Below are 144179 nucleotides of genomic sequence, written 5' to 3'. Positions count from 1 at the left end.
AATAAATAAAGAGATAAAATAAATGACAGATAAGGGAATTGAACACATATAATAAGTAGACAGGTAATAAATCTAGTTTGAATGCAAGAAAGTAAACTCTAAGAAAATAAAGCAATATAATAAAGATATATATTCTTAAAAAAGTGAACATAGAAATATTAACGCATTGTTCCGTAAAAGTGTAGGTAGCAGCACATCTTCCAAACCTTTGAATGAGAAAGCAATATATTACTTGGCTTATTTATTTGTATCTGACACATCATGGCACAAGGCCAACTGGACTCAACAGCAGGTCTGCATTTCTGCATAATACTCTATCTGCCTACCTGAAGGTATAATTATTCTCATTTGGAAATCAATGTATGGTTGGATGTCAAGAACTCTTGGCACTGTCATGATTTTTAGTTAAATAGGCATGTGCATGTGAAAGCTTTTAATTTTCAGGAACTTATTTTTCACATTTAATTAAGGAAATATTTTGTATCTTTTTAAAAAATCTTGTCTGGAAAATTGTTTGTTTCATATAAAATGATAGAAGTATAACCAATAGTATTTAAAATAATATAGGTTGATTTAATCAAATGTAGTTTAAATAATAAGTTAAACCTCATGTATAGTTATTTTTTAAATAAGTTACCAAAGTAACAGCTTCCCTCATCAGTCCTGTTACTGCCATCTCTCATTCTCTCTACATTGTCGGAAAGGTCAAACCACAGCACAATATATTAGAGAATACAGGGCATTCTAGTTTGGTCATGGATAGGTTAAATAATGAAATAGTTGTAAAGTGTTAATAAATCATAAAAAGAAATAAATTCATCATCACAAAATAACCGAATAATCACAAAAGAGCACTGGCTAGATAAGAATTTCCATGTGAGGAACAGAATTATAAATACGTTACATGAAGAAAACCCATTTTTTCGTAAGTCTATGTTGTGTTTTGTAAGTTTTATAACCACTCCCCACATAATAGCCTTCTGACTGTTGTGTACTTTTTGAGACTAGTTACTTGCCTGGGATTGCATTGCTATAATATGCTAAATTTTTTATTGAAACCAAAATTTTCTTCTGACTTTGTGTGTACTGTTCTTTTTTGTTATGTTGTTGGATAAAATCAAAATCACACAGAACTCGGATTGCTTACTTAACCAATGGATTATTCATCAAGTAATTTTGGGGGCTTCAAATTTGCAATCTAGTCAGCAGTTTGTTGCTTATGCTCATAAACATTCATACTTAGCAGATCTACTTTTTCCTATGTTTGTGCCTTAAATGAGAATGTCTGATCTTTGAGTCGCTGTTAATATTTGAATAATGGAGCTGTATCAGTACATTAAGTTACAACAATGAGGTATGACACAAAGGTATGAAAGGCTTAACTTCCTGTTCTCAGTTCATTTTAAAGGTAAACTTTTATGAACTAAAAGCATGCTTAATAACAGTCACTTATTCATTCAACTATAGCTTCTGGTACCAGATATATGATTACCTACGCTAGTACGCCAGTTCAGTGTTACACAAAGAAAACTAGAGGCTTTCCTTTGAGAATAGCAGGTGAAGTAGAGAATGCTCAAATTACATGAATTAAGAATCAGTCAAGTCTAGTGAACGTTATTTATGATTAAAATTATATGACATTTTCTCTAAAAGGGCATCCAGGCCTACTCTTTGTATCAAATAGTACAAAAGCAATGTGTTCCCCTAAAGATGCCAAAAATTTTTAAAGACATTTTTTTAATTTCTTCTTTAAGACAGCTACAGAGATTTGCTCCCTTTAAAGTGGCAGGCTTCATGTTCAATTTCTAAGCCTTTCCTCCCTTCCCTTCCACTCTCCCTCTGTAACCATCTATGGTAGTCCAGTCTGTGCCAGACACTGTGCTAAGTGCAAGGGATATAGGAATGAACAAGTCTGACATGAATCTCTGTCTTACAAATACTCCTAAATTTTATTATAAAGTTATTACAGGAAGGGTAGAAAGGTATTCTAAGGTCTACCAAAATTACGAATGCTTCCATTCTGTAGGCAAGAGCATATTTTAGTTATTTTATTCCAGACAGTGAAGTAGAAGCTGCATGACACCAGCTGCATTATTGTCAGGTTAGAAAATGGATCCTTAGGAAGCCTCTTTTTAAAACATGAGAGTTTCATTTATGTTTTATCCCCTTTCAAATTCAAAACCAAGTAACACCTCTATCACTGGCACTGCTCCTGCTCTTTGCCTAAGAAGTCCCTTTTTGATTTCCTGAAAGTCCTGGACCCTGAGAGGTAGCATGGCTCATTTTGCCTTGGATATTGATGACAAAGGTTGCCCAAGGTGCCCTGAAAGCACAAACAGGCAATCTTTCCAAGAAAGGGGAGCATTCTGACCTCTTTTATTATTCTTCTCAGGGAAGAAATTTTGGTCTTCCTGACAAAAAAGTCACAACCTATTCACCCAAAAGGCAGGATTTCTTTCTTTTTTAAGGCTGTATAGTATTCCATTGGATATATATGCTACATTTTCTTTATCCATTCATCTATACATGAACACTTAGGTTGTTTTCACGTCTTGGCTGTTGTGAATAGTGCTGCAATGAACTCGGAGGTGCAAATATCTCTTTGAGAAAGTGATTTCATTTCCTTTGGATACATATATCCAAAAGTGGGATTGCTGGATCATATGGTAGTTCTATTTTTAATTTTTTGAGAAACTCCATACTGTTTTCCATAGTGGCTGTGTACTAATTTACATTCCCACCAAGAGTGCACAAGAGTTCCCTTTTCTCCACATCCTCATCAACACTTATGATCTTGTCTTTTTGATAATAGACATTCAAATAGATGCAAGGTGATAGCTCATTATGGTGTTAATTTGTTAATTTCCCTGATGATTAATGATGTTGAAGATCTTTTCATGTGCTTGTTGGCTATCTAAATGTCTTCTTTGGAAAAATGTCTATTCATGTCCTTTGCTCATTTTTAAATCCTATTATTTGTTTTTTTGCTGAGTTGTATAAGTTCATTATCTGTTTTGGATATTTACCCATTAATAGATATATGATTTACAAATATTTTCTTCCATTATGTAGGTTGTCTTTTCATTTGTTGATTGTTTGTTTTTCTTTTTGGTGTCTTTTTGTTTTGTTTTGTTTTGTTTTTGCTGTGCAGAAGCATTTCAGTTTGATGTAGTCTCATTTATTTTTTCTTTTTTTGCTTGTGCTTTTGTTGTCATATTCAAAAAATCATTGTCAATGCCAGTGTCAAGGAGCTTTTCCCCCAATATTTTCTTCTAGGAGTTTTAAGATTTTAGATCTTGCATTTAAGTCCTCAATCTATTTTTAGTTAATTTTTGTGAGTGGTATATGATAGGGGTCCAGTTCCATTCTTTTGCCTGTGGATATCCAGTTTTCCCAACACCATTTATTGGAGAGACTATTTTTTCCCCATTAAGCATTTTTATCTACCTCGTAAAATATTAATTGACTATCTATGCATGGATTTATTTCTGGGCTCTCAATTCTGTTCCATTGGTTTATATGTTTGTTTTTATGCCAATACCATACTGTTTTTATTACTATAGCTTTGTAGTATAGTTTGAAATCAGAAAGTGTGGTACCTCCAGCTTTGTTGTTCCTTCTCAAGATTGCTTTGGCTACTCAAAGTCTTTACTTGTTCCATGTGAATTTTAGAATTGTTTTCTCTATATCTGTAAAAAAATGCCTTTGGAATTTTGATAGGGATTGCATCTTTTTGATAGAGAATCAACAGATGGCTTTGGGTAGTATGCATATTTTAACCATATTAATTCTTCCAATCCATGAACATGAGATATTTTTCCATTTATTTATGTCTTTCTACAATTTCTTTCAATATGTTATAGTTTTCAGTGTGCAGATTTTTCACCTTCTTTGTTAATTTTATTGCTAAGTATTTTATTGTTTTTGATGCTATTGCAAATGTGATTTTTTAAAATTTCTTTTTCAGATAGTTCATTGTTAGTATATAGAAACACAACTGATTTTTGTACTTTGATTTTTGTATTCTGACAGTTGAGAATTTTTTCATCTATATTCATCAGGTATGTTAGACTGTGGTTTTCTTTTCTTGTAATGTCCTTATCTTGCTTTGGTATCAGGGTAATGCTAGCCTCATAAAATGAGTTTGGAAGTGTTTTCACCTCTTCAATATTTTAGAAGAATTTGAGAATGGTTGGTATTAATTATTCTTTAAATATTTGGTAGAATTCACCAAGGAAATCATCTGTTTTTATTAATTGTATGCCATAATTCGCTCTTTTTCATTCTTTTTTCCTTTTGCTCCTCTGACTAGATGATTTCAAATGACTTGTCTTCTAGTTCACTAATTCTTCTGCTTGGCTGAGTCTGTTGTTGAAGTTCTCTACTGAATTTTTCAGTATAGTCATTGTATTCTTCAGCTCTAGTATTTCTGCTTCTTTTCTTAGGGTTTTTATTTCTTTGTTGGACTCTCACTTTGTTCATTCACTATTTTCCTAATTTCATTTAGTTGTCTGTGCTTTCTTGAATTCCACTGAAATTCTTTATGAGGGTTATTCTGGATTCTGTCAGACAGTTCATAGATTTCCATTTATTTAGGGTCAGTCATTGGAACTTTATTTTATTTATCAATGGTGTAATGTTTCCTTGATTATTCATAATCCTTGTGGCCTTGCATTGGTGTCAGACATTTGAGGGAGTAGACATCTCTTCCTGTCTTTACAAACTGGCTTAGGTAGGGAAATCTCTTTATAAGTTGGCCCATACAGAGATCTGCATGAGCTGTCTGATGCTTTCTGTGGGCAGGGTTGCTGCTGGAGTCTTTGGGTGGGCAGGTCTGAGGCTGGGTCAGCAGGTGGGCAGGCCTTGTGCTTGAGCCCATGGGGCCTGGCCTAGGTCCTAGATCAACAAGGGCAGGCATGGAGCCTTGTTTCACTAGGGCAGACCTGGTGCTTGAGTCTGTTGTAATGGGCCTGGGACCTGGATCCACATATGTGGGCCTGAATCCTGGGTTGACAGGGACTGACTAGGTGCTGGGGCTGAGTAGAGGTGGGCCTGGTGTCTATGTCTGCATGACCTGCCGCAGTGCTTGAGCAAGTCAAAATCCTGGGGCCATGGGAATTGACCTGTAGACTGAAGCCTCAGGGGTCAGCCTAGAGGCTTGGGCTATGGGAGCCAGACTGGCGTTTGGGTAGGATGGAATCCTGGGTCTGCAAGAGTTGGACTGGTACTAGGTGGGCTGGGGCTTTGAGGCTTGGGAGCCAGTCTGGTGCTATGGGAGTTGGCTTGCTGCAGGGGTCGGCTAGGAGCCCAGGTCTACTGTAACTGGCCTGGCACTGGGTTCAGCAATGAGCCTGGGTTTTCAGGAGCCTACCTGGGGCTGGGAAAGTCAGCCCGGTGCTGGAACTGGTGAGTGCTGTGGTCCATGGTGAAGTCAGGTTTTCATTTCATTCTCCCTCTCCCTCATGGGATGTGTTTCTCTCTGCACTGGGCTGCCCAGGCTTGGGAGAGGATTGATGGAGGTAATGTGAAACTTCCCTTCCTACTCTTTTTAATGCATTTTATATCTGTGCTCCATCCAGGTGCTATAATCCCTTACCTGGCATCCTTAGCTCTTGCGGAGGTATTTTCATGCTTGTAGTTGTTCAAAGAGACATTTCTGGGAGGAGACAAGCACTAAAAGTTCCTATATCAGCACCTCATTGACATCACTCTCCATTCATGTGCCTCCTAAAACACTGCATCCCAAGATGGCCTCAGCCTGGAGCCATAGGACCTCAGCAGAAAGAGTTTGGAATATATTATCAAAATCAGGCGTTTGAAGAAGAGGGAGCAAGTTCCTTAATGACATCCATAAGAAACTTTAACTTTGTTAAGGAACCCCTTTCTTTGGGCTATTTCTAAATATCAAATCAACTTTCAAAAGATAAAGATCTGATTTCCACTTCTGGGCAAGATAGAATAATAAGGATTGGATTATCTTCTCACCTGCCTCAAATTTATTCCTTCACGTACTATTGCACCTGCACTCTCCCTCCTCCCCCCATTCCAAGGTGGTCTCTTTTTCCACATTTGAAGTCTGCTTTTTCTTGAAGCATAAGACGAGCAGCCTTAGCAACCTCCACCTTGAAGCAATTCACATATTAGCTCTTTCTCATTCTGTCTGAGTATCTCACTGAAGTGGAGGTAAGTAAGAAGAGGTCAAAGCTGGGGGACCTATAGTTTCTTAAACATAGTAGATTGAAATAACCATTTGTTAAGAGGAGGAATAAATGAATGAGTGGTAATAAGGTAATATTTTTTACTATTCTTTCAAAACTTTTTTTTTGCATTTGTTACTCTTCCTTCAAACTCTTTTTGGCCCTAATAAACATTGAGAATTGTCCAGCTGATATTCCATATTCCATTGTGTACACTTATACAGCTGTATAAACCATAAGCAGGTTCTCAGAAGTTCTAGGCTTTCAATATCTGGCTTTTGTATATATTTTGTATATTTTATTTCCTCATTCTAAAATATTATTTGTTTCACTTTTTACTTACCTATCTCCTATCCTTCCTTCAGATATCACTTCCTTCAGGAAACCTTACAACTTAAGGTTGGAATAGATGTTACTTCTTTGTGCTCCCACAATATTCTCTGTTACATTTACTGTAACCCTTAAGATTCTGTATTGAAATTGCCTATTCTTTTCTTATTCTCCTATTAAATTTTAAGCTCCTTTGGGTGAGGACTATATCTTGTTCACTCTTGTGTACTAGTCTAGTATCTTAAAATCTAGTCTTGAAATTATTGTATGGTACAAACTGACAGTCTTTGTTAGGGAAAGATCCACAGCTAAAGTAAATTATTCTAAATCCCTCCACTGAAGTGTGACAAAAGTTGGCACCACATGTGGTATTTCTACTGCGGAGTGCTTTGGCCAAGGAATGGGCCTTGATGCATTTCTCTTGTGATAGAACAATAATAATACCTACGATCCAGCCATGTGGAATGGATATGTTACGGGTGAATTGCGCAAATATGTCCTCCCCCAGTCAAGGTTATCCCATAAAATATATCTTGTTCATTTATATGAGCAGGTGTGCTAACACTGTGGGTTTCTAATAGTGAAAAGAATTATATTTTAAATCTTTTCACTTAAGTGTATTTTAACTGGGTTTTCATCATGTATTACGGTTTATAATGTATTTGTGCTGCAAGACAATCTGTCTTTCAGTCTCAGTTGCAATGATGAATTATGCAAGATTCTCTAAGTGTTTTTTCTTCCTAATCACTTTGATGTTCAACTTTCAGATTGTGTTAACATTACAGACTGCTGCAGCTGAAAGGAGAAAAAAGAATTTGACGATAATTCCTACTGCTGTACAGAGTGTATTTTATATCCTCATTAGTAAGAAAGTTTATTTGTAATTCAGATGAGACAGGCTGAACACGTAATCTGTTTGTTGTAATTGTTCACCACTTTTAATGGATTTGATGTTCAACTGAAGACCTTAATTGCCAAGTATCTACCTAGAGCAGAAGTAGTCAATTGCATGGTATTTTAAATAGCATTGAGTTAAAAACTTTAAATTAGGAGATTTAGCTTCAAAATACACATTTCTGAGATCTCCTGAAAAATCAAGTGATCTGGAAGCAGAGGCCACTACAGCATAAGATCCTGGAGTGGTGTAGCTGCTGCCCATCCCCTTTCAGGTACAGGCATCTCTAGTGCCTTACACCTGCACATTTTCCCTTTTATGTTATCTCCTTGGCCCTCTTGGCATTGATTTCTTGATATTTGGACTAAAGTACTCCTGTTTGTTTAAATAATGATAACTTTGTCAACCAATCAAATGGATCCAAACAAAATCTATTTTCAAGATTAATAGCTACTGAGTTATTTAATCTTCTTTAAGTGCTGGGGAATATTTTTTAAAAATAGAATGACAACACGATGGGAATAAGTGAACTTTGGGCCAATATTATTTTGTGTGTGACTTAATTTAGTTCAGTAAGAATTTATTGAACATTTGTGAAGCCCTCGGGGTATAGACATCTTCTTTCAAGGAGCTTACAGACCTTCTCTGCCTGTATCAGTCAACTCTCAACAACCAGTAATAGGACTGCGGATTTGAGGTAGGGTAGGCTGCAAGATGTTAAATAAAACAGTTGGAAGAATTCAACTTTTTTAAAGCTATCTATTTAGAAATGTGTTAGTTCGTAAATAAAGATCATAGACTTTTCATCAACATTTTTAAAAAAGCAAACCCTTAAATTATATTCTTTATTTAAAAAAAAACCCTAAGTGTTTTATGAGTAAGCATTTTTATTCTTGGGGAATGAAAAAGAGTCCTTGAAAAGTAAGGTTCACTTGTTCTCACATTCAGCATAGTTATAGAAAGTAGGTCATTGCTTTCTTCACCAAATTAACTAAATATGTTAGCCCTCGAACTTAAAAAGAAAAAATCACATTGTTAATGCTAGAATTGCCATGGTGTTGTCTCTGTTCCCTAGTTGGGAAACAGCTGTTTACATGTTCTTTTTCCTACTTTATTGCCTTCAGAATGCTTCAGTGTTTCTTCTACTTTCAAGATACAACACAGAGATTTGCCGGTTCCTGGCATCAACTCTCTTGGTTATGGCCATTACGTGGCATTTTGACTTTGGAATTTCTCATTAGTTTGATCTAATTTTCTACAATCATGGCAATGTAATGAAATGAATCCAGAGTGAATAGACAAACTTATAAATCAGTTGTCAAACTTGAAGTCTATCAATTTATATTTTTACTCCAAAACTACTTCTTAATCTCCTTTAAAAATCCTGTGGTCCTTAAAACCAATACCTCTTCCCTATAAGATGATGGTACTGATCTTGTAGGTAAGTAGAAATTTTTATGTTTACTGGTATTTTCCTACCGCCGTGTTGACTTTCTTGAAGCCTCTAATAAACTCTGCACACACAAATCAGTGTTTTTGCTCCTGCCTGGAATCCCAGTACCTTCTTTGTCATTCAGTGAATTCCTAACTTTCCAAACTGTAGCACCACTTCTGCTTTCACCATTCCATCTGTGGATCTGCTGTAGCTGAAGTCTCTAAGGAGATGCATATTGCCAAATTCAACAGATCCTCCTTAGTCTTTCTCTTGCTTGACCTTGCAGTGTTTGACCTTCTTCTTGAAACTTCTGTTACCTTGTGTGACACTACAGTCTCCTAGTTTCTCCTTCCCTTCTTACTTAGCTTCTTTGACAGATTTCTCTTCCTCTGCCTATCCCACAAATAAAATAAAACATATTTTATTTTTGGACTTTTCATGTGCTCACCTATTCCCAGAGTGATCTACTATATACATACAACTAAAGATACACTCCTATGACACTAGCTTTCAAAGCTGTATTTTCAGTCTAGATCTTTCTTTCTTGCCTCACACTTTTGTGCTCAACCCTTGAATACATGTGTTCATTTACATGGACCACATTACGTCAAGTTCAGCTGGTTTTTTTTTTTTTCCTTATCATGGTGAAGAATACCTTAATATATGCAAAAACCCAAACTAAAATCTGGGACCAATCCTGATCGGCTTCTTCTTAATCTTGAATCCAATCATTTACTCCAGGGAGGTGTAGAGGAGTTACAGAGACCACTAACTTTCTGTTTCAGTGGCCTGCTCTCCATCCCACCTGTTGCCATCTTGGAATAGGCTCCTCAGGTCTTTCACCTAGGCAGTCTAATTATTCTTAGCTTCTGACCTAAGGCTCCTTCTACCTCCACTGAACATTCAATCAATGACTTCTTAAAATGTAAATGTTCTCATTACTCTCAAAAGAAAAGCCTTTCATAGACTCATTGCCTATAACAGAGGTTTGGAAACTTTTTTTCTTAAAGGAAATCTTAGGTGAAGACCTAAATAGATAAAAGCTAAGAAGCTTTTATTTCCTAGCAAGCCCTGAGGGGACTCCACTCTGTAAGTTGAAAACCACTGGCCTGCAATATAAAATCCCAATGCTTCCATATGGCAAACAAGGCCCTCCCTATCTTAACTTCCCCTCCCTACACCCTCTTTTAACCTGCTCTCCATGACATAGATTTCCCTACCTTTCCCTAAACTGGCCACTTTTGTTTTAGGCCTCTCTGCTGTTCCACATTCTCTCCTGGCTGCCTGAATGTTCTTCCTCACTTTGTATGACTGATAACATCTGGCTCATCTTTGAGACCCAATTAAACTGTCCCCTCAGAGGTGTATCTCAGTGCTCCCCCTTCCTGCCTATACCCTGTCCCCACAGCAGCATTGACCATTCCTGCTTCTGAGCACTGTAGTATTTTTATATGCATATATTTTTATTTTATATATACCTCTATTTTATATATGTTTATTTTTGGTTGTTTATAGGTTAATTTCTCCCATGATATTGTGAACTCCTTTAAAACAAGTGCTATATTCATCTTTGTATTCCCAGCTGCTAGCAGAATGCTTGGATCAAATTCAACATTTGGTAACATTTACAATGATTTTAGTTCTTTTTTCTGGATATATTGCTTACAACATCTAACTCTTTTCCTCAAAAGCACAAATGTACTCATCCCCTTTTGCAAAGTCTGCAGCGTCCTACTATGGTTCTTTTAGTCATGATTTCAGTAAGTACCAACCAAGTGATTCACCTTTATAGATTTATTTAAAATTTTGAAAGTTTTTTTAGATTGTCCATTCATCTGCTAATTAATCCAACAAGCGTTTATTGAGAACCTATAATGTCCTCCACACAGAGAAGTAGAGAGAAGCAGGTATATCCATCTCCCTTGTTAAGTCTTGCTGTCCATAGTGATAGCTTTCAACCTAAACACATTACAGATCCTTTGAAGAGAAACTAAATTTGGCTTTTAAAACGCAATTCCTTAGAATGGATGGTGAAATTCAAGAAAGGGAGAGTAAAGCCTTCACAATTCTGCCTTTACTTTTAAATGTATGTACCATGTTGAAGTCACTCACTTCAGAAAAGGATACTTACATGATGTAAAACTAAAGCCAGAATTCATTTTCTGTCTTAAAATTCTATGATGTCTTCCTTTTATTAAGGTAACTATGAGAGTTCCTTCGGATTTTAGTATTTTATTTGTATTACTTATGTATATGAGCAAAATGGTTTTTATCCATTTTGGTGGGGTGGTTTGTGTGGTTGTAGGTCGTTAAACTGGGAATTAAAAAGTGATGATTATTTTTATTTTCCTGAGTTGATTATTTCTTAAAAATCTTCTGATTAAAGATTTCTCATGACTCCCAAATTCAAGCTATTTACTGCTTGAAATATTCAAATTTTTATGCAGTCAGCATGGAAAACACTTGACTTTCCTTGGACTGCTTTGTATTTTTAGAAAAGGAAAATGGGAAACTAATATTTATTGAATATCAGTTATGTGCTACAATGGTGCCAGATGCTTTTGCTTTAATCCTACCAATAAACCTTGGAGCAAGAGGTATAACCTCCATTTCTGCTAATGCAGAAAATGGATCTCAAGGGAAATGAAGTAATTTGTCCCAGATTCCTCCCTACAAATTGGCAAAGTCTGATTTAGAACTCAGCCCTTCAATGTCCATCCATACTGTTTCTCTATGCAATATCGCCTCAGACACAAATGTTCAAGGTCAGCAATGAATAATATTACCCAAGAAAATGGGCTAAAATATGCTGTTTTTAAAATGATAACACTTCAGGCCTGACTTTCTTGTTGTATTTGTCATAGTGACACATTCTATCTATTTGTCAGTATAATTCACTTTTCACTATCCATAGCTCATTTCTAGTTCTTTCCTAAGGCTGTGAAGCTCGTTAGAGTGTTTTCATGATGTAATGTTTAGGACATATAGGCCTACTAAATAGAAATCATAATTTAAAAAATTATTGTGGCCATCAGTATAACAATCATGTGCTTTTCTTATTGTATAAAAGGGAGTATGGAGTGAACAATCCCTTTTTCTGACTTATTTGACCCTGACGCAAAATTATTCTTCTAATTTTCAGATTTTTAAAAATTACTATATGTTTTGTGGTTACTAAGGCTTTCAGAAATCTCACATTCTTTTAGACTGATATAGTACACTGTAGTCCAGTTTTTATATGTCATGAAAAGAGATCTGCTGTCCAAATATGAGTCTGCTGTAAGGGAAGTCAGTTCTAGAGCAGAAAATATGCAGGCCTGGAACTAGTGTGAAGTTTGATACTTTTTTATTGGACTGAGAATTTTATATTATAATTTTATTTCAAAGCATTAAAATACATTGCGACTGACATTTCAACAGTGAAATAATCTGGGACATTTTAAAAGATGTGTCTGTTAGCCCTGATTTCCAATATTTCTCTTTAGATCATATTAAATAATCTTGGATTTCCAAATATTCAGACAATAACTAAATATACTTCATTAGCATCTATTCACAAACTTACTATAATGCCACACATCTATCATGGGAATAAAATGGATACAAGCTTTTCTTAGGAAAGCAAAAAATAAGAAAATTTCAGATTGTGCTTTTCATTGAGCTTTTGAGCAAAGGGAGCCCATTATTAAAACAAATTGCAATCTCAACCAATGGAAAGTTGAATGGGAGGAATTAGGTCTATATTTTAATATGCTTACTTTTATGTTTCCTTAAACTTTAATAAAAAAGCCTAGGGGGCCGGACTGGTGGAACAACTGCTAAGACTTCATGCTCAGCTTTGGCAGCCTGGGGTTTACCAGTTTGGATCCCAGGTGCAGACCTATGCATTGCTAATCAAACCATGCTGTGGCAGGTGTCCCACATATAAAATATAGGAAGATGGCCATGGATGTTGGCTCAGGGCCAGTCTTCATCAGCAAAGAGAGGAAGATTGGTAGTGGATGTTAGCTCAGGGTTAATCTTCCTCAAATGAAAGAAAGAAAGAATAAAGAAAAAAATTAAAAAGACTAAATTAGCAATACTTCAAATTATAAATTAGTAACAGAATATATGAAATGCTTATACTATCAACAACTTATTATTTTCTACAATTTCAATTAGATTCTGCTTTGAATTCTTACCAGTTTTATTTTGCAGAACAGAGAATCAGAAGAGGAAACTCGTTTTTTTGTAGGTAGTAATGGAATGACAAAAGTACGTAGGTGCTTATCCTGTCCTCCTCTCTGCTAATTGCTAATAACTTCCTGGGTCTGAAGATTCCTTTAAAGATGTTGACTCTCTCTCCCGACTGCTCATCTCCTTCCCATCCCCTCGTAAACCAAGCCCTCAAAATAAACAATCTGAATCTGTTAATAGGCAGTTAACAGGGTGTAATTTTTAGTGAACTGAATCAAGCACAGCAGAGAAAATGCTTCCCTTATCATCAATGTCATTTGGCACATGTGGAGGCCTTACGTTCTTTGCCTAAATTCCCACATTTGGTGACAGAACCAAATCTAAAATCTAGATCTCCAGGCTAATATTTGTACCACACCACACTGTTGCTTATATTGAGTTCAACCAGTGATTCGTCTAGAGTCTGTGCTGTGCATATAAATATATTGCCTCAATATTTTACAGATTTTAAGAGATATTCATTCATTCCACAAATATTTATTGAGAACCTACTGCATGCTAGAGATATAGCTATGAACAAGATGGACAAATTCTAGTAAGGGAGATAGACCATAAATAAACTGACAAATCTATAATATAAAAATAGATATTCAAAGCAGAGTAAGGAGATAGAGTATTTTGGATAGTAACTTCATGAATGCCTTGTTTGGCTTTATTACTTTTTCAAGTGAAGATGGAATTGAGACATTTTTGGGGATGTATTAACAGAAAGTATGCTTTTATCCATCTTGGCCTTTGGACTTTATTCAGTGTATTCATATACTCATGAACACACACACATGCACACACACAGTGTGTTAGTAAGATTGGCATGACAATGGCTTTTCTGATGAATTGTTAAAATGCTATTTAAAATTCAGATTCATCTCTTTCCCTTGTAAGTTTTGCCATTCTCTCTTACTCCAATCTATTTCAATGACATTGTCATCTAACACTGTTAACATGTCTAACTATTGATGCAAAATTTGAAAGGCCAAGAGATATAGAAAAAATACAACAGAATGACTTAGCAAAATAGGAAACACATTGGGTTCTCCTCAGTACAACTGTGAAGAAGCTTTTCCCATTCCTGGGAAATTCCAGTGTGCTGTGGGAAAGAAAGTTCTTATGCTCCCTCTCATCTTGTTTTATCAGGAAAGAGTAATGATGGTATTCATAACTCCTGAATAGCCATGAGGCAAGTGGCAAAGGTTTTCTTTTCTTCCCTCTCTACTTTTTTCAAATACCTGAGAGTTTCTTTCCACAATTGAAAAATGAATGTCAAGTAGATAATGACAATAGCTAATTCCCAGCTAACATCAAGCCCTTACTATGTGCCAGGTGCTAGGAAGTACTAATCACTAACAACTTCCTGGTACAGTCCATATACAAAGCACTTTACAGGAATTATTTCATTTAATGAAAACAAATCTCCATGAGTTAAATGTTATTATGTTCATGTTATGGGTAGGAATGCCAAAGAGGTTAAACATCTTACTCAAGGTCACATATGTAATCAGGGGAGTCAGGCATGGACCCTAGCAAGTAGACTTAGGGCCTTAAATGTTGAACACAGCCATTTGTGTGAATCTTTTATTCTGACAAATAAACTTGTGGATCGGATTCTAACTGAAAAGTGGGAAAAAAATGAACTGCATAGCCTAAAGCACAAAACATCTGAGGATGGTCACTGGTCATCATCAGTAGGAAAGTCATCCAGTGTGGTGAAAGATCGTGGTTTTTCTAAGTATTGTCTACTCTTCCTGAGGGTGATCCCCATGAGCACAACAGAGAAGTTGTTGAACAGAATAGCACAGGTTGATACAAACAGAAACCTTGGAGAAAATTAGATAATTTTTTCACTGCACTCTCAGTAAAGCATTTGTAGGGTGTGTTTGGAAAGACCAGGGAAAAGCCTTGCAAATATCAACCAAAATCAAAAGGGTACTTGTGGTTGGTGGATACATAGGCTTTATAACATGACTTTCTGCTCCTTGCTTCTTCTTCTGTCTCCTGTGGCTGCATAGAGTGACATTGTTCACATTTGCAGACAATTCTTCCATCATACATTCATTCACTCACAGTATTTATTGAACACCTGCTCTATGTCAAGCATGGAGCTACAAGGTTGAGATATATAGAAATTAAAGAGCTAATTCCTCCTTTAAAAGTGGTTATGGAATGTTCCTTCTCTCCTTCCTATAATCATTTAACACATATTATGAGAGTAAATTGTATGCAATATACCACTTGGTCTGGCTTACAGCCAAAAACAGGGGAGAAATTCTATCTGAGCTTATACACCAGGCATTCTAAAGAAAAGTTAGAAAATAATGAAGTAAACAAACACAGACAGATTATGATTATCACTATGATGGGATTAAGCAAATGCTGTGAGAGAGAATAATAGACTGTTCCATTCGTGGGGAGGAGATTAAGAAAACATCTCTGAAGAGATGACATATAAATTGAGACGGAAAGATGAGGTGGAGACAATCATGGAAAAAGTCAGTCAAAAAGAAAGCCAGACAAAGGAAATGAAAGACTTAACATGGGAAGTAGGAGAGATGGAAGGAGGGGGATTTAGTGACTTAATATAGATTTTTTTAAAAAAGAAACTTGTTATTTGAAGAGCCAAGAAAACCAAGTTTTCAGAGACTTATTCCTATGATTTCCGTTATACTTTCCTGTTTCTAAGACAGTAAGATGAGAATTTTAAACGGACTGAAGAGCCATGAGTAGGCAAGAGGAAAAAATTCTACACAAATTTTAGCAGATCTTTCTTTAAGATACTAAGGGATAAACTGTATTTCCAGAGAATTAATAACTCCCTGTAGAGTAATATGTCAAGGTAGAATATTAGGATAAACATGCTATATTTGCAAAAATATGTTATTTTCCAACAGTAAATTGAGACACTAGGGATGGTAGGTTTGTTATAAAAAGCATTTTGAAACTTCGATTAAAAGGCTTTAAAATTTATTTAAAATTTATTAAAAATGTTTGTCATTACAATTACCCCACTTAACTTTTCAGAGAAGTTGTTGCTGAGGTCAATATCTATGGAAAAAAATGACATAATTTTTTTTAGGTCAAAAATTGCGGAAATAAAATTTCACTAATGATTACTTCCTCATTTTAACGAGGTACTTTTTAGTATTGTCACCCTAAGGTGCTGACACCTCATTACTTGGCAAATTTATATGCTTTTCAGATTTCTGAGTTATAGAAAGAAGTATTGTGAAGCTGTAATTCACTCGGTTTCAATATTTAAATGACTGATTAAAAATTAAGTCATGAGGGAACCACTAACAATGTGACTGAAACTCTGTGGTTGACTACTAGGTTGTCAAAAGAATCAAACATGCATGCACACATATGCACACACACATGCATGGACACACACACACACATGAAAGCCATTTTTTCACTGAGCATGGGCATAGGAAGGACAAGAGGGTAAGAGGCTCAATGTTGCTGCTTCATGCTTACACTAGGTGAGTCTCTGGTCAGGATGGTCTAGTATTCTTCAAAGAACATTGGAATGTTCCCAAATTACTCCACAATATTGCCTTGTGACTCTCTCCTGGAGAAATGGCTTATTACAGGGGGCCAAAGAGGAGCACTATCCCAGAATCTCTAGTTTTCATCTCTGCTTTCTTTGCCACACCTTCAATCTCATTCTTTCTCATATACCTAATTCTCTAAATCCTTGCTTCTCAAGGGGAGGTCCATGAACCAGCAGCATCATCTGGGAACTTGTTTGAAATGCAGAATTTCAGGTCCCACCCCAAGATCTGCTGAATCAGAATTTGCATTTGAACAGCAAGTGTTATATGTACATTAAAGTTTGAAGCTTTCCTCTACATTCAGACATGCACAGGTTTTCCCTATCTGGCAAAGTTATCATCAGAACTTACCTCTGTTTCTTTACTATAATTATATTTTCCTTCTTTTCGTGGCTAGACCTCCATGTGCTGCTATATATTTTCCAATTGCTTTTGCTTTCGCCCCATAGCACTATGGAATCTGGCTTCCTGTCCATAGTGCACACGTCAGAGTCATTGCCCCTCACCTTTAACCTTAACTCACCTAGCATCCACCACTCCTCCCTTCTCGGACCATAGGTTCACACTCCTTCCCCAGGGTATAGCGTATAACCAGGTTAAGCCAAATAGTCAACCACATTCCTCCTAGCCAAGGTAATTGGTGCCCAAAATGGTATGGGCTTATGACACTTAGAATGAATGACGAAGAGCCAGACTTGATTGGGACTTCTGGGGAGGGAGATTTCTTACTTTTATTTCTGTGGGGTTTTAAGATGATAGGATGTAAGTTCTGGAGCTCCTCCTACAATCCATCCTGCCTTTAAACCCAGGTAGAAGTGGCCTCTGCCATGGATACCATGTTCTGGTTCTTCTCTAGCTGTGCTTCTTCCCACTGGTCAAGGAATCTCCAGGGCCGTGGGGATGGACCAGCCAGAGCACGTGACACCCCCTTATCCAGGAACCCAGGACTCTGGAATTCACAGTCCAATTGACTTCAAGCCTTCTTCTGAGGCTTGTGCAGAAAGAAAGGTTCTTATGCTGTCTCCTGAAGTGCATCTTGCTGCTGCTGGAGTATGTACTTCTTGACCTGAAGGGTTACCAGGAGAAGCTTTTTGTGAGGGGTATGGACAAAGTTTGCTCCTGTGGACTGTGTGTTCACACATCTGTGAGAATCCCCTCTGTGGTACAGGGTAGAGCCAAGGTGAAAAGAGAAGCAGCCACCAATAGCCGTCACTGTTCATTCACTGTTGGTAGCATATGAGACCTGTCCCCACAATCTCTGCTAGAGAACGTCACTGGAATGACTTCTACATTGCCACAACTTTCCCTCTGTTTTCATTTTCTTTGCACGCTTCCCTTCATTTGGCCCTATTGACTCACTTAAAACTTAGAAAACTCAATTGTCAAGTATTTGTATTGTATACATGTCATAAACCTGAGAGTCAACCTAGACTCTCCCCTCCTCCTTGGGTCTCCTCCTCACCCGTAGGTCCTTCCAATTAAAAACTGTTTTGAATCAGTCCCATCTTTGCCTTCCTCACTGTAGATGTCCTGGATTAGTTACTTCAGTAGATTTCAAACTATTCTCATTCCTCTCAAATGTGTCTTCTACATAATCTTGAGAGTGACCTTCTAACAGGAAACTAATTGTATTTTTTCCTACTTATTAATCATCAGTCATTCTTCTCCACCTATTGAATATACATAATCATTATGAAAGCTTACAAATTGCTTCATGCTCTGTCCCTTGCTTACACATCCAACCTACTTCATTCATTAACCAAATATTTATTGTCTACTTTGTGGTATACAGAATTCTAGGCAGTGGGGATACTGTGGTAAACAAGATAGAGTGTCTGCTTTCAAGGGACTATTGGGACAAATAGTTTGTAAACAAATAAATAGATAGCCAATATGGGAAATTAAAAAATATTGGTAAGCATTGGTCACAGAATGAAAAGAGGGTTGTTTGCTAGAGAGTGACAGGGTCGCTAAATTAAGCTGTATGGTCTGAGAAAGTGTTCCAGAGATGTGGCATTTACAGCTGAGACTTGAATGACTAGAACACATACCCGAAGTACAACTGAGTAAACCTTCTGAACAGAACTCACAGAGAGTACAAAGGCCTTAAAGGAAAAACTATTGCCGACTCTTTGATTCACATTGTGTGCTTCAACTTGACCTCAAACTTGCAATTCCTCAAGCATGTCAGGCTAGTTCAAGCCTCTGGCTTTGTGCATGCCGGTCTGTCTGCTGAGAATGCCCTGTTCTTCATTCTGCCCAGCCAATTACTACTCATCTTTCTGCTTTAATCCACCTGTTACCTCCTTTGTTAGGGCTGCTTCAACTGTCCTTGCCAAGCAGATGGAGTTGCTCCCTCCTCTGTGCTCTCTATTTTCCTAGCATGAATTTCCACTACAATAACCCTGTTATAGTATTGAAATTCTCTTAAAGGGAAAGAACATGTTTTATTGCTTTTTTTTTCTAGAGCCTTGTATATATTACAGGCTCAATGAATATTTATTTAAATGGATGGAGGAAACTCTTTTGAAAATCTCTCATCTATTCAAATCCTTGTGCCACTTTGTTCTAATTCTTTTCAAAAACTCTTTGACTTGCTTATTTTTCTCCTTAGTGGGCTCTTCTTTCTCTTTTCTCCTCCCTATCTAGTCTTTAGGATTCTCAAGGGCTGAAGACTTACAGCTTTCTAGTTCAGAGAGCCTTTGAATTTTCAGAACTTCAATGACAATTTCTGTTGTTTTAAAAAATTTTATTTTCAATAAGATGCTAGTATTTTCTTTAAAAAATTATTTGTGGGGCCAGCCCAGTGGCGCAGCAGTTAAGTTCGCATGTTCCACTTCGGTGGCCTGGGGTTCTCCTGTTCGGATCCCGGGTGCAGATATGGCACCGCTTGGCAAGCCATGCTGTGGCAGGCATCCTGCATATAAAGTAGAGAAAGATGGGCACAGATGTTAGCTAAGGGCCAGTCTTCCTCAGCAAAAAGAGGAAGATTGGCAGAAGTTAGCTCAGAGCTAATTTTCCTCAAAAAAAAATTTATTCAGTTGACTTTCAGTTCCTTCTTTTATTCCTTGTTCTTAAGATCTTAAATATTATTGGGAAAGGAAAAACACAGAAATAGTAGGCATAAAAATCAGTCAGTGTGCATTTTCAAGGAATCCCTAGTATCTACATGTGTGGTAATTGTCAAATAGCTTTGAGTCAGAAATGCTAAGTGCCTTGTAAGTATTAGTCATCTAACCTTCACAAGATCTTTTATAAAGTAGGTACTTTTATTACTTCCATTTTACGGATGGGTCAAATGAGGCTTAGAGAGATTGGGAATTTGCTCTCAGCTGCCACTTAGTGCCGGAGCCTGTATTCTAATCTGCATCTGTCTGATTTCAGCGTTCAACCGTAGGCCAGCATTTCATGACAATTCTGTGCCTCCTCAATTTCTCACTATATAGCCATATTCAAGTAAAACTAGGAATGCAATAGGTCTTAAACTCCTTCAGCCATTTAGTAATCCGGACTTGTATCCAGCCTTTTACTACCTTGTTTTGTCTCATAAACAAGAGACAAAAGCATTTCTTTCTGAATCCAGCTACAACACTTCTGTGTTTCTTGCATAGAATAAAACATTTTTAGTATTGGAAAGGGCAAGAATATGACTCAGACAGTGGCCTGACAAAATTTTTGCTATATGATTTGTAGGGTGGAAATTTAGGATTCACTAAGGATTCTAAGAAAGGTACATTTTGTAAATCAAACAATGCTATAATCAGGCTTCAGGTACACCAAAATGGACTCTTCCAGACAATGTTTTTGAGATTAAATATGCTTCCCCTGGAGAACTGTATTAAAATGTGACAGCAATCAGATTCCTTGACCGATTAAATACTTAGTGAGCATTGAGATCAATTTTACATTTTCCTCCCCTACAGGCAGGACAGAGGCTTATACGGGACCATCACAGCAGCCATCCTGTGAGGAGAAAGGCAGTTAGGTGATACCTGGTCACTACAGTAATTCAATTATGCTCCAGAAACCCACCGACAAAAAGAGTACATTCCACCCTCCCTCTCAGGAAGAGGTAAACAAGTTGTGACTTCAACAGCAAGTCAATTCACAGACACTCCAAAACTTTTGATTTCTGAAGGAATTGCTTTGATCAATTGTGTGTTCTCTTTTAATCTGGTAAGGAAAACCAGTTGAACTCTGTCGGGGCGAATTCTTGTGACAGTAAATGTCAGGTCGTGTTCATACCACAGTGGAATCGAGGGTGATCGTGAAGTTCTGTGTTGTTGTGGGCATTGTAGAGGAGGTTGCTAGGGTAATAGTCTATTTTTGAAGTAAAGAATGATGCAAGCTATGCTCACCTCCAACTTTAGTTCTGACTTTCCTCTTCAGAACAGAATTGCATGTGAATATTAGGGGATTTTGGGGGAAGTGCTATAGCACATTTGGGAAAACTGAGACTCTGGAGTTAGGTTACCTGGGGTAGAATCTTGACTCTAAGAATTACTAGCTGTGTGACCTTGGATGAGAAATTCACTAGCTCAGTTTCTTCAACTATAAAATGGAGTTGTCAGAAATACCTGTCTTATAAAAAGTTGGGAGGACCAGAATAAAAGATTCATATGAAGAAGGTGAGGGACTTCGTGCGTTATTTGGCACTTAGTGATACCAACACGCATTCCTTCCCTGCAGTTATACTCTCAAGGAAAATGTAAGTAAGCTGGCTTTGCTTCAGTTCGTATTTAATAATGGTGAAGATAATGGCCATGCTATTCCCCATGCAGGAAAGACTTTTACACATCAACATGCTATGCACCAGAGCACAAAGAGAAGTATGCTGGCCCCAGTTTATGTGTCCCCACCACCTAGATCTGCTTAGCATCACCTGTCTTCTTATGGCTTATACCTTTCCCATAGTCATCAAGGCCATCACAGTCCTCACCTCATTTCTGAGCAACACCAGTTGTCAGTGCCTCCCCTGAGATGAGATGAGGACTGGACTTTAAGGGAGCCATCATAACTCATCTCCAGCACCTAGTCCCAATCTGACTGGACCCATAGAGTCTCAGGTTTGTCTGTTGGCTTCCCAGAGAGGCTGATAACACACTGTGGAGGACTGGGAGTTAATGCCTTGTGGGGTGACTCTTGACTAATGAAAGAGAGAAGAATAAATAGATAAATTTCTTGTCTTTCTTTTCTAGATGGCCTAGTCTGAGGCACAGTGGTTCCTCATGATCAGTTCAGTAACAAATCATCTGCTATTTGCTTCACTCCTTTCTTACATCACTTCAATTTCACCTTCTCTCTTGCTTCCTTGGGATTATACTCTTTAATAAAATGTTAGTACATTAGCTTTGCCTCAGGCACTGTTTTCTAGGGATCTAGGGACTAGAGGCAAGAAATGCCATTTTTCCATAATAAGCGATAATTTGACTTAATAATCATAAATATTTTAACAGCAACTTTAAAACAGTGTGCCAATGGCTATTCTATTGCCATGGCAGCACAGAAGATGGAGGGATGTATTTCACAAAAAGGAAGGAAAGAAATGTCAGACAGACTTCCCTGAGAAGGAGAGTTTTTTGAAAGATGAATTTGAAGGATGAATAAAGATGGGAAAGAAAGGCAGAAAGAATGAACTGAGTGAAGGCAAAGGTATCTGAACAAATGCAAACTTGCATGCAAAGAATAATGGGTCGCATATGACTGAAGTGGAGGGTGTGTGGAGGGGATGGTATAGATGAGCTGGAAAGTATGCTGCTTCTGGTTGTGAAGGGCCCTGATGCCATGTTAAGAAGGAAATTTGGCATTACACTCTAGGTAGAAAGATGCTTTCAAAGGTTTTGAATAGGGAGGTGATATGATCAGAATGTAAGATATTGGAGGCATGCAGCCTACTTAGGTGGCTACTTGCAAAAGTCCACATGTGGCCATAAGAACTTAATCTAAGAAAGAAGAGGGACTAGAAATTGAAGGATAAATACCAGAGATGTTTTGGTGACAGAATCAAGAGGATTTGGAAACTTTGCATGTGGAGTGAAAGAGAGGAGTCAATGACGATGCTCAGATGGTAGTCACACAGGTGAGTGAATGATGATATCATTTACCAAGATGGAGGGCAGAGGGGAAGACACAATTTTGGGGAAGAAGCTAATTTTATAATAGTGTAGTTAAGTTTCCCAATGAACATATAGGTAAACATTCCTTGAAATAGTTGGAAATACAAATCCAGACCTAAAGAATGTTGTTAATCTACTGATAAAGTTGACTGCTGACATTCGCTAGTAATAGATTCTAAGGTTTTTTAGAATAATCAAATTTGTAAAAATCAATTTAGCATGTAACACAAGCCTCCATCCCCCACCCCCCCCCCGACTCCCAAATGCACTACACTACAGTAGAAAGCTCTAAGAAGCTTGAATAAAGATGATGAGTTGTGTGAAGAGTGGTAGAGAACAAACACTAGGTCGCTAGGTTCACTCTCACTTGCGCATCTGGTTTCTTTATAGAACAAAGGAACCAGATACAGGCCTCAGAAATATGACAAATTATTATGTCTTTGGGACCTTTAGGGTCCTTCATGAATATTCAAAATTGGGACTATTAAAAGCTATTTATAAATGTAAAAGACATTCTTACTCAGATGATGAATGAAGGCAAAGTAGACCAGGAAGAGTTTGCAGAGTGAGAAGATTTATTACGGAGAGAAGAAAACCTCACCTATATTTATATTTCAGTAGTGTGTGCCAATTTTATAAATAGTAACAACAACTAACATTTATTAAGACATTATCATAACATGCCAGACACTCTTGTTGGAACTTTAAATGTGTTAACTCTCTTAACTCTTGCAAAATCCTAATGATATAAGTATTATTGCTATCACTTTTGAGATGAGAGTACAGGAGGGCCATAGATCATGTAGATTGTGAGCCAGGTTTCGAACCAGGCAGTGCTGCGCCAGCCCTCGGCCTTTAACCATGATGCTATTTCACCTCCCTAGTTCTATAAGAACAGTAACAATATTCCTTACATTTACATTACAATTTATAGTTCTTGATGCATTCTTTCATATTGACACAAAACACATAAATTTGAAAAGACGAGTATTATTAAGGAAATTGAGGCTGAGAAGGTTTGTATTCTGTAAGGTTACACAGTGATTTCACAGCTCTTCTACAACATGAACTGACTTTGAGATTAACTGTTATCAAGGCTAGAGAGTGCTTACTTTTGAATAGAGAACATGAAAAATTCAAAGGTGAGTGAACCCATAGAATTGGGAATCCTGAATACAGTCTAGGAAGTGTGATTTTTATTTCCTAGATTTGGCATTGGCTTAAGCAGATTCTTTGGGGGTCTGGTCCTTGGGAGAGAGAGCCACAAGTACCAGACTTCTTCACTGAACACAGTTTACTCCTATCGTTACCAGGAGTATAAATGTACTCTGTGGGATTGGATTGGAAGACAAAATGCTGCCATTCATTTTACCCAAAGCCCACTAAGACTTAGTGGGCAACTGCTTTGCTCCTCACTGCCTGTGTGATCTGGCCTCAGGCATGCTCAGAAAATGGGCCCAGTTTCCCTTTATTGCTCCAACGAGGTATTCTTGGTCATTTTGTATGAAGACAAAAGGAAATGACCATCCTTCTTCATAAAATGTGTTTAACTAACATTGTATCCTTAATGTTATTACGGTTTAGTTATTGACAAAGAATTGGAGAAGAAGATGAGGATTCACTCATTTATTCAACAAATATTTATCTCCAGTAAAACATAGCATTTAAGAGAAGGGACTGTGGAGCCAGACTGGGTTCAAATCCTGCCTCTGCCCTTTATTGGCTGTGAGATTGATCAATGCCACAGTTTCTTTATCTGTAAATTGTGGGTAATAATAGTACCTGGATCACAGGGTTGTTAAGATGAGATGCCTGGTACACGGGTGCTATCTTAGGGTTAGTATATTACTGAGTGCCTACTATGTGCCAGACACTATTGTAGGAATAGGGAATAAAGTCTTAATCAAGGTAGGCAAAACCCCTGACTTCACAGGCCCTGTATTCAATCATTCTAGTCAGGAAGACAGATAACAAATTCAAAGCATCAAATTCAGTAGACATTATGATTTCAAATTTTGATCTAAATTGTGTAATAGCTGTACATATTCATATGTTTTACAATATAATACTTTATATTAGATAGCACACTACAGTTTTTAAGTACCTTCCACATCTCTTATGATCAAATATTCATTGGCCCAGAACTTATTAGGCATGTTTTATTTTGAATCCTCCCCTAAATCCTGAAAGGTAAGAAACTGAGATGCAGAGAAATTCTCTAACGTGGTAAGTGATAGAGGTAAAACCAAACCTACATTTGTCTCGTTTTAAAATCAATCTCCCTGCTCTATGCTGTCTTACAACCCTGAGATGTGGCGGGATGGGAAAGTATCCCATTTTCAGATAAGAAAAGTGTGGCTCAGGTTAAGTGTCTTGGATCAAGATCTTAGAGCTTAGTAAATGGAAGAGCTGGGATGTGAATACAGACTTCTGGATTCCTATGTCAGTATTTTATCTACTATAGCAAAATTGCAAAATTCCACAAACATTTGAAGAATGTTTGGAAATGCTGTCTAGTACCTCACACCCGTCTCATTCTTTATTGTTATTATTCATATCATCCTAGGGCTTAACCAATATATACTTTTTAAAATCCATATCAACTGTGTGTGAGTCAAGTTTTTGGAATGGGAATGCAGCTTCTCAAAGAAACAATGTTCACAATATTGGTTAGGTTTTTAGACCAGCCTACAGAGTCTCCTTAACATTTAGGGGCATAGAACTATAATGTTAATGGAAGCCACTAGATGCTAGTGAGTTGTTAGTTTCTCTGGCTTTACATAGGAAAGTTTCCTTTCTAGGGCAATCTGAAAGTCCTGCAATCAGTGCTCAGTTGGGCAACGGGAAAACGGAGGGTGATTGTAGAGAAGGATCACTTTATCAGTCAGTGGGCATTCATTAGTCAGAGAAAGCCTGCATTTTCGTTCTCCTAGAATAATCCCGTGACAGAATTAGCACAGCTGTTTCTGACTTTTGTGTGAGACAATTGTCATATTCTCTACAGTTTTAGTTTTTAACATTCATAATTCTTTTTTTTTTTTTAAGATTGGCACTGAGCTAACATCTGTTGCCAATCTTTTTTTTTTCCCCTTCTTCTTCTCCCCAAAGCCCCCCAGTACATAGTTGTATATTCTAGTTGTGAGTGCCTCTGGTTGTGCTATATGGGACGCTGCCTCAGCATGGCCTGTTGAGTGGTGCCAAGTCTGTGCCCAGGATCCAAACTGGTGAAACCCTGGGCCATTGAAGCAGAGTGCACGAACTTAACCACTCGGCCACAGCGCCGGCCCCTGTACAGTTTTTAATTGTTAAAAAATGGTGTGACAGGGTATTCAGACAGTGACCTGTCAACTCCCCAGTGCCATCCCCATGACCCCCAAGAAAGAGATTATGTGTAGAAAGATTCTTTGGAAATCACTTTCAAATCTAGTATTTCTCTGCTACTCCAGCATTCTCAATGATGTTGGAAAAGTTGGCCAGGAGGGAGACCAATAGGCAAATCAATATCAGCAGCATAAAAATAAAAGGAAATTGTGTGGTGACACCACAAAATATCCTCCTAAGGCCATTAAATTGGCCAGAAATATTCTTTTATATTATGTGGTTTACCTTTTGGAAATACAAGCAAATGTATCCAAATGAGTCCCAGAGCTCTTTCACATCTTAGAACTTTTGCTTTCATCTACCCACCAGTGAATATGAAAGGGGCTTTTCTCTCTTTAATTTCTTCTTTGGAATCCTAAAGCATTTCCCTAAAGTGTTTTTGATCTTCAAATACTCCTTTGAAAGTCATTTTTTCCCTTTTACTAAATGGTTCCTTTTAACCACTTATACAAAACATTTATCTAAAAATATGCAGTCTTAAGGTTTCCAGAGTGTTGGAACATTGATGATTCCTGAAAGAAGATTATATTAAATGTTGTCTTGGTAAAATGGAAAGAACACTGAATTAAGAGCCCAGAGACCTAGGGTCCAGCCTGTTCATTCACTAAGAAGATTCACTGAAATCCCTTGAGCCTCAGTTTGTTGCAGTACCTGATACCTTGTTGTGTGTTATGTGAATAAGTAATGTTGTATGAATTTGCAAAATAAAGGTAATCTTAAACCTGACAAATTCTAAGTAACTTTTCAATAGTAAGAAATTCTTTTTAGATGCTACCCTAGTGTCTTTCTAACAACTTTCATGATACCTGTGAGTGACTTGGGCATCATTACAATCTTGTTCAGCAAGGCGTTTCCTAGATAATTAGTAAACCATTATTCTTCTGCAAAGATGAATGGAATAGGAGCAAATCTATTTTATAAATTTAGATAATATCTATTTTATACATATAGATAATAGAAACAAATATCTTATAATACCACCAAAATGCACTGATTAGGCATCTACAAGAAGTTAATGCTTTGAAGTGTTAAGGAAAGTTTACAATAATTTAATTACACAGAGTAATTAATGTGAATAATATCCCTCCAATTTTAGTCTTAAACATATTAGATATTTGCTCTTTCTTACATATATTGAAATTCTTTTAGTCATGTTCATTTTAAAATGCCTTATTGATTACACATGCTCCTCAAACATAGATTTGAATCTTGAAAATGTAAAATTATTGGTGCCTAGTCCATTATTGAGAAATTGATTACTCAATTTCAAATGCAAATTATACCCTTTAAGTAAGAAGAAACACATTTGTTAAGCAGCATTTAAAATTTCCCCCAAGGAACCTTAGTAACTTAAAAGAGTTAATGTATGTCCAACTTGAGATAAAATATTTCCTTTTTACTGGCAGCATCAGTCCTTAGGATGACTACCTACAGTTATCGGCTTGGAATTTAGGGTGACACATTGCCTTAATCACTTGTGTGTGTGGCTAGTTAATTTCATTTCCCAGAAATTCAGTGAAATCTGCAGGTCTGTATTTATTTAATACGGCATCCATAACTTTGAACTCTGGCTTTGGAAATTCATAAATTTCTTCTGAAATGAAAAGAGGGGAAATCACTGTAACAGTGTTCCAGTTAATTCTTCTTTTTTAGCAATGGCCATCTGGATATGTGTCTAGTCTCTAAGTATCAAGTTCAGAGAATGTTCATGAGATATAATTGGGAAAAGATGAGCAACCGTGCCTTTTTTGTTAGTGAGGTTATCACTAATAATTTCATAAACAAGTACATTTTAGCAAAATCCTAATCCAGTCCTAAAAAAATATTTCTTTATAAACTTCCCTAAGATAAGGACCTTGCTTTCTCTCTTTTTCTTTTTTGGAGCAACTTTAAACAAAGATATAAATTTTGTTTCCACTAAGATCTAATATAAAAAAAGAATATAAAATTTGCCATTCAGTTGTACATTCAAACTACGTTTAGCAAACATTTACTGTATCCCAGACACCATGCTAGCAGCTGGGAAAATAATGGTGAAGAAACACAAACGGAAGCTCTGACCTCATGTAGATTACCTGAACAACAAACATGAATTATTCACAAAAATTATCATGGAATTAAAAATTTTATATAAATACTCTAAGGAAGACTTTCCTGTGGATGGGCGAGAGCTAAAGGGAAAGAGGGAAGAGAGTATTCTAGTTATAGGGAATGTGCAAAGACTCTTTAGTGGAAGAAAACTTGGAAAATTCCAGGAACTAAAGGAAGTCTCCTCTGGAGCAGAGCAAATCATTGAGAGTGAGATATTATGAGAGTGGACAGATAGGAAGGGACTCCAGAGACCATGGAGGCCTCACTGAGAGCAAGGGAAAGCTATTTAAGAATTTTAAAGTGGGGCATTGTATTTGTACTTTGGAAAAACCATTCCATTTTCAATGTAAAGGATGGATTGTAGAAAATTAAAAGTTGATAAGGAGGGGCCAGTTAGGTTATTGTTGTATTCCAAGCAAGGAATGTGGGTTTGGAGTAGGGTAGTGACAGTGTACATGCAAAGAGGAATGCAGGATGGGTTATATATAGGAGATAAACCTCACAGGGGCTGGTGATGGATTAGATATGGACAGTGAGAGAAGCAGGGATCCGTCCTGGGGTTTTGGCATTCAAAATTGAGTGGCTCATGGTGCCACTACCTAAGGTAGGAAACACAGTGAAAAAACCATTTGGGGGCAAATTTATCAGTCCAGTTTTGGATTGAGATGCACAGGTAGAGATGAAGAGTGGAGATCTGCATATCTGGGTTTAGGGCTCAGAGGGAGGCTGTAATATAAATTTTAAATCATTAAATGTATAAAAGCTAATAGAAATAGTGGCCAGGATGAGATTGCCCAGGGAAAGAGACGAGGTGTGAAGACTAGCTGAGTAGAGGAGAATGAGCCTGCAAAAACAGGAAAAGAGCAACCAGAGAGAGAAGAGCACATTAAGAGAGTGTGGTCTCTCAGATTCCAAAGGAGAGTAAGTTCCGTGGAGGAATCAGTGAACTTTACTGTAGGAATTGCATCCAACTCATCAAAGTGTTCCAGCTCTCCGCCTGCAGGCACGTGGTAACATCTACTTCCTCACTCCTTGTGGGTGGATATGGCCATCTGTTTAGTTTTGGTTGAAATATTACGAGCAAAAAGGATGTGTGTTGATTATGGGCACACTCTGTAATTGCCTGAATGAAGTTCACCAGAGCTCTCCCTCTGCCAGGACTGTACAGGCAATGTTCAAAATAGAGGCTGCTCTCAAGTTCTAAGTCCCTGAGTGAATAAGATGAGAAGTGCCTTCCTGTTAACCCTCAATGGACAGGCAGAGTGAGCAAGAAAGAAACCTTCGTTATGGTGAGCCTGAGATTTTGTTGTTTGTTTTTTACTGCAGTGTAATCTAGACCATTCTGACTGATATGTGTTAAAATCTGCTGAGAGATCAAGAAAGATGAAGATTTTCAAGAAATCCATTGGATTTAGAAAAGTGGCCATGAGGAGAGCTTGATGGGAAGCAGAAGTCAGATTAAAAAGTTTTGAGGACTGAGAAGAAGATAAGGAAACTGACAGCAAGTATATATAGAGAGATTCTGTCAAAAGCTTATCAATGACGGGGAGCAAAGATTATCATGGTTGCTTGAGAATGACGTAAAGTTTGTTGTTTTTATAAAATGGTGGAGACTTGAGATATGTGTGAATAAGGAAGGATTCTGATGAAAGAAAGAGATAGATAATGAAGGAAAATGAGATGATTGACACTGAATATTTCTTGAAAAGGCGGGAAGGATATGCCTTGAGAACTACTAGAGTTAGGCAAATTTTGACTAACAAGTAATTCTTGGTTCCTTATTAAAAAAATCATTTATTTGAGTAAAAATAAATAAATAAATTAAAAATAATAAATATTCTGCAGTGAGTAAACGAAACAATGAAGAAACCTTTATTATATCTCATTTACCTCTTTTTCTTTTGGTCTCAATGTCATCTGCAAGAAGAGACAAGCTCTTAGTTCTTCCCCTCCAGAATGAGACTTCTTGACGTTTAGAACCAGTCCTAGGCAAAACTCTAAGTAATCAACTTTAATTTGAACCACAATCATTAGGCTCTTTCAGTTTGCAAGAAATATAATGGTGAGGGTGTGTTGAAAAGATAGAGAACAAAGTGAGGGAGCGCAGAAAGTCCCTGTGACATTGCTACTATCAGGAAGAACTCAAACAGTTTAGGGTATAACTCTTAGTATACATCCACTAAAATGTAGGCTCTGTGAAGGCATGGATTTTGCCTGTTTTCTTCACTGCAGTATCCTCAGCTCTTAAAACATAGTAGGCACTCAGTAAGTATTTGTTGAATGTGAGACTGACTGACAGCTCACCCTACCTTGCCCTTATAAATGGGTATCTAATACTTCTAAACTCTGTGATCTGCCACTCCTGTGACTAGCCTTTCTCTTACTCTACTTCTTTCTCTGTCTGTTTCTACTGTCACTGCCAATCACCCATCTTCCACCCTGCTGCTCTCTACTCCCACAGTCTCTGCATATTACTCAAGCTTTGACTAGTTTGTGGTTTCTATTTTCCGTCTTGTCAAGGTGTTTATCTTGGTTTTGCAATACTCCAGAGCCTGTAACTCTATTTGAAGTTTTTCATTTGCATGCCATAAGAGAGAAGATTTGATTGGTCAGTTAGTTAGTTACTATCCAATATTAAAAAACTCTGATAGGGCTAACTTTCATGCCAGAATACCTCATAAGACTACCATTTACCTCTGTTGCTCTCAAATTTGCCCACAGAAAGGAAAACATTTTATGTTCGACCCAACACTCAAACAGACACATGCACACACACACATACATTCACATATACACTGAAATGAACACTTCATGAAACAACCCTGACCCTTTTTAGTGCAAAGCACTCAGATTTATTCTATTCTAGGCTAGTGTATTTTTTTTTTTAGGAAGATTAGCCCTGAGCTAACATCTGTGTCCATCTTCCTCTACTTTATTTGTGGGACTCCTGCCACACATGGTGGGCCAAGCGGTGCCATGTCTGCACCAGGATCTGAAACGGTGAATCCCGGGCCCCTGAAGCAGAATGTGCAAACTTAACCACTGCTCCACCGGGCTGGCCCCTAGTCTAGTGTATTTTATTCTATTCATTCCATTCCATCCATTCTGTTCTGTTTCATTTCCATATATATTCTATTTCACTTAAAAAAGTTGATGAATTGATTCGTGACCCACAAACAGTTCTAACATATAGTTTGAAAAACCATGGTCTAGCTTGCATATGGCCAACTTTGGTTTGGACATCAATTTTCAATCCAGTCATCTGTGATCAAATCATATGCAGTAGTCATATCTTACAAGGCATGAAAAATTATATCTGTGGCTAGATTCTTTCACGAGAAGGAAAAGACACTCCTTTTTCATTGGGTACAAGAGGAACTTCATATTGTCTCTTTGATATGGACACACTCCTACTATTTAATTTAATGCTGCCTTTATCCTTCCCCGACTCTGCCCATTTCATAAACTAATTCCTATGAAAATGTTGGTTGATGAAGCCTTGCAATTGGGAACCCCTCTAAGGTGTATTTCTGTTTTAACGTGGTCTTATTTAATTGACTTAGTCACTTTTGAGAACAAATCACTTTTAGAACTGAATCATGGGTCTCTCATAATGAAATAGTGGGTGACAGCACAGAGACAGATGATGTTTGGGGATCTAGGGCCTTTCTTTATGCCTCTTCAATTTTGTAACTCCTCCTAACACTGGTCCTATGTGAAAATAAAAGCATTTTCTCTCAACTCCAACAAGAAGCCTGTACAGAGCCAACTCTACCCCTAGAATACTATAGTATAGAGAATTTCCTCAAGTGGTAACAGGGTGTGGTAGCCAGAATAATGGCCCCTCCAAGATGTTAACACTCTAATCCCTAGAAATTTATGTTACCTGACATGGCAAAAAGGACTTTGCAGATGAGATTAAGGGTGTGTACTTTGAGATGGGGGTAGTATCCTGGGTTACCCAGGTAGTCTCAATGTAATCAATGAGTCCTTTGCAGAGAAGCTTTCCTAGCTGTTGTCAGTGAGAGAGAGAAGGAGAGAGGTGATGACAGAATCAGAAAGTTGTGGCTTGAGAGGACTCAATCTGCTATTGCTGGCTTTGAAGATAGAGGAAGGGGATCTAAGCTGAGGAATGTAGATAGCCTCCAGAAGTTGAAAAAGGCAAGGAAATGGATTTTCCTGCAGAGTCTCTGGAAAGGAATGTGGTGCTAATGACACCTTGGTTTTAGCCCACTGAGACCTGTGTCAGCCTCCTGACTTCCAGAACTGTAAGATAACAAATTTGTGTGGTTTCAGCCCCTAAATTTGTGATAACTTGTTATAGCAGCAATTGAAAACAAATACACTCAGAATGAACTTGTTAGCACCAGGAGAATGTGTGGAAATATAAGCTGCCAACCTCATATAGGCTGTGACATCCCAGATGGGAATCCTTACAAGGTAGTGGATGGCACTCCTCTTCTTCTATGCCAGAGAACATTGGATTTTTGTACCTTGTAGGTAAACCTATCTGTGTCTCTGTGGAGTTCAATCTCTTAACCCCAAGTTAGAGAATAGAGGTTTAATACTCTTTAGCAACATACGAAATAAGAAGCAGTATTCCCAGGACATGAAATACACTGCTATTTTCTTACAGAGCTTCAAACTGACAGAAAAATTAAACTACTCCTGAAAAATTCCAATGATGGTGTCCATGGCCCATAGTGGTATGTGAATGGATATTAATGTTAAAAAATGTTCTGTCTTGTGCAAAATTTTTAAATGTTCAAGAAACATGCATGCAGTGAAGTGTATTATCTAAACTATATTTGCAGATGAATTAGGAATGTCTGCCACCCCCTTGTCTTGGCTTCCAGATTGTGAGCTTTATAGAACACAATTAAATGTTGATATTCCATTTTCAAATAACTTACAGTTTGGTGTACTAGGAACTCAAAGTAAACTCCCTTTTTCCTCTAAAGTGGGTGAAGTAATTTATATGCTTATACAGGCACACACACACACATACAAAGACATTTGTTAATGGAATGCACAAAATTACAATTTTAATCAAGAGACACAAAATTCTACACATTCCTAGAACTTAGTGACAAAAATATACTTTGAAATTTTGTGGAAAATCATGTAAGCTCCAGGGAAGTAGATGTGAAGACAGCTGAAGATTTTTCAAAATGGTGATCTTGGTATGAACGTGGCAATTGTACTAATAAAAATACAGAGTCAATGAATGGACAACTTTTTAGGTTACAGTTATGAGGCAAGTAATCCATAGGCATTCCAGTGAAAACTGCACAGAGGGCTTTCTGTTGTTGATTAGCAGCAAAAGGGCAGCATGGAAACGTCTTACAATCATGCAAAGAGTTGGCACATTTTTCCTAGTGTGTTATCCTGAAAGCAACAAATGAAAGAAAGCAGTGACAAACTTCTAAACTACAGCTTGGTGGGTGTCAGTTTATGGATGATTCATCTTACGGTTGAGTAAGGAGCCAGAACTATGTAGTAAAGGAAAATATGAATTTGTAAGAACAACTTGGCTCATTCTCTTAATCTAGGGAAATAAAATCAATCTGACCTAAATTAACTTTGGCCCTAACATTTTACTGTGATTTGAGGTATTCACTAAAATCAACTGGTAAATGGCAGAGTTATTAACTTTTTTGGGAAAGTTACAGTGTGATAATGACTCAGGGACAAAGAAACCCAGAAAATGGATGTCACAAGCAGCTCAGGGGTCTGAGAGTCAATGCATACTGAAACAGGACAGAGAAAAACTCCAGGGGGAACTTTCTTATAGGCTTGCAAATGTGGCCTTTCTCTTCCCAAGATAGCCTCATAGTGGGAAAAATCTGAGCATGTGGGGAATATGGCTATTTCCTATCACCTTTCTGGTATATTTGTACTACAGGGACCAAACATGAGTGACATTTAACATAGGTCATTGAAGGATACCAAGAAAATCCCCTTTTGATTATTAAGTAACACCCTAGACGTATTCAAACCATTTTTCTATGTCTTTGATTTCCCCCTCTGTGTGTCAGTATCACTAGCTCTGCTCCCTATTAGATACAGGGAGGGGGTAAAGTCTGAATTCTAAACTGGCTGCTGCATTAGGAGAAAAATTTACCTCTGCATTAATAAGCAACTGACAGCTTCCATGTGGTTAGAGAATTTTTAAGTTAGAAGGAACTGTAAGCAACGCTTCCTCATTTTACTGGTCAGTTCAATTTAGGTCAGCAAATATGTACCATGGCCAGGCACTGTGAAGCTTTTGGATATTTAGAGATTAAATAAGATCCAGTCCTTGATCTGATAGAGTCTAAATATAGTGGAGTAGGCAGAGGTGGTATTTGTTATAGTGAGCTAAGAGCTGTATTAGATGTATGTGTAGGTCAGAGTTTTTAGCTCCAAGCAATAGCAAATGACTTTGGGTGATCTAAATTGAGGAGCAACACATCAAACTCCAGTCCCACGATTGCTAGGAGGGCTGGAGAATCAGGCACACAGCTTGCAAAGCCAGAGCAGCAGCCAAACTAATGCTACTGGATAAATTAGTTGTTTCTGCTAAACCCGACAAATCACAGTTTGCATGACCATCTCTGAGAGTCCTGGGCTCTACTCTCCATGGCCACAGCAGCCACATCCAGAGCAGGACATTGTTTGCACAGCTGCCTCTGTTTACCATGAGAGGATTCTCTTCTGTCCCTGCTTCTTTGTGTCACCAGTTCCTAATTCCAGGTCCCAGATAGCTGTGTCTTGTAGTCATTCTAAGTGCTTTCCTTCTCCCGTATCTACCAGGCTGGCCAGGACAGTAAGTCACTGGCATTTCAGCTTCCATGTTGGTTGTTACTGTTAGATTATGGATGGGGCGAGGCAGATTTTAAACTCGTAATTTAGTACATCACAGTCTCTTTTAGCTTAAATAATCTTTTGGGTGACTCCTTTTTTATTTTCAGTCTTTCAGTTTCTCCTTCTCCTTCTCCCGTTTCTTTCTAAGATGGTACCTGAGTGTACCGTAGGAGAACAGACCTAACATGCTAACATGATGGTGTGGTGAAAAGAAGAGGGCCTAAAGCCCACATGAGACCATCTGGGGCCCAGGTGGTCACCTGCTGTGGGAGAGTCTGGTTTGATTCTGGTGCTTGACGAAGAGGCCTTTTGGGAACATTGTACAAAAATGACCTCCATTGACAGATGATTCTTACCATTTTTCTGGAGTCATGAAGGCATAGTGTAGCCTCTTTGTCCTAATTCCTGGCATCTGCAGGTCCACTGGCCCTCTTGGCACCTTCACATTCCCACACTGAAGAATATGGGAATAGTTCGTCCCTGATTAGCTCTCCCAACTGGGCAAAGACTGCAATGGTGTAGGCTGTGTGGCTGAACATGCAGGCCCTGCTCCTGATATATTTGACTCTTCCCTACCTACCAATATGTTTCTTCTGAAGCACCCTTAGTATTCCACTCAAACTCTGGCTTTCTTCTTCCCACAGACTGGAGTGGAAGGGGCTGGATTTCCATACCCCTTTTTCTGTCAGAAATAACAGATGTTGATATTCTACTTATTTTTTAGGTGCAATAAATCTCTTGGCTGCAAGTGATCTTGATTTCAGGGGAGAAATGAAAACATCTTGGATTAGCATCAACCCAGTCAGACATTTGCATAAATCAGTACAAGAAACATGTAATGGGGCAAGGAAGGGGTAGGCAGAAAAGACTTTCTTAAGGAAGCAACCCTGAGCTATGTCTTGAGGATGAACTCCGTGCCCAATTTTAGATAGCTTAGATTATATTCACACAGGCAGACTAAGTGGCTAGCAGTCCTTATGATGTGATAGAGAGTTGGGAAGACTCGCAAACAACAGTTGCGTTCACCACCCCACCTTCATATCTGATGGTCCACAGAAATCTCATTGTGTGTCAGCAAGATCTAGAAGGTTCACTTCCTCCACAATGACTGAGGGCTAGAAGACAGAGCAGAGTGGGTGAGGACCAGGAGAATCTCATAGGAGCAGAGGTGCGAGGAACCAACAATTGCTGAGAGAATTCCCTTCCCTGGGTAGGAGAGATCACTGATTAAGAACTACTTAAAGGAGTCCAAAGGACAGTGTTTTAACTTCAGAGCCAGGAGATTAGATTACAGGGGAAGGGAGACAGAAATGCTGGAGCTGATAATCAAAAATCATAGATGGCAGCAGGGCCAAATCTCCAAGATGCAGCCCTGGGACTGAAGGCCAGACATTGGGAAGCTGTCAGCAAGCCAAGACCACAGCATAAGGCAGAGCTAGTGAAGCAATTAGTGCTGACCCATGAGAGCCTTCATTTCAGGTATGGTCAGGGGTTAAATTGATAGATTTAATACCTTACCATTCTACAAAAAACAGTTGTGGAAGCCACACCAGACTAGACCATAGCGGAATTCTGATAACAGTATTCCTTCCAGGCATTTAAAGAGTTCTTTAAAGGCAAATGTTTTCTGGGAGAGATAAAGGTGGTATTAGGTATTAACATCCAGCTTAGAGTTTATAGCTCAGTTATTTCATTCACTGATTGTTTATCAGAAAAGTCTACATGTAAATAATTGAGTTAGTGAGGTGGGAATAAAATAAGGTCTTGCCTTCAAATAGGAAGGTAAGACTGCATGTATGTATACACACACAAACACACAATGATGAGATAAGGTATAAAATTTATTATGAAGAGGGCTAGATAAAATATTATGGAATTGATTAAGGGAGAGAATAATTCAGATTAGGGCAGACTGGGGAGGACTTCTTGAAGGGTGTTTTTTCACTGAGCTTTTAAAGAAAGGAAAGATCTGAACATTTAAAGGTAGGCAAAGAATTTTTTAGGAAGAAGAAACAGCATGGAGAACAAAATCTATAGGGTTTGGGAAAATGGAGAGCCATTTGTTTTGGAAGGAAGATAAATGACATAAGGGAGAGTTAGGTTGTAGTCAGGAGATTGAGGGACCTGTGACAAAGGAAAATAGGATATGACAAATGATGACCCAAGGGAAAATTTCAACAGAGCTCTAGGTGGATTAAGTAGCTTGGACGCATGAAAACCCAGTGTTCTTTAGGGAGGTGGCATGTAGAAATGAGGCGGAGAAAGTTGCCAAAAAGAGAAAATAAATTTTTCCTTTGTTACCTTTCTGCTGTTTACTTACTTTAAATGAATCCTCCCATTATATTTTTGGGTCCAAACCAAGCTAGGGCTTGTCTATATCCATTATCTGGGCTGTGTCTAAAAGGAAATAAGAAGCTAGAGAAAGATGCTGTATGAACAAATGGAGGAAACACATTTCTTAGTTTTTCTTTGTTTTTAATATTCTCTGTTCCTGATGTTGCAAAGAAGTGAAGCAACTATTGCACCTTTCATTTTACCCATGTTTTAAAAAATTTTTCCCTCCAATTTTCTTATTCTTGAATTTTGAGCAATCAGAAATAACACTGGAATGTACAAGGAAAACACAGAATTAGGAAATGGAAAAAGAAATGGAAATATCAACAAGGGTTCAAATGTCAACATCTTCCCCACATTTTTGAAAGCACCTTTTAAGACATCCAGGGCAGTTTAGAAGATGACAGGTAAAAGGTCACCATTGTATCTGTAGTACCTCTGTGTGACAATTACAGTACTGACGTAGGAGGAACTAGAGGCTGTCAGGCCTCACCTAGGAAGTCCTTATTCACCTGCTCCACAAGGCAGTGAGGCATCCTCAGCTCTGAATCACTGAAAGAGAATCTGGTGGGGCAGGTTCCACAGCGGCAGGAGGATTTGTTTGCATGAAGATTTTTTATTTCTTTCCAAACATCTTATTCCTCTGCAAACATCAACCACTTTTGTTTCTTTTTATAGAAATAGGTACATATTTACAAATTGTTCTTAGATACACCCATCTGATTTTTTTAACTTACTGCTTTTCCATTTATTTACCCGTTCTTCCTAGGGTGAAACTGTAGCCACCCACCCTCTTCTCTTGGTTTCAGCTGAGGAGTCTGAATTGTGGGCATTGTAGTTGTTTTGCCTATTAGAATTTCTGGTTGGGCAACCTTGGAGCCACACTGGGAGGACTTCTAGTCCCAGGTGGCTTAGTAAGCTTTAGTTCAGGCGCGGCACACAGAGCAAGGCACGTTTGAAGAGAGTCCTCGGTTTTGGTAGACTAACTTCCATTCACTAAAACAATGTTCCTGAACTGAAGAAGCTGGAGTTCATTTCCACAACTGTAAGTGTTGTTCTTAAAAAATTAATGGGTTTTTCACTATTGATGTATGGCACACACTAGGAAACTCTGTCATTTCCAGAACAATTGAACAAACTAAATGTTTCTTCCATCCTAAGCCCAGCTTGGGAAGAAAAAAGGGAAGGTAATTATGTTCTGTGGGTTTGTGGGATGTGGTTTATGATAAACTTTGAGACATAGAATAGAATAATACCTTGAGAGAGGATACAGAATAAAATAATTTATAAAAAGAAGAGCAAGACATTGAACATTCAAAGTCAAATGTAAAAAAAAAAAAAAAAACAGTCTGAGTAGCTTCAAACGTGTAGATGGTCGAAATCCTCAGGAAATTTTAAATATTTCAGAAGGCAGCCAGTTGTGTTGAAAAGGCTGAAGTCAGATAAAGTTGGATTTGGTGTCCCCACTGCTTGTTAGATGTGTGACCTTTGGTAAGATGCTTCACCTTGTTAACCTTCAGTTTCCTCATTTGTAAAGGGGGTATAAAACCTACCTTATTGGGTTAATAGAATGAAATTAGCATAGTGCATTGTACTAACTAAATGGTTAGATAATAACTGTCAGATGATCAGCTTGGTTTCTTCCTAAATAAGTTTCAATTAAGCTTCAAAAGTACATCAAAGAGACCAAAAAAAAAAAAAATGCTGTATGATTCCACTTATATGAGGTACTTAGAGTAGTCAAATTCATAGAAACAGAAAGTAGAATGGTGGTTGGCATGGACTGGGGGGAGGGGCAAATAGTAAATGTTTAATGGGTATAGAGTTTCAGTTGTGCAACTTGAAAACGTTCCGGAGATTCGTTGTGCAACAATGTAAATATACTTAATAGTGTTGAAATATACACTTACAAATGGTGAAGATGGTAAACTTTGTTATATATTTTTCACCACACTTAGGAAAAAAGCAGATGAAAGAGCATGTAGTGAAAATTCTGGTGCCTCCCATTTACTAAGATGTCCCTGACTCCTTAGAAATGTCTAAGTCCATTTATAGTGGATCTAATTTTGGGATTCACGTTGGATCACCTATATAGTGTCTGGTTTTTACATAACAGTAATTAGTATGATGATGATGCATTTCTGGTGTACTCTTAAAGTTCTCTGGACCTTTGTGGTGATCCTTTTATACTCTCCTTAACTTAATTACATAATTATCTCTAATTCATAATAGTGATTTTTCATATGATTTTAATGTGTACTGTACAGAATATTGGAATTATGAAGTCATAATTATTAGTTACAACTTACTTGACAACTTTAGCTACAACTCAAATGTATTATTTATCCCAGTTTTCTCAGCTTCCCTGTAGCTAACTTATAAACAGATTATTTTTATGTGTCTGTATCTTAGAGATAAAAAAGACTATTAAGACAGGCTCTGTAAGCTGGCTCTGTGGTGTAGTGGTTCAGTTTGGCACACTCTACTTCAGCGGCCTGGGTTTGCAGGTTCAAATCCCAGGCATGGACCTACACCATTTGTTAGCCATGCTGTGGCAGCAACCCACATATAAAGTGGAGGAGGAGTGGCACCAGATGTTAGCTCAGGGCTTATCTTCCTCAGCAAAAAAAAAAAAAAAAAAAGACAGGATCTGTTAAACACCATCTTATCTGAAAACTTATTAGATAATTTGCAGGACAAAGGACAATCTGGAATTATACTGATCTTAAACTTGAAAACATGTTGTTGGATTTTTGGAAAATCTTTTCTTGAATGGCCACACATATGCCTAGCTGTCTATTAAGACTAAGTATCATTTATGGTATTTGGTGATAGCTGAAGGTGATAGCAAGCAGTGTTTGTGCCGAGTGTTCAAAGTTTTGCATGTAATACACCATTTAAATGTAAACTCTCTCAGGAGCTATTCAGCAAGTCCAGGGGAGCATTACAATGAAAACAAAGGAGAAGGAAAGCTGCAGAAGCACTTGATAAATATAGTATACAGTCTAAAAGGGCAGCATTGTTTTTGCTGTTGAATGCCATCTATAGTCTACTTCTTCTAGGAAGTGTCATTTATCCATTTAACAATTACTTCTAGCAGTTCTACAGTATTCTTCCACTGGCCTGGACTTGAGGTTAAAGAGTGACTGAGGCATAGCCCTTGAGGCAATCTTAGTATACTAGAGAAGATATGTACTCATAAATAGCTAAAAGGAGGAAGTCCTAATCCATCAATCACTCATGCCATTCCTGGAGTCACTGTTGGTTAATTCCCACTCCTTAGAAGGTATGATGCTCAGTATCATGGGATTAAAAAGAAGCCTCCATAAATCTTTGCTTGAACTATAATCATTGGAGAACAGAAAAAAAAAATTTGAAAACTTGCATATGAGTCAGCAAAGGCAGAGTAAAGTGACTTTCCAAACCTGGAAGAAATGCATGCCCAGAATGCCAGAGGAAGGGGAGGTCATGGTGTACTGAATATCAGGATGATACTCAGGAAAGTGGTGGAGATGTAACCAGGCCTGGAAGGATGTGCAGAGTTGGAAATGGCAGAAACAGATGAAGAGAATATCTCATCTAAAGTAGTGTTTCCAAAACTTTGTATGGATGAAATGATTGTAGGCAATATATGGACTAGAAAATCAGTAACATTAAGTTACACACTGAGAAAGTTATTATATTTTTCAAATTACTTTCAATTCTTCAAGGACAGAGTTTTGTTGTTAATATGATTAAAATTCTTCCAACACTTGTTTAATCCTCCTTTATAACAACAATATAGTAAGTAGCAGGCTTGATGATTTTAGGAGGAAAAAGAATTTAGTTATAGCTTAACTTTTAGAATAACATTTATTTTTATAGCTATTGTCTATTTATTCCAATCAATACTGGTTTTTCCATATATGATACTGATGGAAGTTTGCTTTTAAAAGACTTATCTGAGCTAAAATGACAGTGGATTTACAGAAAAATATTAAGTAAAAAATAGTTCAGATGATACTTGGTAATAGAAAAATGAAAAAGTATCAGAATGCCTGAAGTTTGGGAAACACTGAATTAGATGCAATATCAAGTGAAAAAATTAGGAAGTGAAATTAAATAGGCTGTTTTTATGTATAGCTGAAAAAGAGCGATATTGGATGTTCTATGGAGGTGTCCTAGGGAGCTTTGGGTGATGATGCAGGAAGAAGGTTGATTGTGGAAGTTTTAAAGGGTTTTGGACTTCAGCTTCTAGATGGTGGAGTTCCAAAAGGGTCGTGACCCAGCGACAACATCTCGAAAGCTGTGCTTTAGGAAGATCATCCAAGGAATGGCATATAGGTGGGTTGGAGATGTGGGAGACTGGAATTGGCCACCCCAAGATATGTCTCTTTAGCATGAGGATTATTTGGGGCTGGTTACTTTTAAATAACTAAGGACAGGAAAGAAACTCTGAAAAGCAGAATTTACTTACCCTTTGTTAAGAGACATTTACATTTGTAAAGGAAATCTCCATCTGTAAAGTGTCTCCTTCTCTGTACCAGGAAGAAGAGGGGTATGACCTTATCTCTAGAAACTCTTAATGCAGAAGGCAAGGACTTAAATCTTCATAATAATCTTACTCTTGTTTACTGTACTTGTCTGGTAACCTCCCATAACTGACTACCCCCACCCCCAACATCCTCCTTTGTCTGTAGCTGAAGATGATATTTAAGGTGGTGGCTTCAGCCGTTTTGGCAAGTTGCTCAGGTTGGCTGAGCCTCTCCCGTGTATACGTGTTATAAAGGTGTGTTTAATTTTCTCCTGTTATTCTGTCTCATGTGAATTTAATTCCTTCTCCAGCCAGAAGGACCCAGAGCAGGTAGAGGAAATGTCTTCTTCCCTACAGAGCACAGGGAGCGTGAATGCAAAGAGAACACTTTGGAAATAGGTTTTAATAATCTAAGCATGAATAAATACTGGGTGCTGGGAATGAAAATGGAAAAGAAGAGAGGGATGAGAAAGTCATTCAATCAAAAAGAAAATTAAGTAATAATAAAAAGACAGCTTCCACAATGCTCTCGAGTTTTTAAACTTGGTGGTCTGAGAGAATGACAGTAACACTGAGGCAAAAGAGAGGGAGCTAGTTTTTGGGGGGGAACATGATCTTTGGTACTTCAGGTAATTTGAAATTGAGATGAGGTGACTCTCCAGTGGAAATGGAACTGCATTGTTAATCACATGGGATTGGAATTCTGGAGAGCCATCAGAGTTGGCCAGAGAAACGGAGACAGCAAGCAACTCCCTCATTAAAATGAAACTTATTTCTGCTCTTCCTTCTGCCCCACTCAAGAAGGAATGCTGAAGAAAGAGAATTTCAGGTATCTAGGGATGGGAAGGGGAAGTAAGAGCAAATTGACTGTTTCTTCCCAACATTTTATTTTCTCTTGGGAGTTCTCTCTTGATTACCGTGGCCACTACCTGCCTCAGAGATGAGGCTTCTTTATAGGATGTGTCCTCACAGTAACAAAAACATCTCCATTTCTAGCTAGGAGAATAGCCACCAGGTTTCATTTTCAGGGATGGTAGAGCAGAGTTTTTTGTGTCTTCTATTTCTATTGGGAAAAGCACTTAATTTAGATGTTTCCCTAATACATACAATACAGAGTAGAAAGATATTTAAAGATAGATAAATATCACAAAGACGTATGTACTCACCTCCCAGCTTAACAAATATAGTATTCAAAATTTAAAAAAAATAGGAGCCGGCCCATGGCCAAGTGGTTAAGTTTATGCACTCCGCTTTGGGGGCCTAGGGTTTTGCCGGTTTGGATCCTGGGCATGGACATGGCACCACTCATCAGGCCATGCTGAGGTGGCGTCCCACACAGCACATCCAGAAGGACCTACAACTAGAATATACAACTGTGTACTCGGGGGCTTTGGGGAGAAGAAGAAACAAAAAAGGAAGATTGGCAACAGATGTTAGCTCAGGTGCCAATCTTTAAAAAAAATAAATAAAAGAAAGTTAAAAAAATAAAGCACCCTCCCTTATCCTATTCCTCTCTTTCCCTCCTGAGGGGTTAATGCTATCCTGACTTTGTAGATTCTCTCTCCATTGTCTGTTTTTATTTTGTTTTTATTTTTTCCACTGCTATGTGAATATAACCATAAACAGTATATAATATTGTTTTGAATGTTTAAAAATTTTATATAAATATTAGAGTATACATTGTTCATCTATAACTTGCTCTTTTCTCTCACTATTGTACTTTTGAGATTAATTCATGTAGACTTTTGTAGCACAGTTATTCATTTTCATAGGTGTAAGGTATTTTGCTATTGTAAGTAGCTCTATAACAAATATATTTTTTTGCTTTTTCTCCTCAAATCCCCTCAGTACATAGTTATATATTTTAGTTGTGGATCCTTCTAGTTGTGGCATATGGGACGCCGCCTCAGCATGGCCTGAGGAGCAGTGCTGTGTCTGCACCCAGGATGCGAACCAGTGAAACCCCAGGCCACTGAAGCAGAGCACATGAACTTAATGACTCCTCCACAGGGCCAGCCCCAACAAATATTTTTATACATGTCACTTGTGTACAAATGTAAGAATTATTCTAGTGGATATTTCTAGGAGTAGACTTGCTGAGTCATAGGCATAAGCATCTTCAATTTTATAAGATACTGATGAATTACTTTCCAGAATATTTATACCACATTATATTCCTAGTCAAAATGAATGAGAGTTCTTGTTTCTTCCCATTCTCAACACACTTGTTTATCTCAAATGTTCTAGTTCAATAATCTTTCCAGATGTAAATGAAAACCAGACGCTTGTGGCATCTGGGAGACTCAGATATGTTTGGAACATTCCAATCTCTACAATATAGTTCAAAAGTTGATCTCAAATCAACCTCCTTGTTTCTCAGCCTGTGGTATGAGGGATTGACTGACTTGTCCATTTAAGAGACATTATCTTTAGTGTTAATTATGTTAGTAATAACACTGATAACAACTGTTAACACCATTGAACGCTTACCATGTGCTAAGTATTGTCCTAAGCACTTTAATTACATTATCTTATTTGATTAATTTGCAGGGGCAGATAATGATATCCTAGCCACTTTAGAGATGAAGAAACTGATTCACAGAAATATTACATCAATAGTTAGTAAGTAGGGTGGTGGATTCCATATCTACTCAGTCTATCCCAGCGAGGACAGGTGGGAAAGGATAGGTAGGAAGAGACTGGGAAGAGAGACATTAAAGTATCGTAGTCCTTAACTTCCAAAAATTTAGAATCCAGCTAATATTTAAATAACATCAAAAGAGCCTAATTAAGTAAGGGGAAGTCTCAAATAAGTGCTGTATTTGTACTGGGGAGAATTTGATTTGCCTAGGAAGATTGGAAAATGATTCTTATAGGTGATCAAACTTTACTGAGCCTTGAAGACAAGAAAAAGGAAGTTAAAAAGGCAAGAAATGGAGGGAATAGTGTTTTAGAAAATATGGGGAAGTGGAAAGTGTAAGATATATTTGGTAAAGTTAATTTATCCAAACATTGATTCAACAAATAATTTCTGCACACTTACTATGTATGAGGCACTGAGTGAGCTAACCTGTGGGATACAGCAGTGAGTGAGGCATCATCCCTCCCATAGATAGGCGTGCGTGGAGGTATAGTATTTGGGGAAATGGGGACAAAAATTTGGAGGAAAAAAGACTGAAAAGAAAGGTTGCCTCTAATTCCAAAGGCTTTTCAAATATCAGCCTAAGAAGCAGGCACTTTATTCTGAAGGCAGTGAGGAATCAGTGTGAGTCACTGTGAGATGAGTGGCATTATTCATTTATTTATTCAGTAAACTTTTATTCTACCTGTACTTTGCTTAGTGCTGGGGATATAGGGAGGAGCTCATATTACAGAGGAAGTGGCCAATGTGTATGTAAAACTGATAATACAATGTGAGAACTAAGGCAGGGGTTTGCTCAGGATGGAGATGCCTAACCCAGGCTGGGGAAGTGTGTGAGGAGAGGGAGGCCCACAGTGGGAGATATTCCAAGATACTTTTTGGGATAAAGGAAATTGCTTGAGGAAATTTGATAACTGAGTTTTGTCTTTTATAAAATAGCATTTATTTTAATTTTTTTTCTGATTTCAAAAGTGTTGCATGTTCACTGTAGAAAACTTGAGAATGCCAATCATACTTAACAAGGATGTACATCTTCAAGATTTCTGTGAATATCCTATGAGTCTTTTTATGCCTAGAATAGATAATAAGAATGAATAATTTATAAAAAAAAGTTATGTAATCATTTTAGTTCACTTAACAATATACTACACATTTCCATATCATTTATATTCTTCTATAATATGATTTTAATTGCTCATTGGTATGTGATATTATAATTTAACCAAACTTCTACCCTTGAAAATATCTGTTTCTCCCAATATTTTCAATTATGAATACTGCCACATTGAACATTCTTGTACAAAATTCATAGGACATATCTTATTATTTTTAAAGAGAAATTTCTAGAATTTGAATTATAAGCCATACTACCCACTAAAACTCCTGACTGTATCATACAAGAGAAGGAAAGCCCGTATAGAATACTTAACAAAAAATTGAATTGATGAAACTTCATTTTGGAAACATCATCCTCAAAATACTGTGACATGAGAATAGAAAAGATTGGAGGCAGCAGACCAGGTAGGATTTATTACAGAAATCTAGATGAGAAAAAAATAGAGCTTACACAAATGAAATCTTACTAGTGATGCAATGTGGCAGAAGATTTCAGAGATATTAATTTTACAGAAATTAGTGGATTAGGGACAGTGACTGGGGTGCAGGAATGGAGTAAAATTGATTGTGGATTACCTCCACATTTCTGACACAAGTAACTAACTGTTTGGATGGTCCTGTCCTTGTTCCCTTAGATAGGGAATGCAGGAGAAACAGGTGTGGGAGAAAGGATAGGTGAGTTCACTTGAGGCTAGTGGACTTTGACATGCCTTTGACCATCCACATGGAGAAATTGCTTAAGCAATTGGATGGGTCTGGGAGTCAGGAGTGTAGATAGATTAGAGATAGATAGATGTGGGAGTCAGCAGTCCCTAGGCATAACTACAGTCATGGATGTGGATGGGGTCTCCTGGAGATATTAAGGATAAGAGCATGAGAAGAGTAGGGGGCTTAGGGTGGTGCCCTTTGACTTGATAATATTAAGGTTTAATCAGAGGAAGAAACAGCCGCAGTGGAGACTGAGAAGGAGAGACCAGAGAAATAGGAGAAATTCCAATGGAGAGTAGAGTGATTGAAGACAAAGAAGGAGAACTTTTTAAGAAGGGAGAAGTTAATAGTGTCACGTGTCACAGAGGGGCCTAATAAAAATGAAAGGTATCCTTTCAATTTCACTGGAAGTCTTGTCCAGGGCACTTTTAGTAGAATGGCAGGGAAAGACATCAGAATGCCATAATTAGACCTGTGTTTCAAGAAGATGACTTTGGTGGCAGTGGGTGGAATGGCTTAAGGAAGGAAGAGATGAGAAAGTGGGAGACCAGTGCAATGAGGAGGCGATTGGGACTCCAGAAAGGACATAATAGGAGAAAACCCAGGGTAGTTACCGTGGCATTGGATAAAAAAGAGACTGTGGCAGTAGGATTTATCAAGTAGACAGATGTGATGTATAAGAGAGAGAATGGAATTCAAGAGGGCTCCAAGATTTTCATCAGAAATGACTGCGGAGGTTATGAAACTGTCAACAAAGGCAGAGTCCAGGAAAAGAAACAGGCGTTTTTGTTGGTGGAGTTAAGAAAGGAAAGATGAGTTAGTTCCACCTTGGAAATGTCTAAGGATATGGCAGCATTCACACAGAGACGTTCTGAAGGTGTCTGTTACGGTTCTGCAGCTCAGGGCAGAGATCTAGGTTAGAGACAAAGATCACTGACCTTTCCAGTAAAAATGGAATTTGGAATCATGGGGAAGACTGTAGTAGCTGAAGGAGATCACTGAGATTGAGAAGAACTAGAAAACAGTGGGGAGTGTTTAAATAAACAGGTAACATAGGTGGAGCCGCAGGAAAAAACAGGGAAGGAATGATCAAGCAATAGCTGGAAAACCACTAGGATATTAATTTAAGAAAGTAGAGGAGGGGGCAGCTTTTTTAGGAAGCTGAGGTCATGACCTAATCAGCCACAGACAGGGAAAGCAGGAAGAGGACCAAGGAAGGCCTTTGGGATCTGGGCTTCTTCCAACTCTTGTTTGTCCTGGAAAATACATTTTTAGAATATTTATTGTAATACTGTAATTTGTTGTCTTCTAGTGTTTTTCTTCTCATTTTTTTCTTTTGTATGAAATTAAATACTTAACTTTAATTCTATAACATAGCTTTCAATTTCTCTTCCTGACTGAAGTTACAGGAAATATTTTATGACCAAATCTATGTTATTAGAAAAAAGCCAGTTTGACTTTGTGAAAATTTATTAGAGATAAACTATATGTGGGTTTCTCTTCTCAATTTTTTGCCATTCTAAAGAAACAAATTGTGTTAATTTACATATTAATTCATATGTCAAACTGTTTTTTATTTGCTGAAACTTTCTCCTTTATATCTATAGCATTAATTTAATTCTAAGGTGCTAAGAGGATCCTCTGTATCCTTTCCTAAGTGAAAAATAGCAAGTCCCCAGCAAAGTGAACAGTCTCTCTTTTTGGATGATTTTAATAAACTGAAAATTCAGTAAAAAAATATTACTTGTTTTTGAATATCAAGAATCAAGCATCATTTTCCACGTGGAAATGTTAATTCCTCCATATTTTCATATAGCTTAAAAACTTATAGTATGAGTGTAGTTTTTATGTTATACCTGTAATTCAACCTATCTTTTCTGTATTCTTCTGTGAAAAGAAAGCATGTTCGTTACAGCTAATGCATCTACTGAAAAATATAGACTCATTTATTCTGTCTTTGGTGTTTCATTCCCATTTGCAAAGGTTGATGTTATAAATGAGCTGGTAAATTGTCTGGGAGTTGCATTTCACTTGGTCTTACATTTAGAAATAACTGGGTCAGGATGTCAGGGCTGAAAAAAAGATGTTGGAGACTTTGTGCCAAATAGAAAGACTTGAAAATAATATTTTAAAAAATTGAACAATGAATAGAGTGTTTAATATATATCCAAGTATATTTACAAAGATATTTAAAAAAAAAAACTTAAAGTAACTCTTACACACAATAAAAAATCTAAATAATATAAAAGCATGTGGAATAAAATGTAAGCTGAAACAACAGGTTTCAGGTTTCTAGTCTCTGAGTCCTCTCCTCAGAAGCGCAGCTTGGTAGCTTTCAGTTTCTTTTGACTTCTTCCAGTAATAAATATTCTAAGCATATAGAGTGTCTAATGTCCTTCCTTTTTTTACTTAATGTATTTTAGTGATTGATCCATATCATTGCATATGAAGATACTACACTATTTTTTACCTCAACGATTATGAATATGCCAAAGTTTATTTATTGGTCTCGTATTGATGATTTTTATGTAATTTCCTGTCTGTAGTTCCTATTAACAAAGCTGCAGTGATCAAGGATGTTAAATTGGAAATTTGGCTAAGAGTTTTAGACAACTGATTTCCAACACCAAAAGAGGTTTCTGACTAAAATCCCTGTTGGGAATATTTTCACAGTTCTTGCCCTTCACCCACTTCCAGGTTATAAAGAAAAATAAGGGGAGAAAAAACACTGAGAGGATTTTGTGAGAATGGTTTTTGGAGAGCTAACCCAACATAGAGAGATAGAAATGAAGGATGATACTTTTTTACCTCAAGCTTAGAGGAAGTGGCTTCATTTCACTCTCCTGGAAAGCTTGATGTGTTTTCCTGCTAGAAAACCAGAGCTGAGGGAGGCATAACTAAAGAAGAATTAGATGCATTGCTCGCTTCACAGGCGGTACAATCATAAGCCTCTGAGGATCCCCCAAAGCTCACTTGCGTATACTTGTGTGTGGGCCAGCGCCCCTCCCCCCATCCCCCCAGTTTCAGCAATAAACATTGCAGAGGCAAAGCCAGCTTTCAATCATACCAGTAGAATAAAAACGTCCCTGTTTTATTTCTCCCTTCCCTTCCTTCTTCTCTAACTTTGGAGGCTTCAGTAACAGGAGCTTGCAAGTTGGGTAATGGAGGAGGTGAGGTAGAAAAAGACATGTGCACTGCATCTCCTCCCCAGAAGGCTGTGTACTTGTAGGGCATGGAGACAGGGGGATCTGCCTTACACTGGAATATTGGTGTGCTGATGGAAATACTGGACGGGGCATTCTCATTTATGAATCAAAACTAAATTTTGCAACTTAAAGTAACCACAGGATTTTCTTTAAATCTAAGAGTGACCAGAATATATAGAGGGCCAACTGGGGAATTTTCATCAGTGGTATGGGAAAAAACTCCCCCCAGTGAATAAACTTTTAAAAGGAAAGTGGTGGACAAAAATGCAATTGCACTCTGATTCTTCTCACAAATTGTATTTAAAATGGTTACATACCTATCTTTGCTTACATATAAGGGAAACACTCATTCTTACAAGGACAATATACTAATCTATGAATTTCCAAAGCAGAGTAGAGTTAGTTAACTTGCAGTAGGAATAATTGAAACTAAAACCATACTCTAGGGCTGCACTTTCCAATACAGTAATTACTAGCTATATGTGTCTTTTAAAATTTAGATTAATTAAAATCAGCTAAAATTAAAAATACACTTCCTCAGTTGCACTAGCCATATTTCAAGTGTTCAGCAACAACATGCAGCTATTGACTACCTGATTTGATGAAGCAGATATAGAACATTCTCAAATCACAGAATTTTTGGTCCTTATTACAGACATCAAACCATTTAATTCTCACAAAACACAGTGGAAAAGGTATAATTGTTATTCCCACCTAATAGATGTAAAAATCAAAGATCAGAAAGGTTTGGAAGCTTGATCAAATTCCTTGATTCCCGGGCCCATGTTCCTTCCTTTAAACCACATTGGTTGACCTTCAAGGCAAATGTGAAATATAAAATTGGCTTTACTTTACTTTCACAGTACAATGGAGAATATTCTGAAATCTAGAAATCCCTAAGGGAAGGAGGCTTTATTCATTTCCATGTTGTTACTGGACTGGTGGGAAATGCAATCTTGTTTCTAGTTTCTAATACTTCTTATTTTACAATCCATAAAATTTATTCACAGCGGTAGATTCAACTAAAAGACATTTTTAATGAATGGGAAAGTCTTTAGTAGCAATAGCAAATACTAAATAATTGCACTTATCTAGATTATCTCTTCACTTTGGTATGGTTCTCTAAGAAACTACTCACTGACTTGGTTTTGCATAGATTGTTTTAAGACCAGATTTACTTTCTGTTGTCTTTTACAAATGAAGATAAATGAAATTCATAATAAAACTACTGCTTCACATTAAACATGTAATGGTGTATGTGGATAACTGTTTTATTGGAGGAAGAAAATATAGGAGCAGTTAAAAAAATAAAGATAATTAGCAGTAAGTGAGGTATGAACATCCCCCCACTTTCCGCCCTTCCTTTATAGGAGGCCAGAGAGGTCCAGCTCGTGCATGGACTAAGGGAGTTACCTCCAAGCTCTGCATCCTTAGAGACTGAAGCTCAAAAATGGAATCTAAGGAGGGCTTGAATGCAAAACCTCAAGGGATGACTTGTAATCCTTAGAGAGCTCAAGAGTGGAAGATGAGGAATGAGTTGGGCTCTGTCCACTTTTCTCCATTCTGATGACCATTTTCCTAGTTTAGGCCACTGCCACCTTTCCTTGTAGTCTTGTTCCACCTTTTGTCTTCCATGTTTCTAAAATGTAGATCATAAATTAGAGCATGTCATTTCCTTAATTTAAACTCTTCTTTGTCTTCTTTCTTTTAGGCTAAAGTTCAAGTTCCTCAGGAAGTCTCATAAAGCCATTCAGGACCAGTTCCTACTTCCTTCTGCATCCTTTCCTCTTGCCACTTCCCTACTTCTCCTAGCTCTCTCCCTACCCCTCTAGTATGGCCCAGCCTTCCTGAACTACTTGCTGTTTCCTGAATGAGCCATGCTTTGTTTGCACATCGAGTGTATCCTATTCCTTTTACCTAAAGCACTCTTCAGCCTTCTCCCTACAAACTCCAGTGTGGAACTGACATTTGAACCCTGATAGCTTAACCTCCAGAACTCATTTCCTAAACACTATATGATACCATGGGGCAGACAGGCTGAAGGGTCTCTCCTGCCCTCTTGTATTTTGTGATCCTGGCTATTTTCATCCTTCTATTGTTATAACTGCAAACTGTGTCCACCTTCCTTTGAGTCTGACCAACACCCACCAAGGTGGTCTTTATATTTGATTCATCGATTTAGATGACATAGTGCCACTTCCCCCTCTTTAGATTACATATATTTTAATAAAGAAACATAGAAATCCATCCTACTAAATAATACCCAGTCATCTTTGAAGACTTTAAAAAAGAGAGATGAATAACTATCTGGGTAGGCTTAGATTGATACTTTCCTGGATGCAGTGATATTAAAAATATTCAACAATGGATATGGCGTGGACACTGGCCTCTCAGAATGGATGCTGGCCACTATATGGTACCTGGATATTCTCATTGAATGTCCAGTCTGCCCAGAAGCAGGGGATAGGCATGAAAATATTGCCTGGCTTTTATAAACTTCCAGTATTGGATAGCACCCATGTTTCCAGTTTAGGATGGCGAGGGATGTCTTAAGGCCTAGCCATGCATCAATGAGAATATTTCTTCTGGCTCAAGAAAAACGAAATTGGACACTGATGGTTGAGCACATTGCTTCTGCTCTCCTCTTATGTAATTACATTGCTTGATCTCTCGTGTCTTGAGTTCACTTTGGCTGTTTCCTAAAGTTGAAATTCCCTGTGATTAACCTATGCACTCTTGCCTGTTGCAATTTGACAACAATTTACTTTCTCTTCCAGGATTTGTTATTATGACCAGTAAGTTGGTTGAGAATGTTGATACCAGAGGTCTCTCAGTGACTTCTTTTTTTTCTTGGATGTCATCATGTTTTTTCTTCTGTTTTTATTGCTATTATTTTGAAATATGACAATATTGTTTGCTAATGGGAGAGATATTTTTACATTTATCTGTAGCTCTCCATTTCTAGTAATCTTTTAAATGAGTGTATGTTGTGTGTATGCATGTGTATGTGTGTGCATGTGCATGCAAAATGGTATAGCCACTTGTTTTCCTTTTTTCTCTATCTTGCTAATAATTATATAGGATGTGGCTAAATCATAACTGATTTAACTCTGTTTGTAAGGCCTTTTTCCTTTATGAAAATACATATAATTCACAACTTTCTTATTGATTCATTTTATAGAACATTTAGTTTTATTATTAAATTTATTTTAAACATTGTTTTAAAGTAAAAATAAGTAAGAATTATTTGTTTTAAAATAAAAAGTCTATATTTTTTATTAAAAGAAGGTGGTTAGGATTAAAAGTGGATTCTGTAGTGTTATTTTTGGATGACACTTTATGTACTCTTGACTCACTTCTGTGAAGTCCTCTTCATTCATTTTGATGTTTAATTCTCATGCTAATAAGTGTTCTGTTGTTGCTATGTGCTTCCTATTTAGTTTGAGCAATTGTACTTATTCTGTTTCTAATCCTTCTTTCAGAGCGTGGTTCTGAAGGGATTGCTTCCTGATGATTATGTGATAATCTCCCTGGTGTCGTTGGAAGATGTGGTGGCGGAGGGTGGTACTAGAGTAGGGGCTTGGCTTTGACCACAAGGATGCCAGAGTGTCCACTGTGCTGACAAAAGAAGCCAAGCCTCTTACCTGTATATTGCACTGGTGTCTCCTGGGTTAAGCTGTTGCCTCCAGCACTCCACACACACTCTCAGGCCTTTGCTCTGTGTAATCCTCTTTTGCCTCAGATATCATCGGCTGGGATGATGCCTACTTTTTCCATGTGTCTGGACAGAAGAAGGTCAACTCTGCCAACTCTTTATCTATGGACCACATTCTCACCTTTGTAGCTAACAATTTTTCCTTCTACTCCCAGCTTCCTTGTGCAAGCCTTGTATAAGCTACATAATCTGCCCGTGTCTTAACAATTTTTCCTTCTACTCCCAGCTTCCTTGTGCAAGCCTTGTATAAGCTACATAATCTGCCCGTGTCTCAATTTCTTATCTGCAAAAGGAGTTAATAACATCGGCCATCTTTCTTCTAAAATAGTTCTGAGGAGTAATAACTAACATTCAAAAGCATGAGTTCTAAGATGATAGACCCTCCATAAATTCAAATTACTATTATTACCGTCATCCCTTTTTACTGCCAGCAGAATAATAACTCACATAGGATCTAGTATTATAGAGGGCTTTGCATTTTAAAAAGTATTTTGTAATGTTTAATAATTTAAAAAAGCCTCTCTTTGCACAGTCTCAGCATCATACTTCTATGGTTAAGGATTTACTAAGAGTCCTCTGTAGATCTCTCTTTTTCATGAACTCTTCATTGTTATGCCAATTCGGATTATTATTCTTTTGGTCCTATTTTGTCTCTCATTGGAAGGATTTGTTCTATATTAAGGCTGCTTATGGTGTATGGAATTTATTCTTCTGATTGATGTAATTGGATAATATATATGTTGACTCATAAATTGGTAACCCTCATAAAAATCTTGCTTCCTTAGAAGGGAACTAGAGAGATTAAAAATGAGGCTGAGATCTGAGTGGAGAATTCCAGAATGGAGGCTAGGACCAGGGGCAGACTTTAGTTGCTTATCAAGACAAGATTGAATAATCAAAGGGTGGAGCCTGAACAAAATGTTTACTTCTCTGGATAAGCTTTAAATGTTTATGTTGGCCAACTGATCCCCTTTCATTCTCTCCTGCCCACCAGGAGACCAGCATCCATTAAACTGAGTCCTTGGCAATCCTGCTTTGTTCATTGTTTATATCCTGAACTAGCATGATATGCTTGGCTCTTTATCCCTCTTGATCTCCCATGCTGCCTCTGGATCCAGTGCCTAATTCTGGCTCAGAAAAGTCCCTGGGACATTACCCAGGCACTAGTTTAATTAGTGCCAGGTTTTTCCCAGCACTTGTGAAAAGAGATCAGCCATTGCTTTGATCAATATCTTTTGGCAATAGTTTGCTTCTCTTTCCATCACTCTCCTCCATGCCCCAGGTATCCTATGCTCTCGGGGACATCCAGATGCATGTAGTCTTCTTGAGGTTTCTTTGCTAATACCCAAACTTCAGACCTTCCTGTTGATCCCTTCTCTACTTAGATGAGTCAGTGTGGTAACTGGAAGACAGTTAGCCTCATGGCTTTGCTCTTACAGAGTTTCACCACTAGAGAATGGTACTTTTTTCTTATGATCCTTGAAAGTGTTTATTTTGAAATTGTTTTTATTAAATAAATATTTCTATAAATGAAATTGCCTATATATTCTAGTGGACAAAATAAGCCTGTATATATATGTCAAGGAATAAAAATGAAAACAAACAGTAAATGGTAGCTTTGGAAGCATTTTTCTTAAACCCATGATGTTAAGTCTACTATTCGATGATCAAAATTTGACTCAAACTTTTCTGTTCCACCTGAAATTGAGTGTGAAGAATCATGGCTTTGAATTTTGCAGCTCAAATATGGCTTTTTAAAACTTTGCATGATATATCCAAAGTTTGTCTGAAATCCCTGTGCATCATACAATTACATTCTATGTTTTTAGTTTTTGTCTGAAGACATTTGTAAAATCAACATTACCCCTCCAGTTTATTCAGTCCTCAGTTTATTGATAGTGCATACGCAAGGACATGTGCAGGTTTTACTAACAGATGAAGGAATTTGATATGTATAATGTTAAAAATCAAAGTCAGTCAACATTTAAAAATGCCCAAGAAAGAAAAACAAGTTGTCACTAAGATTGCACTGAATCTTTATCTTAGCCATGCTTATTTAATACACAAAAAATGCAGAGCCACATGGTTATTTGCTTAGAGGATAAAAAAATTTAAATCCATTAGTTTTGCATTAGGAATAGGCAAGCGGCAGAACCAATTGTAAGCAGACCTGAAAAGAAGAGAGGGCAGCCCCTCACTGGTTAGGCCTGGAAGGAGGAAAAAATAGATAAAATAATGTTTGCTGTCTTGTTGAGTTTAAGGAAATCTTAGACTCTCTTTAGTTTTTAACAAAACCTCAGATCACTCAACCCTTTTCAAACTCCACAATTTTAGTTTTAAGCCAATATTAAAATTGACCTTTCTGTTGTGATAAAAATAAACACCTGGCAATCAGGGAAGCTGAGATCTGGTGTGGACCTAATCACCAACTAGGTAAGTGGTTTTAGATAACTCATAACGTTACTGCCTCAGTTTCCAAATTTATAAAAGGAGACAACTGAAGTTGATTGATAGTGTTCCAATGTGTACCATGGAAAACGATGAGTTCTGTGGGATGATGATGAGTTCAGTGCTCCCCACTACAGTGAAAATGGTGGCTAGCAAAGTGAGGGTAGACAGCTGTCATCCTCTTACCTTTCAACCAGAGGAGCTTTGCTTTTATTTGTTTTCCAACTGTATTTCTTTAAGTTTTGAAAAGTATTTCATTTGAATAAATAAGTTCTCCATGCATAAGAGAATTATGTTTAAAACCATTCAATTAAGTTATTGCTGAAGTCTTTTCAGTTCTAAGATATTTTTTCTATGACAATGATAGCAGATATTGCACATCACACACACACACACATACATATACCAACACACAGTGTTATATATGTATATACCACCTTTCTCCAATATAACTTGAAGTACTTAATCATAAAAATGCATATACAATAAAATTGAAAGCCATTAACAATAAAAGCTAAGCCTCCCATAATATTGACAAGGTACAGCGAGTTGGGTGAAGAGATTAATTATATTATACAAACAGATAAACAAAAGACCAGGGATGCGGGAAATTACTGCAAATGCACAAAAACCCAACCTAAGTTTCCTTAGTAGCCAAGGTAAAACCCAAAGTAGGAGGAGACACCAGTCTTTTTTTTTTTTGGAGGAAGATTAGCCCTGCGCTAACTGCTGCCAATCTTCCTCTTTTTGCTGAGGAAGACTGGCCCTGAGCTAACATTCATGCCCATCTTCCTCTACTTTATACGTGGGACGCCTACCACAGCATAGCTTTTGCCAAGCAGTGCCATGTCTGCACCCGGGATCCAAACCCGGGCCGCGGAGAAGCAGAACATGCAAACTTAACAGCTGCACCACCGGCCAGCCCCAAACACCAGTCTTTTAATAAGAGAAAACATTAGGATTAGGAGGAGAAACTTTTCCTACCCCCAAACTGTGAGAATAATTTGCCATACATGGCTTTATATGATAACATAATGGGCAAGTTTCATGATTACAGTTTTACAAAAACATAGAGAAATTTTGTATATGGTCACATCTCATCTTTACCAAGAGTGATATCAAGGAAGTAGTCCTAAGTCATCAGTCTGTAAAGGCCATTTTGATAGGAGGCTGTAGTAATATGCTTTACTTTTAAAGTTGCCTTGTGATTGAAATTGATTTAGTAATAAGACTAGAAGAACTGTGTGCTATGAATGGTTCACATATCCCCTCTTAGTATCAGCATGGCTTTTAATGGAAACTACGTGGTAGGCAATTTTTAATTCACATTGTGAGAACATATCTGAAAGGCAGACTTTATTTATTGTTCTTGAATACAGAAAAATGATGTTTTGTGTGGAAATAAATTTCCTAACTTGGTCTTTCTTTCATAGTTGCCTACTGGACCTCAGCCAGAGGAGCCCAGAGGTTGACCTGAATTTCACCTTAATGACCTGAATGAGTCAAGTGTAAGCTTTTAAGGGTAGAGTAAAAGGAGTGAGTCCTACTTAAGAGGTTTCTGATACCTCTGCTGTGGGGCCAGATTAAAAAGTCTCTCCCTGTGTTTTCTTTCTAAAGAAAACTAAAAAGAAAGAACATGGAAGGGGGCCATTGCTTTATTGTACTGTTTTCTAAGTCTGGAGAAGAAAAGAAAAGCTAGGTTCCCTGCCTCTGTCACCACTGAGCTGTGTGTCAGAACCTGGCTTCCTTTTTAATTCTTTTCTATCACCTAAAATTATATAATCTAAAATTGTATGATTTAAAATTATGATATAAAAAATAGATAAAACCCACTCAGTGCAGCTTGGCCTCACAAGTTCCCTGGTTTTTAAATGGACCCCATTTCACTTGTGAATAGAGTCAGATGATGGTGGCAGGAGCTGAGATTGGTGATCACATCGTGAAGATCTTCTCATTTTATAGATGGAGACATGGAAGCTCTCAGCAAGCTGGGAGTCACTGCCGGTCATTTAACCGGCTGGCCACAAACCCAGAACTAGCCTCTAGACCTTGCTATTTCTATTCCACCACTTCACAATATCCAAAAAACTATTACAATAGCTAAAGTTTTATTTAAACATGTCTACTTGAAGGAATGTGTGTGTGTGGCTGCATGTTCAGGCACATACCTGTTTGTGTAAAGATGGAGGGTATGGGGATGTAGACAGTGTTGGCTCTTTGATTTCTGGCTTCTAACAGTTTTACTTTGCCATTCATGAGGCAAAAAGGGAATAGAAAGATGCCAAACTTCCCCAAGAGTCTGAGTTTACCTTCCTAATGAGAAGTTTATTTTTCCACATTACATCTTGCAAAGAAGAGAGAAGTGGCCCTTCGCAGCTGGGCCTGCTTTCCCTAGATTTGGGCATTACAGTAATTCCCTTGGTTTAGCTGCAGCTTTTACAGGATATCTCTTTTAAAACCTCAGAAACTGATTTCTGAGAGAGCTTGCATCACTTACCAATGACTGAAGTGAGCTGCAAGTTAGATGAGAAATGTGAATAAAAAAAAAATTAAAGGTAAAATTACATCTAATGACCATTGCCTCAACATGACTGTTCTCACTTCTTCAAACTTTCTTCTAGTTTTTATCTGTAGCATATACATTTTTATTCTTGCAATAGTAGTTTATATAAACTTTCAAGATTAGCTTTTTCACTTAGACATACTATAAACACTTTCCCATGTTGTTAAAGACTTTGCAACTACTTTATTAGAAGATGACATCATGCTCTAAATTGATAGCTTATAATTTACCCAATTATTCATCTATTACAGAACGTTTGGGTTATTTTCAGTTTATTTTTCTATTATATATAATTCTCTGAAAAAGATTTTTATAAACATAGTTGTCCCTCTTCCTTTTGAATTATTTTCTTTGGAAAATACAAGGTACTGAGAAGGGCTAAAAAAGTTTTATGATTATTCATATGTATTCCCCAGGGAGAGATTCTATTTTGGGGGTCCTGAAATTTATACAACTTGGGGAAGGGGGCTCTTTGAGAAAAAGAGTACAAAATTACAAACATAAGTTATCAGGGTCCCTCCCAGTGTCTTGAAGGACTCATCGTGGTGAGGAACCCCAAACTCAACTTGTATCAGCTTCCCGTTGTCAAAGAGGTTCCCTTAAATACTGTAATAATTTTCGATTTCATTAGTAAGATATGAGAATACTTCATCTCTGAAGCTTCTTGAGTACTATTTTGTGATTCAGTTTTTTTTAGGTGATTTAGCCAGCATAGCCAGGTTACATTTTGACATGGATAATTTGCTTTCGTGTGCATGTCTTTGCTTATTAGAAAGACCATATTCCAGTATCTCTTGCTACATAACAAACTACCCCAAAACTTAGTGGCTCAAAACAATCTTTTATATTATATCTCACAATTTGGTAGCTCAGAGATTTAGGTAGGCATTGGCTGGGTGATTTTCTGCTCCTCATGGCGTGGATTGTGGCCCTCAGTTTGCAGATGGGCTGGTCTGGAGGGTTCAAGATGGCTTCGCATTCATGTCAGGCACTTTGCAGGGTGTGACTAGAAGTCAAACCTCAGTTGAGACTGTTGACCAGAGCACTTACATGTAGCCTCTCCAGCATGGTGCCCTCAGGGCAGCCAAACTTCTTAAACGGCAGCTGGTTTCACCCAGAGCAAATTTTCAAAGAGACCTGGGCAGAAGTTACAAGGCTTTTTGTGATCTAGACTTGGAAATCCCAGCACGTTGCTTTTCCTGCTTTCTATTAGTCAAGTAAATCACTAAGGCCAGTCTAGATTCATGGGGGAACCTCAATGAGAAGATAACTAAGAATCGAATTAGAGGTCATCTTTACTCTACCAAAGGCTAATAAATTTTCCTTGATTGTATACTTCTTGCATAAATTATCTGCTTAATAACATCATATATTGGAATTTGAACAGAATTGTAAGGGTTTAAGTAGACCATTAACATGACTTCATGACAGTAACAAAAGATAGATATCATTTTGTAGCTTGCATAAATCTACTAAATGTGCCTTTATTAAAGTTGAAAAAAATCAGAACTTCTTCAATAGCAGGCTTAAATACGGTCACTAATGTATAGTTATATATTACGTATACATATTATATATATTATATCCTTATCTTCTATTTATATCTTATTTATTTATTTATTATTTTATTCCTTTGGTAAGGTGATAAAAATGAGATAACAAAATTCTCATTAGCGAATTTAGGTACAGTCATGTTTAATAAATACTACAGAAAAATTGGCATAGAAGATAGGAAATGTGCCAGCCATTTGCCTGTTTGCTCTCGCCTCCATTTTTGCCCCTCTGTGCTCTTCTTTGTGCTGTAGGTTTCTGATACCCCACAAATTATCTTTCCAGGTTTTTTATTGCCAGCAACATTCCAGTTAGGTCTTGCCAATCAGAGGTCCTGGTAAAAGACTGAGAAGTGAAGCAGGAGGAAAGTGACTCACTTCCTGTTTTCAGCTTCTGGACCTTCATTGGCAGTGGCAAAAAGCTATGGACTCCAGTATCCTCTGGAGGTTCCAGTACCCATAGTACAGAATTCTTCCTTGTTCCAGCACCAATGCCACCTCAGATATCCCCACACCTGCCAGGTGGCATTCCCCTTGGCTATACCAGCACCTGTAAGCAGAGTTCCTTAGTAGCCTGGGCTCCACCTGAGTGGTACCTCCTCAGCAGTTCCAGCACCAGTTACATAGGGCCCTGTTGTGTTTCCAGACTTGTGTGCAACACATCTTGCCCTAGCTGTCCAAGTATCCACTGCATGGCACCTTATCCATGGTCCAAGTACTGACATGGGGGGGCCCCTGTTTGGTATTCCCAGAATCTCTTGAGGCACCCTAGAAATGTATTAGCAAGCAGGCTCCTGTGTTCTACCACTTCCTCCTCCCGTTTGTTTCCCTGGCACTGGGTATAGTAGCTGCTTTTTGCAGGTATCAATGTCTAGGTTAAATCACCTTCTGCTTTTTGCTCTTTCAGCCTCCCAGACACATTTGTAACTAGTCCCCTCTGCTTGAAATACCTCATATGGTTTCTATTTTCCTTAGTGGACCATGAGTGATACAGTAGATGCTGCGTTACTACCACTCATTTGCAGATACAGATAAAATGTCCACTAAGCAAGAATGTTCAGACTGGTGCAGCTGATGTGACAGAAAGGTAAGCAAACCATCCATAAAATATGAGTGCTTTGTTTTCTGAGTTTTAATACCCTCCCTTGTTTATAGGCTTTGTGTACATGGTGGCAATTGTGTTTTCCAAGGAAAGTCTGTATTTTCACAAAACAGAAAGCAAATATTATTGGAAGTAATACTTGTTCTTCTTGTCAGCATCAAATTGAATTTTGTAACAGCAGAAGTCACGGAAATATGTCCACTGATCATTCTGTCACTAACAACGGTTCACAGCCAGCCTCTCAAAAATGAAAAACTGGGTTATTATTAGGAAAAAAAACCTTGTGATAAAAACCCTTCCATTTTTCTTGGTTTGACAAAAACTAACAGATTATGGCTTTGTTGCCATTTTGAAGCTGTGGACTGCTCCAGACTTTTCATGCTTTAGAATTATCTGTGCAGGCTGTGAGAATGGAAAAAGACACTGCCAATTCCTTTTTGAACAAAAGAGTCAAAAGAAGAATGTTTATTTATTATGCCTTGACTCATATTCATTTGTCAGTTCTGAAAAATTTGTATTGAGAGAAAAATTTTATTTAATGTCAAGACCCAGTAACAATTTATTAGTTAATTTTTGGCTTTAAATATTATACAATGCTGAATAATAGTTAAAATAGTAGGATCAAAATGTTTCAAATAAAGGAAGCTGAAAGGAAAACTTTTCAAAATTAAGCATTTAATTTGGCATAATTGTAATTATATTTGATATTACAAAATGATATGATTTATATATGTTTGAACAAACATATAAAATGGTCATGGTTTATTTTTTTACTGCCCTATGCCTGGTCCTGTGACTACCCATTGGGTAATTATCTATCTTTAGAGTGCCACTTATTTATAGTTATTCCATATTCTAGATTTCCGTCTTTTATTATTAAGTCACTTTGGAATACAAAAGACTGGCCTCAGTCAAGCTAAGAGTTTATCTATTAAAGCCAGTGGGGACTGACTTAGAATATCACTTCATATGATTGTCTTTGTGAACTTGGAGATCAAATGCTTGAAATTGATAACCAAGATAGGTCAGGAATCAGCTATTCAAATCTTCACAGAATGAGGTCTTAGGATGGATGTAAAAACTAGAAAGAATTCAGATACTTACTAGCTTTCCAATGTATGAATCTGAAGATAATTTAGGAGAGTGAAAATATTTGTGACTGTCTGGTCTACTCACTTACAATGAGACACTTTAATCCTCTCATATAACATAGATCATAATATAGATTAGAAGGTGGAAGGATAGAAATCAGAGTCTCATATCTTTCCTGAATCTCCTTCTCTCTCTCTCTCCCTCTTTCTCTCTGTATATCTCTCTGTGTCTGTGTCTGTATGTGTGTCTGTCTGTCTAACTATCTGTCTCTGTCTCTTTCCCCTATCTCATATTTGCAGGCAGCCTCTCTCACGTTGGTCTAGAACTAATAGATGGTGGAATTTAAATATATCATTTCTTGGTTAGTCTTCCCAGAACTTTCACAGTGTGGTTGGCATGTCTCTCAAGAAAGCCATTCATGTAAACTACCTATATGCTAGATTTGCAAACCACCTTGAAAACCTTCACAGACTTCCATTGATTTGTTGCACATGAGCTTGGCCTGTTAATCCAGCTCATTTCTTTTTCAGTTTTCAAGGGGACATGAAATTCATTCAACATTCGTTCCATTATTATTTATTGAGCATGTACTATGTATTAGAAACTGTTCTAGGTTCTGGGGATACAGGAGTGAACAAAATAGACAAAGAAATAAATCATCTTCCTTATAGGGTTTGCATTCCAGTGTGGGGAAAATAGGACATAACAAAATAAATGAGTCATATATATTGCATGTTAGATGTTGTAAGTGGTATGGGGAAAAATAAGGCAGAGAAATGCAACAAAGAGTGTGTGTTGAGTTGTTACTTTTAAATGGGGAAGCCAGGGAAGGCCTCATTAATAAGGAGATATTTTAGTAAATATCTAAAGATGCTGAGGAAGTCACCATAGATATTTGGGGAAAAAGCACTTTAGCAGAGGAAACAGCAAGGGTGAAGGCCCCGGGGCAGGAATGTGCCTGCTGTTTTCAAGGAATAGCGAGTAAGGCCAGCGTGTCTGGAGTCATGTGAGGAAGGAGGGAGTATTAGAAGATGACCTCAGACAGGTAATGGGGCCAGATGTTATAGAATAGGGCCATATAGGCCATATAACTTTGGCTTTCACTTGGTTGGGAAGGGAAGCCAGTACAAGGTTTTAAACAGAAGAATGATATGGCCTGAGTGATACCATCTGAATGTTTCAAGGAGGGCAGAGTGATAAGCTGTTTTCATGATGTTGATAGGTCAAGTAAGATGAGAAATGAGAATTTACCATTGAATTTGGCAATGGGAGGTCATAGGTGACCTGGCAAGAGTATTTCTGGTGGACTGGGAAATGATGAAAAAGATTGGTGGGCACGAGAAAGAGGAAAAAATATTTGTGGATAAAGAGAAAAGGTACTTTTTGTATGTCTGTTTTTGCTGCAAAAGGAAGGGGAGATATGGGACGGGAGCTAGAGGGCAAAGTAAGATCAAGACAGGTTTGGTTGACTTTTTTTTAAGATGTCAAAAGTGTCAGCATGTTTTTATGCTTATGGTAAAAATACAATAGAGGAACATACACAATAGAGGAACATACACTTGTAACGCAGGAAAGATGGAGAGTTGTTGGTGCATTTTCTTTGAATAAGTGAGCAGGAATGGGACCTGCAAAATACGACAGGGGAGACTTACTGGCAGCACTGACAGCTCATCCACAGTAATGGGAAAGAAATCCAAGTATATAGGTCCAGTTACAGGTAGTTTAAAAGATGTGTTGGTAGGAACAGGTGGAAGTTCTCTCTGATTGCTCCTTTTTTTCTGTTCTCAATAAAATATGAAGCAAGATCATCAGCTAAAAATTAGAACAGCGAAGGATGTTGGAGATTTGACAAGGAAGGGGAGGGAGGTGTATGTTCCGGGGATGTTAGTAAGATTGCCTGGCAACATTAAGAGTCCACCTGGGGTTAGTTTGTGTGCTTTTCTTCAGCTACAAGCAGCTCTGTGGGTTATTATAAGTAGGCAGAGTGTTGGATTTCACCAAGGTATGGTTCTACTAGTTAGTAGAAGAAACTTGTAGAATAGAGAGTTAAGGGGGCATGCAAGAAGGTGATTATAATGACTGTTCTTGTCATTTAAGCTGAGAAGATAGGAAGAGAAGGTTTGCAAGGGAGGCAAGTGGGGGCCAGTGAAAAGGTGACAGGATGATAGGTTACTGGTCCTGTAGGGTGAAAGGGTTGTTAGAATCAAGAGATTGCCGTGAAATATTAATTCATGTTATAGTTCATGTCAATTTAAAATTTTTTCTTTATTCCTGTTGTTTCCCTCTTCATCCTGTTTTACTTTAAATGTATCCCTCTTCAAAAATGAGGTGTGATTTACTCATTATTGCCCTCTCTATGTAAAATAGTATTTTTATAATAAGATAATATATGCTCATTAAAAATTGGAAAATCTAGAAAAGGAAAACAAAAATCAGTGTCAAGATTCTTACCACTTAAACATATGTACTGGTAGTGTTTTAGAATATGTCATTCCAATCTTGTTTCTCCTTATCTAGCTTTATGAAACATAATAGTAACCATTCTATGCATTTGATTTTGTACCATGTTTTAAGGTTTTTCATGTTACCGTAGTCTCATAAGCATACTTCATGCTACTACATACTTTCATCAAGATTATCCTTAATGACTGCATAATATTCCTGTGAAGGGGTGTTTCATAATTTGTTCAATTTTGTCTACATTACAGGATATTTATGTAGTTTTACTTTGGCATTAAAGTTATGTGGTGATGAGTGTCTTTATGCATAGTTTTTAAGATGTATTATTTAGATTCCCTAAGGAATCTTTATAAGTTCATTCTTCTTTTTTTCCAAACAGAATAATACAAACCCCTCAAACCAATCTTTTTAGTCTTCTTTGTGTGACTCCTCTCAAAGTTTCCACATAGTACTTTAATAACCTTCCCAGTGGATTTAAATATAACAGACTGATCTTACATTTTCAGTATTTTTGGCTCCTGTTTGTTTTATTATTTTACTTACTTTTCCATATGATGCTACATTTTTTATGGTGCTTCATCCTGACCGCAGCCATAAATCCATACAGTGTATTATTTTGTTGATTAAAATAATTTAATTTTTAATTACTTAGCACAGTGAATTTATTTTATATTTTTTAACCAATTTTTTCTGTTGAACATTTTCAAAACTGAACCATTTAGAATGTTGTTGGTAAATGCCTCATCTTACTTACATTGGAAAACTCAAAAATCATCCCAGTTAACAAGTCCCTTTGAGTTTATAAGGATCAAAGATGCTTGTAGAATGCAAAGGTTATGGAGAGGCAACAAGAGGAAGTGAGGAAGAGAAACAACCTAAGGACTCAAGTAGCTATGCTTTACTGAACTGGAACCCCATTATGGATGTAACAGAAGCTGTGGCCACGTGGTGGTAATTCTTATAGCTGTTGTCTCGGAAGAGCTAATCAAGGCCTTCTACATTAGGGTCTTTAGGGACATTGCCCACAGATTATGCTGCGTGTAATCATTGAGAGTGTGGACTCTGGAGAAAAATTCTCTTTGGCTCTTGTCTCCTTTTCTTCCTAGCAGTGTGATGTCGGGTAAGTTAGTTAGTCTCTATGTATCTCAGTTTCCCCAACTGCAAAATGGAGACAGTAATGACAGACTACTCCACAGTACTACTGCGCAGGTTAGAGGACATCTCCTCTAACAGATGCAAAGTACTCAGAACACTGCCTGGCACAGAGCAGGCCCAGTAATTGTTAGCTATTATTAGTTACTGCAAATTTAAATTAACCTCTATTAGACCATCTCTTTTCTACTTCTGCCAGATTTCTCGTTTGCAGTTTCTTTATTTTTCTATTATCTTATTGTATTCACAATGATTTAAAATTATTAAAAAGTAATTTTTTTCACTTTGTCCTCTATTTTCATCCTCTTCCCTTTGTAACTAAGCAGACACGTTTTTTTTCATTTTTCTTCATAGATTGAAATCTGTTTAAAGGAATGTTTCTATTTCCTTCCATGTATTTTGTAATGCCATCTCATTTTTACCTTGGACATCCAACTTAATCCTAAGAGCCTTCCTTATTTCTTGTCTCTTTTCCATAATTACATGCCATCTTCAGTCAGTTTAGGTCTCTTTGGTTGCATTTAATTGGCTTGTTCATTTTGGTTATGGTTTGAATACTAGAAGATATATTTTGGAAAAATAAATGTTTTAATATAGTCTTATAAAAGCTTACAATAGATAAGTGGTTGGGATATTGATAGAATTTTCAAGAGCAATTTGTCTCTTATTAGTTCTTATATTAGCAAATTGTAGGACTCTGTACAAATAACAATTTCTTGGTGATTCAGATTTAGTTTTTCTGCCTCTTAGAGAGGACAGATACTGTTTATCCTCCAGTCTAACCAAGAGACTAAAGAGAAATATGGTAAATATGATACATGTTTAGAAACCTGGAATAGAGAGCAAAAGAGAATGTTGAAAATTTTATCAATCCAGCAGGAGAAGACAGAAATAAAAGAAACTAAGTAAAACACAACATAAGGTAGTAGAAATAAGTAAAAATCATACATTTTTAAGAGATTATAAAGTGATAGAACTCACCTATTTAAAGACAGAGATTAACAATCAGTGTGAATTTTTAAAAATCCAGCTGTTTGCTGTTTATAGTGGCATACCTGATAACCAAACAAAAGAGCTGAAATAAAGAGATAGAAAAAGATGTCAGGTAAATACTGTATTTCTTTGAATCTAAGACACCATCCATTTTAAGACACACTTTTTTTCGTGTAATACCAACAAAAAAACCAACTGCAAAGCCATCTAAACTCTGATATCAGTTGCATATGCATCTTGATTTCAGATATTAAACTGTGTAAAAACAAAGTATTAAAATTCCGAAATGCAGTAATGAAAAGAAAGTTGATATGGCAATAATAATATCACATGAGATATACTTTAGTTCAAAAAGCATTTATAGAGATAAAGAGAAACACTAGAGAAAAATAAAGAGAAAATCCATTAAGAAAACCTAAGCTTTGCATACTTATATGGTTTTAACAGCAAAGCCTGAGCCTTATGAAGCAAAAACTGACCTAGTTATAAGAAAATACGACAATTTCAAAATCACGGTTGGAAATTTTATCACACATTTAGCAGAAACTTATAAATCAAACAGTCGTAAAATATTTGTAAGAATATATTTGAACACCATAGTTTAAGAACTCCATCTAATAAGACACAAAAAGACTCAGGAATTTCATGCATAATGTTACTAATTTTTTCTTCAATTTCAGACATTCTGTGTGTATTTCCAATTTTTTAAATGGGAAAAATGATAATTCATTACACATCACCCAAAAACCCTCAACTCCTTTCTTTAAAATGTAACAAAAGCTGCTAAAACAAACACACACACACTAAATACCACACAGTTAATATAGTTCTATAAAAACCAAATAACCAATATTGCTTAGTGCCAGTAGCTTCCAAATTCATATCCCCTTTATTTTCACTCTATTGATTTTGAAGTGTATGATTCTAGTCAGCCCTGATGATCTAGTGGCATGGATTCCTTGCCCTCATCATCGTGGCCGGGCTTCATGTCCCAGTCAGGGAATCACACCACTCGTCTGTTGGTTGTCATACTGTGGTGGCTACGTGTTGCTGTGATGCTGAAAGCTATGCCACTGATATTTTAAATGCTAGCAGGGTTACCCATGTTGGACAGGTTTCAGCGAAGCTTCCAGACTAAGACAGACTATGAAGAAGGGCCTGACAGCCCACTTTTGAAAAAATTGGCCTTGAAAATCCAGTGAATAGCAGTACAGCATTGTCTGATAGAGTGTGAGAAGGAGAGAGGATGGTGCAAAAAGACTGGACAGAGTTCTGCTCTGCTGTACACAGGATCGTTAGGATTCGGAATCAACTCCACAGCACTAACAACAAAAAAAAGCATTATGATTCGAATGTTCTACTGGTTAGATTTGAAATAAAACTTCAGATTTTCCTGAATATTATTTAGCTAAAAATGTTCCTTTGAGTTTAGGGGAAATAAATACATTTTTTCCCAGAGAACCATTGGCCAATAGGTTGTAATTTGAGATTCATATGTTTTATAAAGTTTATGTATTAAAAACTAAGAGACTTTTACTGGGGAAATGTTAACCAGGGAGATGTTCTTTGTGATATACCTGTATTTATTTATGCAGTGAGCTAGAAAATGCCACCTGGAGCATAAGAAAACTCTTTTTGCCTAACCTACAGGCAGAACTAAGGCTTATGCCAAAAGCCAGCTTTTACATTATCTTAATATCTAAAAGTGTCTCTATCTAGATCTTATAATTCTCAGAGAAACAAAGGACAAGGAGACATGAACCTCAACAAAGCATGCTGAGGGAGAGAGTATTTGTCCCTACAGCCTGGAGCAGAATTGGTCTTAGATGTGATCCCTAGGCTATACCAGGATGGGCCATGCCACTCACAGGGAAGGGAGAGGCCTACATTTTTCCTTTATCACTCTAAAATCCCATGTCTAGCACCATGTCCTAACGAATGTTTTTGCCCCTGAAAGTGTTGCTTTGTAGGGATGGGCACCATATTTTATTGTGTCCAGTAACATGTCCATCTAAAATGAAACAAAATGGAACAAATATATTCTCATTACCTTATAATCATGATTAATGACTCTCAATCTTCATTGTGCATCAGAATCTCCTGGGAGATTTTAATAACAATAATGATATTTGGGCTCTGCTCCAGGCTCTTGGATAGGTTCTGGGCATCTGTTTTTTTTTAAAGTTCCATAGTTGATTTTGATGCAAAGGAAATGTTGAAGACCTCTATTTTACACTTAACTGATTAGGCCAACCAATCAGGGAACCTGAAGCAAGGCTAGCACAAAGCTCCAGAACCTGGAGGACCCTGACCTGGCACCAGGTGGTGCTGTGAGCACAACTCTGAGCCTCCTTCCTGTTTCCCCAGCTGAACACAAGGAACCCACCAGCTCCCACAGAGCAAGAAGGGTCTCAGCAGAGGGAAACAACTCCCAACCCTGAGGATTCCACCTGCTTTAAATGAAAGGGGAGATGGAGTGGAAGGGAAAGGAAGAGATCCTTCTGGAAAGATTCGAAGTGTCTTTGGGCAGCTAAGTGAGGGGGTTCACATTTTCAGGCTGATTTAATGAAGTAAAAAGGACAGTGATGGACAATTCTATTCATTCCACTCTGGATGGTTTTCTTTGTATTTAATTTGCTATTTCTATTAGAATTTAACGCCTGAACATAGAATAAGAAAGCACAATTTAAATATTAAAATTAGTCATTCCTATACAGCTCTTATATATATATATATATATGTCTATATATTTACTTTTTTTCATGATTGTTTTAAATACTTAAAAAGTTTACAGATAGAAGGAATTTACACTGAATATTTCACATTCTTTATGTGGGACTCTGTGCTTATACCCTAACATGTGTAATTACATTGACCAATCATCCTGGTTTTCCTTGGGCTGAGAAGTTTCAGTTTCAAAATGGGACATTCCTGGGCAAACCCAGACTGACAGTTGGCCCCCTTACTTGCAACCCATATATTCACTTGGGCAGCTGTGTTTTCCTGTTATTCATGTGTTTAAGTAGGACACAACACTTCTTATCATTCACTATAATTGTTTTTGTATCAGTAAGTAATATGAATATTTCTGAAGATTATATGGGAGAAGTAGATGGTAGGGTTGACAATGCATATCCCTCAGTGTTCCACAGAGAATATTCTCATTAATTAGTCTTCTTATTCCCCATCTCCTTTTAGACTGCAATCACTTGCAGTCCCAACCCCCAACCCCCTCAGTTAGCTTCCTGTTTTACACAGGAAAATTTTGGTCTCTCTTAGCTTCTTCTTCAGACTTCTTGTGTACTCCATCACTACTTGATACTATCTTCAAATAAGGGAAAATTTTAAGATTTAATTGTCTCTCATAAAGGAAATGATCTTCTGGTTTCCAGTATTCCAAGAACAGTGAAGCATTACTAGTAAAAATATTTCTTGTTTGGCTAAATTATGTCTGCCTGTATATCTATAACTCTATCTATCTACCTATCTATCTGAATATATATTCACATATGTACACATATTAGTATTTTTCAAGTTTGTGCTTTGATGAACAGTTCATACTTTGCCCATGATTCTCAGTTTACAAAATTGACGGATACAACCACTGAGAGCCCAAGAAACATTAAAAATTAGACATGATAAATTGTTGAGGATTAAGGGGAAACTCCTGCTCTACACATTGGATGATGTGGCAGAATGAAAGTTCCTTTCTTTAATCTTAACAGCTCTACCAACTTTCAGCTATGTGCTCCTTCTCATGGCAATTATTAGTGCATGAGTACTCTGTTCTCATTTACCAGTGATTGAACATTTAGTTACCCTCTATCAAGAAGGCAGCCTTGTCAGATGATATGTAAATGATTCACACAAGTGTTCTAAGTTCAAACCAAGGAAGACCGTGGGAGTACACAAAATGTTTGTCTGAGGGTGATTTTCTCTTGGCAAAAAATATTGGGAATCTTTTAATTCTATCCTGTGTGAGTGGGGCAAATTTTGGTTGAAAAATGTTAGATTTTGTTGCAAAAGGATGATAAAATCTAGTTAGAAAATAATTTCTCAATTATCCTCTTTAGAGAGGTGAAAAGAGCATTATCAGATTGGATAGTCAATTAAGCTAAAATGGTGATTAAACTTCCACAGTGCTTGTTGTCCGTCCTCTTTTCCAATATTCCTTAAGTATCTTTGTCAGTAACCACTTATTGCTCTTGGTAAAACCAACAGAATTGGCGTAGATGTAAAAAAAATAAAAGACAACAACTATCATTTTAAGCAGCAATTGGTGTTAATTGGGTGTTTATGATATTTAATTTAATCTTTATAACAACTTTAAAACAAAAAGTTTTATTGAGATGTAATTCACATACAGTTACAACAACTTTTTAAAGTAGATATTTTTATACTCTATTGATGAGAAAAGTGATGCTCAAACCAGTGAATTCGTTTGTAAGCTTTTCTTTGAACCCATATATGCCTAATTTCAAAGCCTACATTCCTTCTAGTGCACCCCAGTGCCTCTGTTGTCATGAGCTTGACACTCTTTTTGGCAGGAATAATGCAAATAGCTGTTAAAATTTTTCTAAGATGAGTGAAGAATAGGAGATAGGGTCCCAAGACACAACTTATCTCAGTCAGTTTTTTTCCCTTAGGGAGTGAGGTCAGCGTGTCAAGCCATCTGAGTGAGAGGAGAAGCTTCTGGAGTGGGCCCAGATAGAGAAAGTGTTTCTATATGCACAGGAATAATAAGAGGGAGGGACTAGAAGAAAAGAAAGGGCGTCATCTTGTTGTTCTACTTTTTATACAGTATTTCACTTGACTATTAAAGCAGCACTGTGAAGAATGTGGGCTTATTAAATAATAATAATCCTTGCAATTTTTATCTCTTTTCATTTTTTCTTTTTTTTTACAGGTGATAAGCAGAGTCACAGAAATGTTTAATAACTTTCCCAAGTTTATACCCATGGGTCAGAAACAAGAGAATTTTAACTCCGAAGCCTGTATTCTTTGTACTTTGCCAAAATGCATTTACTTATAAGAAAAAACCAAACACGGCTGATAGGGGGCAACCAATGAGGTCTCAGGATGACAAGTATTCTATAAAGTGGTGGAGTTTTGCAGGGTATGAAGCTTATAAGAAAACAAATACAGAATCAGGCACAGGGCCTTGGAAAGGGCCATGCAAGTGAGAGTCCTACAGTTTCAGCTTCATTAGCCACACTGTAAATCCGACTTTGGCTCCACTCCTTCCAAATCAGTAGTTTACCTTTGTACCTTTTGAAAAGTATAAGCCAAGAAACTTCTTTTGCATTGAAGGGTTCAGAGAAAACAAAAAAAGACTTCAGGTCACTGTTACATGCTGAAGTCATATCTGACAACTCATGCAATAATTAAACTTGTTCCCTTACTAGGGATAGGTTTTGCAGCTCATTTGTCTTTGAGAGTTTGCTAGGAACATATATTGCTTAAAGTTAAACTTGAGAGACACATTGCTGGGAATATTGTTCGGCAACAGTAAGCATTTGATAAGAAATTCATTAAATTTTCTCCACAAAGAAAGTACTAAAGATTGGCTCCATGGCCTAGAAGTATGACTTAGAAGTATTAAGCTCTATGGCTTAGGAGTCTATGCTTTTGTGTATGAGCAATGACACAACTGTGTTCTAAGGAAAACTTAAGACCATGTCACAGCTACAATAAGCAGAGGTAGAATATCTTCTGTTTAGGACTACCTTGTAGCTACTCGTTTCAATTTTCACAAAAGGGTATGACTCTTCTTTTTAGATTAGCTGATTGTTTGGGTCTTTTAAAGGAAGTGCGGTTCTGGATCCTCATCAAAGGCTAGAACATCTGAGACCATGTAGGTTGAAAAGTGGAAACAGAAACTCACTTGAAAGAAACTAAGTAGGGTGGGCTTTACTGAACCAGACAATCTATCCTGTCCTTTTGTAACCTAACCTGTATCCTTGTATTAGGATAGGGAGGCAGATAGCTGCTTAGCTGGACCCCCTGCTTTCCATCTGACTTGACAGAATTGCCTTCAGTGATGTGCCATCAGCACACATTAAGAAAGAGTTCCATGAAAGAGACTCACTGTTGAACACATGATAAAGGCTGCTGTGAAGATGTCAGTCCCAGCAGTTGCAAGCTTCTTATCACTCCTGGTGATGCTGGTGCTTCTGCTAAGTGGTTTATTTGTATCATACGGTCACTGTGAAGCTTGTAACTAATAATGTTTTCCTTATTGTGGTCTCTCTGAGAAAGTGGAGAGCCAAATTTGTATTCTATTGCTAATAATATACTACAACTTACAGCATGACGTTTGTGAAACTATTTTGGTTTTCCTACCACCTCCCTGCAGGTGTCACCCTAATTTATTCACCTACTTGTTTTTGTTTTCTTTTAAAGATTGGCACCTGAGCTAACATCTGTTGCTGATCTTCTTTTTTTTCCTTCTTCTTGTTCTTGCCAAAGCCCCCCAGTGGTTAGTTGTATATTTTAGTTGTGGGTCCTTCTAGTTGTGGCATGTGGGATGCCACCTCAGTGTGGCTTGACAAGTGGTGCCATGTCCGTGCCCAGGATCCAAACCAGCAAAACTCTGGGCAACTGAAGCAGAGCACACGAACTTGACCACTCGGCCACCAGGCCGGCCCCTCTCACCTACTTGTTTATTTTTTAACTTTTTTACTGAAGAATAATATACTTGTTTAAATGCATTTTGTCATTTGAGTATTTGTAAGTATTCTCAAATTCTTTTTAAACTGAAGAAGGGTTGTGTGTGCATGTGTGTGTGCATGCACTCACAAAAAGACTCCATTCAAAAATGAACATACTGAAGGGAATTCATATTAAAAAAATAAATGTCTATTGATCAATTATATATGTTTAGGTCAATATTAAAAGATTGCTGATTTACAATGGATATTTATCAGAAGTCTGTAATACTCAAACACTAATATCTCTATGAAATATCCTCTGAACTTTCAAAAGATCTCTTATCAACTTGTTGACTGTTGATTACATAGTTTTGCTCTGTGAGGTGAAAGGCAAGATGCTGCAAGAATGAGGTAAAATCCAGACAAGTAGGACTGACCTTACCAGGAACTTGATTTTCTCTTGCCTTGGCCAAATGTCACATCCAAAGAGTCCTTATTTGGTGGGAAGTATGATGCTAGGGGAGCGTGAGGCTAGAGACCACTTTGTTTCACTCTCATTGAGTTAAACTTTTTTATCACTTTTGTTTCGAGGTCTTAAAATCTAAGCTGTTACTACTTTTGACATTATATAGCATCAGAATTCGAAGGGATCTCATTTTTCACTCTTATAGAATTCACGGAACAGTTAGAACTACTCTCATATCCTCCTTATTGAATTCAAATCAGGAGATGACAGTTTGATTGCTGAACCTACCAGTGACAAAGGTGCTACCTTGGACAACTCATTTAACTTCTCTGCAGCTCAGTTTTATCATCTGTAAGATGAGTATTCTTCATCTAAAATAATGCTGTTCTCTTTTCTTCATGATCATTATAATTGCTGTCATTTGCTTTGGGTTTGAAGACTAAGGGTTGCCAACTTCATAAGCCAGGACTAGCTGCATAATTGGCAGTGCCCAGTGCAAAAGAAAACTATGAGGCCACTTGTTCAAAATTTATTAAGTGTTTCAACGGCAGAGGATTACACTAAGCATGAGGCTCTTCTGAGAGTGGGGCCCTGTGTGACTGCACAGGTCTCGTGCTCACTTTATGGGCCCTGCTGTGAACATGATGGTGAAGATCTCCTGGGATCAAAACTGAGGCTTGATGCTACTCTCCAGCAACAAGCCCAGGGCATAGTCTCAAATCTCACTTCCTTTGGAAGGTAAGATCTGACTCATGGGTAGGAAGCATAGTGTAGGCTTCAAAAGCTTGTTCTCTAGAGTCCAGTATCCCCAAGTTCAAACAATGGCTCTGCTGCTTAGTACCTATATAATCTTGGGCTAATAAACTCCCTAAGCCTCCATTTCCTTATCTTCAAAATGGAATAATAATAGAACCAACTTTCTATAATTGTTGCAAGTTATAAATGAAAAAATTCATGCATAGTACTAGCAATGTAGCAGGCTCTCAATAAATAATAGCTCTTATCGTGGTTATTCTTTATTATTTTACAGGCTTGAAATACTCCTTTTGTGTATCTGTTTAGAGACCTTTACATTTTCTCTTATAAACTGAGGTTTCTGGGAAGGTTCCTTGGCTACGTTATTAAGCCTAACATGAAACAATTTTCAATCTACTGTTTCTCTGTTCCTGATTTGTGCTTACTAATATGATCCTATCCTGAACAATTATTACAATTTTCCAAAATTTCAGTTCTGCCATTGATGGAAGGGTCATAAGATGTAAAGGAAGTGATAGACATCTTGACATGGTAATATTAACAAGATGAGATATTTATGGAATGTCTTGAGTTACCAATATTGGAGGCATCATACAAATTATTGTACATTTCTAACACTGCTTAATGCATCAGGGTCCCTCCTGCCCTCCCTGGAGAATCTTGTAAAGCCATTTTCCTTGGTAAAAAGTGCTGCTGACATTTTCCCATCAGATCTTTTCAGTCTTTGGTCGTAATGTCCAGAGGTAATACTCAAACTATCTAATAACTGGTGGTAGGTTAATTATATTACCAATCAGAGAATGCCCCTAGGCCATCAGAAGGTACCCTGGGGGTAACAACATCCAGTAAGGCTACACACACCCTGGTAAGGCTCAGTAAAATCATACCAGTTGAGCATCATCTGCTGATTATAGTTCCCTTGTGAGCCACTCAGCCCTTTTATACCAGTTGCATTTACAAAGGAACACAAGTTATTTGAGTAGGTTTGGCCTTCAGAGGATGAGGAAGTCCACCAGTTATAACCTCTAAGAGTTATAGCATACATGGAAATATTTTTAATATCACCTAGGTCAAGAGTTAAATACAGTACAAATCATGGAAACATGTAAAGGAGATCTGAGGTATTCAACGACTAGTTAGAAAATAGTTTGAACCTGCTGGGTGGCTAAAAATATCAGTTTTCAGTATATAATGACTACCATAAACACTTCAAAGGAACTCATTTTAGAGGAACAATTCTTTTGAATGGTTTTGCTTCTCTGGTTACTTTTTTGCAACCCCCCTTCCCCCGCAATCATCGGGGATATTTTGCTAAATTGTACAGTTGGTAAACATTCCCAGTTCCTTACAGCCTAGTTTAAACAGTATAATAAATTAAGAGCGAAACTTTATTCGTTGGTTCTTTAAGGAAAAAAATAATGGATCATGCAGAATCAGAATAAGTGCCTTGTAAAAGGCATATTGACAAAAATGTGTCCCCAGTTAAGTGGATAGTAGACTTCTTTCCCCACGTACTCATTCCAACAAAGATTGACTGATGCTTCTTTAGGCAAAGTTTAAAAAATTCCCATTTTGGACAGCAATTGCCTATGAGTATGAAGTTTGTCACACTGAGTTGGAAGAAGATACAGGAAAATGATAAATGTAGCTAGTGCCATTTGCACCTGGGTAAACAAGAACTGCCCTCCACAGGTCAGCATCAGGGTTTTTTCCTGATACTACCTCTCTCTGTATTCGTAGAAAAAAAAGTCCAGATTCAAGGAGAAGTCCTGTGAGATGGGGGGGAGGGGTTTTGGTGAGGGGAGAAGAAGGATTTATTGGGAAATAGTGGGAGCAGCCAGAGAGTAGGGAGAAATCTACTTGGCCAGGTAAAGATATTAGCATGGTAGTTTTCAGGTTGTGATTTTCAAAACGTGTCCCCAAGAACCACAGTGTCACATCTTTTGGTCACTTTGTTAGAAATGCAAATTCTTGGGCTCAATCTCAGACCTTCTGGATCAGAAACACTGGGGTGGGTCCAGCAAACTGTGTTTGATCAGACTCTCCAGTTGATTCTGGTACAGCAAAGGTTTAGAACCACTGCTGTAAAGGACAAAGATCTGCTTGAGTGACTGGAGAATGGGGCTACTCCACAAAGAATTGCAGCAAACCTGTGCCTTTGTGTCTGAGGTGTTATGATCTTCCAGGACCATAGCTGCCTAAGCTACCATTTCTGGTTCTTATGTGGTCGAGGACTTCTAACTGTATCCCACTAGATTATAGCTATTTTTTATACCAAGAGTTGTTTGCCTCAAAAGAATCCTGGGTATAAATTATTCCTTTCTGCTCTTTCTCCACAAGAAATTAAAGAGTTTAGGTAGATTTCTGTCTAAATTGGTTTTCCATTTAAAATGTACTTTGTTTTTATGAAAACTGCTTTTATATTTAAGTATTTTTTCTCATTTTAATTTGATTTTCTTAATTTTGCAGAAGGATGTGAACTTAATTTTCTTAGCTCAAAGTTTTGGCTACCCATGGTGTGCTAAGGACTTTTAGTTTTGGACATTCTATTTAGTAAAATCAACCACAGAATTTTGAAGATCGGCCAGGAAATTTGAGGTTTCAGCATAAATTGCATATTGCGTAATTTGGTTTTTCACCTAATCTTTCCATGTAGTTTCACCTATCAGAGGAAAAAATTGCTATTGCACCATTTGAATTTTTTTTTTTAGAAGCAGTGATTCCTTTTTGGTGAGGAAGATTGACCCTGAGCCAACATCTGTTGCCAATCTTCCTCTTTTTTGTTTTTGTTTTTTCTCCCCAGAGCTCCAGGACATAGCTGTATATCCTAGCTGTAGGTCATTCTAGTTCTTCTGTGTGGGATACCGCCACAGCATGACTTAATGAGCAGTGTGTCGGTCTGCACCCAGGATCCTAACTGGCAAACCCCAGGCCGCAGAAGCAGAGCGCATGAATTTACCTACTCTGCTAGGACTGGCCCCTGTTTTTTTATTTTTTTAAGTAATTTTGTTGGGATTATAATGGTTTATAATATTGCATAATTTCGAGTGTACATTATTGTTTATCAATTCCTGAATACACTTCATTGTGCTCACCCCCAGTAGTCTAATTTTTATCCATCACCATACATATATGCCCCTTTGCCCCATTTGCTCACCCCCCAACCCCCTTCCTCTCTGGTAACCACTAATCTATTCTCTTTATCCATGTATTTATTGTCTTCCACATATGAGTGAAATCATGCAGGATTTTTCTTTCTCTTGTCTGGCTTATTTCGCTTAACATCATACCCTCCAGGTCCATCCATGTTGTTGCAAATAGGACAATTTTGTCTTTTTTATGGCTGAGTAGTATTCCACTGTATACATATACACCACATCTTTTTTATCCATTCATCTGTAGAAGGGCACTTGAGTTGCTTCCACATCCTGGCTATTTCGAATAATGCTGCAATGAACATAGGGGTGCATAAATCTCTTTTGGATCATTGATTTCAAATTCCTTGGATAAATACCCAGTAGTGGGATAGCTGGGTCATATGGTATATCTATTTTTAATTTTTTGAGAAATCTCCATACTATTTTCCATAGTGGCTGCACCACTTTGCATTCCTACCATCAGTGTATGAGCGTTCCCTTTTCTCCACATCCTTTCCATAATTTGTTGTTTGTTGTCTTGCTAATTATAGCCACTCTGACTGGTGCAAGGTGATATCTCATTGTAGTTTTGATTTGCATTTCCCTAATAATTAGTGATATTGAGCATTGTTTCATGTGTCTGTTGGCCTCTGTATATCTTCCTTGGAAAAATGTCTATTCATGTCCTCTGCCCATTTTTTGATCAGGTTGTTTGTTTTCTTTTTTTGTTGTTGTTGAGTTGTATGAGTTCTTTATATATTTTGGAGATCAACCCCTTGTCTGATAAATGATTTGTGAATATTTTCTCCCAGTTGGTGGGTTGTCTTTCCGTTTTGCTGATGGTTTCCTTTGCTGTGCAGAAGCTTTTTAGTCTGATGTAGTCCCATTTGTTAACTTTTTCTTTTGTTTCCCTTGCTGGAGTAGACTGGTATTTGAAAAGATGTGGTTAAGACCAATGTCAAAGAGTGTGCTGCCTATATTTTCTTCTAGGAGTTTTATGGTTTCAGGTCTTACATTCAAATCTTTAATCCATTTTGAGTTAATTTTTGTGCATGTGCAAGAGTAGACCCTGTTTTTTTAATGAGATAATTTTTGCCATTTGTTTATTCACCATATTTGGAAAATATGCTCCCCTCTTTTCTTTCCTTTTCTTTATTCTTTCTTTTCCTTACTCTCCTCCCCTCCCCCCTCCGATCCCCTCCCCTTTTCTCTCCTCTCTTTCAATATGTCCTTTCTTTTTTTATACCAGAAAAGACTTTTGATTTCTTTAAAAAATAAAATAACCCTCTTTGAAATTAACTGTGAAGAACTTGAAAGAAGAGTGTGACAACAAAGATGAGTCAAAGGTGAAGGAGGTGTGGTTAACATGTGAAAGAGAATGAGAAGTAAAGTTTAGCACGACTGGAAATTTGAACTAGAAGATAGGATACTCTCAGAATGTACTGTTGGAAATCTTGAGTCTGAGAAGGGGAATATGACATACTGAGTCATGGGCTGTATGAGGTAGCTATAATGTGCCTGAGTTACTATGTCTGGGTGAGTCACCAGCTATTTGAACTTGTAGGTTAGTTATATGTCCCATTGCTGAGATTCACTTCTGTACTCTGTAAAATATGATTTAAAATATGTATTTCTCAGTGTTGTCTTGGGACTAAGAGAAAACATATATGTAAAGAAGGCTGAGTCTCAGCAATGCAATACTTAGAATTAGTATATATTGATGCTTTTTGTTGTAATTCATCTGTTTTCATAGTTGCATAGTACTCCATTGTATTAAAACATCACAATTTATTTGTCCATTCATATGGCAAAAGATATTTTGGTTGATTCCAGTTTTTTGTTAATATAACATAATGAACATTCATGTATATCTCTTCTGATGCATATATGCAAGGTTTTACTAGAACAAATGACTGGGATTGGAATTGCTTGGTACTAGGCTGCAAGCATCTTTCTTGGATAATGCCAGACTGATTCCTAAGTGGTTGTACTTATTGACACTTCCACTAGGAGTGTATTAGATTTCTCTTTGCTTCACATCTTTACCAATAATTGGAGTGCCAGATTTTAAATTTTTTGCAAATTTGATAGGTGGTAATTTTATCCCATTTCTCTGATTATCAATATATTGAGGTTATTTATGTTGACTTTTTGTGAGAAATGCTTATTCAGATCTTTTTTCTATAGTGTTGTTTTTATTTTTCTTATTGATTTGTAGGAGTCTTTGATATGTTTTAGAATCCAATCCTTTTTTCTTTTTTAGACATATATAATGAAAATATCTTCTCCTAATTTTTAGCTTGTGTTTTAACTTTTTGTAAACATGTTCTTTGATGTATAGGATTTGTCTTTCTTTTTTTTATGGTTTACATTTTGTGTGCTTGTTAAGAAATTCTCTACTTTTCAGAAAGCATAAAGATAATTGCTTAGACTCTTAGTTTGCTTTTCAGTCTTTGTCTCTTAAAAATGACTTTTGTGTATTACCAACGTAATTTTTTTTCAGCATGGACAACCAATTGTAGCATCACTGTTTACTGAATAATCTGTACTGCTCTGCACGGCCACTTTGGTCATATATCAAGTTTCCACGTGTGGGTGGGTCTACTACTGGGGATATTTTGTCCTTAGTTTATTTCTATCCCAATTCCACATTGTCTTACTTAGCACATATTTATAATAAATGCTGATATATGGTGGCACTTGTCACTTCCATCATGATCTTCAGATTGTCTCAAATATTAACCCTTTGCTTTTCTATATAAATTTTAAAGTAGCTTAAGAGTTTACAAATACAGTGCTTTTTTTTTTATAGGATCGCTAATGCATTTCTAGATTTGCTTGTTGGTGTTAATCCAGGATCTGAGCATTTTTCAATGGGATGCTAATGCATATTTCGGGATACCTAGTCCAGCATCGTCCCAGAAGTAGAGGACCTGTGTGGAGTATTTTTATATGTAGTTTTCTATTTAAATATGTGAGCTATTTTGAGTTTGGTTTCTCTGCCAAATTATGTATGTAAGCTTACAAGAAATATATGTATTTACTTTGTAGGTGGAAAAAATGCTAACCAGTGAAAGAGGTCATTTTTGGTCAAGAGGAATTTCACAAAATAGATCTGAAGGAAATTTATTTGACATGGAAGCCCAAAAAGCCTCAAAAAATTGCAATATTACAGGTACGGGGATTTATAACTATTGTAATTTTTCATCCATTACCAGTAACTATTGGAGGGCTACATCTGACAAGAGCTACAGAAGATTAAAAGAATCATAAAATCCCAACATTATCATAGAAATACTTACATTATCATTTAAAAGATGAGCAGGGGCTGGCCAGTGGCGCAGCAGTTAAGTTCCCACGTTCCACATCAAAAGCCCAGGGTTCCCCAGTTCGGATCCTGGGTACAGACCTATGCACTGCTTGTCAGGCCATGCTGTGGCAGGCATCCCATATATAAAGTAGCGGAAGATGGGCACAGATGTTGGCTCAGGGCTGGTCTTCCTCAGCGAAAAGAGGAGGATTGGTGGCAGATGTTAGCTTAGAGCTAATCTTCCTTAAAAAAAAAAGATGAGCAAAATATAATAGCATGGCCAACAGATTATATAAATATTATGAGGAGGCAAAAACTCATTATTAAATGAGTGGTATATGCAGTAAATATAATAAATTTGGGGGTTAAAGAGGTCTCTAGAGGTTAGAGTGGGCTAAGAAATCTTGATGGATCATAAAAGAATTGATCTTCATAGGAAAAGTAAGTTTTAACAGAATTAGATGCAACTGAATTGAAGAAACTTGCGGAAATAAGAGAAATGCAATTTTTATTTTTCAAAATGCATTTCTGATTTTTAATATATGATGCTTAAAACTCATTTCAATCAAGATATAGTTCTCCATATATTAAACAAAATTCTGACAGTTTACTTGAATTCGTTTTTCTATTTTGGCTGGCCATTTTGGCTTTCAGTTTCTCTGAAGCAGCACCAGTTTCACACCTCCTGTAGACTGTGAATCCTGTATATTCAGCCTACAGAATTGTTACCAATATTTATTGGAAAATTGCTAAGTATGAATTGCTTTAAACATTAAAAAAATGACTTCAATATTTGTGAGATATATAGAAATTCCTTCTGGTTGATATGTGAATATTTTAATGTGTTGCTGATTCTTAAAATACTCACTTTCCAAAGTAGTAATATGTTTTCATTTCATAGTGGTAAGCCTGTTCTTTGTCGTTTAAACTTGAAAAAGCTTAATGAATTCCTTCAAGAAGTAAATATAATGCTGGTTCATTTTTCAATGTTCATTTTCGTGGTGTTCCTTTTCATGAAAAAATTTCAATGTTATTAAAATTTATCAATACAAATTATCAGAAAATAATCTAAGAAATTCATTATCATCTTATTTGGCATATTGTTTTTTTAAAACATATTTTAGCTATTAACAGATGTATTTGATATTTTTCACATATTGAATATTATAAGAAAAGAAAAACATTAAAGGAACAATAAATATAATGAGAGCAATGTTTAGAAAACTCTAGATACTGAATTATTCTATTCTGAGGTTTTCTTTTGTGAAAATGAAACATAAAATAATAAGGCATAAGTATATGTAGTCTGGGACATTTTTAAGAAGATGTGTTCAACTGATTATGTAATTTGTTAAATGTTTGTTTATAAATCATGATGTGTTAAAAGATAAAATAATATTACATATGGTCAAAATAAACTGGTAGAACAATTTACCTTTCCTCACAACATGAAAATTTGACCAAATTTAACATTAATTTTGTAATAGCTGTTAGACTGGAGATCAAAAAGCAAAATAAAAAGCCTTGAATTTTTAAGCTAAAATAAAAGTTAATTTTGATCGTATCTCAGAATGCCACTTTATATTTGTTTTGCTTTGTTTTTGTTTAAATAACAAGAATGTCCAGACCCACGTTTGCTTCTCAGTTGGTCAGATGCTTTCATACTTCATGCCAATAATGCTTCCAAGGCTACAAATCCATTCTGGAATGAACTGTCTGCTTCTAACCCATTTTTGGATGACATAACTCAGCTAAGAAATAACGAGAAGAGAGAGAATATTTCCATCTTGAAGGAAGATCCTTTCCTTTTTTTTAGAGAAATAGAAAATGGAAATTCTTTTGATTCCTCTGGTGATGACCTTAATGTGCATCAGTTGCTTAGGCAGTCTTCCTCAAGGAAATCTGGAAGATCTAAAAGTGTTTCAGAACTTTTGGACATTTTAGGTGACACAGCACACACCCCTCAGAATATACATAACTCTGATGAGATCCTAGAACAAGATTTAGAATGGCTTCAAAATGATCGAGAGGCTTATAAAATGGCTTGGTTAAGTCAACGCCAACTGGCCCGCTCCTGCCTGGATTTGAATACAATTAATCAGAGTCCTGGATGGGCCCAAACACAAGTTGCAGAGACCATGATAGTTTATAAATTAAACCACCAAGGAGGGTCAGTGCAATTACCTGAATCAGATATCACTGTTCATGTGCCTCAAGGCCATGTAGCAGAGGGAGATTTCCAAGAGGTATCTCTAAGGGCTTTTCTTGATCCTCCACACATGCTTAACTATGATCTTTCATGCACTGTAAGCCCACTGTTGGAAATGATGTTAGGCAACCTTAACACAATGGAAGCCATTTTGCTGGAGATGAAAATAGGGGCTGAAGTAAGAAAGGATCCTTTCAGCCAAGTCATGACAGAAATAGTGTGTTTACACAGCCTGGGTAAAGAAGGCCCTTTCAAAGTGTTAAACAACTGCTACATTTATAAAGACACCATCCAAGTCAAGCTAATAGACTTGAGTCAGGTGATGTATCTAGTGATTGCTGTGCAAGCGAAAGCTACTCTGTCGCCAGCTGCCACCATTTGGGATTACATCCACAAAACCACCTCAATTGGAATTTATGGGCCCAAATATATCCATCCCAGTTTCACTGCTGTTTTCACAGTTTGTGGACACACTTATATGCCAGGAAAGCTGACAATCTCTGATGTTAAGAAGGGTGGAAAAAACACATCTCCAGTTGTGTTTCAGCTCTGGGGGAAGCATTCATTTGTTCTTGACAAGCCACAAGATTTAAGTATTTCTGTTTTTTCATGTGATGCTGATTTTGAAGTAAAGGCAGAAGGAGAAAGGAAAGAAATTAAACAAAAGCAGTTGCAAGCAGGTGAAGTAGTTCATCAACAATTTTTATTTTCCTTAGTTGACTGCAGAGAAATGCACTTGTTTGTTTTCCGTGTTCAGGTGGAGCCTCCCAATGGTGGACCAGTTACTCAGTTCTTTATCACCACACCTGACCCAGCCCCACACCTAAAAAGGCTCTCAAATCTGCCAGATGATTTGCAGAAGGAAAAGGAAATCAAGTCTGCTCCTTTACTACCAAGAGTGTGTGTTAAATATCCCACATTTCAAGACAAAAAATTGAACTTCACCAACTATGGGGTAACCCTGAAGACAGTGCTAAGACAAAGCAAGATTGACTACTTACTTGAATATTTCAAAGGGGACACAGTAGCTCTGCTTGGGCAGGGTAAGATAAAAGCCATTGGGCAGTCCAAAGTGAAAGAATGGTATGTGGGAGTCCTGAGAGGTAAGATTGGACTTGTACATTGCAAAAATGTCAAGGTGGCAGCAAAGGAACAAGTAATATCTATGCCAGAGAGTGTCTTCACAACCAAGAATCTTATCGAACAAATCGCCCTCCCCTTTAGAAAACTCACTTACATCTACTCAGTTGTATTGACCTTGGTGTCAGAAAAAGTTTATGACTGGAAAGTTTTAGCTGATGTCCTGGGTTACTCGCACCTGGAACTGGAAGATTTGGATGGACTACAAGCAGCTAAAGAATCAGAAAAAGTTTCTTATGTTGTAAAGAAGTTAAAGGAAGATTGCCATGCAGACAGAAATACCAGGAAGTTTCTTTATGAAATTATTGTGGTGAGTATTGCTTGATCACAATAATGTATTTAGCATAGAGAACTTTATTAACTTGGCAATATTTATAACCAAACATTCAAGAGGAGAAGTTAAAAAATTCTCAACACTCTCGAATAAATTGAAGTCGCTTTCAGCAAATATAGAGCTTTTCCTACAAGATTATATAATTTATTTCTTAGATTTGAGATTCACTTGTGATTTTCCCAGAAATTAGACCCTTGAGGATCGTCTTTTAAAGGAAAATTAAATATTTTGTTTGTGTCAGAGCATAACAGTGAAGAGATCTCTTTTCTTCCTCTGTTAAATAATTGGACAGCTCTTAAAATATCAGAGAAGCTCCAATAACGTGAAAGTAAATAAGAGCAAACTGAAACAAAACTAACTTGGCCATTGTTATAGGCACACTTGTTAGTGTTTTTTTTTTTAAAACATATCTGTGACCTTTAGCGATTTAATATTCTTCTTCTGTATGCAATGCATCAAAACTCAAAAAATGATATTGCTAATTCTTTTCTTAATACTCATGTTTTAATAGGGCTCTCAGGATCATATTTTTTCAACATAGTATTCACTCCGGTGTAAACCTGAGTGGAGAGTTATAAAGAAGATGAAGAACTGTTTTACCTGAAAAGTGGAAATTCAGTATTTTATAAAAGTTAAAAAAAAAAGAGAATATTTCTGAGTGGCTAAAATGTGAATGTATAAATAATAATAATGGTAGCTAACACTCCTCTGAGGTTGTCTATCTGTTTGGCACTGTGCTGAACACTCTATACACACTATCTTCATTTAACCATTGTAACAACTCTATGGGGTAAGTATAGATAGTATCTTCATCTTACAAATAGAGGAAACTGAGTCTTGGGAGGTTGGACAACTTGTCCAAGGCCCCACAGTTGGTTAATGTCTGAGATGGGATTTGAGAACTTTTTCATTCCAAAGCTATATTTAAAACCACTATGCCTGAAACAAAGTTATGAATGTGTGTGTAAAAATGCTTGTGTGAATATGTCTGTTGGAGTGTGTACTAAATACTATTATAACTGTGTGAGGCTGATACCCTACAAGAGATGAGTAAGAATATACAGGTAGGTATATTCTTACTCAACTCAGGTGTAGAGGAGCAAAATTTTAATCAGGGCGCAAAAGGAGGAGAGGAATTTTCGGAGACGAATTTATTCTGTGACACTAACAATTTGTATATTAAAGAAATGGTATATATAAAACATTTCCTCTCTTTCAATTATTTTTATGATACTACAGTGATACTGAGAGGGATTAAATTTTAAAAGTCCGGATACCCAGTTGTTAAACAGGTAGTTTTGTGATAGTATGCTGCATTCTCACTTGATCTGGGCCATTTAGAGTCATTGGTTGATCTATCTGGTTGAAGCTGCACATATGTTTTGTAATAGCTCATTCACTCTCATAGATCATGATCAGCATGGACCCATGAAGATTTGAATTGAAAATTGCTTTCTTATTTCTCTTAGTGTGAAAAAAAAGGTTATATTGGCCAAATGCTCTGAAAGTTTAAGCCTGATCGTACCTGCACTATGTTGGTGTGTATGATAATTGAGTGGCTTTGGTGACTAACTAGACAGTGCCAGTGGAGAGCTCATTCAAGGAAGTAGTTCCTAAACGCTAATCCTGTGCCTCAGTGGAGGCTTCAGGATTTCTATTTGGAAGGGACTTGGGCCTGGGTATCTGACGGGAAGATGATGCAGCATGGGGTATAGAGGCCATCACTTGAAACTTTATTTGCATAGTAAGTATATGTTTTTCTAGAATTGTATATTAATTTGGGGTTAGCTGGAAGGGAGCCAAGAAAGATTGTGGCTTCTAAACACCTTAGTCATCTCTAGACATTGAGACTGGCTGTCTTTGTGTACTTGACTCTTGGCACTCTCTAAAGCACTTTAGCATCTGATTCAACTTTCATAACGATTATAGGCAGCTAGATAGGTGGCTAGACTGTATCCATTTTTAAAATCATTAAATAGAGATATTTTGTAATTTATCTCAAGTCCTATACTTTGTGAAGCTGGATTTTAAACTCAAATTTTGTAACTCCAACTGCAGATTTCTTTTCCTTAAAACAAGAAACTGGAATAAACATTGCTAAACCCACTCTACACTTTACCAAAAGTATCTTCAGGGGTCTGCTGGCTCAGTACTGCTTCTCGCTGAGGTCAGAACTCCTCATCATAAATTTATGGGTTAATATAGTCTACATATAAAACCCATGAGTAGTCCTTCTGATGCTTCCATAGGAATGAACACACTATGGACTTTAATAGTTGCCTTACTTGGTCATTTGTTTTTACTTATTGTTTCATAATGATAAATAAAGCTTTTAAGTGCCATTAAATGATGAGAGCTACTAAACATGTTTATTTGCTTATTTGAACAGAGAAGAGATAGAGATAGATCTAATCCCATAATTTTAAATTATATTCAAAGCAAAAGAGAAACTTGTAGACTAGTTTGAAATATGTATGGTGATTGACAAAGCTCAAATGCTTAATTAAGGAGAAAGAGTCTGATGGTTTTCCGTTTTACATTGTTGAAGACTAAGTGTTTTATCTTTAATAACTAGTGGTTTATAGTTAGCACAATTACACTGGAGGTGAAGGGAGAGAGTTAATTTTTTTTGTCATAAATATCAATTGCTTTGTTGCATCTTGTAGGAATGTCTCTCATTTTTATGCAACAGGCGTGATTCTGAAAAGTTTTAAATCACATTTTGATAAAAAATAGAACAATGTTTACTAGTACCAGTGTGGTCACACTTTAGAGAAATCCTGTAACCAATCGTCTGGTAAGGAAAGGAATTATTTTTTTTAGAGTGAATAATCATCCCTTGGTTGATGAATTATAGACTGCTAGGACCTCAGGGTATCTTTGGAAGTGTCTACTTCAACTTCCTCTTTTTGCAATTAAGGATATTAAGAAACGTATTATTTAAGTGGTTTACTCAAGGCCCTATAATTAGTCACTGAGCTCATCTTGAATCTCCCCTAATTTTGGTCTAGTTGTGTCTGCTATACTTTGCTGGTTGCATTTGCTTAAAAGTAAATCAACTTTTTGAATTTTAGAAAATTCAAACGTATGTGTGGTGAAAAAGAGGATGAGAGTTTCTACAATATGAAATGAAAAACTTAATTTATAAGAAAAAGCCCAATTAGTTGCTTTTAATTATGACATGTAATTGTTGCTGCAGGCTCTGCTGAAGATGGATTGCCAGGGGTTAGTAGCACATCTCATCCAAGAGGCTGCTATTCTGACTTCAGCTGTCAAGCTTGGAAAAGGCTGGAGGGAACTAGCTGAAAAGTTAGTACGACTCACAAAGCAACAAATGGAGGCTTATGAAATTCCTCACCGAGGAAAAACTGGAGATGTTGCTGTTGAGGTAAGATTTCTGTTTGTCTAATTAAACAGTGAAAAATTGCAGACCAAGCAAACTAAATGTAATTAAGTCTGCATCACATACATGGATTAATTGAAGGAGTGTCCAGAGGATCCACTAACTGAAGTCATTGCACCTATAACCATCGATATTATCTAAAATAGACACACATCACTTTTTAAAGGCATCAAGAACCGGTAAAATATATTGATATTTCTCCTATTGGATTGCATATTAACATGCCCTTTGATCAAATGAATTGACCAAATTGGACAGCTAGCCAGTTAGTAGGCAGAGCTCTAAGAACTTGAGGCAGAGAACAGATAAACGTTGAAGGGAGGAGATGGAACCAAATCAGGACAAGGAGAGAGGATATAATAATAAGTATTTATCAGCCTCAGGCATAGACTTAGTCACTTGTGATAAATACTGTTTGGTGACAAGAAGCATTAACAGGGTGGATGGTACAGGATCACTGGTAATGAGAGATAAGAGATATCTAAGAGCTTCATCATTTCCTTCACAATTTTACATACCGTAAGAGCTAGACACATCAAACACAGAATAACAGCACTTAGTACAAAGTAAATATTTACCATGCAAATATTGTTGTTATTAATATAAAAACAAATGTATACTATTAGGCATGTTGGATAAATATTTTCTCTATTTACCATAAAGAAATGTGAGTCAATTTTTATTAACTTAAATAAAAATGTGCCAGTGATGACCACATATAAAATGTTCCTGTATCTTTCTCTCACATGAGTGGAAGCATTTTCAAGATATTTCAGTTGGGGAAAGATTATCAGTCTAATTAGGTAATGCCTTGGTAGGAGGCAGAAGCTACGTCCTCCACTTCCTTTTTGGGCACAGAGCTGGGTATTAATTTCTTGAGAAAATTGTCTTACTTTGAAGCAACTACCAGCTGGGTGAGCAGGAGAAGACAACTTTTCCCTGAAGAATCAAGAGTTAAGTCAGCAGAATCCCAGCAGCTACAGTGGAAGGCTGAGCAGGCCAGCTTCTGGGTTCCTGGAGCCTGGCTCTCCAGCAAGGACTCCTCTAAACAAGGTTCTATAGCCAGGAGCAGCCAAGACATATTTCCTCCTCATAGACTACATTTATCTCCATACACTAAGAAAGGCATTACAATCTACAAATCAGTTTTTACTGAATGAGCTAAAAGATGATAAACTTTTAAGAAGGAAGAAAACAACAATATTATGAGGGATATATTATTGTGATATTTTAGTTAATTGGTTAAAAAGTTGTCTAATTGAGATACCACTATCTATTAGAATGGCCAAAATCCAGAACACTGACAACACCAAATGCTGTTAAGGATGTGGAGCAATAGGAACACCCATTCATTGCTGCTGGGAATGCAAAATGGTACATCCACTTTGGAAGGCACTTTGGCTGTTTCTTACAAATGAAGCATACTCTTAGCATACAATTCATCAGTTGCACTCCTTGGTATTTACCTAAAGGAATTGAAAACTTATGTCCACTCAAAAACCTACACTAGAATGTTTATAGCAACTTTCTTCATAAATGCCAAAACTTGGAAGCAACAAGATATTTTTCAGTCGGTGAATGGGTAAGCTATAGTCCATCCAGACAAAGGAATATTATGCAGTGCTAAAAAGAAATGAGCTACCAAGCATGAAAAGACATGGAAGAACTTTAAATGTGTATTACTAAGTGAAAGAAGGCAATCTGAAACGGCTACATACTGTATGATTCCAACTATATGACATTCTGGAAAAGGCCAAACTCTGGAGATGGTAAAAAGATCAGTGGTTACCAGGAGTTGGGAGATGATGATGAATAGGCAGAGCACAGAGGATTTTTAGGGCAATGAAACTACTCAATATGGTACAATAAGGATGGATACGTCTTTATACATTTGTGCAAACCCATAGAATATATAACACTAAGAGTGAACCCAAAGGTCTACTAGAGCCTTCGGGTCATCATGTGTCTATATAGATCCATCAGTTGTAACAACTGCACCCCTCTGGTGGAGGATGTTGTTAATGGTGGAGGCTAAGCATGTGTTGGGGCGGGGGATATATGGGAAATCTCTGTACCTTTCCCTCAATTTTGCTGTGAACCTAAAACTCCTCTAAAAACCAGTCTGAAAAAAAAAAGTCATCTAATTGAAAACAGGACTTTCTTTTTTCTTAATAAGGCTCTATTTTAAAAAGGTTTTCTTGAGAGTTATTTATCAGACAGTTATTTGTTCTCTCAACTTCGTTAAGTATCTGACTTCTCTCTAATTGTGGTTGTTTATAGTTTTTCTTCCCCTAAATCTTGATGGATGCCAAAAAACAGCCTACTTTTCCATTATTTACTTTTGCACAGCCCAAATCACGGAAGACTAAGTCTATGCCTGAGGTTGATAAATACTCAGAACCAGAAAGGAAAGCCCCTAGGTGTCTTTCTAGGGGCAATCATGCAATTTATAGTGATTAATACTGACGATCATCACTCTGACGCATGTTATTAAATGCTTAGAAAATAATCTATGGCATATTGGCCTAAAACCATTCCAAATAATCTACAGGAGTCTTCTTCTGTCAGGCCACTTACACTAAAAGGTAAATGTATGCTAATTTCCATCTCTGAAAAAAAATTGTTGTACAATCTTTTTCTCTTAGGAGGAGGTGATTCTTAAATATGGTTAATTTACAAGTCGAGTAGCTGATTTCAAAACACACTGATATTAGTTCTGGGTAGAAGGTGCAGAGAGAAGGAACTGGAATTGGGGCAGGGAGATAACCAGGTCTGTGTTTCTTGTCTGCTTTTGTTTCCTTTATCTCACTTCCTCAGAGGGCACACACTCCCAAAATTTCCCTCTCTGGGTGCCAATGCCTACAATCAGGCTCTTTCACTCACTTTCCTTCCTTTTCAACTTCTCTCTCTTCCTTTTGTTCTATTTTTATTGAATCTAAAAGACAGTTATCTAGCACTTACTCCGTGCCAGACATGGCTCCAGGAGTGTTACAAAAATTATCTCTATTTAATCCTTTCAACAAAAATTCCTGGGGCAGACACTAATATTATCTAAGATATAGAGAGATTAAGTACATATGTAAGCTACGTATGCTTAAACATGCATAGCTAGAAAGTCGTGGAATCAGGTTTGAGCACAGGCCTTTAACTTCAAGGTCTTGTCACTTAACCATTGCACTCTGACCTCCCATCCAAATCTAGTATGGTGGCTGAGTGGCAGAGGCAGAAGGTGTGGTCAGAACTGGGGATTTACGCAACTCATTTCATTTTTTCTTTTTCCCTTTTTTCAAGCCATTTTATGACACTACCAAAATTTGCCTTCATATCTACATCAAGCCTGAAGCTAATTAAAGAATGAAGATTATTAATAGTATGTCTGTCAGATTTTTCTTGAGTACTTTTGGCCATTTCTTCTTTTATGAGGTGAAAAAAAATTCCCTCTCTGGAGACTTCCGAGAACGTCACTTTTTAAATTAACCAACTCTCCTAAGTTAAATTTCAAGAAATGTTACTCACCTTTTCTAACAACATTGCAACATGAAAGCAAAACTATAATACTTGGAATCTGAATTTAAGCAAAATACATTTTTCAGATTATTTCTTTTGGAAAAAAAATACACATACTACACAGAGATGTTTACCTATTGCCAAAGTTTTCCTGTGAAAGTTAGTGAAAATTCATTGGTTTTCTGAAATATTTAGACCTTTAATTAAAAAAAAATAGAATCAATAAAATATTAGAAACATAGTTCATTTAAAAAAATGGTTGGATTTTCAAGGGGAAATGCTGGGGATTTCAAGGTTAAGATATTCACAGGCCTAAACTGAATACTCTTTACTTAGCCTTCTGGGGATTACTACCATATATGACAATAATTTTCCTAGCAACTCTCTCCCATTGGCTCCCTGCCTAACAATAAAGAGTATGCTCTTTCCATCTTATTCAGTAAGGACACTTATTCACCAAGGACAATAAAGTTTCTTTCCCCTTTTAAAATACCTTCCACAGTGCCCACTGGGTTCCCCCTCAACCGCAGGCACAAATAGGCCTGTTGAGGCTGATTTCTTATCTGACCTGCCAGAATGGGCCACCCTCGCTATGGAAGCCCAATGAAGTCAGCATACCTAATTGTAATATTGTTCCATCTCAGAAGCCACTCACCTCTAGAGAGTTATAATTGGCAAGGTATGTTTATGAGTCTTTTTGTAGTCAACACTCAATCAGTGAAAATCTAATTCTGTTTTATCTTCTAGCCATAATCTTTGCTTCTCTTCATTTTTGACTAGCAGCTGTATGTTCAGAGCACTTTATTTAAGTCTAGATTAAAAATGAGAAAGTAGGTATTCCTCAAACGGCTAATTTTTAAAATTTTTTTATAAGTGAATGAAAATACCATATGGAAATCTTCATACTTTAGTGTCTCTCCTCTGTGTTCTTGCTCTCAGTATTTAATTCATCTGTATATGTAACACATTTTCTGGGACTATCAGCTCTCAGCATTGGAGCATCAAGAAGTACAAAAAACACAAAGAGAATGAAAAATATGACTTTTTTCTCTCTGAAACCAAATTTTGTTTAGCCTGGGAATTGGCATAAACGGTTAACATTTTAATTGTTGCATTTTAAAGAATTTTATGATTAGATGCTGAAATAAGGGAAAATAATGAGAATAACAGTTGCAATTTATTGCGTGTTTACTGTGTCAGCTAATCATTATGAACATTTTCTTTACAATATCTCATTTATTTCAACAAACTTTGTAAGGAAGACATTATAACCATATGCTTTTTACAGATATGCAAACAGAGAGTGAATGCATTTGTGTAAGTTATCCAGAATTACATGGTTATTAAATGACAAAACTAGGATTCAAATGCAGGTTTGTTTCACACACAGGATTCAAATCCACTGCACTCTACCAATGATAAGTATTTTCAGAATTATCTAAGTAAAAAAATGTCAAAGTAGGCAGGAGCCATCGGGGACACATCCTAGTCCTGAAGGATGGGTAACATTTGAATAATTAGAGAGGACTAGAAGGAGATTTCAGTGATTCTGGATACCAATGACTTCTGGAGAACACTGAGGAGACTATGTCAGCTGGATGAGAGAGTTCCTCTTAATAATTATTGGGAGATATGGTTGGATATATATTTTTTGGAGTTGATAGAGGAGGCTCTTGAATGCCTGCGAGAGCACAGAGTAAGATTCCTGTTCCAGCTCTACTATCTATTAGCCCTAAAACCTTTGGTAAGTTTTCTAAGAATCATATTGGGTTTTTTTTGTAAAATGAGGTGAATAATACTATCTTACTCATCAGATGTTTGGAGGATTAAATGAGATAATATATATTAAATATTTGGGACAATGCTTTGCACATTTTAATAGCCAAATACATATTATCTATTATTTTGACTAAGAAGAAGAGGTGAATTTGAAAACTGTATAACAGTAACTGATTTTGGAAAAGGCAATACAGTACGGTAATTTTTGAGTAATATAGCTGAGAGTAACTATAGAAAGAATATAGGTAAGGGAAAAGTCAGCATAGATTTCAAGGCTCCTCTTCTGAGAAACTGGCAGAATGCTATTGCATGGAGAAAATAAGAAAAAAATCTTGACTGATGAGCTCTTTCTTACTGGCTTAATGACACTTAATTTTCCTTGGAACTATCTCTTGCAAAAAGTAAAAAGAATGTCCTTGAACTCTTATGGTTTTCTGGCTCACACGGAACCCCAGGATTCTGCTTACAGGGATGTGGCATTGTCCCGTTTTATATCTGGGCCTGGCTCAGTTCTAGCCTTGGTACTTAAAGATATGGTTTGCTGTTCTTTTATAGTGAGAAATATATTTACAATTTCTTAAAAAAGGGAAAAGTATTAAGTGGAAATTCATCTACCAGTGGTAAAAGTATATAGAATAATTTCTCAGATCATTGTTGTTTGTACTAGAAATTTGGCACAGTGATATAATATTTATATTGTCATAGTCTACTTTGTACAATGCTATAATGCTTGTTGCTACAAGCTTTAATTCCAAAAAGATGCTCCATTTTTTGAAATGATGGAATAAAGAAAAAAGACATTACACTGAAATTCATGGGGTAACATCTTATATTCCTATGATCTTTGGTTTAATTCTGCAGTCTTTGTCTCATTACCACACTGAAAATAAAATAGAAATATTAGTAATATTAGGTTAAATATTATAAAGATATTTTAAAATGGATTTAGAGACTCAAGTATTTGATTTAGATTTTAAATTTTCTTTATCAAGGTTTCTTATTAGGGAGCATAAACAACAAGGAATTTCAGAAAGCCAAAGTCCAGCTAATTATAATAGACTTAAATCAGCTTTTATTGAAACTGCTCAATATTGAAATACCTTTGTGGCAATACTTTAGTGAAATGCCCCTGGATGTATAGCTAAGTGACCTGGATTCTTTTTCTAACTAGGAATCAATGAGCACGGCTTGACCAGAAGGTTTTCCTAAGATGTTAGACTGAGCAGATGCACTGGCAAAGATTGGGTCCTCCATCTTCCTCTGGTTCATGCTTAAGCCACGAAGTTCCAAGTGGTTATTCCTAGAGCAAAGAGAGCTGGCTGTCCCCAAAGAGACTTTTTCAAGAGATCTTACGTCAAGTTTTAAAGCAAGTACTATCTCCCTTCTGAGGAAATAGGGACCCTGTACATGTTAGCCTCCCTTATATTCTGAAGATAATGGCAACCTTATCTCAACAATATTTATGTACATACGAATTACAAGTGATGAAAGGCCCACCTGGGTATTGTAAGTGATGTACTGAAGATAGAATACATGTAATAATCATAAAGCAAATTTGCCTTAATGCTTCTTTAACTATTTGTACTTAAAATGAAACATTGCTCCTGTAGTTTTAAAAGGCAAGTAGGTGGATTATTAATCCTTTACTGTGGCAAAATGTAATTATCCAAAGGTAGTTAAAACTAATTGTATTCTTTATGCTATTCATAGTTTATGAGCTAAAAAAAGGCGTAGAATGCTATGCTCAAATCTGAGTTGCTTTTATTCATGTTGTATTTCATTATCTAGTGCATTATCTAATGAGTCTCTCTGGCTTCTGGAAACAGCATTATAAATTTGGAAAACTTTATTTTTTAACTCTGTTCCTGTTTCGTTTCTTTTCGCATTACACTTTCATCACTCCTTTACCTTCTTTGTTCCCTAATACCTGGAAGATAAACCAAAGACTTAGTCCTTCTCCACAAATGCTGGGACTTTGGAAACGGCTCAACTTTGGTAGATTAAACGCTTACTGCTGCTGCTGCCCTTTATATAAAGAAATTTGAAGCACGTAGACGAGAAATGAACAACTCTCTGCATTTACCAGCCTCATGCTTCCTATTCAAAGATGAACCCATAACACCGTGAAGTTAACAATAAAAAGTCTAAGAGTAGAGGGGTAAGAATGATGCCTGTGTGTCAAATATTTGTGATAGAGATGAGAAGGCTGAGAGAATTTGTTTTGTGGCTAAGAATAATTCAACAAAAACAAACCTTTTCCTTTTGATTTGTCAAAGCTTTAGTGCGGAATTTCTGCATATCTTCCCTTAAATCATAACATTGAGCAACAGCGGAAGAACTATTTTTAAACCACTGAATAGATAAAAGATAACATAAACCTGAAGAAGATCTTGGCAGTCCACATCTCCTTTCCAGCTTTTGGAGGATTTAACTTAGGTCATCCTGGAAATAAAATTGTTTATTCTACTCATTTGATTCAGTGAAACATTTCCAGAGAAAATGACTTCATTTTCTCTTTAATTTATTACAAAATTTAGAATTCTTTGTGACCTTGATGTGCCTGTATTTGGGGACATTATTTCATAAAGTCTGTAGTTAATTAATGTATGTAAGTTAGCTCTTGTGTCTTTGATTTATGCCCACTTGCTGAGAAAGAAAACTAGAATGACATAAGATAATAAGAAATGCAGAAGAAATGAAAGTGTAAGTATTTAAGGACTTGAGTCCAAATGTCATATATCTATATACCACAAAGATAACAAACAATTGATTGGACTATTTATTGCATTGATGAGAGCTGGACTTTTGTTAGTCTTTGTTAAGGCAAATCTCAATATAGAAAAAGTTCTATTTACCATACCTGGCAGAAATTTTCCTCCTAAGGGAAAACATAGTTCTTGAAATTTAATATTTTTCATCAGTTTGTCAAGTACTTAACTATAACATATGGTTTTGATCCCATTTTTTCTCAATTTTTCTTAATACTTGCCCCCTTAATTACATACTCCAACTGCATAATGATATTAATATTTATCTGTGTTTATGTTTCTGCCTAAAGGAAGGTAACCTTTCTTCTTGAGAATTTTATGCATGCTACTTCTTTAATCCTTAGCAACCCTGAATTATCCATCTGGCTAAATTAGGATTCAAACCAAACTCTCCTTTCAGTTGTAGACTATTACTTTTTATAGATTTTTTCCCCTTTAAACATACTATTATTTTCCACTGCTTCTCCCTCTACCATTGTCTCTCTTTCTTTAACTTTCAAATTCCAAATGTGACCCATTTGCTCTGTGGCTTCCAGTTCCTTGGCACCTGCTCATACCTGCAGTCTGCCCTCCGCCACGCTCTTTAAACTGTCTTCTGCAAGGTTACCAAAGTCCTACTAATGGCCCAAATCCTGGATTTTCTCAGTTTTCCTTCATATTTTCATATTATTTGATGTTAGAGGTAGCAAAAAAGAGATATCCTCAATGAGTGGCATGCTGGCAGATGTTTAACAACTAGCTTGTCAAGGAGGAAAAAGCCCTAGTTTGTAGCTTTTGCCAATTTACATGGTGTGAAAACTCCCAACATGGAGGCCAACCTGGTGGTGTAGTGGTTGAGTTTACCTGCTCTGCTTCAGTGGCCCAGGGTTCACGGGTTCAGATCCCAGGCACGGGCCTACACACCACTCATCAAGCCATGCTGTGGCAGCATCTCACATACAAAATAAAGGAAGATTGGCACAGATGTTGGCTCAGTGACAATCTTCCTCCAGCAAAAAGAGGAAGATTAGCAATAGATGTTAGCTCAGGGCCAATCTTCCTCACCAAGAAAAAACCCACAAAAGAACCCAAAAACTCCCAACATAGACGATTTTAACCTCCCAATGTGATGTCACTGAGCATGGAGTTGGGCGGCTATGTGAACAGTAGGCTCTGGGCAGCTGGTGTGAGTCGGCTCTAGCAAACCACTGAATGGCCTTTTGGGGATGCTGTTAGTCTTTGACTTTTGTAACATGAAGCACTCTGCTTCATTTTCTATTAGTCTGACATCAGCTTCTCTCCATCCTTTTATTGCTTCTGTTTCTACTTGTGGTCCCTAATTGTAGACTTAATTGAGGGTTAAATTTTTCATCCCTTTATTTTCTTCCTTGGCATTTTCCTCTACTCTCAAGCTTTTCACAATCTCTTTAGCATGAGTGATGCTAAACCCTTGACTGCTCCTTGGAGGTCATATCTCTATTCAAATTTCTTATTGGAGACAAGAGCTACCCCTTCCTTTACTTCACATTCAGTAGAGCTAAAACTAGACTCCTTATCTTTTCCTCACCCAACCGTAACTGCTTTCCTTTGCATCCTATTAAAAAGTATTAAATGGAAACTATATGCCAGGCACTTCATGAGGTGCTTTGGACACAGACATGGAAATTATTATCCATATTTTATAGATCGAATAATTCAAATATTTCAAATATTTGATATTATATTATATATAAATATTATATTTATCAAATAATTTAAACTTTGATTAGTTTACTCAAATTGGCTCATCCACTAGGCAGTGGAACTCAGATGTGGACCCAGGACTCTGACACCAAAGTCCATCTTTCTTTCTGTTACACTATAGTGCTTCTCAGTTAATGGAATTATCATTTCTTTTCTTATGCTGAATTAAAATATGCAAGTAATTTTTGAGTTTTGTTAACCATTATTAATTACCAAATCCTATCTATTCATACACTGGGCCAGTGTTTGTGCAAGTATCTATCTCCCTTCTACCCTGTAACCTTCTAAAAGCAGGAGCCATGCTATAGTCATCATTTTATTCCTTTCTATAACAAAATTTCTTGTGGTAGTAGCTATCCAATAAATCTTTATTTAATAAATGAAATGATTAATTAGTGAACAACAATGTTTTTCGAATGTTTTCTTGTTTTTGTTCCACAATAGTGTTTCTCTGTCATCTGTGTTGAGAGCCACCAATGATGTTATATATAGCAGATCAAATTTTGCACTGAAGGAACATTGAGGTTTAGTCTGCTGCAAAAAGGAACAAAAATTAGATGTAAAATATGCTCATATTTTAGTACAAATCATGAAGTTTACCACTGCTCTAATGTTGTCAGCCCAAAGCTCTTGGACCCAATTCTAGGCAGCTTATGGTTTAGACTCTAGAGACTCTCCAGTGAGTTTGGGGCAACATCCATCTTTGCATTTCTGGCTAATTCTAAGGACTCCTGGGAAGTCTTTTTACGCTTTAAGAAATCTTAATTAGGGTCCAGGACTCAACAATCTATCCAAATTTCTCTGAATTGCAAGAGCTGGCCGTATGGTTCTGGTACCAGTACAAATTGTCAAATGTGAAAGGGTTATAGGGCTCTCTGGTAAGTGAGTGAGTAAACATATCACCGGATTTCTTCTGAATCTGTAGTTTCCAGTTCCTGCATCATCGTGGTGTGTTTTCTGCTTCCCATAGCACTGAGGGGCTGCTTCATGATTGAGTATGCCTCAGGGCTTTTCTATAGATAGAAATCCACCAGGCTGTAGCCAGGTATGCAGTGCAGAGCTTTTCTAGCCAGGAAAAGTCAGTGGGGCCATTTTGGCAGCCTCTGTCTATGAAGGTACTTTGCATCTGCACAGTAGTGCACAACCTGGAAATTACCCATGTGTGATTCTTAAGAGACATCTGTGTTCTGTCATGCTATGCCATCATCTTGGTACTGAAATGCTGTCACTTGCTGTTTATCATGAAATGTCTTTAAATACATCTTTTTATCAGACTCAATCACTAAGGGACTTAGAATAAAGTCTTAGAAGCCTTTAGTTGTAAACACCATTGTTTTAAACGAAATATGACAAGTTGAAAATTAATGTACCAGGTAGCTGAGCATCAGAGAATTTTAAATGAATGCAACATAGAATACAGGTCTTAAAGCTTTTACAGAGGGCTGGGATATACCCACTATAGAATAATCTACATGTTTAGTGCTTCTTTGCATCTGAGCAGTGACAGTCAGGATTGAGCCTGGCAAAAACGCTCTATTAATATGCCTCAACTCGTCTTCCGTGGCTGAGCAATTAGTGGCGACCAGCACTTTGGGAGGTTTGGTTTCAAAGTGAGTATTCAGAAAAATCGATGAGAGAACACCTCATTCACAGTCTATCAGTGATAGAAGATACAATTCTTTACAAATCAGGTTGTGAGGGTAAAGCTTATACACAGAAATCTGGGATGATTTCTGTTGCTGCATCATGACCACCTTGATATGGTATAACTTTGATTATTGTTTTCCATTCAATACCTTACAGAATCAAACTTTGTCAAGATAGGTGAAGATATGGGTGTTCATAGCTCCCCAGGAATGCCAATTTGAACAAATAACATCAAATTATCTTCTGAGCCGGATGTGTAGCCGTTTACGTAGATTGAATTGAAACATAATGGAAGCCGTTATTTAAGTTTTTCATTCGTTTAACTTCAACTGTAGAATATATGGGGATATCAGAGGATGGTGAAAAATTATGTCCCAAGGCCCTACTTCATGTGATGTTGCCATTAATGGGCGCTGTATTTTAAGAGGGCAACTCTGCATAACATTTAGCTCACAGTCTTTGTTTCTGCAGTTTGCAAGTGATAAAATCACAAGTGAATTAGTTTAGTGAACTTAAATAAGGAGCAAGTAATAAAGTTTATATTCCAAATATTCCAATTATAAGTGCATGGTTCATTTTGTTGTTTTCCTAGAGAAAATTCATTTTAAGCTGGCTGTGTGTCTATGTGTGTGTGTGTAATCTACAGTTTGTCTTATTTGGTCGGTCTTTGTCTCTATTCTCTCTGAGCCTGGTTGCCTTGGTTACCATTACATACAGGCTTGTATGTGAAGTTTCTCTTTGACGTACATTTATTTCTATGGAAACAATGACATCATTGGTATGAGAATGTGCTTAGGGAAAACATAATGAAGTATTGAATATTGATCTTTCTTTTGGTCATAAAATCTATCACTAAATTATTTTTTTAATTAGCGAACTATATTTTTGCTTTCCTTTGACTTGACCATGAAGCTACATTTTTTTTTATTTATAGACTTGCTCAAATAAAATCACTTAAAGCCTTAAATATACTATGTAGCTCCTTCTTGTGATATGTGGTATCATAAAGCTCACTACAGATACATATAACAATAAAAGAGTTATTGCTTTAATCTTAAAAGTCTCTCAGAGATTAAATAGTTTATCTCAATGACATTAGTTATCAAAACATTGCACAAGGAATTTTATATTCGTATCAAGGCAATGAGCAATGTATAGATGATGGATCAAGAAAAAAACCCAGCCCTACTTGTAGTCATTATTTTAAAAATCTCTAGGTTTAGAAACACAGGGGTATAAGAAGGAACTGGTAGTTATTCAAACATGTTTCCTGTGACATTAAATAAGTCCATGTCTAACTGGTATTCTGTGTTCTTTTAAGTCTTGATGCTTTTAAACCATTTTTTTAAAGCATCTATTTTTCCTCTCTGTTTTGCTTCCACGCTACTACAGTCTATTTTTTTTTCTTTATAGATGGTGTGGAAACCAGCCTATGATTTTCTCTATATTTGGGGTGCTCACCACGGAAATAGCTGCAGAGATGTGTTACAAGACCTTCAATCAGCTTTGGACAGAATGAAAAACCCTGTGACCAAACAATGGCGAGACTTAACTGGAGCTTTAATACTAGTAAATTCTTTAGAGATTCTGAGAGCAACTGCATTCTCCACTTCTTAAAAAGTATAGAAGTGAAGGGTATGTTTTTTGGAGGAGGGAGAATGGTAGGGGAATGGGGTATGTGTGTGTGTGTGTGGAAGAGAAAGAATCTCAGAAAAGTATTACTTATTTTTTTCATGTTTGAAAAATATCTTTTCCTGGTGAAAGCGCAACCTAACTCAAAACCTGAGGATGGGTTTTGTACAAACATGTATTTTCGTATATGTTTCAAATGCAAACATTAGGCTGCTTTGTTGTTGAGAAAGTAAAGAAAAACCTGTTTTCCCTTTTAAAGTTACTTTTAATTTCATTAAGCTAAAATAAATAACTGTTAGCGTAATTACATCACAGAGATACTCAGAACGAGGAGCTCTCAATCTGAACACTGGAGTTTCACCAGGAGGCGGGTAGGGAGAGAGGAGAAGTAAACACATCCTCTGTGGCCAGGCACAGGCCTCCTGGCTTCCTACATCTGATCCCCCTTATTTCTCCGTGGAGTTTGCTAGTATTATTCCCATTTTTCATATGAAGAAACTAGGGACTGGAGAGGACGTTCAAGACTACACAGCCAGTGTGAAACAGGTTTTCTGTCTGCAAAACCTGGTTCTATGTTTTAAAAAACCATACAACATAGCAAAATAGCAAAAAAATGCAAATTCATGTTAAAACTTATAAGGAAATGGTAGCTATTTCATTTTAATTGAAATCATCTCTTGAAAGACTACCAGAAGCAAAATACGACTTATCAGAAATCTGTTGTCTGCATCCACAGACTAGAATTTTCAGCACCTCCCTCCAGCATCTTGGGACCTAGCTAGTCCTGCCTAACTTGGACTTTTTCTTAAGGATTATAGTGCAGAGTAATACTTTAACACTCAGGGATTTTTAATAACAAGGATTATTTTTTTAAAACCTGATTTATCACTGTTAAGTGCAGCCGTCTTCACCACTAAAAACACTGATATCTGTCTGTGTGCATGTCACGTGCTCATGCAAACGCCTGTGTGTGGGGGTGTGGGGGTGGCTGTGGGTGTGTACAAGAGTGTTTCATAAAGCTTTTGGAAGACAAAGATTACATAGAATTTGGGCCAGTATAAATGCTAACTTTTGGCAGAGTTCACAAAGAGATGGTCTGTGCTTACTCAGATGTTCCATCCTCTGGCCACCTGCCACTGTTTACGTGTTTTGGACATTCATTTATTGTCGTTCAGGCAACAGTTGGAGTGTATGTACCTACTCTGTCGCAGGCACATAGATGTTTGAGGTTAGTAACAGGAAAAAATAGCGTAATCTCTACTAATCTCTGACTTCAGTACTGCTAAGTGATAGAGACAGGCAGTAATAAAAAATTACACAGTTAAATGTAAAATGGCATCTGTAATAATAGCTTCAATGGGGAGGCTGGGATGCCAAGAGATAGAGATATGGGGGGCCATTATATGCACCTAGGGGAACAGGTAAGTTTTCCCTGGGAAAGAAATGGTGATGAGCCTGGAGGAGGATCAGGCATTGCTTCCAGTCTGGGGAGGGTGGAAGAAGTAGTTCCTCATGCACTGAAGCCTTCATCCTGCAGGGGAGCTCAGGAGCCACAGGGAGACTTAGTGAAGGGCCTGAAAAGTGAAGGAGTGAAGGAATGAAAGACACACCCTCAAAGGTAATGTGGATGAGCCGAATAAGGATTTCGTTTAGGGATCCTGAATAAAACCTGTCCATTTGGCTAAAAAGTAAAAGCAGAATCTTTTTAGAGCTTTTAATACACTCACCCTAGGGTATTTGGTATGCTGGCAAAGGTAATTTGAATTAGGGTTTAAGAACAATCTTTAAGGCTTTCAATATTTATATTTGATGGTAAGAGAACACAGCCTGCCCAAGGAGTTATGTACCCACATTCAAGGACAGAATTTATTTTAGTTGAAAACAAATTCAGGGAGAGGAAAACAAAAACAATTTGTAAGTTTAGGACACAATCACTTTTAGTGGTGATTTTGCTTTCTTTAGAACATTCTTAGAATCTTATTAACATGTCAGCAAACCAGAGAATTTCGGGAAGGGATAGTAAGGAATTAATAACTGGGTTTTTCCAGGCTCCAAGATCTGAGAAGACAGAGATCTTGTTAGCTGATTAGGGTAGGAAGATTAAATAAATCACTTCAAGTTTACATGGCATCATGTGTTGTGATTGTGGTTGGGAAATTCAAGAAGAGTTTAAAACATGAAAAACATGATCTCTGTAATTTAAGGACAAAGCAATGGTTTAAATATTAATACACACAAACATACTTTATAATCTTGTAACATATCCTTCCAGAGGAATTTTAAACCCATGTCCAAACATTCTGTTCTTATAAATATATTCTAATATTTTTCTAAATCATTTTGACTTTTCTGAATTTTCTATTTCTCTTGCTATAATGGATTTTCATAATCAGAAAAGATTAACTCAGTAATCCTGAGTTGCCTTTAATATTTGGCAGCAAATCAAGGGGATTAATAAGGCACTTAAATCCCATCCTTGACATCATTAAAAGCATCAAAAGCCATTAATCTAAAACTTCTTTAAGCATTTCGGAAGTGGATAAAGCATAGACGGTTCTTTCAGTTCCTCAGGCTTTTCCTCTAATGAGGCATTAGGATGAGATTTTAGTTCAGTGCTCAGCATGCAGTGTAACAATTTTTCTATGTAAGCCACAGATCTTCTACTTCCTTCTGTTAAAGTCTTGATATGAAGGCCAATTAAAGAGGTGCCTGCAATAGTAGGTCATTAAGTTTTCCTGCCAATAACGGAGATAGCACACTTTCATGTCCTGTAATGTAGAAAATACTATATGAAGTTTTGAACTTCGGGATGACTAGGTTACTAGAAGGAGCAGGATGCACTACATTAGTGGATGGCATTGGTCTCAGAAATGTCACTGGTAGTAAACAGCTTTGAATATATGATATGAAGATACAATAAAGAAAATACATTCAAAATCATACAATGCTGTAATTGGAAGTTTTGAAACTTGAATTTTCATACTGTGCTACTGTGAATTATATTTTCTGTGATTTTTTTAATGTCTAAGAAATATTTGAGATAATATAAAGGAAAAGGAGAATAATGAAAAATTATGTCACTGGAGGCTTTTCTAATTAAAATAGACCATTTTTCTTCTTATGCATGCATAATTCTTCCCCCCTCTTCTATGTGAAGTTTCCTACCATGTGCTGCTGTATAGCTTAGTGAGTGAAATTCCAATGTTCTTATATTGCCATTATACTAAGTAGACTTAACCCAAAGACATTTTTCAGAATAAAATAATTGTTGAAAGTTGTTTCTTGCTTGTATATTTACTAATCTGCAACACAAAGTAAAAAGTGACTTTGTATACACAGGAAACTCTAATATGTACATATCTAGCATCTGATGTGTATCTCATATTCAGCATCAAGATTTCACTAAATATTGTAGAAATTTGTGGCTTTTGCATGTATATTTTGCTTTGATTTTCTATTTATGGGTATCTAGCCTTATGTAATCCAGAAAGTTTTAAACCTAATAACTTTGCTATTCTGAATAATAGTGTCAGTTTATATATGAGGGAGTAGGGATGGAGAGATTAGCACTGGATAATAATTAGTAATGCCAAAGGAGAAAATTCCAGAGCAAGCACTACTATTGTAGTACTGAGTACATGAATGGCTTCCTCTGCAAGACACTTGTCCAGGAGTTGAGAGCTGTGGCTTCTAACCTTTGCCTATTACTTTCTAAGAGACTCTCGACCTGTCACTCAGCTTCCCTGGGCTTCAGTTCTCTCATCCATAAAATGAAAGATTTGAACTGGTTAACCTCTGAAATTCCTCTTAGGTTTAAGTGTCTAAGAATGTATAATGAGTAGGATATTTTATGTATTTTTTATATTTGTTTTGTTATAAGGAAAGACAATGTGAACTAAGACTAAATAATTTGAATATCAATTGTCTGCATTAAAATAATATGAGTTGTGGCACACATAGCATGCACACATTAGCACACTAAGCACTTTGTAGATATTATCTCATTTACTGTTCACATAAGCTAATGAAACTGTTTATGCAATATGTACTGTTTTGATTAGCTGAAAACTACCAACTAATCAAAACAAAAACTAGAATATGGTATATGAGTACTGAGCTCAAAGGTCAGCAATGGTTTTACTAGGAGCTACCCAAAGCCCACTGCCAAGCATGCTCCGGTCTCATTGCAAAGGCCTCTGATCGGGTAATCTCTACTGCAGTGGTTCTCCAACTTCAGCAGCAGCAGAATCACCTGGAGCGCATGTTGGAACAGACTGCTGGGCCCCACCCCCAGAGTTTCTGATTCATCAGGTCTGAGGTGGTACCCAAGTATTTGTATTTCTAAGTTCCCAGGTGATGCAGATGCTGCTAGTTCAGGAACTCCAGGAACATTGCATTATAGCTTCCTTCATCTCCGGAGAAATAAAAGAATCATCGCTAAACCAGAAAAACTTACTTTTAGATGAATAAATTTTTATCTCATTCCATCAGAGAAATAGTTTTTAAATTGTAAAAGAAACAAAAAATATGTAATAGCTCCATTTATTTATATAAAGTGAACTTGTCTGTAAAGAATTAATAAAAGCCTGAAAAATAATAATTTAATTGTAAAACTAATTAAAATAAGGTCTCTGTGTCTCATTTGAAATGTAAACACATTTGAATAAAAATAGGTTAATAATTTGAGACATTTATTCAGTGTATTAAGATGATTTAGCAAAATATATGCAATGATGCACTTGTTTCTGTAAAATTACCTTTGGAGAAAGCCTTGTTTTTATTGGCCTGTCACTTGTTCAATTTCTTGTTGAATTTTCCCCACTGAAAAAAAATGTTTTTAATGTGATCAATACAACTATCTATCTGCCTCACTTTCATTGGAGAGTTACAACGTGATTACAGGCACTGGTAATAAGGTAGCCTGACGTTCTCTTTCCAATGAGTAGTTCCACATTAAACGGATGGAGACTCTCACAAGGGGGGTGAGCTGAACAACCTCAGTTTGGCATTCATGTATCATATCTCATCCTCCTCCATAATTTCCTTTTTAATTGGTCTTCTGTGGGTGACTAGGAGGATCTGTGACTTTCTTTTTCTATTCTTAGAAATATTTGAGACTGTCCTTTTGTGCCTGGAAGCAGATTTTAAATGTTCCTAATATTTAAGTTCACACTTAAACCCTTAGAATGTACTGGGATATTTAACATATTCATATAAATATGACTAGTAGTTGAAAATCAAAACTTAGTCATGATGAAATTACTGGTTCTATTTAAACTGGTTCTACCAAGCTGAGTCTTTTAAGCAGAATTTGGGATCAGCAAGTTTGGTGTAATGTTGCCCTTACATATATCAGTTTAAATGGCATAATAGAATTAGCTAATACACTCCTTCTTAGCATAGTAGAAAAATCCAGTCTATGGGAGGAAGCTATACGCTTTTACTGCCAGGAAATACATACTCAATGCTCATCCAGTCACCTTACATCATGGTGGAAAGTAAAGAAAGTGTGTTCAGAATATTTCCTGATAACCCCACAAGAATCCCTCTGCTTGGACCAGTTTGTTTTGTGCTCATCCCTCAGGCAATCACTGAGGGTTGTAGCCAGTGTTCCCTTGATTGGCCAGACCTGGGTTGACCAATGACATTCCATCCAGACCATAGGGTTTGGGAGTCATTGATCACGAGGTGAAATTGAGATCTGTTCCTGGAAATGGGAGGAGTTGGATGTTGGGGAGGCCAACAGCAATTTTCCACTAAAAAATGTGAGGTGAGATGAACTTAAGCACTATTTCCTATACCAGGAAACCTTTCTCCCTCAAGTGTAGAAGCTAGGGGGCCGGCCCTGCGCACTGGTTAAGTTCACACGTTCCACTTCTCGGTGGCCTGGGGGTTTGCCAGTTCAGATCCCGGGTGCGGACGTGGCACCGCTTGGCAAAAGCCATGGTGTGGTAGGCATCCCATGTATAAAGTAGAGAAAGATGGGCATGGATGTTACTTCAGGGCCAGTCTTCCTCAGCAAAAAGAGGAGGATTGGCAGTAGTTAGCTCAGGGCTAATCTTCCTTAAAAAAACAATTAAAAAAAAAAAAAAGAAGCTAGTCATCTGACTCCTTCTCATGAGACTGGGCAATGGGCCTGCTTCTATAAAATTCTGCACTAAATAAAATGCTAAGTAAATGGAATCTCACCAGCAATATCTAACTGCATACTACTTTATATATTGCTGATGACATGACAGAGTCACCTAAAAGCCCATCAAGACTACTGATTCACCTGGCCTAGGAGGTCCAGGTGAGATCTCCTATTACTCTTAATTGCTCACTCTCAAGCAGGACCAATAACCTACTAGATGCACCTCACCTGCTGCCAGCAAGAAGCTGACTGGGAGAAAGGGATAGAGGAGGAGTTCCTAGAATGACTGATTGAAAAAATTGTAAAGTTAGGATCCAGTGGCATCACCTGCCAGTGAAAAACAGCATGGCAAAATCCTTTGAACGTTCTCTGAATAAAATTATGGAAGCAAGTCCAAGGTCAGTGGTATTTCTATCTTTCTCAGCCATCTGACTTTTCATTGGAGACTTTTATCTCCTCTTTGGAATCAGTAATAACCTCTCAATGCTGCTCAAGGGGAAACTGGAACAGCAATATGAACAAAGTGAATTAGATGATTCTAAGACATCAGTGAAAAATAGGGCAAAATGAAAGAGATACACTGACAAAGGTGGTGTGTATGTTTGTTTGACATATATAACAGCTTTATTAAGATATAATTCACCTATCATACAATTCACCCTGTTCATTGTTAAGAACCCATAAGTATTTTCTTTCTTAATACATAGTTCCTATTTAATATGTGTTCACTTATATTTGCAATTTACCCTGCCTGGAGAGGAATACCATATTGTCATGTTTTTCAGGGTGGAGTGGAATGCTGTGGGTGGTGGCAAGATAAGAGATTAGTGATCAAGGTTATTTCTGAGAAGACGAGGAGAGAGCACTTGACGTTACATTCCTAAAGCTGTTGTCAAGAGGTTCACTGATAGTTTGGAAAAAAATGTCTAAAGTCCTCCTTTCACACTCTTAGAGAACATTTGTATTTATTTTCATTTTGATTGCTAAGAAGATTACTGTGTGCTTATGGATAAGGCTCCAAGTTTCGATGTGAGAGCTGCAAACCCAATGCAAGCAATTAATCCACCCACCCTGGGTTCCTGCCTCGAGCAAGGCTCTAAATCTGTCTTTAATGAGAGCTCTATTTTGACCACTTAGCATATTCTCTTTTTCTCTACTAGAAAATTTTAATAGTTTGCTAGGGCTCCCATAACAAAGTGCCGCAGATGAGTGATTAAACAACAAAAATTTATTTTCTCATAACTCTGGAGGCTAGAAGTCCAAGATCAAAGTTTTGGCAGAGTTGGTGTCTTCTGAGGGTCGTGAGGGAAGGATCCATTCTAGGCCTGTCTCCTGGCTCGTAGATGGCTATCTTCTCCCTATGTCAGTGCATGTGTCTGTGTCACAATCTACTCTTCTTTTAAGGACAGCAGTTATATTGGATTAAGGCCCACCCTGGTGCCCTCATTTTAATTTAATTACCTCTTGAAAGACCTTGTCTCCAAATACTATCACATTTTTGGAGAGTGGGGGTTAGAACTTCAACGTATGAATTTGGAGGGGTACAATTTAGCCCATAACAAAAATGATGTAGTCAATTTTTGTTTTTTATTTACTAAAATTAACAACTTTGTTCAAATTCATTTTAAACAGTCCTGCAATGAGCTTTTTAAAGTTTTGCTTCCTTGTTTCTCTATCACAGGCAAATCATAGATGCCTGAGAAATGATGAGAGTCCCAGAGCCACAAAATGAGCAACATTGTAGAGAGATGGCAGACCTAGACAGAGGGAACTCTTTCACGACATTGTCCTTATACCTCAGGCAAGACATGTCATCAGAGTCAGCTTATTAGAACTCATGAAAAATAGATAATACATACTTGCAGATCGTTTCCTTTGAGTTTTCTTTGTTGTCACTATAGGGTCTGAGTGCTGCAGATAAAGAATGTTCTTTCCACAGGTGGGGAACTATGAAGACAGTCTAAGAACAGACTGAGTCATGGGTGGGGACTATGACATGAATCTGGACCTCTTTGTTTATTTTGTTTGGTGGAAACTGAGATGCCTGGGAAGGCACACATCTCTTATTGAGCAAACTAAAATAACGGAAGGCTTAGATCACCCAGAAAACACACTGAGCAAATCTAGGAAATTTGTCTTGAAGAGTGTGGTGGGTGGGGAAGAAAGACAGGACATGCTGAACTCCTGAAGAGGCCAAGTAGATCCTCCAGAAAAGGAGTTTGAGAGAAAAGGCAGAAAAATCTCCAACTGGGAACTGCAATTTGAGAGAGAAGGCTAAAAACTCTTCCCAATTTGTCATTTTGTACAGATTCCTTTCAGTGCCACTAAGGTGAACAAACTTTCCAGGCTTGCCTAGGACTGAGGGGTTTCCTGAGACTTGGGATTTTCGTTGCTGAAACCAGGAGAGTCCCAAGCACACTGAGACAGTTGGTCACCCCAGGTACAAAACACTGAAAGACACTGTTAAAAATGAAAGTGGCACCTGGGAAGTATAAGACTCCGTAAATCATTATCAGGCATTTTACACCATAGTTCAAATAACCACAATAATTAAACCTGTGTTAGCCAGGGGACATGAGATGTTTTTATAGATGAAGAAAGCCCTGAAAAGTACCAAGAATGTGTCACGGACTTGGAGACAGACTGTTTTGAGAAAAGGGCAAAACTTAAAGTGAATACAAGGTGCAAAAGTTGATAAGAGAGAGATACTGAGAGCAAACCTTGTTGATTAAAATTGTGGCTGAGGACTAGACCCAATAAAACTCATGGGGCTCTGTTGTGGATAGTCTTTGCAGGGATATCTGTAAGTCTGTTACTCAATCACCAGTTTCTCTGACTATAAAACACTGAATTATTAACTTAATTCAGTCAAAAAAAATACAGTGGTCAGGCCAATTTGTGACTTTACTGGCCAGTTTATGGAAAGGTTATTTGTCAAAGTGCTTATTTTGGTTTGTGAAGGTCAGTATTAGGCATATTCATCTGCACATTAAGTTTAAAACATGGGGAAGGTGTGAAAAGCTTTTACCTGTCTAACTTTGTGATCTTTGCCATGGGTCTTTGAAGATCCTTCTCAGGATTGCTTACAATATGACAGTGACTTAACATGGATACAGTTATCAACCAACCCATCAATTATCATTTAAGGGACACTAATTTGTGCCAAGTCAGGCACCCTATGTGTCATCAATGATCCAAAAAAATTTAAATGGGAATTTATTGCTTTGATTATGACAACCCACTCAATGTCAGTCTCATCTGCTACTTTTTCCTTCTCTTCCTCTTCCACTCACCCGTCTCCTCTTCCTCTTTTTACTCCTCTTCTTTTTTCTCATTGGCAAAATAATGGAAGTAGACCTATTATTCTTAGAACAATATATGAAGTAACACTTCTGAGGAAACAATGTTCATTGTCTATCATGTCTAAAGTACCGTGAGTGGTGTGAGACATAAATAAAGAAAATCTTGGCATTCTTACATCATTTTCTATCTAGTGGAGGAGGTAAGCATGCAAACAAATAATTATTGACATAGCAGAAAAAACACATCTTAAGAATTTCTTAAATTCTTAAAAAACTTAAATTACTTCCTAAATTCCATTTTTCTATGTACTGGGAATGCAGAGTAAGCACAATCGACCAGCTTTCCTGCCTTCTCAGCCCTATTTGTATATTGATAACTTCTATATTATTTAGGAGCGAAAAACACCTTCAGACGGAAAGTTTCTAAAATCTTACTCAAGGATCCTTATTAAATATTACAGTGACAACTGTATTAATGCACTCTTTGATTCCTTTGGGGCAAAGGGCACTTGGAATACAACATTTAAAGCTCTGGGTAAATTCAGGAATCTATCAGTAAGTCCTGACTCAACAGAATTAACTCAAGTTTACGGGCAGGGCTCTTACATTAATAAAGGAGATTGTGTTTCCAAAACATTCCAGTGTTTAAAAAAGTCTTAGAAAAACTACAACCCTGACTAAACAGTGTTCAAGTAGAAATAATTCCATGACTGAGTGCTTTGTACAGGAAAAGACCTTGAGAGAGGCCCAGTTATAATTAACTGTGAGGATGTGAGTTTGACAGTTGGTCCTCTCTTTAGAAAAAGATATAAATATTTTAATGATTGGGAGGTAAAAAATAAATACTTTTTGGATATTGGATAAGGTAATTGGAAATTCCCTGGAGCAACGGGGTTGATATAATATATCTCTGTAAAACACTCTTAACAAATAAAATTGTAGATAATCAAAGCATGTCTGTGAAAGGACTACCTAAAACTATATCATATATAGGATTACATCAAATGGCCCATTCCAGTCAGACCACATGCTGTAGCAATTTTTAAACAGAAATCTGTAATGCAATAGATTTTTAATGTTTTTGTCTATTTTTATAAACAATTTTATTTCATTGTTTCATTGTTTATTTCATTGTTTATTTCAACTTTATTTTCATTGTTTGAAGTGCTTTATGAAAAAATGGTCTAATAAAATATGTACTTTGAAGTCTTGTTATTGTCATTGTGTCTTTCTTTTGGCAGCAATGATGGATTGGATTCCTGTCTCTAAGCTTCTTGTCTGGTGTCCCCTGGATCAATACCATGATTTGCAAGATGATTGGATAAACTCACTGGTGAAGCAATGTGGGTGAATATCAGTCACATTCATATTCAGTATTATTTTCAGAACCAATTGACTCAGAAAATATATAGTAATTCATTGAAAGTCCAGTGCATAGATCAGAAAATCTTACAACTGAAAGAAACCCTCCATATGATCATCCAGATTTTATTTCAACAGCCTAAATACTGGAAAACTCACCACTCAGAAAGGCAGGTCATTCCGTTTTTTATCATTTCTCCTTTTATGAAGGTCTGCCTGTACTTGAGCATATACCTACCTTTTGAAGCTCATTAATGAATTCATTCCTTCATTTCTTCGTCATTTAATACATACTTATCGAGTGCCTGATCTGTGGCAAAGTGCTGAGGAGAAAATGATAAATAAGGCATATTCCCTGCTGTCATGGATCTTGCAGTCAGTGGGAGGAACCTATTCCACCAACACCATTTTACACCTGTTTTTTTCAGACATTTGAGACAACCTTTATTCCCTGTATTTTAGCACATTTCTTTCTTAGGCTACACACCCCAAGTTCCTTCATTTCACATGAAGAGTTTCCAGATTCTTCCCTGCATTTTTCACTTTCACTGAGGTTTGTCCATGCTCCTCTTCAAATATGTGCCCAGTACTAAATCCAATGGTCTCAATGAGGTCTGTCCAGAGCACACTGATTCAGCCAGTCGGCCATTTAGAACACTTGTTTAGCACCTATCATGTGTCAGGCAAATGTGAATGTGACCATAATTCCTGTCTTCAAGACTTTCATATTCTAAAGGAAGTTCCAGAATGAGTGAACAAAACAACTGCTTCTCTAATTGTGGACAACACAGTCCCATTAATTCAGCTTGTACTCTGCAGATAAGGAAATGAGGCTTCATAGGCTTATGACTTGACTCTTCTTGTGTTAGATTGATGAGTTGTGGTCCCAGGCTCAGGCCCAAATACAGCAAAATTAAATGAACTAAACCAATAATCTGCAACTGAAGACCTGAGAAATAAGCAAGCTACAAAGTAATCAGTTTCTTTATATGTAAAATGGAATGACATATACCTCTTCAGGGTTGTGGTAAGTTATAACAGACTGATAGATTCCTAATCAAGATTAACTTGAAAATAGAAGAGTATATACAAATATTTCTGATAGAGCCAAGTAGCCTTACAAGTTGCCACCATTATGAATTAGTAACATTTTTTTTCTTCCTCTTCCAAGTAGTGACAGCTTCTGTGTCTGAAACACTGTCTTATCAGTGATATCTTGGATATAAATATCCCTTCTCTGTTCTCCCTGTCTCTGGATTGGGAGCAGGTTTCCTGCCCACTTTGTATTCTGTGTTAAGGCCTTTTATTTTGAGAATAGTTTATATTTGTGCTACAAAGAGAATTAGCGAACAAATGGCTTTAGTCATTCATTCACTCATAAACCTATTCATAATGTTTCATTTACTCATTAAATTTTTAAAATAAATTTAGTGCCTGGTCCATATTTGGAATTCAGTTAACTTTTGTGGAATAAGTGAATGAATGGGTGGGGTCCTAGTTGACCAACCTTTGTCTTAGTAGATTAAGATTCATCTACTTAACAGGCAGGAACAAGACAAGAGTTTCATGAAGAGCCTCATGAAGCTATATAAGTCTGTGATGGAGAACTGATGCCAGCAGTGTCAGGAATATCACAAAGGGTACCAGTCCAATGGGGCACAGGGTTACTATAGTTCTGACATGATCCTGCACTTCTCAAGTGTGGAATTATGCTTCTAACAAAGCCAAGGACTACAGGAAGATATCTGATGAACTTTAACGTTCCTTTGGGCCTTTTTTATGATCATTTTGAAGATGCTTCATTACTGCTACATAACATTAAGTATCATTATTGATTGGTCTGTGCTATTACCTTACTTGCTATTAAATATTGTAAATATCACCCCTGCCACCATGAGATCAGCTTTCAGTTCAGATACCATTTGGAAATGGCTCTTCCCATGAAGAGTTTATAATGATCCTCCATTCCTCCCAACATGATGGAGAGAAAGGCACAAGTGCCCAGTTCAGTGAGAAGTGTTGCTCAGTTGAAAAACAGGCAGGTATCATTTCCAGGGCAATAAATATATAGGTAGCAGTGGTTTTACAAGATGAAAATTCCTATAGACATCTATTGCTAAATGTTGTTCTTGTATATGTTTTGGGGAACTGTATAAGCTGAGATTGAGAAGTGAGGATCCAGACACAGAGAAGGGATCAATTCCCAAAGAGAAAAGAACAGCATGGAAAACAGAAGCCAGATGAAGAGGAATTCAGGTAGGATGAAAACAGAAACTTACCTTGGTTACTTGTTATTACTAGCATCTTAATAAGGAGGAATTTGAAACTGCAAAGTAATTTCAAATACCAGATATAAGCAGTTGCAAGGATATAATTTTATGCCAAATTTAACTGTATACTACTGTGAATGTGGTAGGATGAATTTTCTAAACCTCCCCAAAACCAATTCAAGAAACTTCTTGAATGTGTTGTATATCAAAGTTTAAATAATAAAGGAGGGTTGTTTTATCAGTGAAAATCACAGTGAAAAAACTGATAGACATATTCTGCACAATGAAACATAGAAGATCTGATGACAGAGGGTTACTTTTCGAGGAAAACATCTGATTACCTTTAGGTGGTATGCCCTGAGACCAGACAACGCAGAACTTTTTCTTCTCAAGTCTGGTATCAAAGATGACTAACAAGCCATGTGCAAAGCCAAACAAAAGAGGAGACATGGTCTTAGTGGCGGATAAATCACAAAGACTGAGGGTCTTTGGATGAGGGTGTTGAGAGCTCAAGACCCCAAGTGATACTTTCTTGTGATTGCAGAGTAGGCCATTGGGTGCCCTTGAAGTATCCAGGAGTCATGTTCTTTGCCATTATATTAGTTAGTTGGGGCTGCCATAACAAAATACCACAGACTGGGTGGCTTAAACAACAGAAATTTATTTTTTCACAGTTCTGGAGGCTGGAATCCCAAGATCAAGGTGCCAGCAGGGTTCGTTTTTCCTGAGTACTCTCTCATTGGCTTGCAGATGACCACCCTCTTGCTGCCTCTTCACATGGTCATCCCTCTAATACTCTTGGTATCACTTCCTATTCTTATAAGGATACCAGTCATATTGGATTTGGGGCCCCACACTCAGGGCCTCATTTTAACTTAATTACCTCTTTAAAGACTTCTCTCCAAAAGCAATTACCTTCTGAGGTATGAGGGGTTGGGACTTCAACCTATGAATTTGGGGGGGACACAATTAAGACCATAACATTGCTGTGTATGGCATTCAAGAGACGAGTTAAATAGACTAGAGAAGACATGTCCAAATCCCAGGCACATCTAAGCTTTTTGCGGAGCAAGAGAACATTCTCCAGGTGCCAGTGTGTGTATGTGGCTAAGAGACAGAACAATTATTATGGGCCACCCCATGTTCGACTCCTTCTATCAGGGACATATGGCTGGGGTTACAGGAGCACAAACAGAATCGTCAGTCCCAAGTGTAGATTAGGACATTCTCACCTAATCTTTTTTTCTCCTAATGCAGTTCAGAATTATAAAACTGTCCAGATATTATAGCAAATATCTAGGTTGATTATCCCTAATTTCAATATTTCATCAAAACGTCAGCAGCCAAGTGGACCTTATCAGAGGGTAAGCAGGCCCCTCTAGAGAAGACTGTTTTCATAACGCTCATTTTTCTCAGGTGTGCCACGTGTTTCCCCTTGATTTGGCATTTCAAAAGGCAAGCCTCTATCCAGCTTTTTGTCTGGGTGCTCTGTGATGAGCAATATATGTGGAGACAGAGGCAAATAGAAGGAAGAGTAGTCTGAAGCTTTAAATATGACTCTTTTTTTAACCTCTCACTGTTGGGAACATCAATAAGGTAATGTAAACAAATGTGCTTTGTAAACTATTGAGTGACATACACAAGCCAAACATTACTTTGTAGGTAGTTGGCCCTTGTGGTGGTACTTCCGGCATTTATCTAGTATTTGGGTGAGTTAGAGACCAACACTCTTATTGGTCCCTCTAACTTTCAGACTTTCTTATTAATCTTTTTACCTATTTATAAAATCAGTATCATACATTTTATATGGTATGACTGTAGAGTCCTAGAGAAATATCACTGGAGAAGCCATTTTAATAAGTAATTTTAAAATTACTTATAATTGCTTATGCTTTAGCCACGCAACAACTGATACGGAAAATGAGAAATTTGTGCCAAAAAGAATAAAATGCCTTGAGGAGTTTTCTGGGACTAAAAGCATGAATAATGCAACAAGTAAGAAGTGCAAGATAATTTGTCAAAGGGAGGACGTTTGCAACAGAGCTCCTGAGACAGGTGGAGGGCTTGTTAGGAGATTTTTATTGGGCTGCAAGGTTTCAAGGGAAAGGAAGAAGAGGACGTTCCCCTGGCATCTCCTGTCAGGGCTTAACCTCAGAAGTAGGCTGAGAGAGGATAAAGAGCCTTTGTAAGCACAGGAGATGAGGCTGGGCACGAGTATTGAAGGGGCACAGGCTGGTAAGGAAGGGCTGAGCAGGACTCAGGGCCGAGAGCACCTGGAATTCACTGCACTTCTTTGGTGGTTCCCCCATATCCTAGATTCTCTTGTGAGGTTTTCCAGCTTGTTTCTCTGAGTGTAATACTTGATATTGTTCTATCTGTGCTCCAGTTTTATGATGTCAATTTCTCACCTTTATTTAAGAAGTATACCACCTACATTAAAGATTACAAAATATGTGATTTATGGTACATGCCTTTGCCTTACCAGGATCTGCTATTTAAGTATGTTTTTCCTCCATAATCATATCTTATGCTCATACTTGTCATGTGCCTTAACACCAAGGATATCATTTATATACTTAAAGACAACACTTTCTAACTAAAAGCTGAAACAAAAACATAATGTTGAGTGAATAAAGTAAGGCGGAAAAGGACTCATACAATATTTAGCCCTTCATATACATTTTTAAATATAGAAAATTATTGTATATTATCTATGATTACATGCACACATATGTCGCAAAAGTATAGAAGACATGCATAGGGGAAACACATGGCAATTTCAGGAGAGTGATCACATTTAGAGAGAGGAAGAAACAGATGAGTAGTGGGACATGAGCATTCCTCTTACATTATTTTTTCTAAATGGAATTTTCAACCATATGCAGCAAAATATTGACGTATGTTTAATCTAGTTATTTCTGCATATGTATGCTTACATGAAAAATATGTTCTACACTTCTCTTTGTGTTTGAAATGCTTGGTTAGTAAAAATACATTAAAAATTAAATCAAAAATCCCCTGAAACCTTTCTTTTTCTGCTAGGAAAAATCCTTATGAAGCAGAATCTTTCTTGAAATTCCTCATCAAGCAGAATCTCAAATCACTCACTACTCTAAGCTAACCTCTCCACTTTGTAGTTGAGAAATATGCTTTCCTTCAACATTAAGTAGTAAGGATGCTACCTTTAAAATAATTAGTTATTATGTATTAATATTTTATGAAGGATAACGCATGTGCCATGAACTAAGTATGCAAGGGACCGAGAAACTTGGAGATTACTACAATTTTCCTCTAAAACATTAAAATTGCACACAAATTACATATATAGATTACCTCCCATACAGGCAGGTATGTTGTAGTGAAAGAATTCTGAGCTCAGGACCAGAAAACTGGGTTTTAGCTCAGTTCTGCCATTTAATAGTAATTTAACCACAGGCAAGCCAGTTACCTCTCTGGTCCTCACCTCTTCTAACTGTAAATTAAAGACTTGAAATTCTTCCCAGCTCTGGGTCCTTTCAGTAGGTGGCAAAATAGCAGCCTTAAGGAAGTAGGTTCTGAGATCAAACTGGGGCAGACTGTCCTCCCTTCCTTACAGGGTGCTTGTGAGAACTGAATAAAGTAATACAAACATAGCCCTTAGAACAGTGCCCAGCAAATATGAAATGGCTCAGCTCTTTTCATTGCTGTGATAAGATGCTGTGATTCTGTATGCCCAGAACCGTGCTAGGCTTGTGAAAGCTTAGGATACCAAACGCTTTGTTTTGGTTTATGGCATGTAAAATACTTTTACACTATGTCATTCCATCCCAAGATTGAAAAAACATGTATGCCCTGATCCTGGGCCTTGAGGAGTTAACAATGTAGTTGAGATATAAAAAGTAAAGTACATAAGATAATTACTAATCCATATAAGTTTCTGTGGTGAAGAGCTAGATGGTGAGGTTCATACCCAGTCTAGAAGAGGAGATTGGGGATGAGACACAACAGAGTTGGAACTTGAGCTGGAACAAAATGTTAAAATGAATAATGTGAGAACCTAGCTAAGTCCCATTGTCCATTGTTATCTTAGTCTCTTCTCAGCCATTGTCAGTGCTGATGAAAAGAATGGAACAGCAAAGTTCGGAGTGCTTTCCAACAAAAAGGCCTCTGGGTTTTCACTAACAAAAAGGGCTCTGGGTTCCGGGAAGAATCTGGCTTAATTATTTACAACTCAGAACATGGATTGATAAATTCTTTCTTGAGCAAGAAGTTTATGTGCCAAAATTTACATTCCTCCACTTAATAAAAGTATAATTTCCATTCCATTTTAAAGCTCAAATACTCTTTCCAAACAAGCTATTTACTTTTTAATCCTCTCTGCCAAGAATCCTTTCACATGCTCATTACTGATCTTCTGCTCAATGAAGCAATGCATTTGGTTTTAGGCTTCTTAGGTTGAACCAGGAGAATAATTCAGTCCTCATAAAAGGAGGAAGTAAGCCTTGAGCAGAGGCTTACTGCCCACCATTGTTGCCTAGAATGGTCAATGCCTCCCCCCTAGAAGGAGGGCAGCCTTCTTTAGAGAGCTAGCCATTACGTCTTTCCAGGAATCAGACTCTGGAAGAGTTTATCCAGAGTCTCTCTGGCTGACTGTGCAATATGGTGAACTGCAGTGAGCAAACGTTCACAGGCACGTTGATCTGGGTTGGCCTCTGCCTCCTACAACCTACTGCGTTTATTTTGACAAATTACGTAACCTCTGAGAATATTTCCTTATTTATAAAATAGCAAAAAAAAAGACTTTATTGGATTATTATAAGGATTAACAAGATAATTCATGTAAAATACTTAGCAAAGTAACGAATCAAAAAGGGTTATCTCTGTGTGCAGCACATAGAGTTAAAATTATCCATATTAGTTCCCATCCCCTTGCCCTGTCCTCTCTTTTGATAAACTAAACCACAGCATTCCAAAATAGTGATATTTACTGTTTTATTCTTTAGAAAATGTAAAGAGGAAATTCAAATCTTAAATCATTGAAATAAAAACTCAAGACTTTCATTGGTCAAGAGAGAGAAGACGGCTATGAGCAGAGCAGAGTCATGCACTGTTGTTTTATTCTGCCCTGGCCAATTTAAAGAGGTGTGGTGTTTATTTCCCCAGCCCACACTCTGTTGTTCATATTTATTAACATTTTATTTCTCGGGGGAGCACAACTTCCGTTTGCCAATACTTTTGAATATGTCCTCCCAACATCCCAGTTTTTGTCTTGCTTTGTTTTATGATTATTCACATTTCACGTATTATTTGCTGTAAAGGATTTTGAATGAAGAGGGTTTTCATTGAGTTAAGTCAGGTGACCTCAAAAATCTGATTTAGAATCCAAACTGAGTTAACGTGTTCCTTTTTGTCCCATACTAATCATTTTATTCACTTCAGTTATCTCTTTACTCCACAAAACTAATCAAATCTTTGAAACTCTTCCATCCTTTCTTTGGTGCTGCTTTTCACAAGGAAGAACAAGCCAAAAGTACTAATTTTTGCTGAAAGGAAACTACACAGAACTGATAACTGACTTCTGTGTTTACATCGTGGTTCTCTCTGTATTCTTGGTGTGGCGTTGGTCTCAGGAGAGTAATAGCTAGAAAGCAGCTCTTCTCAGAGTGGCCCAAAGCATCCGATAGCCTTCCATTAGCGACGACATTTCTGGAACTCAAATATTTTGTTTTGTAATCCTTACTTGGCTTAAAAAAATGAAAAATATCCAGACATCTTCCTGAAATGATGCTGATGAAACCATATATGGCTGAGGAGAGGAATGATATTATTGTGTACTCTCTAATGTTATCACCTAAAGGTAATGAAAATGGATTCCACAAGGGATTTTTAATTTTATCAATGCCTTCTTTTCTACATAACTCCTTGCCTTAATGAGAGAAAAAACCTAGTTTATCAAGCATTAACTGTATGCCAGGCATTTCTACTAAGTGCCTTAACATGCCCATAGTACCTACCTATGAGGTGTAGGTACTATTATCATACGTGCTTTACCAATGAGGACGCTGAAACACAGAAAAGTTAAGTAAATAGCTCGTGGTCACACAATTTGTAAGGTTAAGTGATAGGCCCTGGAATCAAACTTGAGTCTTTGGCCTCTATCTCCAACAGAACCACATTTAGAGAGTGTTCTTACAAAAGGCTGCAATTTGTCCAAGGAAACTTTTCCTCCCAGATGCCATTTAGATTGTGAAGATAGTTTTGAAAAGCAGACTCCCCGTACAGATTCAGGGTCCGTTTTGAACCACCTTACCTCAGGCGCAGTTACTTCAGCGTTGCTTATATGCAGTGAGACTCCCAACTCTCAGCATCACACAGCTGTGGGGATTATTAGTAAAGGCACAGATGACGTTAGGCTATTGACTGAGGACTTATTGTAAGAAGATTATTTTCTGAATTTATTATAAATTTCCCAGACATGTACTAGATATGTTTGCATTTTAATACTCAATTAATTTTTTAAAAAGATTCATTCTTTTAGGAAGAGAAATAGCAAGTTGCTACAGAGAATATGTGTTTTCACTCTTTTTCAATGCATATATTTTATTATGTATATAAAAAGACAGACAAAATGGTATCTTTTTAGGGGGGATGCTAAAAAAGGAACTGCAAGAAGAACCTTAAATCACAGACTATGTGATGTGTAAGCAGGTTATAAAGGAGAAATGAAAAAGGAGAATGTGAATCAGAAATATGTAGAGGAAACTCACTTTTTACCCCTACTTGATAATAGGCAGTAAAATGAAAGGGCTTTTCTAGTTATGGCTCAGAAGGAAATGAGTAGTGATATCCTTTGTCCCATGAGGAATATCTAGTTAAGGCTAAGAGAAAAAGTGACCCTTCGTCATTGAGAACATTTTCTCCTTTTCTTGTGACACAATGTGAAACACCCTGTGGATTTTTTTTACAGAAATGTGCACTAATGAAAGCAAATGTCTCTTTTCTTAAATTTTGCATAGGAACTATGCTGAGGCATGGAATGTTCTTCTGGGCTACTATTTCCTTCAATCAAGTTAATTTTCATGCATTCTTACAACCACGTGGACTCTGATATCTACCAGGACACCTGAGAAGACCCTGTCTCCTGGTTTTCTTGCTTTCACCAGCCTTACAAGTATTTACAGCATAAAATATCTATGGTAATATTTTAGAATATACCTTAAACAAACTGAAACTGCTATCATATATGGAGACCTGCACCTATGACTCTCTTTAAATAGAAATATCGTGAATTGGTATAGCTGAGGATAAAAACCTAATGACATACAAATATTCATTTTTCCTTTGAAAAGGTATTGTCAAAATTCACTACAATTAAGAAAGAACCATATGGTCATTGTTGATTTAGAATCTTCCCTAATGTAGAGAACAGCTTTATTCTTCTATGTCAAGACTTCCAAATAAAGTAATACTATGCTTATCTAGAATTATGCAATTATTCCACATAGGTTTAATCTGTTTAAAGTCCTATTCTTTATATACCATCCCTTTCATGGTTTTTAAACATTTTATCATAGTCTTTATAAAATGTCTTATAAAATTTCCTACCAATGTATACTAAGTATACTCTAAAGATAATTCAACTATTTCTGAATGATGTAGATTGCTCTATATTGTGAACTTTTGTAAAAGTTTTTAGATTTTTTTCCTGTCTCTTCCTTTGCTGTTGTCCAGCTTTTCATATTTCGGCTCTTGCTGATAACCAGGGCTTCTCTATTAGCTCAATTCTTTTTTTTTCTTTTTTCTGCTTTATCTCCCCAAACCCCCCTGTACACAGTTGTATATCTTAGTTGCAGGTCCTTCTAGTTGTGGGATGTGGGACCCCGCCTCAATGTGGCCTGACGAGCTGTGCCATGTCCACGCCCAGGATCGAACCCTGGGCCGCCGCAGCGGAGCGTGCGAACTTAACCACTCGCCACGGAGCCGGCCCCTCACTTCTTTTTTGAGGTTGCTATTTCTAATCTGTTATAAACATAGAACCAGATAATAGTTCTTGTCTGAAGTTAGAGTTAGCAGGCTCTAAGTTAGTGTCTCTTTGGTCTTTGTAACATAGATTTTAGCTTATTTGGGGACCTATTTAAATTTCATCCCAGAGTCTAGTCAATATTCTGGATGGTTGACATTTCCAGATGTGTGACCTCTGATTCATTTAGGTCAGTGAAGAGGTGGAAGTGGAATCTCCAGGCATCCCAAGCAACATGAATAGAGGTGAGAATGGATGTTGAGAGTACGGCATGTTTTGAAAACTGCAAGTAGTTTAGTAAGCTGCAGCCTCAGCTATAAGACAGAGAAGAAACGCAGGATGTGGCAATAAGCAGGGGCAAATAACAGAGGTTCTTATATTTCATGCTAAGGAGTTTTAACTTCAACAATGAGGTGTAAGATGTAGCTGAAGTGTTTTAGAGAAGGCAGCATCATGATCAGATTTGCATTTTAGAAAGATAACTTTCACGTCACTATGAAAATCTTGCTGTAAATGACTAAGGAAATCGTGTTTATGTTATGTGTTACATTAGCTGGCAGCATTCGATTCAATAGCTGGAATAACAGAAGGGAGTTGTGTAACCCTTTCTTATAATATGACTTCTCGTATTTGTATCTAAAATATTTTAAAAATCTATACAAACTTGAGCTAAAACTCAAATACAACAATAATAGATGGACTACCTCCTACAAAGAACACAGGGAAAAGAATCACTAATACTCCGTATGGCCTCTTCAGAGAGTTCCAGAGAACTCTAGTGTGTGTGTTTTTGGCATCTGGCGTATAGCAGTGAAGCCTGGAAACAGGCCTAGAATTCCCTCCTTTATGTAAAGCGTTACAATTGAGAGAGAATGTAAAAGATTATACATGGAGAAATTTAAATTGAGTGAAAATATATGAAATGCCCATTACCAATTATTAAAAATTTTCATCATTATTATCGTTATTACCATATATATGTAATAACCATTATCTTAAGTTTTAAGTCATAAAAGAGGTCAAGAACTGGGACTGGCCCGGTGATGCAGAGGTTAAGTTCGCACGTTCCGCTTCTCGGCAGCCCAGGGTTCCCAGAGCACATTGTCTCTTGGATAAGGGAACAGATTTTATCAAAATTGCTTTCAGATGTGTACATGAATGGCCACACATTTTCCTTATGAGTCATTTTCAGCAGAATCCTAGAAATACCTAGCCATTCATACAATTTTTAGATCATGAGTCATACCTTTTAATTACCTGGATATTTTCTTGGATTTTCCTAGTTGGGCAAAGAGATCACTATAGGCTTATAAAAATAAAGCAAGCTAATTCTGTTATCCTAGAGTAGTTTAATAATAAACAAAAGGAACAAAAAATATATCCAAAGGGCAAAAATAGATATTTTTGTGTCAGATTACTGATACCAATCTCACAAAATCTAAGCTTAAGACATTGTTGAAAGACACTGGTACCACTGGGTGATCAAAGATTTTCTGGATTTTAATGATACCCAACAAAATTCTGAATTCATCTAAAGAAACATATAAGCAATAAGATATGAGGCACATGAGATCTGTAGCCCTTGGGTGTTTCAACTATGCCTTTTCATCCCTCCAGGGAGTTGATTTGCAGACGCCTACATTCTCTGCCCTTCTGAAGAGAAATGAGTGTGCTTACCTCACAAGGTCCATATAGCTGCCAAGCAGAGCCAAGGAAACAATCAACCGAGGCATGGATTTCAGTGGTGTCAAACCACTTCTGTCTTATTCTCTCTCACTATCCCTGTTGATTTAGGGACTGAGCCCCATAGGGCCAGTTATTTTAAAGGACATTGAACACATGAGAAACTTGTACATAATCCTGGAGAAACTTGTACTGAATCCTAAAGTGTATGGAAGCAGGATGCTTTGAAACTCTGTGTCCAATTAAGTGGCCTTTCATCTCTTCTGAGCTTCAGTTTCCTAATCAGTAAAATTAAAGGATAGAATTTAATGATTTCCTCTATCTCCTTAACTAATGAGCAGATTGGAATCAACTTCATGTTCTCAACTGCTCCTACACTTTATTTTTTAGGATTTTCCCATACTTGAAAGCAAAGGGATGCAACTACTAGTAAGGAAAACTAAATCATCATCATCGTTACTACCATCATTATCATCATCATAATCATCATATTGTTATTGTTATTATTATTATTGTGTTCATGACAACATAGTAGAATATTTCTCAGAGTTCCATTCTCAGTTTCTTAGAGCAGGCAATTTGGTACCCAGGAGTTACAGTTTTTGACCAGTACAAAGAAAAAAAGCTCATCTCTTGTGACAAAATCTTATATAACTTTAAGTGAAGACCTATTTGTATATTTGTCTTTGCTGTATACTTCTTAAGCAAACCACCTATCCTTCTTGACCTCTTTTTTTTTCTTTTTCGGAGGAAGATCAGCCTTGAGCTAACTACTGCCAGTCCTCCTCTTTTTGCTGAGGAAGACTGGCCCTGAGCTAACATCTGTGCCCATCTTCGTCTGCTTTATATGTGGGAAGCCTACCACAGCATGGCTTTTGCCAAGCGGTGCCATGTCTGCACCCGGGATCTGAACCTGCGAACCCCAGGCTGCCAAGAAGCAGAACATGCAAACTTAACTGCTGTGCCATGGGGCCGGCCCCGATGTGCTCCATTTTTAAGTTGTAAAATACAAATATTATACATACTGGGAATATAATAGCTTAATGGATTTTCTTAGGAATATAGTTTCATGAAGTGCATGAATGGTGTGTATTGAATCAGCCTGTCTAGATATGGAGACCAGGAAAGCTGAATCAGCTTCATTCTAAACCATCAACATCTGTGACCTTGGAACAAATCAATAGAGTCTATTCAGCTTGTCTTTGGGAAATGGAGTTAATTCAACTTCTAATTCAAGTCAATTAATATCTATGGGTCCATCACTTTGTTCCTGGCTCCAAGGATACAACATATGGTTAGTGTTCTCGTCCTCCAGCAGCCCTCCATCTAGCTGGGAGACAGATTTGTACACATTGAACCAAAGCACAAGTTCAGGCTGTGGCCATCGCACAAACAAAGCATTACAGGGAAACAGATAATGACTGAAGGTTGAAGGAAGCTGGGGGAGGGGAAAGCTTCACAGAGAAGGGGAAATTTAAGTTAGACATTTAAGTAAAAGTGCCTTGTTCCTTCATTCTTACAAAATGAATTCTCAAGAATCCTATAAAATCACATATCTTTTTTTCCTGACTGATCAGAGACTTCCAATTTCCTAATATGTGAACTATTTTTATTGCTATAGAATTGATGAACTAAATTGATGTTTAAAATATAATCATCTTGTCTTGTATTTGTTTGTGAAGTCTAGAGTTGGGAAGAAGTAGATGTTCTCACTTCTCAAACAGGAAATTTGAGTCAATACAGACAATTCAATGAAAAACCAGAAGAGAACTGGCACTTCTATCCCTAGACAGAAAATGCTATTTTCCCTGGACATTTTCATTATCAAAACAAAACAAAGCAACAACAACAAAAAGCAAGCATATCACTTAGATACCTTAAAGGATTATATTTGTATATGGAAAGGGCATTAGACTGAATCTGTTCAGGTTCAGATGTCAGATTTGGACCAATGATATGTTTCCTGGGTTTGTGGTTCATAAAAGCAAATAAGAGTGGCTTAGAATTCAAATGGACAGCCTTGTGAAATAATGAGGTATCAGTTTTCACATGAAAGGAAGATCACCACTTTTCCAAATAAAGTTAGGCTCCGGGGCTATGGGCAAATGCAAACATTTTCTCAAGAAGCAATTTTGGACTGACTCAAATAGTCAAGGCCAGAGAGTTCCATTCCACTGGGTAAGACTGAGATAACTTTGCCTCAAACATTAAAAATAAAGTTAGCAGCTGAGAGGGGAAAAAGAGCAAAAAAATGCCACTTCTTTGAATCACTTGGGAATGTTATATATCCACAAAATAGATGAAAAGATAGGTTGAAAAGAAAACCAGCGAATCTTTTTTTCCCTTTCCATTATGAATGAAGAACCATCTGTACAGCAAAAATGCCTGAGCAAATATAAAGTGTTCCATCAAGCAATAGATGAAATGAGATGTGTAAGGAGCTAGATGTGTATGCAGATTTCTTTGACAAATGCTTACAAAATACATTTAAAATGTGCATTCAAAACATCAGGAGTAGGTGTGGATTAACCTCTTCAGTGCTTTAATTATAATTTTTCTTGACATCACAAGACTAACAGTTGCTCAACCTAGAGACAAACAAAGAAGCTGAACTCTAATTCCAGCCAGATTGTTCTAAGCGTCATTTTTCAGGCCAGTGAAAATGCAATGCTGAGTTGGGCTTTTCTATTAATAGGGATTGATTTGATATTTACTGAGATTGGATGACTTCTAAGTTTCTTCCTATCAACAAAAGGGAAAAGAAGACTTGTGTGAGAAGTCCTCTTCTGCAAAGAATCAGAAAGTCTTTCCCAGTCAAGGGAGAAAGAGGACTTGTAACATTTGGAATGTTGTTGCGTGCTACGTCTGGTACCCCTTGGGATCAGACTCCTTGTTTCTCCACACAGGGCTCTGACGGTATTTGTTTGGCTGTTACTTCTATTTTTTTCTCTCTGAGCTTTAGCAAGAATAAAGTTTGTGGTAGAAGTAGAAGGAGCTTTGTAAGTTTGGACACATTTCAGTCCTAGATATTTGGTTTTGAGAGATACTTGATGGTCCCTGGTACCTTTGCCAAAATGACTCTTCTGCCTCTCACTCTCCTAACTTGGGATCTTACATCATATTTTACTAGGTGAGGGCATCCAGCACATTTGCCCCAAACTTCCATTCTGTCCACTTACAGTCTCTCTTGATAGAGAAATACGTCTTCATCCTGACATGACTCTAGGTAGTAGCCATCTCCATATTTTTGTCTTCCTTGCCGAGGATTATAATTAACTTTATATTGGAGTTGTTTCCTATTTCTAGTTTAGTGTGGTTCCCTACATATAGGTGTCACCTAATGAATGTATTAATTGTCAAGAGACATGAGGTAAGTTTGGTAGAAATTTGGTAATACTGTTTTGTCAAATTGACCTCATTTCTTTTCTTTTTTTCATGGATTACTATACCGGTCAGTCAGAGGGTGCCATAGACATAATATATCTGATTTTAATGCATTATCTTCTGATACCCTTAAATAAAAATCAAATTATCATGAGCTCAGTGATAGTATGGTTAGGTAAATCTATTGCTTGTTGAACAATTAGACTCAGTCTCCTGACCAATGGCTCAGTGCAAGGCTATTTTGTGGGGAGTATGCTGGAATGCCATTCTGAAGCTTCTCTATAGGAGTTACACAAATCAGAGCAGCATTCTAGAGGCTTGTTTGTATCATCATTTAAAAGCACACAGTATATTACTATTAAAACAGAAAATTCAAATGATCTCTTTAAACATACTTTTCTATCTTCATATTTTCATGTTAAATAAAAGGAAGCATTTTATAAGATACTTTTTCTTTAAGTCAGTGTGAAATTTCTTCTCTTTCCTGGATCACATGTTGGCCAGCTTATTTCACAGATGCTACTGGGAAAATAATTAAAGGAATGAAGATAACAGTGAAACTGTGGATTCAATATTTATTAATTTGGGTCATCACAATAGCTAAACGGTAACCCAGGCTCAGTTCACAGTATTTAGTATTTAGTGGAGTGGCTAGTGAAAGTGGGACCTAGTCAGAAAGAACTCCTGTATGCTTTCCTTTCCATGTGACCCTTCTCTTTCATTGTCTCATTCTTATTAGATAATCATGTCAAATTATATTATAGAAAACTAATATATGGTAATATACAACAGATATAATTATCTCTGAGGTTGGTGATAACTGGAAAGGCAGATTAGGTAGTCTTATGGGGTGTTGAAACTATTCTGTACCTTAGTATGGGTGGTGAAGACATGCATTTACACGTATTAGGTAAAAAGTAAATGAGTAGTTTGTGCACTGAGCTATATTTGCTTTATTTCTCATTTTTTTGAAATAGAAGAATACAATGATTAATGGCCTTAGGCAGTATTAGGATAACAACCAGATATTAAACCAGTTTGACTAGACTAGATGGACTTATATAGTAAGTAAGTGGAAGAAGAGTTGAGAATGTTGTTTCATACTAATTTCTTAGAGTCCTAAAAGACGTAATGAGGAAACCAAACTTTATTCCTTATATCTGAGGTAACTGTTGGGGATTCTATTCTTTTTTTAAATTTTTTTTTGCTGAAGATTTTCCCTGAGCTAACATCTGTGCCAGTGTTCCTCTATTTTCTATGTGGGTCACCACCACAGCATGGCTAATGAGTGGTGTAGGTCTGCATCTGGGATCCAAACCCACAAACCTGGGCTGCTGAAGCAGAGTTTGCTGAACTTAACCACCAGGCTACAGGGCTGGTCCCTGGGGATTCTATTCCTGAACACTTAATCTTGCACTTCATTGCAGTGAATTGATGACTACAGGAGTTGGTTGGGGATCCTTTGGAAAGCATATTGTTATTCCTATGGAAGGCCACCCTCTAATAGGTCATGATTCCTGACTGGAGGGTCAGAATCACTGACCTCTGCCCCTAGGCAAGAGTAAGTCAAGAGTATCCTCCAAGAGATTTTGTGACCTTTGGTAGCTGGTTTTAAAGTGAACCATGTCTGGAGAATTAAAGGACTGGAGGAGAAAATGAGAGAGAAGGCAGAGAGGTGCCTTCTGGGCGAGTTCCTTGGGACGTGGGAGAGCTGATCCAGGGCCGTCTGGGAGTAATGACCTGTCTGCTTAAAATGACTTCCTCACCTCCTCCTCCAAGAGTCTATGGACTTGTTTTTCTTGGATAGGGCTGGCACATAGTAGGCGTTAAATAAAGTTTCTTGAATAAATAAAGGAAGAATGGATAATTTCCTCCCAAATGCTAGAATCTTTGCAAAAGAATTATTTGATGTTTTGTTTTTTACTGGTAAGATCATTAAAAATTGTAATCACTCTAAGTTAATATATTGTATTTCCATGATAAAATATGTCTTCATTGCCAGATGTACCAATAATTTAACAACAGGTTTTATTGGTGGTTGTATATGTGTGTAAGAAACATTGCATTAAATGTACACATAGTCATAAGCTGCATCCCAATTTCAGAAATACTAAAAACTGAAAAATAATGCATCTTGTAAATGAGGAAATGAACACGCATAAGTGCCCTTCCCCACCCTTTCTTGAAGACCTACGCCACGCATTCACGACACGCTCACCGTTCTTTCTTTCACGTCTTCAATGACTTCCAGGATCAGCTGTGGATGTCTTTATCACTGCATACTCCATGGGGATGTCCAGTAGATTAAACTCCGAGGGGGAAAAAGGGTCACCACACACTCGCTTTGCACAATTTACAGGAAACAGAGTGCTGTCCTAGATCTTACACCTTTTAAAAAAAACTACAACTGAAAAAGAAAGAACACTTGGAGGTCCTTTCCTCTAATATTTTATTCTTGGCAAGATAATTCCATAATTATTGTTATTTGTTTGAAAGTTGAGTTTTCCGGCATATGCATTTCCAGTAAAACTTCCCCAAATGTAAACAGTTGGTCTCAACTTCACCTTACTTGTCCTTATGTAGATTTCCCCCTGTGAATTCACCTGTCTCTGTTTACACTGGAGGCCCGTCTATTCACTCCTTCAGCTTTTTCAGGGCCTCGGCTGTTTGTTCTGACATTTAATAATAATATTTAATAGTAATAATATAATATTATAATTATATTACATATATAATACAGTGTATATAAATGTAAAACTGCTTTAAAATGCTCAAAGTACCTTCATACACTATTTTGTTTAATGTGGGTAGGGCGACTATTATTAATTCTGTTTTAAAGATGAATGGATGGAGGCACATATTGAACAAGCAACTTGCCCACAATCACACAGCTATTAAATACCAGCTAAGGAGTTAGAACTGAGGTATGGCAGGCCTTTGACGTGTGCTTGGGAAAACCTTTCTATTCTTTCTTATGCTCCTAGCTACCTCTTTCTTTGTGATTGATTTTTAAAGGAACCATTTAACTAAACAAGTGCATCTGACTGCCCCCTTTGTTGACTATCTCATTACATGTAAATTTTAGCAAAAATTCTATCCTCTCCCTCTCCCTTTCCCTTCGTCTCTGCCTTCATCCTCCTACTCCCATTTCCTCTTTCCAGTAGTCCTCAAACGCTTGAAGAGAAATGCTACGAAAGATGCAACAATGATGCTTCAGTTACCCTTTGATTTAATGTTTCTCACTCACCTTTGGGCTGTTGGATGCTGTTCTTAAATTTGCCCTTCAATTCCCTTTCGCATACTCATTGTTTAAAATGCGGTTCATAATCTGCTTCCCATTGCAGCCTTTGGGCCAACTCCAACCCACAACTAGAGCATGCTCGAGTGCTGAGGCCAAGAATCTGCTCCTTTGGTTCTCAGTGCTCTCCCACAGTGGCTCAGACCTGTTCTGCTTCTAGTTTTTCCTATTGTGGGGAATGGTATCACCCAATTACACAAGTCATGGAGCTATCCACGGAGAAATCAGACACCTCTCCATTCCCACTCCTCATATCCAATTCCTCACCAATTCTGGTCACTTTTTCTTCCTAACCATCTCTTAAGTCAAACCACTTTCCTCTACTTACATGACAATCCTAATTCATGCCATCATCTCTCTGCTAAGACATCTACAGTAGTTATCTAACCCTTCTCCTTATTTCCACTCTCTCCTCACCTCCCATGCTCATGTCATTTCTGGGCACCCCCCATTAAAACTGCAATGTTTCTATTTGCTTTTGAGATAAAGATCCCTAATCTGTCTTGCTCTGCCTATGGTTTGGCCCCTTCAGATCTCTCTGAAATAATTTTTCCCCCATTTTCTGTCTTGTTTCTCATAGTCCAGTCTCGCTGACTGCTTTCCGTTACTTAAACAGGCCTGCTCCTTCCAAACCCACATGCTATTTCCTCTGCCTGGAGATTTCTCTGTCTCCCTGTCACCTAGTTAACCCTTACTCTTCCTTTAATTCTCAGTTCAAACACCATAATTTTTCATACAGACCTTCTCTGACTTCCCCGACAAGTCAGTCCCCCACTTTATAGCAGCGTGCACTTTCCTTTGGGTCATTCACCACTGTGTTGTGTTTACTTTTATTTTGTTAATTGTTTGATCAGGTGCTGAAAAGGAAAAGGTTAACAGTGGGTCTGTAACACATTCTTTCCACCTTGCAGATGCCAGAGGCAGTTTTTCTATTAACTCCAACCATACTTTCTGGCAAATATAGACTGATGAAATTTACTAGCTCCTAATTACTGATCTAAGAATACTTTTAACAAAATGTACCTGATCTGCCTGGCTTGTTTGTTGCAAATATATCTGTAATTTATGTATTTATGAACTGCGGATGTGCTGATGAATGCAAGTTAATCCTATGGCTAGAACTGGACTGTGAGATAACAAGATGTATAAACTGTGAGACCATAGCGCTAAGAGGCTTCCCCTTGCTAATTCAAGCCATGCAGAGTGAGCACCCTTCACTCCAGAACCAAAACACATCATAGTGCAGAAAACAAGTGGCTGCATCTGATGAGTTTAGGTCTGCTAGATATTGCTGTGGTATATTTTTTTGGTGTTCCTTTCTTATAACCTTTGCTAATCATTTGTAAAGCTTGATGCTGGATAAGATTTGTATTTTACATGAGTCTTATAACTCTGACTTTTGTTATTATATAAGAGGAATATTTATATTTTCTTCTCATTGTCTCATGAACTCCATGAAATTAGGAAGATGATTATTTTATCTGACAGTTACATTCCTATTTTCTTGCCCATTATTTAGCACATAGTATAGGTGCATAATGAATATTTGTGTGGCAGTGACTAGAGCTCATCATATCCAATTCTTTCCTTCCTGCATACATGGGAAAACATCCAGCTTTCCACAATTAGATTGGGGCCATCCAGCAATTAGATTGGGGCTATGTGGTTAATTTTGGCCAGTGGACTTTGAGAGGAAGTAACATACATAACTTCAGGGTAGAGGTAGTTAAGATCAGATGTAAATTGCCCACGCTATTTTTCCCTTCTCTGGCAAAGGCTGAAATGTTGTGTTGAGATGGTGGTACAGAAAGATGGCAGAGCTCCTGTCATTTCTTGGTTCCTGACTAATATGTAAAGAATAAACATCCTCCTACCCATGTTGGATATATGCCATGAGCCAGAAATGCCGACTGATTTTGTGAGGCTTCTGAGATTTTGAGGTTAATTTGTTACCTGTGAGTAACATCACTTACACTGTCTAATGCATGAATGAAGCAGTAGACAGCAAGACTATGCAGAGCATCACTCTGGAGCACACCAGCCTTCTTCTTCTTCTCTTCCCTTGATTCTTCCATTCTCTCCCTTCCTTCTCAAAATACAAATTATAAGTGAGGAAGGGGAGAAAGTGGGGCTCAGTTTCAACTGCACTGTAGATCAACTCACCTTAACCTGCGCTTCCAGGTTCACCAGTCAGTGGCAATACCTCCATTCTCTATACCATGGCAGTAAAGTATTAGAGGGTCATCTGGACCACATGGCCTTGAGGAAAATTTAAACGAAAGCAGGAACTTTTTACTAGTAACTAAAAAATACATCCTGTGTTCTTGGTCTGTGTCCTCACAGGGAATTCAACTATATCTTTTCTTGTGGTTCTCAAATAATTTGGTATGTGTAAGATTCTTCTTAATAGTTTGGTAAAAATGACAATTTTAAGGTCTCTACCCAAGAATTAATTAGATATATATGAGGCCCCGGGATTTACATTTTAAATAACACCCCTGGTGTTCTGATTTACATGGTTCTCAAACTACACTTTGATAAACTGCTATATACAGTAGTTGTAAAAGATCTAATAATACGGGCCTTTTTTCACTGATATCTGTTGTTCTCAACCTTGGCTATATATCACAACCACATGGGGAGGTTTTGAAACAATATCAATGCACAGGCCATACAACAGACCAATTGTATCTGATTATCTGGAAGGAGATAAATACAAATGAAGTTATATTCTGCAAGCTATGGCAAATTGTTGCTTAGAAAGTCTTCTACTTGCTGTGACTATTAGAAGAAATTGGTAAACAGGTCCTCTGTCAGTCAACAGCTTCTTATCTGAGAACCATGGTGAAGAATATTCTAGAATGAGGCCAAACAACTACCAATTTCTTAAATGTTTAGAATATGGAGAGCAGGCCTTCTTGGTAAGATACTGCCTTCAGGGATCTTGGTTCCTCTAATTCGAACTCCAACCCATTTGCCCTTTCCATGCTAAGCTGCTGCTGCAACAAGCAAGCAGGTGGGGACTGAAGAGTGTGAGCCTCAGGCTCTTAGAGGCCTGACAGATGGACCTCCACGTTGGGAGGAAAGGTAGAAATCAGAGTTAGAGAACCATGATGAATATCTGAAGGCTATCAGTCCTCTACTTGCCTTAAAGAGATCCTATTTAGTGAGGGGGTATGTGTGAGAGTGAGGATGAAGAGGCCAAGATAGCCCACCTGAGTGTGCTTGTTTTCTTTGGCTTTTCATGAATGGAGGAGTAGTTGGAAAGGGAGGCTGAATTTTCTATCCCTAAAGATTGGAGGCCTGTGGACACTGGGCAGAAAGACATCCTGCCATAACGAAGGACAACCTGGTGACTGCAGCACGACCAGCCCTCTTGGACAGAGGTCAACTCCTGTGGGACTGCTGCCATTTGATGTCTCCCAGAAGCTGGATTTTAGCTGCAATGAGCAGAACCCAGAAGATTACAACTCACCTATGGAGGCCCAGGAAAAAGAGAGAGAAAGAAGTGGTAGACCCTCAAACCAGGCTCCTGATGTAGCACACCTGCTGGACATTTGAACATATAGATGATACAAAGCATTTAATAAAACTTGAGTACGATTCAAAGCAACTTTATGTAACTTAAACAACATCATATTCAAGTTTAAAAGTTCAGCGTGCCAATAGAAAGAGAAGCTGTTTAACTATTGATTACTGAATTAGTAGCGTAGAAGAAAAAGTGAAGGAAATACACAGGAATAGAAAGCATAAGGGTGGAGATAAGTGACGTTAAGAAGACAGTCAGAAAACAGGAATCCCAGAAGATGGAAAAAGGGAAGATTATGTTAAGACATTAGTTAACTAAATAGTAGAGAAAAACTTCCTGAAGTTGAAGAAAGCCCAATTAAAAGACTTTTCAAGTACTAGTCAGGATTTATAAGAAAAACTCACACCGAAGCAAGGTGAAATTCCCAAATTTTGGACATGAATAGAAAATATTAAGATTTCCATATCGGAACAACAAGTAAGTTACAAAGACAGGCATATAAGACTGAAATTGGATTTCTCATCTCCCACGCTAGACCACAGTATGAAAACATCAATGGCAGAACAGCATCACAGTAGAAAAACATACACAGGACCTCAACCCTGGTTGGACATTACAATCAGCCAGGGAACTTTAGAAAATGCCAACTCCAGGCTTCACCCCAAATGAATTAAATCAGAATCTCTGGGGGTGGGGCGAAAAGTTGGTATCTTTTAGCCCCCTGGGTGTTTCTAATAAATAGCTAACCTCGCAATCTGGTCTATAGACTACTGGGAGAAAAAGGAATGCAACTTGAAAATCCTGCGCCCAGACAATCCTATTTCCCATCCATGTGCCAAGGTGAAGAAGGAATGCTTATTTATAGATACACATGTCTTCAGAAAATATATCACTATTTACCTAATGTCAGGAAATGGAGAAGCTATCTAGCCAAAAAACCAGATAAATGGGAATAGTCAAGGTGGAGAAAGACAAAGAGTACAGGAAACAGTGGTAAGCAAGGAGACACACGATCTCCGGTTATATCTGAATGGACAATGATAGAGACAGTGGTTGAAATCCTGGGAGTTTACAACACGAGACCTTAATGAAGGTTCTTGAAATGGAAGAGACAAATTGTGTGGGGAGATTCTAATAATAGTCTGGAACTGAAAGTGTCAAGTTACTTCACTAAAATTTAAAAGTTGGGTTAGACTCATGATGAGAAAAGAGAAGTAAAAGGATTCCAAGAATTTCCTCTAGGGTTTGAAGAAAAAAATGGGGGTGGGGGGAGGAAAAGAGTGGGAATAGTTACAGTATTCTAAAGGTTTTATCTTATGGGTGGGACATCACAGGAGAACAGAGAATTTTGGTGGATGAGATAGTTGAGATATTGTTTTCACATATAGTGATAAGGTATTTTTTTGTAAGCATCAACAGTAGAGAGGTAGTCATGACTGGCATGGAAAAATAATATAGAACTCCTAACACAGGGAATAAAGAGCACTTTGTCCAAAAGAGCAAAACATAAGTAAAAGGGCATCTGCGGTCCCATAATTTGCCTCCCTCCCTCAAATTATAGATGATTTATCTAACAGTGGTCTCTCTACTTGTGCACTAGGACACATGCCGTCTAGTCTATTCAATGATACATCTCTAGGAATGTTCCTCTCTGTCCTACATTATCACTATTTCACTGTCTACTGGATCATTCACATCAGCATCCTAACACGCTGTTAATTTTTCCGTATTTAAAAATATCTTCGGGCTGCCCCTGGGCCGAGTGGTTAAGTCTGCGCTCTCCGCTTTGGCAGCCAGGGGTTTTGCCAGTTTGGATCCTGGATGCAGACATGGCACAGCTTGTCAGGCCACATTGAGGCAGCGTCCCAAGTGCCACAACTAGAAGGACACACAACTAAGATATACAACTATGTACTGGGGGGATTTGGGGAGAAAAAACTGAAAAGGAAAAAAACAGAAGATTGGCAACAATTGTTAACTCAGGGGCCAATCTTAAAAAGAAAAAAAAAATCTTCATTTCACGTCTATGAACTACAGTCCTGTTTATATACTCTGTTTGAAATTCCTTCTCTTCTCAACTCTCTTTAACTTAATCATATTTTGTGTACCCCACCACTGCAGAATTTCTGGTCAAATCTCCATGTTGGTAAACCCAGCATTCAATTGTCAGTCCACGCCTCACTCAACCTTTCAGCCACACTGAGCACAGGTAGTCAGTCACCCCCGTCACCTGATAATCCTTCTTTGCTTGCCTTCTAGATACCACACCATCTTAGTTTTCCTCCTCCCCTACTGGCCATTCCTTAACAGTCTTATTTGCTGATTCCTTGTCTTTTCCCTATGACTTTATCCTGAAGAGCCCCGGGTTCAGTTCTTCCACCTTCTCTCCACCTACACCCACGCTCTTGGTGACCTACTTCCATCTCATCACTACCAATTCCCAAATTTCTGTCTCTGGCCAAATATGGAATTGATAGCCAAATGCCCACTTAACATCTCCACTTGGATGCGTAATACACGTCATAAATCAATATGTACAAAACTAAACTAGTGATATTCCTGTCACTATGTGCAACCTTCCCTGTTTGATTTAATGTCAACTCAGCCTTTCAGTTGCTCTTGCCAAATAACCCATCTGACTTTATCCCCTTTTATTCTTCCCCTTGCTCAGTTTTCTTAATGGCACTGGCTCCTTTCAATTCCTCAAATTTGTTATTTGTGTTTGCTCAGGGTCGTTTGTCTGGCCATTTCCTCTTCCAGGATCACTCTTCCCCCCGATACCTACAAGGCTATCTCCATCACCAGTTTTGAGACTTTGCTCAAATATCTCCTTTTAAATGAGGCCTGCCCTGAATACCCTATTTAAAAATGATTTCTGCCTCTTCCATCACAACATTGCCAATCCCCCTTAGCCTACACTATATTTTCACAACACTTACCATCATGTAACATGTCACTATATAAAATATTATATAATTTGCAATTTTATTATGTTTTCTATATGCTCCCTGCCATTAGAATTTGCATTTGTCAAGGACAGAGATCTTTATTTGTTTTGTGTAACTTATTTATTCCAACAGCCTAGAACAGTGCCTGGTACTAAATAAGGCTCAATAAATATTCATTAAATAAATAAATTAGATATATTTGTATCTAAGTACCATGAATAAGAATGACTCATGGTCTATAATCAGAATATAATTTTATTTTAATCTCTTAATATGTCCTTAAAATTAATTAATTCTGAGAAGTCTTTCCTTTGCTCCTTATGGTCATACCTGCCCATAAGATCACTTTAAGGACAACATTCTTAGGAGAGGCTTGAAAATGACTATTTAGTCCGTGTTGAAATGTGTCCTTTTAGGATCAAATTAGTCATTTTCCAAAATAAAATCTGCTTATGCTTTTGGTATGAGGATGCCATTATTTAATGAAGACATCTGAAACCCAGAAAGAGAAACTCATGGACCATCTCACTGACTACCTCAGACCTACAGCTTTGCTGCATCAGGCAACTCAAAAGGAGCTCGATGCTCAGGAAGAACAAATTGAAGGTGAAGGAACGTGTTTAATAAGTCTATGACATAATGACCAGTATTTCCCTTTAAATCCTTATCATGATTACCTTGGATTTGTCAGGAACGATTCAATATGAATCATTTAGTTCTAAAGAACAAGTAAAAGACTTTTTTTCCCAAAAAACAAAACGCTGGTTTATAAGCCTGAATGGCCATCATTAGCTTCTCTGCTGAGCTATGAGATGCCAGCCAGGCAGACAATGGCAGAGGGTGAAACTTCCTCACCTTCTCCCGTCCCCAACATACCTCCCGCCCTCCAGATACCAATCTCTGCAATTCAACCACTTCAAAAAAAACCCTGAGGAAGGACGAGGTGGATGGGGCAGGGGCTCAAGCTAGCTGCTGGTCAGTTCACATGAGGTAGTTAACACTGGTGCTCCTGGGCAGGCGCTAATGGAGAGAGGCCAGTCATGGCTCACAGTGGCTGGGAGGAAGTCACATTTTCAATAAATACTTCCCTCAGTGGGAATAAGCTGTAAGATAGAGACTTCATCTGTGGCTGGTTGCTTCTTGCTTACGGGCTCACTTCATTTCCTACTAGCTAGCTATTCTTACTGATCTGTCCAAGGTTGCAAAACCAAGGAGCATGGAGAAGAGAAGACAGAAGAAAGTTCTTCCTTGAAAGGTGCTGTCATAGGGCAGCTTTGTGCTCTCTGGGCCTGGTAGACGTGTAAATCTGGCTCTTTCTCTCTAGCTCACTTTCATGGACTCTTCTTGGGCTCCTCTGTGGACTCCTCAGATGACAACTTATTTTTCAAGGGAAAAGCATTCTTCCCAGCCTCAAGTTTTGTATTGGTCCTCTCAATACTGTTGGAACTGCCTTCTCAAGAGGTTCTCTCTGCCAGAAGCCAAAACATCTCCAATCTATCATCTCCCCTGTTAGGTCTCGCAAGTATCCTGTGTCCTATCCACCACTGAAGGGGACTGCATGTGCTGTATTTGCAGAAGCAGCCCTATTTGCTGCCTCAGGCTACTTTTAGTTTTCTTTGACATGAGTCACACACCAGTCCCTTCATGTCCCACCTTCAGAAAACACATATCACGTTCCCCATATGACACTGATTTAACCTCATTTGATAGACGTGAGGTTATGAAATGGTCTTCTGTCACCTCATTTTATTCTTTTTGGGAAGAAATCTCTTTAAAAACCCTCTCCCGTTTTCCACACACTTAGGTTTTTTATAGCCCCTTTGTGGTGGATATTTAGGGTCATATTACTAGTTCTTATTGCCTTGAAATTTCCTCAGAAGGTCTGTCCTTCATCTTGAAATCTCTATATTTATCTATAAAATTTTATATCCATTGTATTTTGGTATTCCATAAGAAATTTTCTATTTAACAGCTTTTTGTATACGTTTGTATATATACTGCATTTTTATGTACATATTTAATACAGTTGATGAAATTTGATAGAAGCTTGCTGGGTTGTTTACATGGGTTGCCATGAGCCAGGTGAGGGCGGGGGGATGATGCAGGGAGAGGGGTGAGAAAAGTGAAAGATGGAGGACAGTCAAGAAAAAATTGAAAAAATTAAAGTATTGCCCTTAAATCCCCCAGCATTTTATATGATTGTCTTTATAAACTACTTATGTGTGTGTATGTTCACATAATGTTTTTGAGAGAAAGAGATCTTAAGTGAAAATTAGGTTCAGAGTGCTGTTTGTAGTGTGATTCTATTTAAGTTAAAATAAAAAGAAATCATCAAATGTATACGGTAATGTATATAATTTTTTTTGTGAAGAAGCAACATGTGAAATGAATCATAGAAGGTTGAAAAATATTAGCATTGATGACTTCAGGAAATTAGAATAGGGGATATGGGATCAGAGGAAGGTTTTATCTTTTCCTTTGTTGTATCTTTATAATTTTTCTTTTGCTACACGTAGCATGTCTTGTAATCATGTGACTCACTCTAAAAAAGTCAGTGCAATAGTGTACTTCTAAAAGTCCTGGGAGAGTAGTTGGGGGAATCACCTGTTACCCATCTTGTCATCCAAGTAGGTAGAAAGGTCATCTGCTGAATATGAAGGGGAAAAGGGTGGATTTCTGGATGTGAGTAGAATGGGAAAACCTGAAATAACAGATTTCCAGTATGGCGTAAACTAGAATTACTGAATTGATTTTGAAGGGGAAAGAACTAAGGTGATAATGAATGGGATGAACCTTAAAAAATGTTCTAAATTTACACTAGTGTCTTTTGTTCATTAGTAACCAATAACTTGTGCCTAAGAACTTTGAACATAATACAAAAACCAAACAAATTGTAGATTATCTCAAGGTTGGGAATTGGTAGAGTGGGTAGGTAAAGAAGTTAAAAGGTGATAAGAGTGTTGATGAAAGTAGGGTTGATTTAGTTGGTCATCAGGGTTCAGACTGAATAGAGAGGTAAGAAAAGCATAAAAGAAAATGATAACCTAGAAATAGAAAAAGGCAGGGAGCTGGAATACTCAATGGTGATTGGGAACATATTCAATAGGAGTGAGAGAATAAAATGAATAGAAAGAGGAGTTGTCTTATTTCCCAGTTTGCCTGAGATAATCCCAGTACAATTACAAATAAGGTCCTATTTCACTCTCAGCGGTATCCTTTTGTACATGATGATTTCAATGAAGTCTTTGAGGGAAAAAAGATCATTGAGTACGGCCAGCAACACATGAGTCAGGAGAGATCTCACCTGCTTCAAGGGAAGAAGGTGGGGGATCTCAGCTCACAGCGTCCACTTTGGGACAAAGCAGTCAAGCACTCAGAAAGTGCTTTACACTAACTTTTGTGCAATGAAGATTCACAGATGGGCTGTGTACTCTGGTTATTTTAAACCATATTTCTCAAACTCTGAGACTATCTTCAAAGTTCAACACATTTTGAGAATTCTCACAGGTACTTATTAACAAGTCGGAGCAATGGGTCCCTTCATAGATATTAGAATTATCTGAGAAGGCAATCTGTACTCTACGAGGACTCTTGAGCCAATAAGCATCTCTTTACCTTGATGTTCTTTGCTTCTCTATCTTTCAAAATACTACCTTTGCCATCCAGTTGTCCCATAACATACTATATATCTGCATGTTGTAGTCCATAGTATATGATGATCTGAACCTTGTGAATGGATAAAAAACAAAGAATTTGAATTTAAATTAAGTGTGATAGGAACTGTTCCATTCAGATTGACAGGGATTAGAACTTTAGCTCTGCCACTTACTAGCTGTATGACATTGCACAAATTACTTGAATCTTTGAGTTTCAAGGTCTTAAATCTAAAATAAGATACCCGTTTTTCAGGATTTCTGTAAACAATAGAGGACACAATGTACGTAAACAATTGGCACAGGGGCAAGCATATGATAAGTGCTCAAAAATGTTAGTTCCTTATTTCTTCCTGGTTGTACGTAGAATTATTTTTTAACCAATTGCATTCATTTACTTATCATCTTCATTTTTCCACAGCAACAATGGGTGTTGAATACCTAACACCGAAGGCTGACACCACCCCCCTCAAGCATTTCCAAAATCAAAATCAGGCACAAGGAAAATTATGCCTGAAATAGGGAAAGTAAAATCATCATTCCACATCATTTCATATGCTTGATTTTATACAAATTTTCAAACTGACATTGTAACATTTTTCATCTTGCCTTCTATTTTCACAAAATAATTCATATAAATTTTTTCCATTGTTTAAAGAGAACACAGAAAGAGACTATGAAAATATGAGTTTATTTTTTCAGACTCTTGAGACAGTAGTGTTTGTTTATTATCGTTAAAGGTTACATTGCTGAAATTTTGCTGGAAATAAGAGGCCATATTTCATTCTAGTTTATCAGTGTACCAGTTTCCTGTTGCTATGTAACACATTACCAGAAATTTAGTGTCTTAAAACACCTTCCATTTATTATCTCACAGTTTTTGGACATCAGTAGTCTGGGCACAGAGTAGCTGAGTTCTCTGCAACAGTCTCACAAAATTGCAGTCAAGGTTAGCCAGGCTGCCTTCTCATCTGGAGCTTGGAGTCCTATTTTAAACTCACTCATATTATTGGCAGATTTCATTTCCTTGCAGGTGTATGTTGAAGACCTCTGTTGCTTGCTAGCTATCACCTAGGAGCTGCTCTCAGAAACTGGAGACTCCCTCAGGTCCTTTCCATGTGGTCCCATCCTTTCTTAACATGGAACCTGGCTTCTCTGAGCCCAGTATGAACATCCTTCTCACCTTTTGAATTTCATCCTTCAGAAAGAGCAGGGTGTCTTTCAAAGGCTCACCTGATTAGGTCAGGCCTACCCAGGGTAGTTCTCCTTTTGATTACCTCAAAGTAACTGATTTGGGATCTTACTTGATCTGGAAAATCCCTTCCTTTTTATCATATAGCATGGTCCATTTGTTATAAAACTTGACAATCATGGAAGTCAATTCTATCATGTTCACAGTGCCTAGCACACAAGGGAAAGGAGGATTATACAAGGGGGTGCACCAGGGGGTGACAATCTTGGGTGCCATCTCAGAACTCTGCCTACCACAATCAGATTCAGATTAAACAATATTTGTATTATTTTTGTAGCAAGTGACAATTGTATCATGGAAAAGTCAAATGAATATGTATGATGTGATTATATTGCACTTCTTTCACTATCAGTTTAATCATTCACGATTGAAACACATTTTTCCTTTCCTTATACCATGTATAAGAAATTGTCTTTTTCCTGTTTACTCCATATTGCAATTTAGATGGAAAAAGTATCCTATGAGAGCTTATGACTTATGGTCATAGTTTTCTTATTTCATTGCAGAATATTTAAGAACAGCAAAATTATTGCCATTTGTTTTTCAGTCATGAAAAGGACTCTGCATGTATGATGTAACTTAAAAGTTTAAAATTTCATATTTAGATTTCTAGAAAAACAGAGACACTATCCCATTAGACTAATGATGCATATGTAGAATGTTTTTTAATTTTTAGCATTCTTTGTTTTTGCAACTTTTTTTTATCATTTCTGTTTGGATTAGTTTACTTGTCAAACTTTAAGTATTTCTTTCAATGATATAGTTACTTTGGAATTTAGCATTATAATGCTGTTATTAAAAACTGGTTAGAATTAGTATTGAAATAAAAACTAGTTAAAAAGTAGGTTGGAGGGCCAGCCCGGTGGTGTAACAGTTAAGTTTGCATACTCTGCTTCGGCAGCCCGGGGTTCAGGGGTTTGGATCCCAGGCATGGACCAAATGTATCACTTATGAAGCCATGTTGTGGCAGGCATCCCACATATAAAGTAGAGGAAGATGAGCATGGATGTTAGCTCAGGGCCATTCTTCCTCAGCAAAAAGAGGAGGGTTGGCACTGGATGTTAGCTCAGGGCTAATCTTCCCAAAAAGAAAAAAAGATTGGGAATATGTATTATTAATATGTCAAATCATCCCAAGAAGTGCTCTAGACCCCACTGTCTGTCAATAATTTATGTGCAAAATATAAAAATTTATTTTTCTTCAAAAAATCATCTGTAGTATCATTAATAGAGAATGAGTCAGGTAACAGACTCTCCCTTTATTTTGAATTTATTATTTTTAAGAGAATATTTTTTCCTTTTTAAAGAATAATAATTATGTAGAAAGATTCAGGTTTATGGTCAATTGTTATATATGTCAGGGAGTCTTAACTTATGTTAACCTCTTGACTATGTCCCCCAAAAAGCAAAGCAGGAGGAAAAGGCTTGCATAAATGTAGTTTGTTTTGCTAAAAGATTCCAAGGAACTGGAGGGGAGGAGAAGAAAGAGTGAAACAGGAAAGGAGAAAAGGCCGTTGCAAGAGCATGTTACGGAGTTGATCACAACTGTGAACAATAATCCATCACACTATGGACCCTTTAAAGACCTGTGTATAATGCACCTTAAAATCATCTGCCTAAGGGACAAAGGACTATTTACCCTTTATTAGCTCTCATCCACTATCAGTCAAGCGTTACCTTGGAGGGTATAAATTTCCTCGCCTTTTCTGATTTGTGTGTGTGTCAGAATGGCTGAGCAAGTTTCCTGTATGTATCCATGTGGTGGCGGCAAGGGAAGCAGGGAAGCAGAAAGTGAGCAACTTGAGGCGCAGCCAAGGTGAGATGCCATCAAGTTACACTGGCTTGCAATTGATTATTTAGAAATTACTGGAGCAAAACATTGGTAGAACCTTTGGTCATGTGCCCAGTGTTGCAACTTCTTTATTATAAAATGTGCCTGTTGGTCTGAGGCAACGGTATGTGGGAACACATACTAGTGAATCAAGCATTCTGTAAGCTTCTCGTGTTGATGCTGTTAGAGCTACCGAAGCAGGGATGGAAAAGCTACATCCAGAATAGGAGTCAACTCCGTCAGGAAGAATTGCTGCCTCTTCCGGGGCTAGCATATTTCAGTCATACTTTATTCTAGTGTCAACATAAGGACTCGGGCAGACCTCAGAATTCCCTTGATTATTTTAATACACGGTAACTAAGTAATCAAAGAAACTTCCAGGTCTCATCAATGTCTCTAATATGAGAC

The 144179-nt window shown here is 37.3% G+C and overlaps 1 protein-coding gene and 1 long non-coding RNA gene across 6 annotated transcripts; both read left to right on the top strand.

Annotated features, from left to right (window-relative positions):
* Positions 1-37955: 37955 nt before the first annotated feature.
* MACC1 (MET transcriptional regulator MACC1) lies at positions 37956-111937 on the top strand. Of its 5 annotated transcripts, XR_006524549.2 has the most exons (7): positions 37956-38454; positions 60845-60956; positions 80729-80852; positions 82605-84646; positions 87870-88058; positions 94531-95517; positions 100910-101381. XR_006524549.2 is itself a non-coding variant. In XM_070509961.1 (6 exons), exons 3-6 carry the CDS (start codon positions 80738-80740, stop codon positions 101111-101113), a joined length of 2550 nt encoding a protein of 849 aa, XP_070366062.1. In that variant the 5' UTR covers positions 38319-38454; positions 60777-60956; positions 80729-80737; the 3' UTR covers positions 101114-104405. The 5 variants fall into 5 exon arrangements, 4 of the variants coding, with proteins under 4 accessions (XP_014686100.2, XP_070366062.1, XP_070366070.1 ...); XM_070509961.1 differs by lacking the exon at positions 94531-95517 and having other exon boundaries at positions 38319-38454; positions 60777-60956; positions 100910-104405; XM_070509969.1 differs by lacking the exons at positions 94531-95517; positions 100910-101381 and adding an exon at positions 111805-111937 and having other exon boundaries at positions 38324-38454.
* Positions 111938-122032: 10095 nt separating this feature from the next.
* Positions 122033-125820, top strand: LOC106824336 (uncharacterized). The gene is made up of 3 exons (XR_006531460.2): positions 122033-122178; positions 122385-122439; positions 123812-125820. It is a non-coding gene; the product is annotated as an uncharacterized lncRNA (long non-coding RNA).
* The last annotated feature ends 18359 nt before the right edge of the window (positions 125821-144179 follow it).

This window comes from Equus asinus, chromosome 1, assembly GCF_041296235.1.
Source record: "Equus asinus isolate D_3611 breed Donkey chromosome 1, EquAss-T2T_v2, whole genome shotgun sequence".
Classification (NCBI taxonomy): domain Eukaryota; kingdom Metazoa; phylum Chordata; class Mammalia; order Perissodactyla; family Equidae; genus Equus; species Equus asinus.
Note: the sequence above shows the minus strand (reverse complement) of the source record. Positions and strands in the feature narration are given on the sequence as shown.

What these genes read in the sequence shown, in the direction of transcription:
- MACC1 (XM_014830611.3), top strand. Translation starts at nt 80,738, where the DNA reads ATGCTAACCAGTGAAAGAGGTCATTTTTGGTCAAGAGGAATTTCACAA. An exon ending in AAAAAATTGCAATATTACAG is followed by an intron (nt 80,853 to 82,604) that starts GTACGGGGATTT and finishes TTAAATAACAAG; the next exon opens with AATGTCCAGACCCACGTTTG. An exon ending in TTCTTTATGAAATTATTGTG is followed by an intron (nt 84,647 to 87,869) that starts GTGAGTATTGCT and finishes TTGTTGCTGCAG; the next exon opens with GCTCTGCTGAAGATGGATTG.